General features: G+C 50.9%; 6 protein-coding genes and 1 pseudogene across 8 annotated transcripts; 5 read left to right on the top strand and 2 right to left on the bottom strand.

The window, feature by feature from the left end:
* Window positions 1–22,943: 22,943 nt before the first annotated feature.
* On the top strand, window positions 22,944–24,306 carry LOC127210015 (olfactory receptor 2Z1-like). Its single transcript, XM_051169689.1, has one exon. It carries the CDS (start codon window positions 23,143–23,145, stop codon window positions 24,085–24,087), a length of 945 nt encoding a protein of 314 aa, XP_051025646.1. The 5' UTR covers window positions 22,944–23,142; the 3' UTR covers window positions 24,088–24,306.
* Window positions 24,307–32,312: 8,006 nt separating this feature from the next.
* On the top strand, window positions 32,313–33,239 carry LOC127210016 (olfactory receptor 1361-like). Its single transcript, XM_051169690.1, has one exon. The coding sequence runs from the start codon at window positions 32,313–32,315 to the stop codon at window positions 33,237–33,239; it is 927 nt and encodes a 308-aa protein (XP_051025647.1).
* A 10,583-nt stretch (window positions 33,240–43,822) lies between these two features.
* Tpm4 (tropomyosin 4) lies at window positions 43,823–69,177 on the top strand. 2 transcript variants are annotated; one of them, XM_051169691.1, is made up of 9 exons: window positions 43,823–43,988; window positions 50,732–50,857; window positions 56,320–56,453; window positions 61,386–61,503; window positions 62,718–62,788; window positions 64,504–64,579; window positions 65,064–65,126; window positions 65,211–65,280; window positions 68,878–69,177. In XM_051169691.1, exons 1-9 carry the CDS (start codon window positions 43,875–43,877, stop codon window positions 68,958–68,960), a joined length of 855 nt encoding a protein of 284 aa, XP_051025648.1. In that variant the 5' UTR covers window positions 43,823–43,874; the 3' UTR covers window positions 68,961–69,177. The 2 variants fall into 2 exon arrangements, with proteins under 2 accessions (XP_051025648.1, XP_051025649.1); XM_051169692.1 differs by lacking the exons at window positions 43,823–43,988; window positions 50,732–50,857 and adding an exon at window positions 51,065–51,255.
* Window positions 69,178–80,583: 11,406 nt separating this feature from the next.
* Rab8a (RAB8A, member RAS oncogene family) lies at window positions 80,584–98,818 on the top strand. The gene is made up of 8 exons (XM_051169694.1): window positions 80,584–80,751; window positions 87,332–87,392; window positions 89,980–90,040; window positions 93,575–93,652; window positions 94,959–95,048; window positions 95,422–95,487; window positions 96,614–96,664; window positions 97,722–98,818. Exons 1-8 carry the CDS (start codon window positions 80,628–80,630, stop codon window positions 97,812–97,814), a joined length of 624 nt encoding a protein of 207 aa, XP_051025651.1. The 5' UTR covers window positions 80,584–80,627; the 3' UTR covers window positions 97,815–98,818.
* Window positions 98,819–108,630: 9,812 nt separating this feature from the next.
* Window positions 108,631–114,300, top strand: Hsh2d (hematopoietic SH2 domain containing). Its single transcript, XM_051169700.1, has 5 exons — window positions 108,631–108,857; window positions 110,072–110,161; window positions 111,565–111,730; window positions 111,961–112,083; window positions 113,767–114,300. The coding sequence occupies exons 1-5, from the start codon at window positions 108,733–108,735 to the stop codon at window positions 114,268–114,270; spliced, it is 1,008 nt and encodes a 335-aa protein (XP_051025657.1). The 5' UTR covers window positions 108,631–108,732; the 3' UTR covers window positions 114,271–114,300.
* Window positions 114,301–117,326: 3,026 nt separating this feature from the next.
* Cib3 (calcium and integrin binding family member 3) lies at window positions 117,327–126,097 on the bottom strand. Of its 2 annotated transcripts, XM_051169695.1 has the most exons (6): window positions 126,047–126,097; window positions 125,830–125,864; window positions 122,779–122,890; window positions 120,206–120,353; window positions 118,725–118,920; window positions 117,327–117,348 (listed from the first exon to the last, which is right to left on the bottom strand). In XM_051169695.1, the coding sequence occupies exons 1-6, from the start codon at window positions 126,095–126,097 to the stop codon at window positions 117,327–117,329; spliced, it is 564 nt and encodes a 187-aa protein (XP_051025652.1). The 2 variants fall into 2 exon arrangements, with proteins under 2 accessions (XP_051025652.1, XP_051025653.1); XM_051169696.1 differs by lacking the exons at window positions 122,779–122,890; window positions 125,830–125,864.
* Window positions 126,098–129,576: 3,479 nt separating this feature from the next.
* On the bottom strand, window positions 129,577–131,429 carry LOC127210163 (farnesyl pyrophosphate synthase-like; annotated as a pseudogene).
* Window positions 131,430–132,088: the final 659 nt, after the last annotated feature.

Below are 132,088 nucleotides of genomic sequence, written 5' to 3'. Positions count from 1 at the left end.
TGTAAGCCCTCATGGTTCCTACAAGTCTGTTTCATGGCAAGGCTCATCATACCTGCCTCAGCCTCACAGGAGTGGGTTTTCCACAACACAGTGCTGAGACAGTTGGTGTGATGCAAGCTATTCCTGGAGTGTAGTTTTCTGTTCGGCCCAAGGCTGAACTAAAATGCCTGTGAACTGCAAACTTGTGTGTGACTGACTTGGTGCAATACAGTTTCTTTCTAAACGTTTCTGGTTTAGAGAATGCTCAGCCATCCTGGAAACTAGCAATATTTATTTTGTCTCACTTATTTTACCTTTGGTTTTAGATGAGGTGAAGTTTTTTTTCCCACTTAGGGTACTTAGCAAGATCCATCCTGGTGTAGCTGAAGAGGAAGCTATACTATTTCTGTTTATTGTATTTTGCTCCCTATTTTTATGTCTAATTGCTTGTTAAAAAAAATCTTTATAATGGCTCACTTGAGTATATCAGTTTGAAATAGCTAAGATTTTTATACTTAATGTCAGCTATCGGCTCTCCCTATAATTGGGACTTTTTCTTTTTCTTTTCTTTCTTTCTTTCTTTTTTTTTTTTTTTTTTTTTAATTTCCCCTTTCCCTAAAATTACAAGTTAGGAAATCCTGTAGGAGGGGTGGGTGCATATCTTAATGCTGAGAAGCAGCATTTTGGGGTTGAACTTACTTGAATGGTTTAAAAAATTACATTGTCACAAAGCTAGAAAAAAAATTTAGATATGAAAAATGATCCTAGCCTTACACCGAGTACAATAACACTTATAAGCATGTGGAGATGTGATCATTTGTGATGTTAGCTGTAAAAACATATACACATAACTATACATATCTTTTGAAGTGTTGAAAGGAAATAGTACTTTATATTCTTTATCATACCACTTTTGTAAGTGTTGAATATATTGCTGTTTATTTTTCTATGTTCTGATTCGTAGCCTTAAGAAGTGTTTCAAACGATCTGATTGTATAAAACAAGTCAGTGCCCTACATGGTGTGATGCTGCATTATATTTGCAACCGTGTGTTTACATTAAATTCTGTCTATCGATTCAAAAAAATTTTTCTAAAGAGTAATTGCCCCATTTCATCTACATTTCTATACTTGCTTATATGACTTTCCATCTCTCTTATTTCTTTTCATTGTCTGTGGGTAAGTGTCGCTGTGCCATTCTGATATGGAACAGTTGTGATGTCTCATCTTCATTCTCTTCATGAATTATGTACATTATATTAATATTTTCAGAGACTGGAATAACAACATGTTAGATGTCATTGTTGATTGCAAATAGTTTTATATTTTACCATCTTTTTTCTTTTATTTCTATTTTCTTTCTGTACTGGGACTCAAATTCAGCATCTCAGTGTGCTAGGCAAGCACTGTTCCACTGGGCCTGGTCCCCAGACTGCCTTTGACTTTCTGTGTCCTTATTTATTTACTTATTATTTTGAGACAAGGTATGTCTTAGTTGAGGTTTCTATTGCTGTGACAAAAACACCATGACCAAAAAGCAAGTAGGGGAGGAAAGGGTTTATTCAGTTTACTACTACAGATTATAACCTATCATTTGAGGGAGCCAAGACAGGAACTCAAGGGCAGGAACCTGGAGACAGGGACTCAAGGGCAGGAACCTGGAGACAGGAACTTAAGAGCAGGAACCTGGAGACAGGAACTCAAGAGCAGGAACCTGGAGACAGGAGCTCAAGGGCAGGAACCTGGAGACAGGAACTCAAGGGCAGGAACCTGGAGACAGGAACTCAAGGGCAGGAACCTGGAGACAGGAACTCAAGGGCAGGAACCTGGAGACAGGAGCTCAAGGGCAGGAACCTGGAGACAGGAACTCAAGGGCAGGAACCTGGAGACAGGAACTCAAGGGCAGGAACCTGGAGACCAGAACTCAAGGGCAGGAATCTGGAGACAGGAACTCAAGAGCAGGAACCTGGAGACAGGGACTCAAGGGCAGGAACCTGGAGACAGGAACTCAAGGGCAGGAATCTGGAGACAGGAGCTCAAGGGCAGGAATCTGGAGACAGGGACTCAAGGGCAGGAACCTGGAGACAGGGACTCAAGGGCAGGAACCTGGAGACAGGAACTCAAGGGCAGGAATCTGGAGACAGGAACTCAAGAGCAGGAACCTGGAGACAGGGACTCAAGAGCAGGAACCTGGAGACAGGGACTCAAGGGCAGGAACCTGGAGACAGGAACTCAAGGGCAGGAATCTGGAGACAGGAGCTCAAGAGCAGGAACCTGGAGACAGGAGCTGATGCCAAAGCCATGGAGGAATGCTGCTGCTTACTGGTTTACTAGGTCAGTCCCATGCAGGCTCCCTGGTTGGCAGTTCAGTCTCTGAGGCCCTAGGGGCCCAGATCAGTTGATTCTCCAGTTTTCCTTGTGGTGTCCTTGGCTCTCTGGCTACTGAAATCCTTCCCCAACCCCGTTTTTCACAGGATTCCCCAAGCTCTGTCTACTGTTTGGCTGTGGGTCTCTGCATCTGTTTTCATCTGTTGCTGCATGAAGCCTCTCTGATGACAATTGGGCTAGACACCAATCTATGAGTATAAAAGAATATCATTAGGAAGGACTTTGTTGGAGGAGGGGGATGTTGGTTGGTTTGCTTGGTTTCTGTTTGTTGTTGTTGTTTGGTCGGTTGGTTTTTCGAGACAGGGTGGCTGCCTTGGAGCTCACTCTGTAGACCAGGCTGGCATCGAACTCACAGCAGTCCACCTGCCTCTGCTTCCCAAGTGCTGAGATTAAAGGTGTGCACTACCACGCCTGGCTTTTGTTTGTTTTTTGTTTGGTTGATTGATTTTTGTTTTGTAGTGTTTTGTTACAATTTGTGTTTGGTTCTATCCTAGGTCTCAGAGCTATCCAGCTTCTGGTCCCTGGTCCTCTAGGCAGCATCAGGGATGGGTTTCCTCTTGTGGTCTAAAGCTGGGCCATTCATTGGTTAGCCACTCTCTCGTTTTCTGCACCATCTTTATCCCCGCGTATCTTGTAGGCAGGAAAAATTGTAGGCCAAAGGTTTTGTGGTTGGGTGGATGTCCAAATCCCTCCATTGGACCTGGTTACAAAAGATGGACAATTGTAGAAGGACTATTAATGTGATATAAATAATACATTTAGGAGCCAGGCGTGGTGGCGCACACCTTTAATCCCTGCACTCAGGAGGCAGAGGCAGGTGGATCACTGTGAGTTTGAAGCCAACCTGGTCTACAAAAGCAAGTCCAGGACAGCCAGGAACCAGGACTGTCTCAAAAAGCATAATAATAATAATAATAATAATAATAATAATAATAATAATAATAATAATAATAATAATAATTTAGTACAGTGGCAGTTTATCTTTATCAAGCTAGTTACTCAAGAACCAACACATGGAGACTGATTTATTTAATTAGCCTAGTGCACAATCCTGAGCAATAACTGCTCCATCCTAAACCTCCAAGCTAGTCTATCTTCCTCACAGCCAAATTTCCCATTATATTGCTTTTTTAATCATGTCCTAGCTCTGGTTCATTTCCCCTGATGATTCTTGGTCCTCTGCTCTTTGAGTTGCCTTTGGTCCCGGAGAGTATTAGTTTGCATTTTCCATCTGAGACTTTTCAAATGTCTAAGTATGAATTTCAAGGGTGTGGATAACATGCCATCTGTTCGGCACCAGATGATCCAGGCTCCATATCCCCCATTGTTAGGTGTCTTAGCTAGGGTCACCCACATAGATTTCTGGAGGTTTCTATGTTCTAGGTTTCAAGCTCATTCCCAGAGACACCCCACCAATTCCAGTTGTCTTTCCCAGCACTCTCTCCCTCCATTTTCCTGTCACCTGACCCCTCCTGCCCCTGTCCCCACTCCTGTCCCAACTCCTCTCTCCCAGTCCACCCATGGTGTTTAGTCTACTTCCTTTTCTCAGTGAGATTCATGCATCCCCCACCTTGAACCCTCCTTTTTACTTATTTTCTTTGGGTCTGTGGATTGTAACATGATTATCCTGTACTTTACAGCCAATGTCCACTGGGTCTCAGGATGATTTTTTTCTAGTTGAATCCATTTCCCTTCAAATTTTATGAGTCATTGCTTTTAGTAGGAGAAAAATACTCAATTGTGAAAATGTACCACAGTTTCTTTATCCATTATTCGGTTGAGGGACATCTAGATTGTTTCCAGTTTCTGATTATTACAAATAAAGCTGCTACAAACATAGTTGAGCAAATGTCCTTGCGGTGTGGTGGGGGGTCCATTGGGTATATACCCAGGAGTGGTATAGCTGGGTCTTGAGGTAGATCGAGTCCCAATTTTCTGAGAACCCATCTTATTGATTTCCAAAGTGACTGTACAAGTTTGCACTTCCACCAGCAATGGAGAAGTGTTCTTCTTGCTCCACATCCTCACCAGCATGAGCTGTCACTTGTGGTTTTGAGCTTAGCCATTCTGACAGGTGTAAAGTAGAATCTCACAGTCATTTTGATTTGCATTTCCTGATGACTAATGACGCTGAGCATTTCTATAAGTGCTTCTCTGCCATTAGAGATTCCTCTATTGAAAATTCTCTGTTTAGATCTTTCCTCCTTTTTTAAAAAAAGATTTATTTATCATATATACACAATGTTTTGCCTGCATATACACCAGAAGAGGGCATCAGATCTCATTATAGATGGTTGCGAGCCATCATGTGGTTGCTGGGAATTGAACTCAGGACCTTTGGAAGAGCAGGCTGCGCTCTTAACCTCTGAGCTGTCTCTCCAGCCCATTTCATCCATTTTTTAATTGGATTATTTGGCTTGTTGATGTTCTTGAGTTCTTTATACACTTTGGGTATCAGCCCTCTTTCTGATATGGGGTTAGTGAATATCGTTTCCCATTTTGTAGGCTGCTGTTTTGTCCTTTTGGCAGTGTCCTTTGCCTTACAGATGCTTTTCAGTTTCATAAGGAGGTCCCATTTATTAATTATTGATGTTAGTCCCTAAGTTGTTGGTGTTCTGTTCAGAAAGTTGTCTCCTGTGCCAATGTGTTCAAGGCTGATTCTCACTTTCTCTTCTATTAGGTTTAGAGTATCTGGTTTTATGTTGAGGTCTTTGATTCACTTGGAATTGGGTATTGTACAGGGTAATAAATATGGGTCTATTTGCATTTTTTACAAGTAGACATCCAGTTAGACCAGCACCATTTGTTGAAGATGCTGTCTTTTATTCCACTGTATAATTTTGGCTTCTTTATCAAAGATCAAGTGTCAATGTGGGTGGATTTACTTCTGGGTCTTTAATTCAAGTTCATTGATCAATCTGTCTGTTTTTATGACACTACCATGCAGTTTTTATTATTATAACTCTGTAGTACAGCTTCAAATCAGGCATGGTGATGCTTCCAAAAGTTCTTTTATTATACAGGGTTGTTTTGGGAACTTAGGTTTTTTGTTTTTCCATATGAAATCGAGAGTTGTTCTTTCAAGGTAGGTAAGGAATTGTGTTGGAATTTTGATGGGAATCGTGTTGAATCTGTAGACTGCTTTGGTAAGATGACTATTTTCACTACATTAATCCTACTGATCCATGAACATAGAAGATCTTTCCATCTTCTGACATCTTCTCTGATTTCTTTCTTTAAAAACTTGAAGTTCATGTCATACAAGTCTTTTACTTGTTTGGTTACAGTTACACCAAGATATTTTATACTATTTTGTGCCTATCATGAAGGGCACTGTTTCCCTATTTCCTTCCCAGACAGTTTACCATTTGAATAAACTAGGGCTACTGATTTCTTTTAGTTAATTTTGTATCCAGCCACTTCACTAAAGGTGTTTGTCAGCTGTAGGAGTTCCCTGGTAGAATTGTTGGGGTTGCTCATGAATACTATCATATCATCTACAAATGGCAGTACTTTGACTTCTTCCTTTCCAATTTGTGTCCCCTTGATCTCTTTTAGTTGTCTTAATGCTCTATCTAGAACTTCAAGTACTATATTGAATAGATATGGAGAGTAGACAGCCTAGTCTTGTCCCTTGTTTTAGTTGAATTGTTTTTTAAGTTTCTATTCATTTAATTTGATGTTGGTTATCAGCTTGCTGTATATTGCCTTGTTTGTGTGACATGTGCCTTGTATACCTGATCTCCCAAGACTTTTATCATGAAGGGGTGTTGGATTTTGTTTCAAAGCCTTTTCAGCATCTAATGTGATGATTATGTGGGGTTTTTTTTCTTTCAGTTTGTTTATATGGTGGATTATATTGACAGATTTTTGTATTTTGAACCCTCCCTGCATCTCTGGGATAAAATCTACTTGATCATGGTTGGTGAATTTTTTTTTTATGTGTTCTTGGATTTGGTTTGCAAATATTTTATTAAGGTTTTTTGCTTTTGTTTTTTGGGGTTTTTTGTTTTGTTTTGCTTTGTTGTTGTTCTTACACTGGCCTCTAGTCATCTGGACTTGGGGTTGTTATAGTTTTAAGTGCTCATTTCTGAGTTTATCTTTGTTAGATGGATTTTTCCTGCTTGGCTTCTGTTTCTTCTCTCGTCTTTGGCCTGAGTAGACTTGGGTTATGGTGACCATTGACTCTTCAGGTTCAGTAAGGTGTCTCCACTGGGGTTTTTGTCTTCTGTTTGACCTCTGAGGTTTTGGATACCAACGTTGCCTCTAGGGTCCAAGTACCTATATGACGTCTGGGGTTCTGGGTACCTGCTTGGTATCTGGGGCTCCTGAAACTGCACAGCCTCCAGTAAAGCAGATGTCTTCTATCAAAGTTGTGGGCCAGAAAATGGAGGCAAGAAGAGGGAGTATGGCCTGAGGCTGCCGGGTGTGCTTTAGGGGAGTTGGTGGGCAGAGGACAGTGTCTTATATGGGGTCTCTAGTGATGTCAAACTGCTTTCTTACAGAACCGAGGACTACCAGCCCAGGCATGGAGCCACCCGTCGTGGGCTCGGCCCTCCCCCAAATGCCTTACAGCTGGATTTCTTGGGGGCATTTCCTCAACTGAGGCTTTTTCGTCTCTGATGACTCTAGCTTGTGTCAAGTTGACACAAAACCAGAGGGTACAGGGTCTAAGTTGCCTACGATGGCCCTAAAATCACTCAGCCATCCAATACAACCTACCTGTGTCACCCTCCCAAGTAGCCTGTGCCTCCTTGTCCAGATCATCAAACTTCTCATACTCACTTACCTCTTCTCTTCATTCTTTGCAAGCTAGATGGATAAATGGAAGCTGGGATGGATGGACAGACAGACCGACAGACAGACAGACAGACAGACAGACAGATGATAGACACATAGATGGATGAATAGACAGATGATTGATAAACAGAAGGTAGATGATAGATTATTGAGAGATGCTAAATAGGTAGAGATAGATGATTGATGGATGATCTAATAATAAATTACAGATAGGTATAGATCAATAGAGAATAAAAGGTGATAGGTAGATAGATAGATAGATAGATAGATAGACAGACAGACAGACAGGTAGATAGAATGTTGATGTTAGAAGCGAGTTAGATGGAACAAGTGTGCAGCCCAGGGCATGGCTCCAGTCTACCAATTAGCATCAACCTTTTACCCTAGAAGTTAAATTTTTGTGCTTGTGTGCACATAACAAAGTGAAGAAAAGGGGGAACTCAGCTCTCACAAGAAAACAAGCCAAGGCTCTTAAGCTGTTAGCTACCACCAGCCAATGAGTCAATCGTCAAGCACAAAGCTTCCTGATTCCCAGAGCTGAGAGTTGAAATGTTTTCCAAAATCTTTAGGAAGAAATTCCAGTCTCAAGAGCTTCACCTCCCAGAACTATTAATTTCCCATCTAAACAAAAAAACCTCAGAGGTAAAAGGAAGGGTCCTGATGCAACGGCATACCCCAGGGGCTCTATCTTCAGAGAGCATTTTTAATGACTCCTCAGAGCAAAGCAAGCACTTTTAACAGAGGAGCTGGTCTCTGAGAGGGCTCTGTCAGGAAGGCATTCTAGAACAAAGCACAGGCAGGTGTGTGCGGACTGGGCATGTGGGGGGCTGGCCAGGGAGTCAGAGACTCCTGAGCATCTCTGTAACACAGAAAGGACTCATTGGCATCTATGTTCAGGTTCATGATTAGGCCAGGTTTGAGGGTGCACAGGCATGTGTGGGGGTGAGTCTCATTTGGTTCGTTTCTGCTTTAGGTGTGTGTGTGTGTGTATGTGTGTGTGTGTGTGTGTGTGTGTGTGTGTGTGTGTGTGTGTGTGTACTCGCGCGCGCTTGCGCGCGCACACAGGTACACATCTGTAACCACGTGTGCGTGTGTGCAGTTGCCACGGGGCACATGTGGAGGTCAGAGGACAACTTGCAGGAGTTACTTCTCCCCTTCGGGTCCTGGGGATTGAACTCTGGTCATCAGGCTTGGCAACAATCCCCGCTCCCTGCTGAGCCATCTCCACAATCCTTGTTCAGTTTTATTTAATCACACTACTGTGAGCCTGGATAGCCCAAACACCTTTTTAAAACATTCATCTTTACACTTCCACAGAAGCTGCAGGGCTGGGAAGATAAACTCTGGACAATTGTTGAAGTGGTCGGTATCGGAACACCTGAGGCAAAGCCCTTTGTCACCTCTGCAGGCCACTTTTGGCTCACAGTAATTTTTATTTTATTTTCCATTATGTGTGTGTGGTGGGGAGAGTTGTACGAGTGAGTTCAGGGGCCCACAGGCCAAGGCATGGGATCTCTGGAGCTGCCTGTTGTGGGTGCTGAGAACCAAGCATGGGTCCCCTGCAAGAGCAAGCCCTGCTCTTAACTACTGAGCCATCTCACCAGCACCACCAGAGTAACGTTTTAAATAACATTTTATGGTTGGCTTTACTTTAAAGACACATAAACTCCCATGGTGGGTAGAGCCTTTTTCTCCATCTGAATTTCAAAGAAATTAAAACAATTTTATGGAACTGAGGCTGTAGCTCAGTGGGTAGAGTGCTTGTGGCTCAGTTGGTAGAGTGCTTGAAGCTCAGTGGGTAGAGTGCTTGTGGCTCACTTGGTAGAGTGCTTGTGGCTCACTTGGTAAAGTGCTTATAGCTCAGTAGATAGAGTGCTTGTGTCTCAGTGGGAAGAGTCCTTGTAGCTCAGTGGGAAGAGCACTTGTGGCTCAGTGGGAAGAGTGCTTGTGCTCAGTGGGAAGAGTACTTGTGGCTCAGTGGGAGGAGTGCTTGTGGCTCAGTGGGAAGAGTGCTTGTGGCTCAGTGGGAAGAGTGCTTGTGGCTCAGTGGACAGAGTGCTTGTGGCTCAGTGGGAAGAGTGCTTGTGGCTCAATGGGAAGAGTGCTTGTAGCTCAGTGGATAGAGTGCTTGTAACTCAGTGGGTAGAGTGCTTGTAGCTCAGTGGGTAGAGTGCTTGTGGCTCAGTGGGAAGAGTGTTTGTGGCTCAGTGGGAAGAGTCCTTGTAGCTCAGTGGGAAGAGTGCTTGTGGCTCAGTGGGAAGAGTGCTTGTGGCTCAGTGGGAAGAGTGCTTGTGGCTCAGTGGGGAGAGTGCTCACCTAGTTTACACAGCCCTGGGTTCCACCCCAGCACCACATCAACCGGATAAATGCATGTTTGTTCCCAGCCCTTGGGAGATGGAGGCAGGGGGATCAGGACTTCAGAGTCAACCTTAGCTACGTAGAGGTGAGTTCAAAGTCAGCCTGATTACAGGAGACTGTCTCAAAAAAGAAAAATAGGAAGTGTTTCTGTAAGTGTGGAGTCTCCTGAGCCTGTGCTGTCAGGGATGGAGGACGTAAAGGAAGCTCTATCGGCACAAAGCCAGCCAAGCAGGTGGCTCTCCTCATCCTTGTTTTCAGAATCAGACCTTGAGCACAGGAGCAAGGGCAGAAATTAAGAGCAAAGATTGTTAAAGTCAACCCAAGAAACTGTGACACTCAGGTCCAATGCCCAGTGCTGTCATGCAGGCTTCTAAGAGGGTGCGGCAGAACTGTGAATTTAAAGCCTGCCTGGGGGATAAAGTACGTCCCTACATAGCCTGGGAAAGTTAGTGAGATCCTGTTTCAAAATGTAAAAAAAAGAAAAGGGGACAAAGGGCAGCTAGATGGCTTGCTGGGTAACATTGCTTGGTCCCCAGAACTCACGTGGTAGAAAGAGAGAAGCCGATTCCAGCAAGTTGTCCTCTGACCTGCACCTGTGGGCCATGGCACACACTCCTGCACTCAGGGGTGTGTGTGTGTGTGTGTGAGAGAGAGAGAGGGAGAGAGAGAGAGAGAGAGGATGAGGGGAAAGAGAGACACACGAAAAAGTCCAACAACGCCTGGGGGTGTGGTTCACTGGCGGAGCACCTCCGGACGTGCACGACCCTGGCCCTGGCCTTGCGGCAGGAGTTACTCCTGGCAACCAAGCACTCCATTTGGAACAAAGAAATGATCCATGGGGTGGGGGTGGGGGGTGAACAAAAGGGTTTGTCCAGTAAAACCAACAGCATGAATTGGAAGGACAGAACAAACTCCACACACACTTCAAACACATACAACAAGAAGGAAGTGTGAGACAAGGAGCTATCCCAGGCCCTCGGTACATCCAGCCTGCCCGCAGAGGGTGGATTTGCTGTGCAGAAACATGGGCTGCCTACGACATGTTGAAATGCCCAAGGCAGCCTTTGACACACAAATATGACATCACATGGGCAGGAGAGCAGGCTCAGAGGTTAAGAGCAGTTGCTATTTTCTGCAGAAGACCTGAGTTCAGTTCCCAGCACCCACATCTTGCCAGCTCACAACCACCTGTGACTCCAGCTCCAGGAGATTCAACACTCTCTTCTGGCCTTCAAAGGCACTGTGTGTGCACGAGCACACACACACACACACACACACACACACACCTATACATGTAATTGACAGTAAAAATCTTTTTTAAATCCTATTGTAAAAGCACCCTGAAAGAGGCTCCAGACTGTGCACTTTCCTAGACAGCTCCTTAGTGGTGGGGCCACCAAACACTCCAGGGGACAATAAGAAGTGAGGGAAATGTAAGATTAAATGTGTCCGCTTCTGTAAGAGGTAAGCCACTGAGACAACCCCATGTGCTCCTCACGGCAGGGAGCCAGTCCTGAGCTCACCTTGTGTTCCCGAGAGTCTAAGTCTGGGAGGTAAAGCACAGCCGACCTGCACGCTCCCTTCTCAACACTGGGCCTGGATGGCTGCCCACGACAGTGCGGATCCATCAGCTGAGAGGACCCAGGACACATTCAGGTGAGTCCTGTCGGGGGAGAGATGGGGAACGACACGGCGCTAAGGCTGTCATGGGTGGGAGGCGGGTTCTGCCCTGGAACAGAAAGAATTGTTCTTTGTGTTATTTTTTATTATTTATAATCATAGCACGTGTGGTGGTCAGAGAACAACTTTTGGGAGTCAATTCTCCCCTTCCACCCTGGCAGTCCTAAGGATCTAAGTGAAGGCAGCAGGCTCGGCTGCAAGCACCCTGACTTGCTGAGCCATCTTACTCACCTGGAAAGAAAATTAAACAGTGATGCTAAAGGTGGCGTGACCAGGGCAGTGGAGCAAGGGCTGACCTGGGACGCAGGCTTGACTTCATCCCAGTGAGCAAGCTCAGGTCTTCAGGCTGGGCAGCAAGCAGCTTTACCCAGTGAGCCACCTCTCCAGCCCTCACCCACCTTAAGATGTCAGTGGTGCCTAGGTTCAGAAATGCCCCAATCAAAACCCTTACAGCAGTGGCCCGCTCACTGTGGGGCATACAGTAAGTCACTGTTTTTATGGCACTGGAAACGGGGTCTGGGCTTGCAGCACACTAAGCAGTCATCCCTGAGCCACGGTCTCCCAACTATTTGAATCTTTACTTTTCTTTAACTATCTATAGAATGCTTGAGAACTCAAGAATGCAAGCTTCTTCACCAAGTGGTTCGCACCTGCAACCCCACCTCTGGGTGGGGTGTGTGGGGTGGGAGGGGGGAGGAAATGAGACTGTGAGTCAACATTAACCAAGACACACAGCAAGACCTGGGGAGGACAATTATTGGATCCTCAGTTTCTCTGGGGAAAGGGCTTTTACTGTCATTTAAGCTCTGGTAAACCGAATCCCAGGGTGGGGGTAGGGTGGGGGACATATAACCATCCCAGACCTCAAAGCTGAGAGATGGGTGCCGCCTTAGCCCAGGGCCAATCCGCAGGGGTGGGATGGACCAGTCTTCCCACATCACACACAGGCCTTCTGAAGTCTCTTGTGATGCCCTGTGTTGGTTTTATCCTTAGTCCCTGGTCCACACACACCCAAGCGTACACACCATGGAAACTAGAATTTCTTTTCCCTCCGGGCCTTAGAAACCCCACCTTCTTGGCCTGGAACTGGCTGTAAAGACAATCCTCAACCTACTTTGTATGAGCCATGCGCTGTGACTCCCAGGAGCTCTGTAGCTGTTGTTGCTGATGGACAGAAACCAGAGGGGTGTGTGAACCCTAACAGCACAGAGAAGACACCGGTTCTAATGGTTGCCTGGTGTCTTGGGTACCTGTGAGTGGCAGCTGAAGTGGGTGCTGTGGCCTCCAGGACTTGTGATTGACAGGTGAAGAGGATTGGGTAGGCTGGGAGTACGAGTGATGGACAATGGAAGTGCATGGCGCGGGGGTAACTTCTGACTGTCTTGGGAAGTTGCAATTGGCAGCTAAGATAAAGGAGAGCTCTGGGATGGAGGCCTCAGTCTATGAGTCTCTGGCTGCTCTGCAGATAAGAATGTGCCCAAGGGTGCTGTCCTGTGCTGTGGGGGACACAGACTCACCATCTGGTCCGAGGCAGCTGGGCTCAGTGTTCACAAGGAGAAATCCAGCGAACTGAAGCATTTCCGTACCGACTTACCTGGCAGGTCAGGTAAGCCAGGTGCCGGGCCTCCTTGGGAACCACAGCACCATGTTTTCCCACATGCACGTATCCAACTCTAGGAGTTTAAACCCCACTTTAAAGAGTTTTTATGTCATCAGCAAGGAAGGGACAGAGGCAGAGCCCCAAGTCACTCACATTGGCCAGAGGAGCTCCCTTAATTTTTTTTGTTAAGGTTTCTGAGTGTGTGTGTGTGTGTGTGTGTGAGAGAGAGAGAGAGAGAGAGTCTGTATGTGTGTTTGAGTGTGTGTATGTGTGTGAGTCAATGTGTATATGTGAGTGAGAGAGAGAGAGGGTGTGTGTGTGTGTGTGTGTGTGTGTGTGTGTGTGTGTGTGTGTGTGTATCTCAGTGTCTGCAGAGGCCAAAAGAGGGCATCAATGGACCCTTAGGATCTGGAGCTACAGTGGTTGTGAGCCATCTGCCGTGGATGGTGGAAACAAAATTTGTGTCCTTTACAAGAGCCATATATACTTTTAACCACATGCAAGCCCTTACATAGGCACACAACACGCATGCACACACACTAATAATTTTTTTTTCAAGACAGGGTTTCTCTGTGTAGCCTTGGCTGTCCTGAACTCGTTTTGTAGACCAGGCTGGCCTTGAACTCACAGCGATCCGCCTGCCTCTGCCTCCCGAGTGCTGGGATTAAAGGTGTGCGCCACCACTGCCTGGCTAATAAATAATGAAAAACAAAAAAGAAAGAAAGCCCCTCAAGTAAAGAATGAACTGAACGTAGACAGGATGCCATGAACGTGGGCTTCTCTGCAAAAGACACAATTCACTTAGGTAGTTCTTAAACAGGAGGGTTAAGAAAAAAGCATGAAGTCTCTCAAAAAGAAAGGGAAGTGACGTACCCAAGGGCGGGTGTGAGCTCAATGGAGAGTCACCACCAATTGTCTCAACGCCGGATGTATAAGCCAGTTTGGTGGCTCTCAAACTGCAACTCAAAAGGTCACTGAGAAACTTGATAGCTCTGCGCACGCGCACGCACACACACACACACACGCCATCTTGATAAGTGAGATTGTAGGGTGGATCCAGGTCATCTTAGATGGAATTATAATCTGATAAAAGCAGGGGCCACTGGGGTTGCACAAGGAAGTAAGGATACGCCTTTTACTGTAAATGGAGTTCCTGGTGAGATTCCAAGAAAATCACAGGTTTCCTACGGGCGAGGAAGCAGTTGGCAACTGTGTCAGGATTCTTGTTACACAGTCAGATCCCCTCCTGTCTCTCCACCCTTCCTTAACACCATACACTGTCCAGTGACTGAAAAAGACAGACAGTCCCAGTTTTATCTGATTTTATTTAAGACTTAATTGGCAGATAAAGTGGTGCGTGCATAACACATGCAGCTTCTGATTTATGTACGTACTGGGTCCTGGCTATTACCAGCGGTGTAGTTAACACACTGATCTCCATCTGGGCTGTACAGCCGAGCCCAGGCTGCCTTAGAGAGGGGATCAGCCACCAGCAGCCACTGAGTCAGCCCCCACGACCTCTGTGCATCACTGCTGTGTTCGTGGTTGTGGCGTGGTTTGTTGGTCTGTAAGCAGGTCAACAGGTTGGCTGGGTTGGGAACGTTTTTGTGGGTTTTTGTTTTCTGAGGTTGTTTATTTTAATTATTTTATCTATGTCTATGCACCATGTGTGTTGCCTGGTGCCCTCAGTGGCCAGAAGAGGGCACTGGATCCCCTGAAACTGGAATTACAGATGGTTGTGAGCGCCATGAGGGTGCTGGGAACCACACCCAGGTCCTCTGCAGGAGCCGCCTCTCCAGCCGCATGGGTTTGGAGGTTTTGTTGCTGTCTGTGGTTAGCTGGTTGACTTTGGGTGTTGTTCTTAAAACGGCTGGCTGATTGCCTGGCTTGGTTTTATGTTTCTCCTCCTGTTGTTTATGGTTGGTTGCTTCGTTCGTTGGCTGGTTGGTGTGGGCTGTTGTTCTCTGAGACAGAGTCTCACTCTGCAGCCCAGGCTTGCCTCAAACTCAGCTCCCTGAGGACTGACGTCACAGGCATGTCCCACTACACTCAACCCAGCTTTGTCTCTTTGTTCAACTACTCCGGGTTTCACATACACGTGATAGTGAGAAATAACTCTTCCTGTTTGTGGCTTATATCTCGTCACGTCGTGCTCTTGAGGTCTATCCACTCTGTCCTGAACAGCAGGGTGTCCCTTTTGTGGCTAAGTAATATTCCATTATAAATACACATCATATGCGCGCAATCACATTTTCCATTCTTCATCCGCTGACACTGAGGTTTTTTTTCCTGCCTTGGTTCTTGTGCCTCATGACCAGTGACCTCAGGAGTTCAGATGTGTTTTGCACACCCTGGGTCTATTTTCTTTGGATGTTTAACCACTGCTGGGGCTGCTCGGTCCCAAGCCGGTTCTACTTCTTGTTATTGGAGGAAGTTCCAGACACAGCGGCACAGGTGGCAGCCAAGCCACGCTGCCCTCAAGTCCTTTGGATAAATGCTGAGGGGCACAGCTGAATTACATAGCAATTCTAGTTCCAGTTTTTCAGAGACTCCCAGACTGTTTTCTAAGGTCACTGCACTGGTCTACATTCCACAGTGTATAAGGGTCCCCAACCCTCTCCAGTATTTATTTTCTTGGTGAAAACCACTCTCCCTGGAGTGCGGTGGAGTATCCATGTCAGGATCTCACCTAGCCCAGGCTGTCTTTGAACTCCTAACCCTTGTGCCTCAGTTTCCTGAGTGCTGGGATGACAGGTATTGTGTGACATTATTACTGGGGACAAGAACAAATGTCTGTCTACTCACTGCAGTAGGAAACTGACCACAGGCCAAATTACAGATTACCAGCAAAGTCACCAGTTTCATGAGCCCTGAGTTTTATTGGGGTTACATACAGGAGTATGGATCATTTGCAGGAGCAGAAATGACTCCAAGAAAGCTGTAACACCAAAGCATGGGTGACAGCTCAGCAAACTGGGAACCTGGAGCTCACTGCACAGCCTGCAGGCAGCTCAGGGTCAGAGAGGGTCCTTTCCAGGAGCCTCACTTGTTCTGAGCCTCTTCCAGGCAGCTGGGCTGGTCTGTGTCTCCCTCAGCAGACCTTATCCTTTTGCATACTTGATGAGGAAAGAACCCAGTCAACATTGTCACTATCAGGGACTTCCTGAAGCCTTTGAGTTGTTTACTTCCTGTGCTTAATTAAGGGGCTCCCCTGAGTGTGCAAAGGCTCAGATCTCAGAGCAACATGCCCCAGGGAGCCAAACTTGCTGCCTTCCACTCCCAACTTCTCAACAGAGAGGCTGAATGTCATTTGCATGAATGTATTGATGTTTTGTCTTTTTTCTTTTGAGAACCATCCATTCGACCCTCACCCCTCTGTTGACTGGATGCTTTGTTTCCTTGGTTGATGTTTTTGAGTTCTTCGTATATTCAAGATAGCAACCTCTATGAGGCAAATGCTGGCAAAGGTTGTCCTGGTCCCATGGGCCACTTGAGGAATCTCTTTTGTTACGTTTCTTTTTGTAATGTTGGACCCTCACGCCCAACTCAGGAAGGGAGTCACCACGAGAGACCACTCGAAAGACGGAGCACTGATGCAAAAGCAAAGGTTTATTTCTGACGTGTCAGGGTCTCTCAGTACTCGGGAGGTGAAGGACCTCAAGTGACTGTTACAGGCTAGTTTTAAAAGCAAAAGCCACAAAGCAGGTGGGGTTGCTTATCAAGTTAAACCATATGGACATTAGGGCATCTGGCATTGGGAGACCTCTTGTGGGGACTTGGGTGTGGGTCCCTGGGCGGTTACTGGAAACCCTATGGGGACGTCTGATATTTGGAAGCTTGCATGTAACTATTCTGGGAACTATGGTGGAACTCTTGAGGTTAGCAGTAACAAGAACTGGGAGAAGCCTCCAGGCAAGGCTGGACAAGCAAACAAGCATCTTACATTTTATAATTTTACAGTTTCTCAGTAACAAGGTGTTGGGCTTCGCTTTACTTTCTTGCTTCCTGTTCTTATCTCCACAAAGGGCTTCAAGATGTCTGGCATCATCTCTTTGTCTTTTTTACCCCCAGGTTTCTTTTTATTTTTCATTTATGTGGATGTGTTTGGGTATGTGCATGCGTGTGCACTGCCCATGAAGGCCAGAAGAGGGCATTGGGTCCCCACAGGGGTGCTGGGAACCCAATTCTAGCCTTTGGCCAAAAGAGCGTGTTAGGTTTGGAGAGGCAGCAAGAAAACTCACTTCAGATATAGAAGCTTAAAATGAAAGCTTTATTTTCTGAGCTCAGGGAAGGCAGCCAGTTCGGGTTCTGCACCTAGTCCTGGGAGGAATGCTGTACTGCATATTTAAAGGGTGGAAAAAAAACATACAAGTTGAGGGGGCATTGAGGAGTGTCAGGGTCATCCAGTCAAATTTTAACATTACAGGTTAAGCAAGGGAGTTTCTGTTGGAGGCCGGGCCTCAAGGCCCGTAACGCCTCATTCTCAGACATCTGGACCTCAGGGTGATAAGAAAATAGGGAGTGGGCCAGCTGCACTTAGTTAACTGGGGCATGACAGGCAATTGATTATATAGTTTTCTGTTTAGCTGTTGGGAAAGTCCCAGCTCCTGGAGCCTACGACCTTGAATTTAGTTTTTTCCGATGATTAAATGGAGTTTGAAAAAGAAATCATAGTACTTGGAATAAGTTTCTTTAACTTGTTCCCAACAAGCCAGCATGAGTGACTGGTGGGCCATCTCCCCTGGCCCCACCCCCAGGTTTCCATGCCTCATTGAGTGACTAAGACATTGTAAGGGGGTAAATAACTGTCTTGTGTGACTTTTCCTGGGGAGAGTGAACAAACATCTATTCACCCAGACAGAGCACCTGCAAATAAAGTAAACAACGCAACAGTTTGGCCCGAGAGCCAGTGGGTTCCCCATTAGGTCTCGGGGTGAAAAGGAGGCGTCTCCGCACCAGGGAAAGCGAGGAGATCCCAACGCAGGGATTGGCAGGAGGCAGGAACCTTATCTCAGTCCATTTGACCTGTGAGAGATAAGTCCAGGTCTCACAACTCCCTGCAGCTTACAAGAGTTATTTAAGTTTACAAAAAGAGACAGGGTTTAGAAATGTTAGCATCACAGCTGTTTGTAATCTGTGCTGAGATCCACGCTGTGGAAAGGGCAGTAGACTTACACCTTTGAGTGAGTCTTGGGGGCCGAAAAAGCTTGGGGGCTCAAAAAATGATTTGGGGTTAAAAGCATTAAAACATTCTACTCTCGGGGCTGGAGAGATGGCTCAGTGGTTAAGAGCACTGACTGCTCTTCCAGAGGTCCTGCGTTCAATTCCCAGCAACCACATGGTGGCTCAAAACCACCTATAATGTGATCTGATGCCCTCTTCAGCAGATAAAGCACTCATATACAATAAATAAATCTTTTTTTAAAAAAACTTTCCACTCTGCCCAAAGGTTGGCTTTATGGACCAGACAGAGATGTTTTCAGCGCAATTGAGAAGCACCTTTAAGTCTATACCTATCGGACAACCAAGGGAAACTTAATTTTTTGAGCTTGTAATTATGATAATAATAGAAGTACTTTACCAGAGCTAGATGGAATCCCATTGATTAATGTTAAAATTGTGAACTTTTGAGGCCTCATATAACAATCACACACAGAGGGAAAGAAGTCTGAAACATTTCTCGTTTTTACTTTCCTTGAATCACTTCCTTAGCATTTACAACTTGCATTTACACACCTTGAATTACTTTCTTAGACCCTCACAACTTTCATAAACTTTATAAACGTTTTCTTTCCATCCAATCACTTACCACAAGACACTTTGGTGAGTTGGGGTTAACTGTGTCTGTGTCTGCCTTTCTCAGCAGGAGACCTAGTGACTCTGGGAGAGGGAGGCCAGACTTCACTGTGAAATCAACTGGCCAGGTAGCTGCAGCCTTGGAAGAAGTTGGTTTGCTTGCCTAACATAAAGTTACAGTTAGCTCTCAACATCATCAGAGATCTGAGAAGGATAAATTATAGCAGGAAGTAAAATCCAAACGGCTTATTAATCAACTAAAATGAAAGAGGCTTACCTCTTTCAGTTTACTCCAGGCTCCTGTGGTCCTGATGGTGTCAGTGGCTTCACTCGTGGCAGAAGTAGGCAGTCTTCGGCGGTCACGGGACAGAGCTGACAGACCTTCTGGGGGATTTTCCTGTGGAGAAGGAACTTGGAAAACTGATGTACTTTGACAGAGTAGAGCAGTAAACCCAACAGCGTCCGCAGTTTGGGCAGGGTATGGGGCAGTTTACCCCAGTGGTTAGAGTAAGTGCTCCATCATCTTCCATGGAGACCTTAGGGGTGCCACTAGGATCCGACACGTCTGTCTATCTAGGGAAACTTTTTCTATTAAACACTTTAAATGACATATTCAACAAATCTCTGGAGAGTTTGAGGACCATTGTCTACCAAGTGTACCTGATTTTAAATAAATTCAATTGTTTTTAGTTACTTGCTTTAGGATTAATCTTGAAAATATATACAAGAAGCTAGTGTAACTAAATGAATCACATTTTTACTTAGCATGACTATGAACCTAGTTTTAAGCACATTAAAGAATTTGATCATTTATAAGGTAACTGAGTAGCAACTTGAATGTCTTAATTATCTTGAACAGTTTACAAGTCCATGGCTTTTATAAGATTAGAATTTTACAACTTTATCTCTGTTAGTTTGAGACTTAAATTTTGAGTTGAAGATTTTTGAAGAATTTTAGCATCAAAATAAGACTTTAAAGCCAGGTGTGGTGGCACCCGCCTTTAATCCTAGCACTCGGGAGGCAGAGTAAATCTCTAAGTCAGCTTTTGTTAACCTGAGTAGACCTTTATAACTTTAGGAGTTTATTACACAGAAATCCATACTAATCCAAAATATTCTGGAGACCTGTTGTTGCCTCTTTGGTCTAAAAAGGGGATACAATGGTAAACCATGGGCTCAGCAGATAGGTTTTATCATTTGGTATATCAGTTGCTCATCTTAATCAAGATGGTGGTGATGCCACATGGTTTGTATCCTTTTTAACTTTAGTAAAGATGGTTGCCAGCCACATGGCTGCTTCTATCCTGAATAAGGTCATCAGCCAGGTGGAGACAAGTCATGTGGTTGCTGATTAAAACATCTATTTTCCTAACCAAGAGCTGAATCCAAGTTACATATACAATAAGTAGATAAGTAAGAGTTGAGTCACATAAAGCAAACTAAGATTCAACCTTTTGCCAGGCGTAGTGGTGCATGCCTTTAATCCTGGCAATCCAGAGATTCGAGGCCAAACTAGTCTACAAAGTGAGTCCAAGACAGCCAAGGCTACATAGTGAAATCTTGTCTTGCGGGGGGGGGGGGGGGCAGGGAGATTCAACCTTTTGTTATAAGTTTTAAGCTAAATTTTTTTTAAAGATTTATTGACTTATTTATTATGTATACAGCGTCTGCCTGCATGTACACCTGCACACCAGAAGAGGGCACTAGATCTCATTACAGATGGTTGTAAGCCACCATGCAGTTGCTGGGAATTGAACTCAGGACCTCTGGAAGAGCCAGCAGTACACTTAACCTCTGTGCCATCTCTCTAGCCCTTAAGCTAAATTTTTGATACAGATTTTTTTTTTCCAAAACAGTGTTTCTCTATGTAGCCCTGGATGTCCTGGACTCACTTTGTAGACCAGGCTAGCCTGGAACTCACATCAATCCGCCTGCCTCTGCCTCCCGAGTGCTGGGTTTAAAGGCTTGCACCACCACGCCTGGCTGATACAGATTTTTTTAACCACACCCAATACACTTACAAGCCCTGAAATGAGAATATTTACACAAAATAGTCTTGAGAGCAGAGTACAGAGAAATCACACAGATAAAAGACTTTGAAGAACGTGGAGAAGAGACTTGTCGGGTTGTAGGGCAGAAATGTTTAGATGGCAGAGGTATGGAGGCCATTTGTGTGGTGACAGACACTGTTATGGTTTGGGAGCAGCACTGAGGCCCAGCCATTTGCAGGAAGACAGAGAGGCTTTAATAGGATCTCGGAGTCCCAGGAGGAAAGAACAAAAAGCCATGAAGAGGGAGCTGAGAGAGAAAACAGTGTAGCCACGAGGGACAACACTTGCAAATAGAGTCTCCCCTCAAGAGGTGATTCCGATACTGCAGAGGCCTCGAGAGGGCACAGAGAAGCTGTGGGACCTACCTTCCCAGGGGCAGCACGGAAGGAAGGCAAAGAGAGAAAAACTACTGAAGAAACGGACTGGGGAGGCTTCTGAGAAAAAGTAGGGTTCCAATACCGCAGTGGTTCTCAACCTTGGTAATTAAAGGAGCCACTTTGACACAGTTCCTCATGTTGTGGTGACTCCCAACCATAAAGTCATGCTCTTTGCTACTTCATAACTGTAATTTTGCTACTGTTACAAATTGGGTTGTTTTGTTTTGTTTTTTGACACAGGGTTTCTGTGTAGACTTGGCTGTCCTGGACTCACTTTGTAGACCAGGCTGGCCTCAAACTCACAGAGATTCACCTGCCTCTGCCTCCCGAGTTCTGGGATTAAAGGCGTCTGCCACCACTGCCCAGCCTTACTGTTACAAATTGTAATGTCAATATTTTTGGAGATAGAGGTTTGCTGAGGTGGCTACGATCCACAGCTTAAGAACTACTGAAATAGAGGCAAGTGTGAAAGTGTTACCCACGAGGTGGGGAGCCCAGAAGGAGCTGGAGAGAGGACACTTACTGAGTAAGTGAGCAGAGACAGACAGTTAAAGGAAGCCGAAGGAAGAATCCACTGAAGCCTCGAACTCTACAAGTTAGAATGCTGGGAGGCAAGAGCCTGCAGAAACAGCTGAGCCACACATGCCTCAGGAGACTCACACAAGCATGGGGGACTCAGGTAGCTGCCCAAGGTGGGTGACAAGTCAATAAAGCTGCATGTCCAGAGTCATGTCCCCCCACCCCCACCCCAAAACACTCCACTACTTCATCAAGAGGGGTCTGGTCAATCTTGGCTGCATTTTCTGGGCCTTAGGCATCTTGGGGGGGCAGGGGGTGGGGGGCAGTGGTACGGGGCATGTTTCAATGGCGCAGAAATAGTGCAGGACCAAATGGCTTGGCAGAGGATAGTAGAGACGCAGTGATGAGGAGCCATGCTGTCAACGATTTCAAGTTGTAAGTGTCAGCTTCAAAGGAAACAGGTGTCTGTCCTGTGCTCCCAAGGCCAGCACGTCTGTGTATCTAGATGTGTCCCAGGCGTCTTCCACACAGAAATGCTCAGCTGAGAAGTATGAAGAACAGCGAGATGCTCCGGGCTCAAGGGGAGGGGAGGCTGAGAGGCCCATGGCAGAGCATTCATGTTGTCTGCCTGAGCTATCTGCAGGCTGGGGAGCTGGCTCTGTCAGAATAGTGTACCCACGCAAGCGTTTATAATCCTAGCTCTAGAGCCAGGCGTGGTGGCTCATGCATGCCTTTAATCCCAGCACTCGAGAGGCAGAGGCAGGCAGATCTCTATGAGTTCGAGGCCAGCCTGGTCTACAAAATGAGTCCAGGACAGCCAGGGCTACACAGAGAGACCCTGTTTCAAAAAACAAAAACAAAAAACAAATCACAGCTCTACAGATGCAGAGGCTAGCTGCTCCCTGCTCCCTTGGCTTGCTAACCAGCCAGCCTAGCCTTACTTGGCAGCTCCAAACCTGGGAGAGACGTTAAATTATCAGTATTGCCTAATAATTGCCCCACGTCGAGTGCCACTTGTTGTTAATTTACCAATACGGCCTAATAATTGTTATTACAGCAGTATAACCCGCTAGCAATCAATCAAGACATAGACACTTGTTATATTTTAAGATAGCCTTAGTTAACCTGGGGCAGGGCAGATATTAATCCTCTAAACTACTTCCCATAGTGGGGCAGGTATGGAGTACCTGTCCCAATCCCATGCCATCTGCTTCTAACAATTTCTGTCAAGCTACCCACTTACTTGCTAATGTTCTTCATCTGGGCCAAATCTCCATCCATTTCAGCCATGTGCTTTTCCTCTGCCTAACCCATGGTGGCAACAACTTTTTTCTCTTCTTATCTCCTCCAGTCTCTCTTCTTCCCAAGATTCTCTCTGTCACCGCTCGCAGAACACTGGGGGATTCCAGGCGGAAGTCCTACCCCTGAGCCCCGCCCCGAGCCCCTCACTGGAGCTGGGCCTGGATTTGTTCATAAGTTTCCACCCCCTTTCTTGTGAGACCCCAGGAGGCCACCACCAAACAGCTGCAGTATGACGTGAAATGATCCCACTGGGACCCTTTACCAGTCTCTGTAGACAGTGACACACCTTGGTGATGGGGACTTCAAATGTGTCAACAAGTTCAGATTTCACCCTGGTGGGACTCTTGAGCCACACGGGGCCCCACCTCGCCCTCTTCTTCCTTGTGGCCACTACGTTCACCACAGGCCTGCTAGGTAACACCATCCTGATTTTCCTGATCGCCACAGACTCCAGGCTCCATACGCCCATGTACTTCCTGCTCAGCCAACTCTCGATTCTGGATATCGGCTTCCCTCTAATCACCATCCCCAAGATGATGACGGACTTCCTGCAGGGAGAGAATGCCATAACCTTCGGGGGATGCGTCACCCAGATGTTCTTCCTCATGCTCATGGGTGTTTCTGAGGGAGTCCTTCTGTCCCTCATGTCTTATGACCGCTACGTGGCCGTGTGCCATCCGCTGCATTACCAGGTGCTCATGAGAAGCCACGTGTGTCTGGCGATGGTGGGCGCATCCTGGTTCTCAGGTGCGCTGGTGGCCTCGGTCCAGACCTCCATCACCCTGCAGTTCCCCTTCTGTGCCTCGCATACCGTGGACCACTTCTTCTGTGAGCTGCCGGCTCTCCTCAAGCTGTCGTGTTCAGACACTTCAGCCTATGAGTTGGCGCTATCCATCTCTGGGGTGCTAATCTTACTGCTGCCCCTGTCTCTCATCTTCACCTCCTACGGCCACGTTCTAGGGGCCGTGCTGCGCATGCGTTCAGCCGAAGCGAGACACAAGGCTTTCACCACATGCTCCTCACACGTGGCTGTCGTGGGTCTCTTTTACGGGGCAGCCGTATTCATGTACATGGTCCCAGGTAGCTACCACTCCCCACAACAGGACAACGTGGTGTCCCTCTTCTATAGCCTCATCACCCCAGCCCTCAACCCGCTCATCTACAGTTTGAGGAACAAGGAAGTTCGAATGGCCTTGGTGAAGGTCATGGGCAGGGCTGACATCAGGGCAAAGCGATGACGTCCTGGGGTGCTGGTTTTCCCAGGAGCCTCCTGTACGGCTTGGAAGTGTGCGAGGTTCACTGTAGCTGGCCAGCTGCCTCCTCCAGGATGCACTTCTCACTTCTGTGTGAATTTGTAGAAGACTAGAAGCTATACCGCAGCTTGGGCTGCATGCGTGTCATCACCACACTAGCCCAAGGGAGGCAGAGGCAAGAAAGTTACCTGAATTGTTCAGCCAGTGTGGGATGCATAGCAAGACCTTGCCTCAAAAGGGAAAAAAATTAGGGGAAAGGCAGGTGGTGCGACTGTTTAGAGCACTTGCTGCTCTTCCAGAAACCCCGTGTTTGGTCTCACAGCTCACAACTTCCTATAACTCCAGGCTCTAGGAGATCCGGTGCCTCTTCTGGCCTCCTTGGGCACCCACCCCCATGTGGCATAGACACAGAGAGACATATAAACATGTTTTATAAAATATTTAAATAAGAGGGCAGGTTTTCTAGGCTGGGGAGGTGGAAGTAGGAGGATCAGCATTTCACAACTGGTCTTCAGAGACGGCTGCAGCATCCAACAAAAAGCAATCTATTTCCAATCAATGATCAGTATGACCTGATTATTATTTCTTAAACGATAGTTGGGAAAGTTTAATCATAAATTTCTCCGGGCTAAAGCCATTGTGTTTACATGATTGTCATAGCAACGTAGCTTGATCTAAATGTTCTCTAATTAAAACAACAACAACAGCAACTTGACTTGCTCCCAGTCCCAAACCAACAGGTCTGCTAAGTCTAGTAGAAGAAAAAAACAGATTTCAAAGTAATTTTAAGGCAAAATTTTACCTGGACCATACATAATATTTAAGGGCAGTGGTGATCAGCAAAGCCTCAGCAGCTGTTCTGGATGTTTAGCGATCATGCTGGGCAGTCAGAGGTCTCTGGAACAGCTATACAATTAACAATTAATAAACAGGACCTCATGAAACTGAAAAGTTTCTGTAAGGCAAAGGACACTGTCAATGGAATAAAATGACAGCTTACAGACTGGGAAAAGATCTTCACCAACTCTACATCTGAGAGAGGGCTAATATATAAAGAACTCAAGAAATTAAACACCACCAAACCAAATAATCCAATGTAAAAATGGGGTACAGAGCTAAAGAGCAAATTCTCAACAGGGGAATATCAAATGGCTGAGAAACACTGAAAGAAATAATTTTCAACAAGCCAACAGAAGTAAAAATTACCTAATTCACCTTGGAACTTCCCTTGCCTACCTATAAAAAAAAAAGCCTACATGCTCAACTTGGGGTCTTCTGCCATTTTGCTTTGCATAGGTGAGGATCCCAGTGCATTGGATCTCTGCAGAATAAAGGCTCTTTGCTTTTACATATGAAAAAATAACAAAAATGCTCACTGTCCTTAGTCATCTGGGACTCTACTTCTTAGCCTTCGCTGAGCCATTTTAGGCAGGACTCCACCCCTGCGCTACCCTCCAGTTCTCCTTTTACTTTTTGGGGGGTGGGGAGTAGGGGAGAGGGACAGGGCCTACCCTTGAATTCACTGTTTTGTAATCCTTCGGCCTCAGCCTGCCAGAGTAACTGGAATAATATGTCTGCATCACCATGCCTAGAAAATGTCAGTGTTCTGATCTTCAGTGGCAGAGTGTTTGTATCCATTAGCAAATATTACAATCAAAATCTAAATAGGTTTTAAATTGCGTACATATTATTTATTTGGCCTACGTGTAGTCAGAGGACAACTTGCAATCATCAGTTCCTTTTCCCCATGTTGCTCTCAGAAGTCAAAATCAAGCCAGCCTTGGTGGCGAGCACCTTTGCCCATTATTTTTTAATATTCAGTGTCATTAAAGATCAAAGAAAGTTGAGTTCCTCAGCCAAGCAGACACAAGACACATTGCGTCCTGGTGAGCTTTTGTTAACTGGACACAAGCTAGGGTTATTTGCAAAGAGGGAGCCACGATTGAGAAAATGCCTCCATGAGTCATTTTGAGAGTGAGATGAGTCTGGCTGGCTATGGTGGCAATACTTGGGTGGCAGAGGCAGAGGCAGGCAGATCTCTGTGAGTTCAAGGCCAGCCTGGTCTACAAAGTGAGTCCAGGACAGCCAAGGCTACACAGAGAAACCCTGTTTCAAAAAAAAAAGATGAGTCTGTAGACAAGCCTGTGGGGCATTTTCTTGATTGGCAATTGATGCGAAGGGACCATGCCAATCCTGGGCTGGCGGTCCAGGGGTGCTGTAAGAAGAAAGCAGGCTGAGCAAGGCATGGGGAGCAAGCCAGTGAGCAGCCCTCCACCGCCACTGCGTCAGCTCCCACCTCCCTCTATGGATTCTGATTCAGGAAGTGTAAGCCAAGTAACCCCTTTCCTCGCCAAGTTGCTTTGGTCTTCATCACAGCAGTACAGAGCAAACTACGCAACTACATGGATGCAAACAGACAGAAAAAGAAAACCTTAATTCTGCAAAGGTCCACACCAGTCTCCCAAGCACCGGAGAAGGGCATGGACAGTTCTAAGCCAGCCCGAGCTACATAGCGAGGTCCTGTCTCAAAGAATAGGGAGTGGCGGAGTCGACAAGATGACATACACACACTAAACATCTGCCTTGACCCGCGACTCCATTAAATCTTGACTAATTTGGAAACAGTTGTAGCTGGGTGTGTGGTTCCGTGGAGGAATGTTTGCCTGGCTTGTTCCGGGTCCTGGGTTCATCTGCCGCACAGGAAAAGGGGAGTGAAGGGGAGGGGAGGGGAGAGAGTGAAGAGATGAGCAGGGCGGAGAAGAGAAAGGAAAAAAGATGGAGAAAAGAGAGAGGGAGGGGATGGGAGAGGGAAGACGCGCCACCATGTGAGGTAGACTCGGCTCGGCTCTGTGCTGTGTTTCTCACTGGGGACGCGAGGGGGCGCTGCGCCTCCTCCAAGCAGCACAGCCCCGCGCTGTAGCTCTGTATTATGATGCCTGGAGGTCCTGCGGTCCCCCAAAACGCCAGCCACCCAGAGGGGAAGGTTCAGAGCCAAGCGGCTTGGTGTTTCACAACACCAAAGCATAAAGCAAACTAAAAATTCATAAAGGCGCTGGCCCCCAGACCCTCTTTAAAGTCTGTACAACTGTTGCTGTACGGTTTCTCCCCCCACCCCTTTTTTTTTTTTTAAAGAGTTGTGCTGTGAGGGGCAGTGGCGTGCTCGCTTCTAATCCCAGCACTGCAATCGGGAGGCGGAGCCAGGCGGATTTCTGACTTCGGAAGCCAACCTGGCCCAGGGCTACACAGAGAAACCCTGCCTCAAAAGGCAAAGAGTTGTTTTAAGTTTTTTATGTGTCCCTGTGTTTGTCTGTGTGGAGGGGATTGTGCGCGTGTGTGGAATGCTTTCAGAGCGCAGGAGCTGGGGGACAGTTGTGAACTACCAGACTTAGGAGCTGGGAACTGAACTCGGATTCTCTGCAAGAGCAGAAAATTCTCTTACCCACTGAGCTGTCTGTCCAGTCTATTTCTCCCACCCCCTCCCTTCTCTGATACTGGGGCTGGAACGCAGCACCCCGTGCCTGCTAGGCATTGTTGAGGTAACACACACACACACACACACACACACACACACGCACGGACACACCGCATAGACTCCCACCAGTTCATATGGGGTTACGTTTCACTGTGATTTTGAGCAGGACATCCAAGTCGAAGCACATCCAACCAAAAGCTCCTGCGGTCCACTAGGAAGACAAGAGTTGCCTCACAGCACCTTCCCCCCAAAGGCTGGCTTGTCCATCTCTCCTGTCAGCCCTCTGGGTGGTGCTGGGGCAGCAGAGAAAGCTCACCCCCGCCCCGCCCCCGCCCCGCCCGCCAGCCCTGTGCTTGAGACACTGCAGGGGTGAGAGCACAGGGCCACAGCAAACACCGCAGGTCAAGTTTGGGGAGAGCTCAGAGCCAGGCCCACAGGGTGGAAAGTGTTGCGGTGGGGGGGGGGGGGGGGGGGGGGTGGAGAGCTTGGGATAAACAAGGAGTGTAGCTTCAGGAGCACAGGAGGAGGTGGGGAGGTGAAAAGGCCTTGGGGCCTCGGAGAGCTTGGCTTCGAAGGGAATGGGGGGGGGGGGCAAGCGGTTAGAGACAAAACTAGCAAGGTCAGCAGGAAGCTGACCCCACACGAGCTTGGCATGCACCCCTCCCTCAGCAAGGAAACAGAGCCAACTGACACCGCTCCTGGAAGAATGGACCAGGGCTGAGCGCGAATTCAAGGAACTCTGTTCCGGTCCCAGTGAAGGATATGAGAGTGTTGCATGCCTGAGCACTTACAGACAAAACAGAAATCGTGCCTGCTATGACTTAGTGTCCCTCACCGCCCCCCCCAAAAAAGATAACCAATAATAAATATGAAGGGGCTGTTGCTCCCAGGGTAGGAAGACAGAAATGTATTCCAGGGTGCTTTGACAGGTCAGTGTTAAGGGAAATCCACTGAGCCATACTCTTCAGGGAGCTCCCCAAAGAATCCTAGAGGCACTATCACACAGGTGTGCAGGGAAAGGCAGGAATAGAGTGCCCTTGGCCCCTGAGAAGCTGCCCCGATAGAGACAGAACACAGAACAATTAATCAATGTCCTAACAAGGCCCGGGGGAGTGACCCAGGATATGAGGACCAAGGGTAAAGCACTCTCTGCCAAGGCCTTGCGCAGTCCTCTGTAGGGACAAAGAGCTGCATCCACAGGTCACGCACTGTCAGGGACCCTTCTCCAAGAAGAGCTGGCTCACCTCCTCCCAGGCATCCCAAGGCCAGAGGGGCACCTCCCACAGGTGAGTAAGAATGGATGACCTGGGCAGGGCAAGGGGGCAAAAGGCCACACCAGGCAATGAGCTGTGGAGAGCGCAGCCAAGCCCTCTGTGTGTCCTGGAACAAGTGGCTTTGCCATTTGGGGGGCTCACTTACAGACATGACTATAAAAAAGACACAACCAAATGGTCAGTCCTGCTGGGTGGCTGCAGTGTCTGGACCCTGCACACCAGTAATGCTCTTCTCTTGGTTTGGAGACAAGGTCTTAAGTCGCCGTCCCCCACCCCCCACCCCCCAGCCTCAGGGCTGATCTGGAGCCTGTAATCCTCCTGCTGCAGTGTTGGGTGACAGAGCAGCCCACCGTGCTCGGCCTGTGTGTGTGGTATGTTATCCAAAGCTTCGAAAGCAATAGTTCCCTCGGTGTATTAATGTTGATAAAAGACCCTGCCTGGAGCAGTAAATGTGATGAAGGGGTCTCTGTCCCGTCTTTCTCATGGACTTCTGTGCACAGAAGCCTCTCGTGAACACCAGCTGCCAGCAGGCCCACAGGAAGCCAGTGCAAAGTCTCACACAGAAGACGGGCAGGGCCTCTCACCGCGATCGGAGGCAGCCATCATAGTGAGCTACATACCATCAAGCCTGGCATAAAAGAAACCAACGAGGGGGCAAGATGGAGGCTAAGGGAGGGAGGCTGGGGGGCAGTGACCCACCCCTGTCACCCCAGCATGCAGGAGGCTAAGGCAGGAGGATGCTGAATTCCAGACCAGACTGGGCTGCAGGGTGAGACCTCGCCCAAAAAACCAAAGGCCAACGTGGAGCACAGTAGAACAACACAAGCAAGCAGAACCCTGGTGCCCATCTCCAGCACCGCACATAACGCTAAAGTCATTTCATTATAAAAATGAAAAAGAAGGCAGAGGGGAAGAAAGAGGAGAGGGAAGAGGAAGAGAAGGACAAAGAAGACCAAGAAAGAATAACAAGAGAAAGGAGAGGGGAGAAGAGAGTGCCATACAAGATGGTCAGGACACTTGGGCAGCCATGATCCGGCCCCTGCCCACCGTGCCCTGCCTGGGCAGCTGTGGTCTGAGTGGAGCCCCAGGATTGGGCCAGACACTGATGCAGGCTTGACAAAGCCTTTGCAGACCTGAGCAAGCCCAGGAAGGGTCAGGACACCTACAAGGAGTTCGGGGGCCCTTGCTTGACAGCGCAGAGGGGCGGTGGCCTTGAGCAGAGAATGCTGTTAGGGTCTGGAATGTACTAACCAACTCTAGCAGGGCTTAGGAGTGAGAGAGACAGAAACAGAGACAGAGACAGAGAGTCTGTGTGTGTGTGTGTGTGTGTGTGTCTGTGTGTGTGTCTGTGTGTGTCTGTGTGTGTGTGTATGCACGCGCGCACATGTGTGTCTATGTGTCTGTGTGTGTCTTTGTGTCTATCTGTGTGTCTGTGTGTGCATCTGTGTGTGTCTGTGTGTGTGCGTGTCTGTGTGTGTGTCTGTGTGTATGTCTGTGTGGGTGTCTATATGTGTGTCTCTGTGTCTGTGTGCATGTGTGTGTGCATGTGTGTAAGTGTGCATGTCCTGTGCATGCACGTGTGTGCCTGTGTGCTCGTGTGTCTGTGTGTGTCTGTATGTCTGTGTGTCTGTGTGTGTGTGTGTCTGTATGTGTGCCTGTATGTCTGTGTGTGTCTGTGTGTAGGGAAGAGGGAGAGAGAGGCAGACAGAGAGACAGAGTTTGATTTTCAGGCATCCAAAAAGCACGGATAACTCCAGCTTGGACAGGTTTAGTGACGCACATCGTTAGTCCCAGCACTTGGGAGGCAAAGGCAGACAGATCTCTGTAAGTTGGAGGCCAGCTTGGTCTACATAGCAAGTTCCAGAACAGCCAGAGCTACATAGAGACCTCATCTCAAAATAAAAACAAAACAAAGAATTGGCTAGATATCTCTCTATCTCTATCTCTCTATCTCTCTCTCTTCTCCCTACCTCTCCCCTTCTCCCTCTCCCTCTCTCCTTCCCTCTCTCTTTTTCCCCCTCTCCCCCTTCCCCACTCCCTCTCCTTCCCTCTCTCCTCCTCCCCCCATCTGTCTGTCTGTCTTTCCGTGTGTTTCTCTGTCTCTGTAAGTGTGTGTTTGTCAGTCTGTCTGTCTTCCTCTGTCCCTCTGTGTCTGTGTGTAGATATGGAGGTCAGAGGCCAATGTGTAGGATTCTGTTCTCTCCCTCCACCGTGAGGAACCTGGGGACCAAACTCAGGTTTCCGACTTGGCAGCAAGCTCCCTTACCCACTGAGCCACCTTGCCAGCCTGGGTTTCCTTCTTTTTTTAAGCAGACCTACGTCTGGTCACACATCCAGAACATGATCAGCGGGATATGGAAGTGCACACCTGTCATCCAAGCACTGGGAGGTGGAGGCGGGAGAGTCAGGAGTTCAAGGTCAGCTTTGCTACACATCCCCCCTGGGCCACAGGCGTCTCAAAAAGACAAGAGACTAACAAACAAACAAACAAAAGGCATCATTGTCCATTATTCCTTGGGTCTGGAACTCCTTGCAAAGGCCCATGTGTTAGAGATGGGGTCCTTGGTCTGGTCTGGAGAATGGCTTCATGGATAAGCATTTGTGCTGCTCCTACAGAAAGCCTGTTCTGTTCCCAGCAGGTTGGATGACTCACAACTGTCTATATGTAACTCCAGCTTCAGGGGACACAGCGCCTTCTTCTGGCCTCATAAGGCTCTGCACTCACATGTACACACACATAGTTATTTAAAAAAAAAAAAAAAAGACTGGTGCATGCCTATAACCCCAGCACTGTTGAGTTCAAGGGCAGCCCAGACTACATAATGAGACCATGCCTCTATATTAAATAAATGACTGGGTCATCAGCCTGTGTCACTATGGGGAAATAGTGGCACATTTAGGGGACAGGGCCTAAAGGAAAGAGTCATTGCAATGGGTGCTGGGCCCCTCATTCTCTCTTCTCTGCCACACACACCCCAGCATACCATCTCACACTGCCCCAGGCCCAAGGCAGGGAATGCAGGCTCTGAAACTATGAGCCAAGATAAGCTTGTCCTGCTGTGCGTGTGTGGAGTGGCTCAGGTGTTTTGTGACAGCATTGGAAATCTAATAAGCATGATATGTCAAACAGCATTATGTTTACCCTTTTTCCTCTCAAGAGCCTTGTGCAGGCTAGGTGGCCACCGAGTCATGCTGCCACCCTGTCACTAGGGCATTCTAGGCAGAGCTCTAATAATGTGCAGGTAAGGTCCCCGCTTTGAATGACCCAGTGAGATCAGGAGTGGAGCCCTTACCTAGAACCAACCAGTGATGGGCTCAGGGAGGAGATCCTACTGCAAGAAAAGGTATCAGCCCTGCAGGGTGCCTGAGCAAGGGAAAGGATTGGGGGCTGGGGGGCGGTGCCAGAAGGCACTCAGTCTGCACCGTAGACAGACCCAGCTTCTTAATGTTATTCTAGGACTGCCATGGAAGGTGCCAACCTCAGCGGGGTCTCTGAGTTCTTGCTGCTAGGCTTGTCACAGAACCCTAGGCAGCAGCAGCTGCTCTTCTCCGTCTTCCTGAGCATGTACCTCCTGACAGCCCTAGGGAACCTGCTCGTCATCCTAGCCATTGCCACTGATGCCCGCCTCCACACCCCCATGTACTTCTTCCTGGCCAACCTGGCCTTTGTAGACATCTGCTTCACCTCCACCACCATCCCCAAGACGCTGGCCAACCACGTATCGAAACACAAAGGCATCACGTACTCTAGTTGTCTCGCACAGGTGTTCTTTTTCATCTGGTTCGCCGGCATCGACAGCTTCCTGCTGACCGCCATGGCCTACGGCCGTTATGTGGCCATCTGCCACCCGCTACATTATACTACGTCCATCACACCCCAGCTCTGTGGCCTCCTGGTCACTACATCCTGGGCCTCAGCCTTTGCAAATGCCCTGACCCACACGGTCCTGCTGACTCGCCTCTCGTTCTGTGCCCACTTCTTCTGTGACCTCAGCCCACTACTGAAGCTGGCCTGCTCAGACACTTCTCTCAACGACGCCATGGTGTACACCGTGGGCGCGCTGCCCATCATCGTGCCGTTTGCAGGTATCTTGATCTCTTACACGAGCATCTTCACGGCGGTGCTGAGGATCCCGTCCGCAGGAGGGAAGTGGAAGGCGCTCTCCACCTGCGGCTCCCATCTCTCCGTGGTGTCCCTGTTCTACGGGACGCTCATCGGGGTGTACTTCAGCCCCACGTCCTCCCACACAGCCCAGAAGGACACGGTGGCTGCAGTGATGTACACTGTAGTCACCCCCATGCTAAACCCCTTCATCTACACCCTGAGGAACAGGGACATGAAGGGTGCCCTGGGGACCCTTGTCCAAAGGAAAGCGGTCTTTGTTAGGTAACCACAGGCTTGGGAGAACAGAAAGGCAGAAGTTATGTCCCCTATTCCGGAACTCCCAGACATTCACAAGGCTTTAATTCATCAACTATTTCATTCTTCCCAAGCTGTGTACAGAGCAGTTGCTTGTGCTTGCCATTAATCTGTGTGTATGTGCACGCATGTTTGTGTTTCTGTGTGTGTCTGAGTGTGGTGAGTGTGAGTGCGTGTGTGCATGTGTATACATGCATTAAATCCATAGGGCTGGAGTTACATCTAGGTGGCGTGAGCCACCGTTTAGATCCTCTGGAAGAGCAGCCAGTGCTCCTAACCACGGAGCCATCTCTTTAGCATCCAAGTTCCCAGTCACGTGATATTCTACCCACAGGATGATGTTGTATGGTGTCCCACTCCCTCCTGCCTAGGATGGGAATACCAGTCTATTCAGTGTGTCCATGCTGTATCTGCCTACCTGTGATCTAGTCATCTCAGTTTCAAGCTAATGTTCAGATAGCATCCTAACACCCTGTCTCAGTGCCTGCATCCTTAGCTCCTGTGATCACATAAGCGTCCTATTAGCTCCTGATGCCCCAGATGGGTGGGAGCAACATGGTAGCATAGTTGGAAGCTAAGCATGGTGACACATATCTGTCACATTATCCCAGCCTTGGGGGCCTGGGGTGGGAGACTGTGGACCTTAAGGCCAGCTTGGGCTACAGAGTGAGACCTTGGAGAGGCAGAGGAGAGGGAACTCACTATCTAGCCCAGACTAGCCTCAGACTACAACTGTCAGGTCCCAAAGAAAGCTGAGAAAGGTCTCACTCAGTAGCTCCTCCCAGAACTTCCTGCCCCACCCCCTGCCTTAACCCTCTCCAGTCAGGGACTGGGCTTGACTCCCTTCTCCCCGCTTCTCCTTCCTGTGTAGCTCAGCTGCTCTAGGTTCTCTTTGCCCTCTTGTCTCCTTTGTCTCCCGTCCTCTCTCTCTCTCTCTCTCTCTCTCTCTCTCTCTCTCTCTCTCTCTCTCTCTCTCTCCCCTCTCGTGGCCTCCTTCAGTCTGCTGACCTGCTTCAGTCTGGGTCCTTCCTGATGTCTTTGGCTGAAACTTCTCCTCAACCACACCTGGGAGCAGTCATGTGTAGGAGAGATGAACACGTCCTTGTGTTGATCCCAAGTGTGGGATGGGGAACAGATTTGTGAGAACGCAAGATGTTTTTCCACTTAGAAGTTGAGACACTTGATGGGGGAGCTTGGATGTTGCCAGTTGAAAACATCTTAGTAAAAAAAAAAAAAAAGAAAACATCTTAGTAGAGACTCTGAAGGGAGATAGATAGATAGATAGATAGATAGATAGATAGATAGATAGATATGAGCTCAAAACAGGAGGCGGGAGAGAGGACTCGGGATTGTTTTGGCTGCTCATCAACACTTCAAGAGACGCTCCTAGAGAGAAGCTCTAGGGAAGCTTCATGGCTTTGGGCTCCAGCTAAGGCTCTGGGTCTCACCTGCTGTTCCGGCTTCCAGCAGCCACCTTGGTTGAATTGCAGGTTTGCTGAGGTCCTGCTGACTACACCGGGAGAATCATTCCTTAGAACTTATCTCCTTAAGGTTTCATTATTGTGTTCTTTAATCTCATTTTCCTATTGTTTGGGTTAGTCAGGCTGTAAGTGAGGTACGCTCTGTTAGTGAGTTCATAATAAAGTATAACTGTTTAGAAAATTGAGCCTACAGGTGGCGCCCAACGTGGCTCTGTTTGGAGAGATTATGCGTCTTTGGGATATGAAGCCTAGCTGGGAGAAGCAGCCACTTGGGTGGGTCTTAACAATTACGCCCACTTCTAACCCAAGCTCTCTGCTTCCTAATCTGCATACGTGTAATAAGTAGCAGCTGCAAGCTCACACCACCCCAGACCAGGACACTCCTCCCCACCTTCCCTGAGTGTAGACTGTACCCCTCAAACTGCGAGCCAAAACAACTGCTTCCTCCTCTCTTATCTCAGTTATTAGAAAAGTAACTGCCAGGTGAGGTGGCACACACCTTTAATCCCAGCACTCGGGAGGCAGAGGCAGGCAGATCGCTGTGAGTTCAAGGCCAGCCTGGTCTACAAAGTGAGTCCAGGACAGTCAAGGCCATACAGAGAAACCGTACCTTGGAAAAAAAGTAAAGAAAAGTAACTAACACATTTAAAGAAAAAGTTGACGTACATGACCATTTCTTCAGCACACATTGATGATGATGATCACACACACACATACACACACACACACACACACACACACACACACACACACACACACATTCTTTCAACCCACAATTTTCAGGCAGACAAGCAATTTCCAACATAGAATGTTCTTGGCTCCACATGGAACAGAAGAGTCAAGATGGTACATAACCACTAATGTTCAACTGTGCCCCCAAAAAATATGTGAATCAAAATTAATATTATTCTTTTTTTAATATTTATTTATTTATTTATTATACAATGTTCTGTCTGTATGTACACCTGCAAACCAGAAGAGGGCATCAGATCACATTATAGATGATTGTAAGCCACCATGCGGTTGCTGGAAATTGAACTCAGGACCTTTAGGACGAACAGGCGGTGCTCTTAACCACTGAGCCATCTCTCCAGCCCCTGTTTTTTCTTTATAAAGTAATTTCCCAAGATGTTTTGTTACAGAGAGCTGACTAGCATGATCTTGAATTTCCTGACTGGAGTAAACCTCCATTCTTTACTAATTCCCCAGTCTCAGGTATTTTGTTATAGCAACAAAGAACAGATGATGGTCAAGAATTGGATGAATAGCATGGAGCAACAGCTCAGTGGGTGAGAGCAGAGGAGCCAGGCATGCTTCCCAGCACCCGCCTGGATGACTCACAGCCACCTGGAACTCCAGCTCCATGGGAGCCAACATCCTCTTCTGGCCTCCTGGAATATCCACACCTGCATGGACTTCCATCCATGTACAACAGGCCTCCAGACACAACTGACTCCAAGATGGAAGTTCCACTCAGGCCATAAAACTCAGCCCACCGACAGTACCACAAAGACCTAATCCATCAATGTCTATAGTTGTGAGGAAATCTCTAAATGTACTAACTTTGTTTTGTGGCTTCTGTGGTTCTGCTTCTGGCTAACTGTTCTTATGAACTGGAGCACCTCAACCCAGGAAGACTCAAAGGAAACTGAGTCCCAGCTGCTTCCCCAGAGTGTGTCTTCTTCCTGGTCTCATTTATCGGGGCCTGGCAGGCTTCCTACACAGCCTGGACTGCGGGTCAACATACACATGTGCACATATGTGACAGTGGAGTCGGTGCTGAGAGCATGAGAGCAGAGCGAGGGAACACAGTGAGCCAGCTCATCCTCCAGAGAGGAAGGCGGGGCCAGTGGCCTGCGGGAGGGCCTAGCACTGAAAAGAAAGGGCTGCTCCACACAGGACTGTAGGACCACACAAGGCCACTGAGAAGTCCAGGGCCCGAGGGAACCACCGGGAAATGACAGTTCCCCCACTTCCACACATGCCGGGATGCCAGGAACCCTGAAGCTGCAGAAACCAACAGCCTTTGCTCCTCTTCCTCTCCACAGCACAGAATCATCGGAGTGCGTGGAGGAGCCACCGTCCACTCAGGCAGCTGTAAATGAGCGCTGCCACCCAGGGAGATTTCTTTTCATGCCCAGACTCAGCTGGTCAAAAGTCTGTGATTAAGGTGACTGTCGAGTATTCAGCCTGAAGTGGGACGTCTCCATCGCCATCCAAGGATGGGAGAAGTGCTGTGACATGCTATCTGCTGGACACGATGCAGCCACTGACTCAACAGCACATTGCAGCTATGGGGGTCTCGACCTGAAGCATTTCAGCAGAGGGTATTAACTGCACTCTAGGTTACACACACAGAGACAGAGAGAGACAGACACAGACAGACAGACAGAGACAGACAGAGAGAGACAGAGCATGGAGTCAGAGGGAGACATGGTGGAGACGTGTCAGGGGAGTAGAAAGGGATGCATAGGATCAAGATATATTGTATACATGTATAAAGTTTTCAAAAGGGGAGGCACCAAGATGGCTCAGCAGGTAAAAGTACTTATTTGCCAAACTTGAGAACCAGAGTTCAATCTCTAGTACCCACATAGTAGAAGACAAGATTTGACTCCTACAATGTGTCTTCTGATCCAGAGGTGTACACACACACACACACACACACACACACACACACACGTATATATATATTTTTAAAGATGTACTTATTATGTGTACAATGTATACAATGTTCTACCTACATGTGTTTCTGCCCACCAGAAAAGAACATCAGATCTCCTTACAGATGGCTGTGAGCCACCATATGATTGTGGGAATTGAACTCAGGACCTTTGGAAGAGCAGCCAGTGCTCTTAACCTGTGACCTATCTCTCCAGCCCAATACATAAATATTTAAAAGCATCTGTTAAATTGAAGAAAGGTAACCACCAACCTAGCTATAAACCCTGAGATCTCCAGTGGTAACCTGCCTGCATGAATGGTGCAATAGTGGCACAGTAGTCATGGGAGCAACCAACCATTCCCTGATTAGATTTTAGGCCCATTTCATGAGAAAGAATCCTTTCCTGACACTGTTCCGATGGCCAAGAATCTGAGACTAAATAACCCATGGGCCTACGCAAAAACCAAATATTGTTGTTATGCTAAAAAAAAAAAAAAACAGCAATAAAATGCCTCCAAACGACATTCTACTAAAGCCATAAATGAGTGTCTTGCTCGGCCATCATTTCCCTCCTGCAGTAGGTGGGAACTAAGAGACCCACAGCTGACAATGCGCAGACAGTGAGAGACCTTGGGACACTCAGTCATCAACTGCCTCTCCTCGGGGCACAAAGAACCCTGTGGAAGAGGAGGCAGAAAGATTATGAGAGCCAAAAGGAATGGAGGACACCAAGGAAACACGCCTTCTAGATAGAACAGGACTGACTGACGCACATATGAGCTCATAGAGACTGTGGCGGCACGCACAGGGCCCGCGTGGGCCTCAGCCAAGGGCAGTTCCAGGGAATAGAGTCACGTTCCTAACCCAGAAATGATCTCCAGTCGAGAGCTAGGTGCAAAGAAGAAAGTAGTTTTCTCCATCAGTGTCAGGGGCTGTACAAACCACACTCAAGGGCAGGTTTGCTGCCCGGCAGTAGATGGCCGACACAAAACCAACAGAATGGTGGTTTTTTAGACTCTTTGCCTCACATTGCTTTGTTTGGCTTTTTTTTTTTTTTTCCTGGTCTATTGCCTGTAAATTATGGTTTCCAACTTTGTGTTTTCATGGGGCTGTGTGTAGATGTATTTCCTGTGCTTTTTCTTTGTTTTGTTTTGTTCTGGTTTTTGTTTGCCTATTTGGTTTTTGATTTGGTTTGGTTGTTGCTGTTTGTTTGTTTGTTTTGTTTTTTCAAGGAAAGAGTTTCTCTGTGTAACAGCCCTGCTGTCTTAAACTCAGTTTGTAGACTAGGCTGGCCTTGAACTGACAGCAATCCACCCACTGGGATTAAAGGGATGCGCCCCATGCCCAACGCCGCCCGGAGAGGGAAAGTAGGAATGGATTTGGGTGGATTGGGAAGGTGGAAAGGATCCGGGAGGAGCTGGGGGAGGGGAAACAGTGTCAGAATATATTGTATGAAAAAATTATTCTCATTTAAAATTCTTCAAAAAAAAAAAAAAAAGCAATCAAACCCTAAAAGCTATTCTTCTTTTAAAGAATAAATTCCAATGTAAACATTGGAAGCAAATATTCCTGCCCCACCCTCAAGTCCAAGTATCTCTACAGAAACCAAACAAACCCGCCCTCTGCTGCACAGGGGAGGCTACACCCCATAGGAAGCACCCTGCTCTGCTGGGGAAAGCCATACTCCATAGGCAAACACTCTGCTCCTCGGGGGATTCTGTGTCCTCAAGGGGAGGCTGCACCCCATAAGCAAACACTCTGCTCCCCACGGGAGGCTATGCCCCATAGGCAAACACTCTGCTCTGCTGGGGAAAGCCATACTCCATTGGCAAACATGGAGGCCGCTGGAGCCCAGGCAGCCACACCCCTGGGGCCAGACATTTTAGAGTCAAGAGTGGAACTGACCCCCGAGAGCAGCAATGGCCCTCCTAGGGCACCAGCTGGCCCCTGTGAGACCAGAAGAGATTGTCCGTGGCATTGGTCAGTGGCTCAGTGTGTGGACTCCAGAGGCAAGAGACCACATTCAACTGCCAGCTCTGACACTTGGATATGCTCCTAGCTGTGGGGAGGATTGGCTGCTCCTGCAGAGAACCTGGGTTCAGTTCTCTGCATCCATACTGGCTGGTTCACAGACAACTGTAATTTTTTTTAAAGATTATTGTTTCATATACAGTGCTCCGCCTGCATGCACACCCGCAGGCCAGAAAAGGCCATCAGAGCCCATTATAGATGGCTGTGAGCCACCATGTGGTTGCTGGGAATCAAACTCAGGACCTCTGGAAGAGCAGTGAGAGCTCTTAACCTCTGAGCCATCTCTCCAACCCTGACAACTGTAATTTTAGTTCGAGATCTGACGCCTTCTTCTGGCCTCCAAGGAAGCTGCATGCTTGTGGTACACAAACGCACATACAGACGGACACAGTTACAAACATAAAATAAAAATAAGTATATTTTTAAGTAAAACACAGTGCCTTTCTCTTGAGAGAATTGTAAAACCAAGTGAGATTCAATTGAAAACATTTGGCAGAGAGCCGCAGGCACAAAGGGGCCAATCAATGTTAACTGTAATTATTATTAATTACCCGACCATGCTGCCGAGCCTGTGGCTCTGCCTGTTTAGTAGCTCTCTAAACCACACTGCACTGCTCAGCATTGCGTGAAGGCCATCAGGCCACACCCACAGCACCTAGGTCAGTCCTCCCTCTCCGCAGTGTTGGGCATGAAAACCAGAGCTGACACCAGGGACAGAATCTCTGGTTCAGGTGCTCAGCCCGCATTCTACCATGGATCCGTCTCACCAGTCCCTGGGATCCTTCTTAGTAAATGGGAATAGCGAGGTTTCAGAATCAGACACCCCGGTTCGAATCTTGACTTCACAAAAGCCAATTGAATGACCCTGGGTGAGCACTTTGCGGACAGGGGAACATGCCAGGTGTGGAAATTAGATAGAACCTCATCTTTGCAAACGCTATGAGGTGGTGGCCCTGGGTGCAGAGAGAAGCCCAGAGGCCAGGGCAGGTGAGGAGGGTGGGCCACCAGGTTTAGTGTGCATGTGCACTGCTGGACCCCTGTTTCACCCTGTAGGAAAGCAGAGAAGAGTGGGTCCGTAGCTCTGGGTGTCACAGAGGAAGGCTCGCTAAGCTAGGTTGCTTTTTATGCATATGGAGGGGGTGGATCAAGGTGGGTGACTATGGGGATCAAACTCCACAAGAGTCTTTTCCCCACCCCAAAAGTCACCAGGAGTTTGTGGCATGTAGAGACACAGAGGACCAATGGACTGGAAAGAGCCAAGGCCCTGGCCTCAGCTCACACCCACGTCTCCTCCTAGCACTCAAGACTGAGGCAAGAGGAACATATGCTCTAGTCTAGCCTGGGCTACATTAGCAACATCCTGTCTCAAAAAACTAAAACAAGCTGGGTATGGTGGCACACACTCTGGAAGGCAGAGGCAGGAGGATTGCTGTGAGTTCAAGGCCAGCCTGGTCTACAAAGCAAGTCCAGGACAGCCTTGGCTACACAGAGAAACCCTGTCTCAAAAACCAAAACCAAAAACAAAAACAAAACAACAACACCCTAAAGAGTCAGGCATAATGGCAGGTGCTATTAATCCCAGCACTTGGGCCAGAGGCAGACGGATCTCTGTGAATTTGGTCCAGCCTGGGCTAAACATACATAGTGAGACAAGGTCTCAAAAAACGAAAACAAAGAACACTGGTCACAGAAGCACTGATTGGTGGGTAAGGCCTGTGTTCTCTCGCGCCCCCGATAGGCTGACTGTGGGACTGCAACCCTGTTGAACCAGGTGATAACCAGTTTATTTGAAGGTTGGGGTCTGCAGGTCTGTGTCTTTGGGTCACCTCCCAGATAAACTATTCACCCCTGAGATCCTGTCTCAGGATCTGCTTCTGCAACACCCAAACTGAGAGGCTTGTTTGCACTGTTGAAACAATTGGCCTCACCCAACAGGACTGAGTCACAGTGTCTACCATGTCACTCAAACCTTCACAATGGGCTGGAGAGATGGTTCCGTGTAAAGGAGCTTGCCACTAAGTCTAGTGACCTGACTTGAGTTTCCCAGACACACATGATGGGAGGAGAGAACAAAATACCACAAGGTGACACTACACACGCACACACGCACACGCACATAAGCATACTAACAGGAGAGAGAGCGAGCTCAGCACAGTAGACAGTAGCTGGGTCATAACTCCATTCCACGAATGACTCTAAGTCCCACATCCAAGATGTCTACCCTCAAGTGGAGTGAAGGGGACTGCACTCATTCTGAGCTATAATGACATCCTCTAGCTGGCCAGTCCTCCGCTGCACACACACCAGCCAGTCCTACCAGACCTCCCTTGGGGCCAGGAACTTCAGATGTCCCTCCACCCTTAGCCAGGACTTCCCAAGTGTCCCTGGGGCACAGACACAGAAAGGTGACATATTCATCCCTAAGGCTACAGGGCAGGGGGGAGAGAGGACGTGGCTGGGGACAGGGCCATGCGGCTGGACTCCCATGCAGTTCCCAGTCCCCTGCATTGGGTTCTACCCAGAGCTCCCAAGCAAGGGACAGGTCCAGACACCAAGGCCTGCCCTACAAGGCCGTACCCAGGAAAACGAGTTCTGCGGCATGGATCCTCCTGGAGTTAACCCCGGCCCCTGCGGTGGGCAGGCCCCAGGGACAGTAGGGACTGAGCCAACTGACCTCAGATGACTCAGCTATAGGTGGTTGGTTCAACCTCATGGGGAGGGATGGGGAGGTAGGGCTTAGGACTTCATAGCAGCTCAGCACCTGGGTCAGCTGACTCACTGACAAGCTGAGTGGCCGTAAGTGAGCATCCTTGGGCTTCAGTTTCCCATCTGTGAATGTGGCCATTGGTAGAATTCCTGCCTCCCCTGGTGAAGTCATGAATGGGCAGAGGAATGCTTACTGCACTGGAGTAAGGCTCCGAGTTTCACACCCAGCACTATGGTGGAGTACAGCCTAGAGCTTTGGTAAAGCCCTGTGGCCCTGATATTCTGCCAGCCTGAGATAGAAGAATCATAAGTTCCAAGCTAGCCTGGGCTACACTGGATGATCCTACCTCAAAGTGAAAGTGTCTACCCTACCCATGATCCTGGTGATGGGTGTGGGGGTGCCAGTGGCTTGAGGCCTTCATGACCTGCCCATATGTTTTGTTTTGTTTTGTTTTGTTTTTTTCTTTTTTGAGACAGGGTTTCTCTATGTAGCCTTGGCTGTCCTGGACTTGCTTTGTAGATCAGGCTGGCCTCAAACTCACAGTGATCTATCTACCTGCCTCTGCCTCCCGAGTGCTGGGATTAAAGGTGTGTGCCACCACTCCCAGCATTCCAGCTTGCTTTTTATCACAAAGGAAAACTGAGTCTGCATGGTGAGGACACAGACCAAATTAGGGAAGAGGCAGAGAAAAGATTTAGAAAGGTATGGTTTAGGCCAAGAAGGCCTGGCTGCTGGGCCGGGACGCTTTCAGGAAGATTTTCCAGGGTGCTAGCACAGCCAAGAAGAAAGGGAGTTTGGCCATTTGTTGTTCCTGGAGATACTTGGGAGCTGCAGCAGGTTCTGAACAAGTTATAGGGATCTGTAAATTTACACGAGATAACCCAGGGCAGCTGATGGACCAGGACTCTCACTTCTGTAAGCTTCACTGAGAGAAGCCATGTGAAAGGAGTGACAGAGGGGCTGGAGAGATGGCTCAGGGGTTAAGAGCCCTGTCTGTTCTTCCAAAGGCCCTGAGTTCAATTCCCAGCAACCGCATGGTGGCTCACAACCATCTAATGAGATCTGGTGCTTTCTTCTGGTGGGCAGGTACACACTGGGGCAGAATGCTGTATAAATAATAAATAAATCTTTAAAAAAAAAAAAAGAAAAGAAAAGAAAGGAGAGACAGAGATGCAAGAGACAGAAAGTTATAGAAAGAGAGATGGTGGAAGGAACAGAAAAGAGAGGAGGGGCAGGAACTGAGGCCATGCCAGGCATTAGCAGAAGACCTAACAAAGACAACCAGCCCTGGTACCACAGGCAGAACTCCAGCAGGACAAGGATGAGGCAAACACCTGAGCCCACTCCCTGGAGCCAGGGAAACTGAGGCAGCCAGGTGCAACCTCGCCCCAGGCCTGCCTACAGGAATTTCCACAGACCTGCCTGTTTCCCACAGTCTCACGTGGGCCCCATACCTGTATCACCAGGTTATAAATGGAACCGGATCTAGCCTTTTTTTTTTTTTTTTTCCTTTAAGAAAAGCCTAGGCCCAAATAAGGAGAGGGCTTCAGGCCGGTGAGCTGGCCAAGTCCTCCGGTGTGCAAGCGAGTGGCAGCTGGCCCGGCAGAAGACTTGGGCCTCCTCCAAGACTCGCCCGCAGGAGGGCGGGCACGCAGGGCCTATAAGGCCTGCTCCCCCAGCTTGGGCCGCTCACTCTGCTGGGATCCGAACCCCACAGAAGCCATGGAGGCCATCAAGAAGAAGATGCAGATGCTGAAGCTGGACAAGGAAAACGCCATCGACCGTGCCGAGCAGGCTGAGGCGGACAAGAAGGCTGCCGAGGACAAATGCAAGCAAGTAAGAGCCCTGCGCCTTGCTGGGCTGCTTCCGGGCGGCCCGGCACCCTCTCTGGGCTGACTTCTTCCCCTGCCTCGGGCTGGGCCTGAGGATGAGCTTCCCGGGAACTCTGGGGCCTAGGCACTGTGGGGAGAGTGGGGGCTCCTGCCCTGTACTAAAAAAGGCAAGGGTGCCTGCTGGGGAGGTGGCTCAGTGCTAAGGGGGCCTGCCTCCAGGACAGCAAGATGGCCTACACTCAGGCCTGGGGAATCCAGTTGCTGGGAGAAAGAAGCACACCTCCCCCCCCACTCCCCCAGCCAGCTGCCTTCTGATCTCCCCCCTTGCACCATGACACTAGGATGTATAGTTTTGTAACAAAGCAAAGCTGAGGGCTGCCCATCCCGCCCCTCCGCGCCACCCCCCCTCCTTCCTAGCAGGTGGTGGACAGCGGCTCAGGTGGAGCATCTATACTCTAGCCGCAAAAGCCACTGTGGTCTCTGGTGTGAGAGGGGCTCACCTTAGCAGGCTCAGAGGGAGTCTGAGAAAGGGAGGAGAGGGCCGACCATGAGCTGGTCGGGTGTGAGTCAGAGCTGGGTGTGGAGGATCCTCTCCCGTGAGTGACCTCAAGCCTGTGTGGTGTGTGAATGCTGTGTTTCCTCACCACAGGCTCGAGGTGAGGAGGAGAAAAGTGTCTGTCTGTCTGTCTGTCTGTCATGCTACTGTCACAGCCACGTGATGATCATATCTTGTTGGGACTGTAGAGTCTTTTGGTACTTGCATCCATGAGCTGTAATCGGAACAGCCGTTGCCCTGTGTGCGTGCCTGTGTGTCTAGATTAAGTGTGTCAGTGTGTCCCCCGTTGTGACAGCAGCCTAAAAAGGAGGGTGACCTATGATGTGGTGGGCAAGAGGAGCCTGGGCTCCGGACTGAGGAGCACTGAGAACTCTGGAGACAGGACATCAGGCTGCGGTGACAGGGCCTGAGACCACTTCCACCCTGAGAGCCTTGGAGCTGTCAGAAAACAGGAAGTTTGGGGAGCAGCTGCCCAGGAGACCTTGGGGTGAGGATTTCCTTGGCTGGGTGGGGGTGCGTGTGTCGCAGTGTGGATACTGGCTCAGCCCTCAGGCAGCCACTCTGGTGACTTGGGCAGAATCAACTCACTTGTTTCCCATAGTGCCCCACTCTGCCCTCAGGGAGCACACACGTACACGTACACACACGTACACATGCACACAGGGTCATTGGAGAAACCAATGGGGACACCTGCAGCCACAGAGAAGTCGGGGCGGGGGGGGACCAGGAAGGTGGCAGCGAACTTGAAGCCTTACCCAGACAAAGAGCTAGTTTAGACAGAAGGCTTCATCTTGTGTGCCCTGGGACAAGCGCCTCCCGGTAAGATGGGGATTCACAGGCACCTCCCCAGCTCCCACGGAGGCTCATGGGTGACGGTGCAGGTGAAACCCTTGGCCCCGTGCCTAGCTGGGAGTAAGCACTCACTGAATGGAGGATTACACCTTGCCCCACCTGACTTCCCCTTTGGGGCCCCTGGTGCCCATCCCCCACTGTCCCTGGACTGCCGGAGGAGCCTGTGTGGCATATCTGTGTAGGCTGGCTGCACTCCTCCTCCTTCCCTGGAGGACCCTCCCTGGCTGGACTGCCGGCTTCTGCGGATCACGGAGCCCTCAAGGTTTGGCCTTGCCTTGCCTTGCCTTGGGAAACAGAGAAGCAAACCCGTGGCTTAATCTCCCAAGGGAATCTAGTTCTCAAAAGAGAAGATTCTCACACTTTCCAGCCAGCTCTGTAGCCAAAATGGTGGCAGTTTGCCCTGCTTCTCGCTGGATTCCCCTTTGCTCTGTGTGTCTATGTCCCAGGTGACAGAGGGTTGGAGCCCTGCCCGCATCGTCCTCTGCTTTACTTCCTTGAGGCAGCAATTCTCACTGGTCCTGGAGCTGGCCTGGTGGCCCAGAGGAGCCAGGGATCCTCCTGTCACTGCCCCCCAAAGTGCTAGGGTTACAGCACATGCACATCTGTGTGTTTTGGTTTTTTTGTTGTTTGTTCGTTTGGTTTAGTTTTTCTTTCTCTTTTCTCTTTCTTTCTTTCATTATGTATACAGTGTTCTGCCTGCAGGCCAGAAGAGGGCACATGTAGATGTTGTGAGCCATCATGCTGGGAATTGAACTCAGGACCTTTTGAAGAGCAGGCAGTGCTCTTAACCTCTGAGCCATCTCTCTGTGTTAGCCTTGGCTGTCCTTGACTCACTTTGTAGACCAGGCTGGCCTCAAACTCACAGTGATCCGCCTGCCTCTGCCTCTCGAGTGCTGGGATTAAAAGTGTGCACCACCAGGCCCGGCTGGGGTTTTTTTTGTTGTTGTTGTTGTTCGTTTGTTTGGTTGGTTTTGTTTAATGGGTGCTGGGGATTTGAACTCAGACCATCATGTTTGTAAGTGTTCTTACCCTCTGTGCCATTCCTCCCTCCCCATTCCCCTGCCCCTGAACAGTTCGTTTGTTTGTTTTTTTCTATATTTCCAAGTCTTTTTTTCTCAAGCAACCTGCTAGAAGTGACTTGGGTTTAAGTCGAGGTCTTTCTCATTTTGTTGTGCTTTGTGTTTGCAGGGAGTGGGGTGCACACGTCGAGATTGGAGGACTTTTAGGGGCTTGCTTCTTTCCTTTTGCCTTCTGGGTCCTGGGTCTGAACTCGGTTTTCAGGCTTGAAGGCAAGCACCTTTCTTCACTGACCCATCCCGCTGTTGTGGCTTTTGACACGTGACCCAGCTACGTAGCAAAGGCTGGCCTGCAACCCACAAACCATCCTCCTGTCTGAGCCTCCCAAGTGCTGGCCTGACAGGTGTTCACCACTGTGCCTGGCTGCAGGCCTCCATCTTTGAGCCCTCAGTGAAACCTTGGGATGCTCTGTGTGGGTCACACATGGAGTAACATCCCAGAGGCCTAGAGCAGAAGGCAAGGCAGAGTACAGAGGGGCAGTCACTCCTCCTGGTAATCCAAGCTACAGGGTAGACATGGGTACCGATATGGACCCCCCTTTCTCTAAAGGGCCCAGACCCGCAGGAGAATGGAGGACCATCTGAACCAACAACCACCCCCCATAACCCCCAGGGACTCCGGCCAGATTCGGTTCCCAGCTGTGCCTGCCCATGTGGAAGCAGGATGGAAAACTGGCCTGCTGTTTCCTGCCCACTCCCAGCCCAGGGTAGCAACATCTATCACTGCTGCCTTTGACCCTACATCCTGCCTCCACCTCACTAAACTGTGTATTCTGTGACCACTGTACTGGGAGAGAAACTGAAGCCCAAAGCACCATGGCTAGATAGGGAAGGCTGTACGCCCACATACTTTATGCGTGGAATTTGGAGAGGAGAATGACCCAGTTCCTGTTGCTGTTGTTTATTTTTCATACCCGCCTTCTATCACTGGAGGCTTTTTGGAGTGAGTCACTGATCCAACCGGCAAGCTCCTGGGGGCTGGAGGACAGGGGCCCGGGGCCGGGGCCTAGGGGTCAGGGGCTGGGGGCCGACGACTGGGGGCCAGGGGCCGGGGGCCGGTGACTGGGGCCCAGGAGCCAGGGTCTGGGGGCTGGAGTCTAGGGGCCGGGGTTGGCAAAGTGGGCAAAGCGCTTGCCGCACAAGCAGGAGCACCTGAGTTTGGATTCCCACATCCTATGTAAAAGCGCAGCACAGCGGGGCATGGCTGTAACCCCAGCACTGGGGACACAGGGACAGGAAGGTCCCTACCCAGCCAGTCGAACCAAAGTAGTGTACTCCAGAATGTCAGAAACCCTAACCTACCCCTCCCCCCGAAAAAAGAAAAAAGAGTGGAAAGTGATAGAAGCAGATGCCTAGTGCTAGCTTCTGCCTTCCACACAGGTGAGCACACTCAGACTCACACACATGCACACACACAGTGAGCACTCTCACGCACACACATATGCACCATCCACATACCAAATCACTTCCTGCTATGTTCCACTGCTGGTGCCAACATGGCCCCCAGTGAGCAGGGGCTGGGGACACAGGGGCTCCCCAGCTCTTAGGAAGGAGGCTTGGTGGGCATCTTCACAGCGTAAGATGTAGACGGCAAGCCTCGGAAGTCAAACCAGCACTGACGTCAAACTTCCCTGTGCCCCCAAGCGTTCCCCTCTCAGGAAATCAGTTTGCTACTCTGTAGCATGGGGCCTCGGTGAGTCTGTGTGACTAAGTCCCTGACTGTTCTTGTGTACAAACTGTCTCCCAAAACATCAGAAACTCAGTCAGCAGCCCAGTTGGGTGAGAGGACACATGTCTGTCACCCAGCACTCTGGAGGTGGAGGCAGAAGGGTCAGAGATTCAAGCTCATCCTTGACTCCAAAGGACACTGGAGGATATCCTGGGCTAACATGAGCCCCTGCCTCAGAAAACAAACAGGGGCTGGAGAGACGAGATGGGTTAGTGCTTAACAGCAGGGGCTCCTCAACCACAGCACCCGCGTCAGGCAACTCATAACTGCCTGTAACTCCAGCTCCAGGGGATCCAGCGCCTCTGCAAGCAGATGCACTCACATGTGCATACACACACACACACACACACACACACACACACACACACACCTATTTGTTTTTAAGCATACAAACAAACCCTGTCAAAATTTTTAACCTATGAGTCCAGTTGGGCCAAATCTGCTTCACACTGAAAGAGGTCCCCAGGCTTGGCATACAGTAGGTGCTCAATAAATACTCCACAGGTCCAGACGCCAGCCCGTGGTCTGAAGTGTCTTTAAAGGAACTGACTCACTCTCTTAGTCAAAGATGGTTACCTGCCCCAGAGTGTTCGGAGTTCACTAGAGTAAGGTTTTTATTCTGTCGATAGGGAAACCAAGGCCAGAAAATGGGCCAGGAGTCATGGATCTGGGGCTGGGAGCTGGACTCTGGCTCTCCGCCTGGAGGTCAAGACCCACCCTTTAGCCTGAAGTGCTAGGGAAGATGGGGTGGGCCCAGTCACATCCGTTACAGTGGCAGCCTGGGACGATGTCCAGGGTGGCCTTGGGGATGTCAGACAAGCCAGCTGGGACCGCTCTCTGCCTCATCTGGACCTGGCTCTCCCATGGAGGGTGGGCTTTAGCTCCTACCCGGTGGGTTGTGCCTGGCCTGAGCTGGCAGCATTGGTTGCATCCAATCAGCCTAAAGCCTCAGGACCTCCCTAGTGGCAGCTCTTACAATGCCCTCCCCCCCTTAGGGTGGAAAGAAAACAAAGCCTTAATCCCAGCACTCCAGAGGCAGAGACAGCAAAGCTCTGTGAATTCAGGGCCAGCCCGATCCACATAGTGAGACCCTGTCTCCAAAAATAAAAATAAAAAAGATAAAAAATAAAATAAAAAAAGACAGTGCCACCACGTCTGGAGGTAGAGACAGGGGGATCTCTGTGAGTTTGAGGCCAGCCTGATCTACAAAGCGAGTTCAGGACAGCCAAGGCTACAGAGAAATCCTGTCTCAAAAAAAAAAAAAAAAAAAAAAAAGCCCACAGCATCTAACGTTCTCTTGATGCTGTGTGTGTGTGTGTGTGTGTGTGTGTGTGTGTGTGATCATCTTATTTAACATTTATTGTCCACATCGATTAGAGACTTGGTGTGAGCATGCAATCAATTCCCAACAATTCTGAGAACTGGCTTCTAGTCTTAGCGGGGAGGGCATGTAACCTAAAGACAGGCAAGCACCCTCCGTGCTTCCTGCTCAGGGAGCCAGCACGGGGAGCTTGGCCCGTGAGGGCTGTGTGCTCCTGGCCACGTACAGCATTAGGGGTGAAGCAGTGGGCTACACAACAGAGCCATTGAAGCAGACACGGGAGTGCTCCAGTATCATGTGAGTTGGGTGGCTCTGAGAGCGGGAAATGGCGGGACAGATCCTCAGGACAAACAGGACTAGATGCTGGAGGAGGTTAAATGACACGTTAATTACAGATGCATGACAAATGTGCAAAAATTCCAGAGAGGGAGACATGAGCGTGTAAGAGAATTGGTCTTTAAGGAGAGTGTGCAAAGCCAGGCAGGACAACAGGATCTGGGCTCTTTGGGGGTGACACCATCCTCAGTGTCACAACCCAGAGCAATGGGGAGCCAAGGAAGGTTCCTGGCAGGAACTCAGGGAGAGAGCCAGAGGATACACCCTGCCTGAAAGCTGCATGCGGAAAATGGGAAAGCAAATCTGACCTGTAGTGTTTATAAAAGCAAATTAAAGCTGCGACTTCCTCAAGAGAGTGAGGACTCTGATGAGTCCAAGAATGACCAGCGTCTAGATCAAGAGAGGAGTGAAATCCCTCAACAGATAGCTGTATTCAGTAGTGCACGCTTACTTAAGGGAGGGGGTGGCGCGAGGGAGAGAGGTTTTTATTTTATATGAGTGGGTGTTTTGCCTGCATGCAGGCCAGTGCAATGGTGTCATGGAGACAGAGTGTCCCCCTAGAACAGACGATACTTTGTATATACTTTTTGCTTTCTACATTAATGTGGGGGCGCCTGTGTGAGGTCAGAGGACAATTTGTGGGAGTGGGTTCTGTGGATGCACTCTGTGCGGCTGGCTTCTTTACCCTCGGAGCTATCCCACCAGCTCCTATAGGCTTTTTCTTCGCATGGCCTCAAACCCCAATCCCTCTGCCTCAGCCTTTCAACGCTGGACGACAGGCGTGCACCACGACATCCATACTTTAGAAAAGGAAACTAAGGCCCAGAGAGCTGGGACTCAGACCCTCAGGCTGACTTGCTCCCCTCTGTGTCTCCAGGTGGAAGAGGAGCTGACGCACCTCCAGAAGAAACTCAAGGGAACGGAGGATGAGCTGGACAGGCATTCCGAGGACCTGAAGGACGCGCAGGAGAAGCTGGAGCTGGCGGAGAAGAAAGCCTCCGATGTAAGAGCCTGGCCGGGCCAGGCGGGGCGGGCTGCGCGGGAGGACTAGGAGCCTGCAGGGCAGCGGCAGCCAGCGGCGGCCAGCGGTGCCGACGTCAGCCCCCCCCGCCCGGTGCTGACGTCGCCAGCCAGCCGGGGTGACCTCATCGGTCCGACGGCAGCGGCCGGGGGGCGGGGAGAGGCGGGGGCGGCCCCGGCGTGGCCAAGGCTCGCGGGCCCGGGCGCGGCCGCCCAGCTGTCGCCGGAGCCCAGCGGAGCGAGCGTGCCATGGCCGGCCTCAACTCGCTGGAGGCGGTGAAGCGCAAGATCCAGGCCCTGCAGCAGCAGGCGGACGACGCTGAGGACCGCGCGCAGGGCCTGCAGCGCGAGCTGGACGGCGAGCGCGAGCGGCGCGAGAAAGTGAGCGACCCGGGCCCGCGCCGTCCCCGACCCCAGCTTTCCTGCCGCGCTGCAGCCCAGCGCGCTCCCGAGCGCCCTCTTTTCTTCCTGGCTCCGCGCGCGCTTCCAGCTCTCCCTCCCTCCCTCCGTCCTCTGCTTGGTTCATCCGCACCCTGGGTCCCCGGAGCGGGCCTCTTATGCTGACCAGGCAGGAAATCGTTTGGAGAGGGGGGCCGCGGAACGGTCCTGCTTGGGGCTCGCTGGGACAGACACCTCGGTCCCATTGTCTGCGGCTGGACCGCGGTGGGGGCTGGGGCGGCGCGCGCTCTCGGTCCTTCACGCCCGAACTTTACCGGAGCGTCCCCAGGGTGCGGCCGCGACGTGTCCGCTGAGGGCGGGGTGGGGAGAAGAGAGTCTGGATACGGCATTGCAGGGCCCCCACCACTACCTTGTCTCCCCCAGGCCCCAGGGAACACCCGCTAGAAGCCCCTCCACCCGCCGATGTGGTAGCGCCCACTTTTATGCGCCTTTGCTGAGAGTCCGAGGACCCGGGTGCATGAATAGTTCTGAAAGAGGAAGGGGTCTCCGCACCTCCTCTTCATCCCTGGGTCAAGTCGGGGTTCGAAGGCAGATCTGGGTTCTAAGTGCAAAGCTCTGGCACCCACAAGGCACTTGATTCACTTTTCTTTCCCAAGAGTCCGCTAGAGGTGGGTGGACAGAGGAGACCAGGGAGGTGCATTCCAGACGGTTCCGGGGCCCTGAGAGCCCCCAGCCGGATTGAGCGGCGTTTGCTGGTCAAGGAGAGTCTCAGACAGGGGAGGGATGTTGGGGGGATGTCTCGGACTCAGGGCGGGGATCCTAGAAACTACCAGGCCAGGTGGAGTTGGCAGCGCAGGCACCGCCTGGGCTCCTGCCAAGGTGGCCTGGGCACCAGCGACAGCCCGGCCTGAATGGAAGTGTTGAATCCCTCAAGGACCGCGTTGGCTAGTGGAAGCCTCAGAACCGGGTGGAAACTCCACACAGTAGCTGTTCTGGCCTCTCACACTCCAGTCCCACCCTGACATCTCCAAAATGGCACCAGACTCCAGCCAAGCCAGGAATTTGGCAGCCCCGGGGATGGGGTGCGGGGGATGCCTTTTGGAAAACTTGGGGCTTCTTTAAAAGTTCCTGTGACAAAGTGTGCTTGCTTCTCGTGGTTGTGTAAAGACTTCTTAAGTTGATTCCAAGCCAGGAGCACCCAGACCAGGAATGGGGGGGGGGGCGGGGGACGTGGGGCGGGGGGGGGGGCAGACTTCTGGGCCTGTGTCCCAACAGCTGGTTTCATTTAGATTTTTGTGTGATTAACCGACGTCTTCCTGTTCCTTGGCCACAAGTATCTAGCAAGCCTCTTTTACCTTATAAGGGAAACCCTTTGTAGCCCGTGGAAGGCTTTGATTGCAGGAAGGGGAGGAGCTCAGGATGACTAGGCTGAGTGTGAGTGTGTCTGTGCCGTGCCCGCATGCGCTGCCGTTAATGCATGTTTGTGAACAAGAGCTCCTTCGAGTTTAAAAAAGTTGAAAATGTGCCAAGATTCAGAGTGTGCCTCATCAGTACAGATTCTTTGCCTTTTCTTTGAGACAACTCATGAGCCAAGAAACTCTGTGGCTGTGAAAGTTGCTTACTGCCCTGGGTGTGGCCTCGGGAGCCCTGCAGCCCTGGCTCCTTTAGAGGCTGGGATGTCATGTCACTGAATGGCACAGAGCCCTGGGTCCCTTCTCCTGTCCTGGATGAACTTGAAAGGCTGAGGCAGAGGAATCAGAAGTCCAGGGCTAGACTTATGTGGCTTGAGGCCAGCCTGGGCTACATGAGACCATGACTCAAAAAACAGCTAAATGCGTCCAGGACAGCCAAGGCTCTAGAAAAGAAAAGAAAAAAAAAAAAAAAAAAAACCAAAAAAAAAAAAACCAGTGAGTACAGACAGGTCCGAGGCTCTTTATAGAAAATGACAAAAGCTAACAAAATAGATAGTGGTCCTGGTTGCATATTTTTGCTAAATATACTAAGAACTGAAGTGGGCAAGAACCAATCCTGTCCTGATTGTTGAATGTGATTGGTATTGATGTCCTAAAAATTAAAAAGAGGCACCATGGGCCACTGAGATGGTTCAGTTGGACAGAGGTGCTTGCCACTAAGGCTGATGACCTGAGTTCAAGCCCCAGGATTAAACCATATGGGAGACATACACACAGGCACAGATTGAGGGAGGGTGGTTACAGAGAGAGAGAGAGAGAGAGAGAATGTGTGTCCGTTTGTCCCCGTCCGTCCATCCATCCGTCTTTTTAAAGATTTATTTATTTATTATTATGTATACAATGTTCTGTTTTGTGTGTACACCTGCAGGTCAGTTGAGGCCATTAGATTACAGTATAGATGGTTGTGAGCCACCATGTGGTTGCTGGGAATTGAACTCAGGACCTCTGGAAGAGCAGTCAGTGCTCTTAACTGCTGAGCCATCTCTCCAGCCCCATCCATCCGTCTTCTGTGTGCTGACAGGCAGCATATCCTGTTCTCATACTTTCCCTGTTGTGGAGCTGGGGCAGGGAAGGCCTGCACTCCCACTGAGTTCTTTAGCTGTCCCCATATAGTGTTATCCCAGAAAGGAAGCTGATTGCATGTTCATGCCTTCCATTGTGTCTCCTGCTGAGCCTGTGCACCCACACGCAGTGCATGTGCTGGGAATCCACACTTAGGTCTTTTTTTTTTTTTTTTTTTTTTGGATTTTCAAGACAGGGTTTCTCTGTGTAGTAGCCTTGGCTGTCCCAGACTCACTTTGTAGCCCAGGCTGGCCTCGAACTCACAATGCTCTGCCTGCCTCTGCCTCCCAAGTGCTGGGATTAAAGGCGTGCGCCACCACCGCCCGGCCACACTTAGATCCCTATGATGTGCAATCAATGCTTTTACCCACTGAGCCAGCTCCCCCTCTTTCTGGTATTGTGACAGAGATCTTGCTATATAGGAGCCCAGGCTAGCCTAGAACTCTGTGCTTCGCCTTCAGTCACCTAAACTGAGATGGCAGGCAGGCCCTGTTCAGTGAATCTCCTGTGACCAACGTCCCGTGCTCCCTCTCCAGGGTGGCCACCCCTGGGTGACAAAGAGGGAAGTCACCCCTGGGTGACAGAGCCCCAAGTCATTGACGAAACCCTTGCACCGATGGGCCCTCCTTGTCCCCACCCTGAAGGTGTGTGGGACTTGAGGATAAAGCAATACCAGGGCCAGCTGGGTCGCTCAGTTGTTAAAACTGTCAGTTGTGCCAGTAGCGAGGCTGCCTTGAGTTTAAATCCCAGGACATAGGTCCCCTCTTACACACTAAATAAATGTAATTCAGAAAAATAATAACAAAGCCTAGCAGTAAGAGGGCCTACACACACCACACACATGCGCACACATACGTACATACTTGCATGTGAACACATACACACACGCACCATACACACACGCACCATACACACACGCACACATACATATATACACACGTGCGCGCACATACACACCACGCACACATACATACAAGCATGTGCACACACACGCACATACATTCATACACACATGCGCACACATACACACACCATACACACACGCGCACATACATACACGCACATACATACATACACACAAGCACACACATACACACACCATACACACATGCACACATACATACACACATACGCACACACGCACACACACACACACACACACACACACACACGTCTTTCCTGTATGTTAGGGATAAGCCATGCCATAGCCTTGTCATAGCCCTCAGTCCTGTGAGCCTTTCAGGCTTTGAGAGATACAGGCATGGAGAGTGACACACCTGCTTCTGCTTTTCTGCACGTGTGTCAGGGCCCTGGAAAGCAGTTACCGAGGGGCAGTACAGCTCCAGGGCGGAGCTCTTGCGGAGCCTGCACAGCTGCCCCCCACCCCGTCCCTTTCCCACTACAAAAGGAAAAGAGCAACCACAAACAACAAAACACCAAAAAGCTAGCGCCAGTGCTGAGCCGGCCCGAGCATTTTTTCTTTCTCACACCAGACAGCTCCGTGGTCTCTCAGTGGGACTGGACTCTGGGACATGCTGGGTGTGTGGGATCAGATTCTGTGGCATGCTCAGCTGGGTCCCTGTGAGCCCAGGGACAGCCTTTTTTGAGAATCCTGCCTTGAGCCTGAGAAACTTCTGGAATTTACCCTAGTACTGAGTCTGTGCTGGGTCAGGGAAAGGCCAGCGCTAACCCAGTTACACAGGGGATTCTGTAGCTGAAACTGCCTCCACTTGGCTGTCCTCCTGCCTCAGCCTTCAGAGTGCTGGGATGTTAGGCTTGTACCACCAGCTTGGCCAGCCAGGCTTCCTTCCTTCCTCCCTCCCTCCCTTCCTTCCTTTCTTGGGGACACTGTGTCTCCCTGGCTGGCCTGGAACTCACAGAGGTCCACCAGCCTCTCTTCCTTCCAAGTGCTGGGATTAAAGGTGTGCACCACCCCAGGCTTGGCTTTCTCTTTTTACTGCTGCAATTCGATCCTTATTCAGCTCATGGTAGCTGCCCAGGTTATTTCTCCTGTGTTGACTTGGTTGGCCATTGGTCAGAGAGTGGATTCCCCTGAAGTTTTCGGGGAGACTGGAATTTTATGTTCGCTGAGGTGCTGGGTGCCTTGTGTCAGCACTCCAAAAGCAGGAGGATCCCAAAGTCCAGGAGCTGGACACGAGCCAGGCTACTGCATGAGGCCCCATCTCACAGATCAGTAGTTTTTACAAATTTAACTTCAGATGAGTGTGAATTCTCTTGAGCCTGGACCCCGGGGTGGGCCGTGGTAGGGAATCAGGATCATTGAGGGAAAGTATAGGGGTGTCACCAACTTTGCCCTTTTTTGTTTGTTTTGTTTTTCGAGACAGGGTCTCTCTGTGTATCCCTGGCTGTCCTGGACTTGCTTTGTAGACCAGGCTGGCCTTGAACTCACAGAGATCCACCTGCCTCTGCCTCCTGAGTGCTGGGATTAAAGGCGTGCGCGCCACCGCCCGGCTTTCCCCTTCCTAACGTGGCTGCATCTCTGACTTCCCAGGCTGAAGGAGATGTGGCCGCTCTCAACCGCCGCATCCAGCTGGTGGAGGAAGAACTGGACCGGGCGCAGGAGCGACTGGCCACAGCCCTGCAGAAGCTGGAGGAGGCGGAGAAGGCTGCGGATGAGAGCGAAAGGTAGGGTGCCTCCCACCTCCGAAAGACTGGGGATGGTGGTGCACGCCTGTAGCCCAGTGCTGGGGAGGTTGAGGGGTGTGAGTGAGAGCTGATGGCCCAGAATATAAGTACTTAAATCCCCAGCACCCACATGAAAAGCCTATGTGGTTACACAGGAGGACGCAGTGGCTTGCCGGCGGCCAGCCTACCTCCAAGCTCAGTGAGAGATCCTGTCTCAAGGGAAAGACAAGGGGAGGATAGAGCTGAACACCTGACAGCCTGAATGGAAAAAATTTGTGATGGCGCTGGTAAACTCAGAGCTGAAGGGATTTGGAGATGTTTGTTTTAATTCACTTCTTTTTTCTGTTTTACTTTGTCTGAGGCAGGGTCTATCCATGCAGTAGCCAGGCTGGCCTCAACTCCTAGCAGCCTTCCTGCCTTAGCATCCAGAGTGCTGGCATGACAGGCGCTCCGCCATGCGCTCAGCTTGTTTTTCTCTATGACAGCCTAGGAGAACACTTTCTAGCAGGCAGAGAAAAGCAAAGTGGGCAGGCACAGGGGTAGGGCCTCAGAGTGTGTTCCTGATTTCTGGGGAAGCCACGGTTCCTCGCTTGCCCGTTTCTAAATGATGCGGAGAAAGGAGGAAATAAAGATGGATTGGGCAGGCATGTCAGTGTACACTTCCATGCCAGGACCAGGGAGGCAGGAGCAGGGTGCCCTCCGCCTCGTGCCTGCGTGGTGGTGCCCTTTGCTGTGGCAAGCTTGAGGCTCTTGGATGACAGCAGCTGTATTTTAGGCACAGGGCATAACCAGCCATGGCTGTGCTTGCAGCTGGCTGTGCCATGCTGGTGGTGTCGGTGCTGCATTTGGGCTTCCATAGGGAGCTCTGTCCCACTGTCCTCAGGAGTGGGTGGCTCTGCTGTGTCTTGGCTTGGAGGGTGGAGCACAACCTGTGCAGATGCAGAGGTCCTGGCCACGAACAGTGTGGCCGGCCCAGCACTGAAGGGTCCCAAGTGCAGGCCCCTCCCCAAAGAACTGTTTTCAGTTTGTGCTACTGTGAATGGAAACCAGGCACTAGACAGCCACTAGGGGCTGGTGTCTGTCTGTCTGTCTGTCTGTCTCTCTCTCTCTCTCTCTCTCTCTCTCTCTCTCACACACACACACACACACACACACACACACAGACACACATTTAAATAATAAAATTAAGAAAAAAATGGGCCAGTGAGATTGCTCAGTGGGTAAAGGCCACTCAGTGACAACCTGAGTTCAGTAAGTGCCTGGGTCCCATGTGGTAGAAGGGGAGATCCAGCCCCTGCAGGTGTTTCCCACCCTCCACACGCGTGCTGGGGCACGTGTACTCAACAGCAAATATGTAAGTGTGAAATTACGCTAATAAATAAACCAGGTGTTTGTCATATTCCACACTTCTAATAACAGGTCACGAACCCTTGTGCCTAGCTTCCATCTTTGGTTTATGTGTGTGTGTGAGCGAGGTGTGCTTGCATGTGTTTGAAACAGGGTCCTGGGTGTCCTGGAACTTGCTATGTAAACTCGGCTGGTCTAGAACTCACAGAGATCTACCTTCCTCTGCCCTCTCCGTGCTGGGATTAGAAGGGCGCCCTAAGCAGTTCAAGTCTCGGACTGAGCGGGGACTCATCTGCTAAGCTGTACATCTGGTCGTGAGCTCCGGGACACTGTCCCCTCCCCAGCAGTGGCTTTTCTGTGGTGCTGGGGGTAGAGATGGAAGCACTTAACCAGAGCAGGCTTTGCTCTGAGGTGGCTGAGTCATTCGGCTGCCCTAGGACGACATCCTCCTTTCTGACTGGGAAGACATAGGTATCCTTATCTGAAATGCTTGGGACAGAAAGTATTTAGGAATTGGGGTCTTTTTAGATTGGGGGGTATTTGCATATGTATAATGAGATATCTTAAAGGAAGTTCATATGCATCCTGTATCCCTTCTACGTGGGGCCTGTGAGTCATTTCCTGCGTTTCTAGCGTGCCCTCCTTTTAGCAGTGGCCTGTCATGTGAAGAGTTGTCCATTTGTGCTGTGAGTGGGCCTTCCTGGTAGAACTCTTGCTTAGGATTTACACAGTTTTTGAGTACCAGCCCCTGTATGTCCAAATTAAAGGTTTATATTGAAAGCCAGGCATGGTTGTGTGTGCCTTTCACCCCTGTAAAGAAAAAAGAAGAAAAGAAAAACCTCCTAGCTTATCTTTGAGCACTTCGGACTGCTCAGGCTGTGCCGGCCTTTCCGGTAGTGTTGCTCTGCAGCTTGTCCTTTTGTTTCCATTTAGACCTCTCTCTGGAAGCTTCCAGCAGTCCCCACCCCCACCCCCAGCATAAACATTTCCGCCCATCCTGGGCTTGGGTTCTTTCACTCCTGTGGCTGAGCTGTGTGTTTTAGCTTGATTGGTTAGCTGGTTTAAAGGGTTTTTTTGTTTTTTAATACAAAGTCTTGCTATGTGGCACTGGCTGGCCTGAGCTCACAGAGGTCCCCTTGCTTCTGCCTCTTGAGAGCTGGGGCTGGAGGTGAACAGCACCACACACACCGCACACTGCAGCGCTAGCTTTACTGTTTGCTTTTGGTTGGTTGGTTTTTGGTTTGGGTTTTTTGAGATACGGTTTCTCTGTGTAGCCTTAGCTATTCTGGAGTCACTTTGTAGACCAGGCTGGCCTCAAACTAACAGAAATCCACCTGCCTCTGCCTCCCGAGTGCTGGGATTAAAGGCTGCGCCACTACGCCTGGCCCCAACACACTTTCAATGTCTATTTTTTGTTTGCTTTGGTTTTTTGTTTTTCGTGTTGTTTTGTTTTTGTTTTTGTTTTTTGAGACAGGGTTTCTCTGTGTAGCCCTGGCTGTCCTGGACTTGCTTTGTAGACCAGGCTGGCCTCGAACTCACAGCAATCCGCCTGCCTCTGCCTCCCGAGTGCTGGGACTTAAAGGCGTGCGCCACCACCACCTGGCTGCTCTTTTTTTTTTTTTTTTTTTTTTTCTTTTAAGCTTTTGTTAATATTGACACAAGATCCTGCTATATAGCCCAGGCTTGCCTGTACTCAAAGGCCTGTCTCAGACTCCCAAAGTGCTGGAATGACAGACACTGAGCACTCGACTGCCTGACTCCTCCACTAAGTTCTCTCCCTGACCTTAGCTAAGCCCAGAGCCAATAAGGGCTCGCCTACTACACCTGCTCCTCAGCATTCCGCAAGTGTGGCTGCACACTCCACAGCCACTACTGGTGCTCAGGCTTGCCTCATGTGGGAGTACAAAACAGGGGTGCACCCTCAGGGGCCAGAACAGCTATGCTGCTTAGCAGCTCTCTATATAACCTTAGACTTTCTGTGCTTCGGTTGCTTTGTCTGTAGAGTGGCGATAGTGTACACACAGTGGGGACAATATACACACAGTGGGGACAGTATACACACAGTGGGGACAGTATACACACAGTGGGGACAATATATACACAATGGGGACAGTGTACACACAGTTGAGAAAGTATACACACAGTGGGGACACAAAACACACAGTAGGGACAGTATACACACAGTGGGGACAGTATACAACACACAGTGGGGACAGTGTACACACAGTGGAGAAAGTATACACACAGTGGGGACAGTGTACACACAGCAGGATGTGATTGGGGAAGCTGGGGTATTTGATAGTGTCTGGAGGTCCACCAGACATGGTGGTGATGCACACCTGTCGTTCTAGTGTTGCTGAAGGCCGCGGCAGGTGTAATAGCCTGGACGAAGTAGCACACCCTGTCTTCTAAGAGCTAAAGCAGGGAGTGGGGGTGGGTAGGATTGAAGTTAGTCAATAAGAATGCTTCCTTGAAGCCGGGCGTGGTGGCACATGCCTTTAATCCCAGCACTCGGGAGGCAGAGGCAGGCGGATCGCTGTGAGTTCGAGGCCAGCCTGGTCTACAAAGCGAGTCCATGATGGCCAAAGCTACACAGAGAAACCCTGTCTCGAAAAACCAAAAAAAAAAAAAAAAAAAAAAAAAAAAAGAATGCTTCCTTGGGGCTGGAGAGATGGCTCAGAGGTTAAGAGCACTGGTTGCTCTTCCAGAGGTCCTGAGTTCAATTCCCAGCAACCACATGGTGGCTCATAACCACCTATAATGAGAGCTTGTGGACAGTCACACATGCAGGCAGAACATTGTATACATAAAAAAAAAAAAAAAAAAAAAAAAAAGAATGCTTCCCTGGCATCCACAAATCAGGGTTCACTCCAGCACTGAGGAGGTAGAGGCAGGAGGATCAGGAATCCAAAGCTACCCTTGCCTGAATAGTGAGTTTGAGGAAGGCCTGGGCTGTATGAGACCCTGTCTCAAAAACAACAAGAGCAAGCCAAAACCATATGAGGTTAGGGAGAGTGCTCCCTGGGTTAAGTGCTTGGCACAAAAGCCAGAGAACCTGAGGTAGCATCCCCACCCCCTCGTAAGAGCTGGGCTTGGGGGGCCTGTAATCCCAGCGCTGGAGAGGCAGAGACTGAAGGATCCCTGGGGCTCCGTGGTCAGCCAGTCTGTGGGGAACAGCAAGCTCCAGGTTCAGTAAGAGACCTGTCTCAACAAGATAGCATGGGCGGGAGAGATGGCTCCACTGTTAAGAACACTTGCTGGAGCAGGGCGGTGGTGGCACACGCCTTTAATCCCAGCACTTGGGAGGAGACACTCTGTGAGTTCAAGGACAGCCTGGTCTACAAAGCGAGTTCAGGACAGCCGAGGTTATGCAGACAGACCCAGTTTCAGAAAGAAACGAAAAAAACAAAAACAAAACAAAATATTAAAAAGAACACTTGCTGGATTCAGTTCCCAGCACCCAGATGGCTCCTCAATAAATGGATATGGACGTTGACAGACAGTAGGTCTTCATCCTTGCTTGGGTGCCGGGTGGAGGCGGCATCCGAGGACTTGGCTCTGACACCCTGCCCCACCCGCTTGCAGAGGCATGAAGGTGATAGAGAACCGAGCCATGAAGGACGAGGAGAAGATGGAGATACAGGAGATGCAGCTGAAGGAGGCCAAGCACATCGCCGAGGAGGCTGACCGCAAGTACGAGGAGGTGAGTGGGACCGATGGGGGTGGCGGCCGGAAGCTGGAGGAAATGGTGCTGATGCGAGTGGGACCAATGGGGCAGATGCCGGAGGAAGTGGTGCTGCTGATAGGGGCCCAGCGGAAGCCCAGACTCAGGACGATTACCTCTGCGGGAACATCTGTGTTTCCAGACACAGCCACTTGGCTGGGAAACTATCTTGATGGTCCCCAAAACAGCCATGCAGCCCCTTGTCTGAGTTGCTGGAGACCAGCTGATCAGCTCACTCCTCTTGTCCCTTAAGCTGGATGTGAGACCAGTTGGCGAAGCTGAGGGTCATGACTGCCAGCCAGGATCTGCTGGGGGGGTTGTTTGTTTGTTTGTTTGTTTGTTGTTTTTAATCTTCTTGGACAAGGATCTCACACTAGCTCAGGCTGGCCTGGAATTCCTGTTGCGTAGGCTAGCCTTGAACTCTTGAGTCACTGTTGCCTCAGCTTTAGAGTGCTGGGATTATAGGTATGAACCATTATGCCTGGCTATCTTATTTTTAGTTTTCATGTATATTTTTTTCTCCATCCCTCCCCCCCACAGAAAGGTACTCCTATAGCCCAGGCTGTTCTCCCTATGTTGAAAAGAATGCAAGGATGACCTTGAAGCCCTGATTCTCCTGCCTCCATCTCCCAAAGTGCTGAGATGAACCACTACAGCTGGCTGAATTTGGTTTGGTTTGGTTTTTCGAGGCAGGGTTTCTCTGTGTAGCCCTGGCTGTCCTGGACTCACTTTGTAGACCAGGCTGGCCTCGAACTCACAGAGATCCACCTGCCTCTGCCTCCCAAGTACTGGGATTTAAAGGTGTACGCTACCACACCTGGCCTGAATTTCAATTTTTAAAGAAAAGTTCTAAGGTCTCTGGCCAGCCTCCAAGTCCTTTTTATGTAGCCAAGGGTAAACTTTAATTTCCGATTTTCCTGCCTCTGCCCCCCAAATGCTAGGATTACAGGCCACCATGCCTGGTTTCGTTTTAGTTTTGAGACTGGGTCTCCCAAAAAGAGGGATGACAGATGTCAACACCACACTGAAGGGGCTCTGGCCCTTCCTCCCTCTGCGTCTGTGTCTCAGCTCTGCTTTTCCTTGTGTGCCTCACTATGGGGACCTGAGATTTTTCATCCTGTGGAGGGAGCAGCATCTGCAGGGCATGACCTACTGGTGGGCTTGGGTCTCAGTTGGGCCTTCTGTCTTTGTAGGTAGCTCGAAAGTTGGTCATCCTGGAGGGTGAGCTGGAGCGAGCGGAGGAGCGAGCAGAGGTGTCAGAACTGTAAGTGGCAGACTGGCCTCCAGGCGGAGGAGGGAGAGCCGGCTGCGCTGGTTGAGGGTTGCAGAGCTAGGTTCTCTGCTCAGGCGCGCGGGCAGCCAAGGCTCAGGGCACATCCTCGCTTTGCAGAACGTACCACTGTTGGTTCTTACTACCAAGGGACGCTTTACCTAGCACAGCATAGAGGCCCCAAGCGGCTCCTCCCAGCCGAGACTACAGCTTTGCTTTGTTTGGTTTGCTTTTGTTTTTCTGCAAGAGGGTCTCTCATACCCTGGGGTGCCTGATCCTCCTGTTATCCTGTTGGAGTGACAGGCATGCACTACCACACTGAGTTTTTTAATTTTTGTTCTTCACAATTTTATTTATGTATTTATGCACACTGTAATACTTTGATCACATTACATCCTTCACACTCTCGTTTATGCCCCCCCACCGACCCCTTTTTTCTCAGTGTGCCCCTCCTAACTTTAATTTCTTCTTTTGTGTGACCCATTGCAGTTATTAGGGGTGTGTGTGTGTGTATTGTATGTGTGTATATAGAGAGAGAGAGACAGAGACACAGAGAGAAAGAGACTGGGAGGTGTGCACACACGTACACACACACACACACATATATATTAACGTGAGCATGGGTGTGGGTTATTTACCTGAGCAAGGCAACTTGGTGAATAGCTACACCACTGAGAAATGTCTCACCCCCACCCCCGCCCCCAGGCCATTAACTCCTGGTAGGTGCTTGGAGAGGATGACCTCATGAGTCCGTCTGTCCTCCATGATGGAATGCCAACAGGCCCCGTCCTGTGCAGGCCTTGTGTAATTAGACACTGTGGCTGTGAGTTCATGGCTGCGGTTGCCCTGTCTTTCTCTGAAGACCATGTTTCACAGCCCTGCTGCCGACTTCTGCCTCTTACATCCCCCTCCCACTTTCTCAGAGTTCCTTGTTGGCTGCTTTTGAATTTTTTTGTTGTTTCTTTAAAGATTTATTTATTAGGTATACAGTATGCATCAGATCCCATTATAGATGGTTGTGAGCCACCATGTGGTTGCTGGGAATTGAACTCAGGACCTCTGGAAGAGCAGTCACTGCTCTTAACCACTGAGCCATCTCTCCAGCCCTGCGTTTGAATTTTTGAGACAGGGTTTCACTATCTACCCAAGCTAGCCTGGAACTTGGGATCTCCCGGCCTCAACTTGGCACAGCCAGCCAGTCAGGCCATGAGTCCATCACAGGGTGCCGTCTGTAGATGGCAAATGCCCCACAAGGGTTTCAGGGCTCCGCTTCTGACACACTCCTGTGGAAGCAGCTCAGCTAGAATTTCACAGGTCCCAGTAGACAAACACAGCTCTCCCCTTGGCCCTGGACCAGGGCTTCAACCCCATGAGAGCCCTGCGGGGCTGGGAGCACCTGGCTTCACTGCCACATTCCAGCCTTGCTTCCTGGAGTGTCCGCTGTGAACTCTGAATGCCGTCTCCCCCCTCCCCCACTCTTCTTATTTGCACACCTTCCTGAGAAAGCCTGGCTAGTCACGGATTTCACAAGGCCTGATTGCCTCATCCCTGGCAGGTGCCCTCCTGCCTTGTCTGTGCTTCTGCCTGGCAGCAGAGGGTTTGATAAGCTCCCAGCATTCCTTGCGTGGGGGTGTGGGTGTGGGCTTCTTGGAAGGGAACTGCTTGCTGTCGGGGGAGAGAGAAAACACAGATCTTCTGTCTTGGTGCAGAAAGTGTGGCGACCTGGAAGAGGAACTCAAGAATGTCACTAACAACCTGAAGTCCCTGGAGGCTGCGTCTGAAAAGGTCAGTTGGAGTGGAATTTTCTTCGTTTTGTCTGTCCTTCGGTCCAGGTGACCTGGCATGCGCCTTGGTGTGAGCATGTGGACCTTCATTATTGGGAGCCTTACTGAGGCAGGGTCTGTAGCCTGAGGGTCACCGGTTTGGCTAGTCAACTAGCCAGCCTGTTTCTCCACAGATGGGCTGCCACACCTATCCAGTTTGTATGCAGATGCTGGGCCCCTCCATGCCACATGGGTGCTTTGGGTGCTGCGCTCACCGAGCCAGCTCCCAGCTCCTTCTTGAAGTATTTATTTAATGTATATAAGTCTTTCACCAGAATGTCTGTCTTCTGCAGGGTGTCAGACCCCCTGACACTGAAGTTACAAATGGCGGCGAGCCTCCATGTGGGTGCTGTCAGCTGTAAAAGAAGCAAAAACTCTTAACCACTGAGCCGCTCCAGTTTCCTCACTCCTTTTTTTTAACAGCTGCCTTTTGGTTTCTCCCTCAGTATTCTGAGAAGGAGGACAAGTATGAAGAAGAAATTAAGCTTCTGTCTGACAAGCTGAAGGAGGTGAGTGTGACTCCACACCCAAGAGGCCCAACCTTTTGAGGGGCTAACCTGAAGCAAAGTGGTGACTCTCTCCCTCTTCCCCAGGCGGAGACTCGAGCTGAGTTTGCAGAGAGGACAGTTTCTAAACTGGAGAAGACAATTGATGACCTGGAAGGTGAGAGTCTCCTCTTTCTTGCATGACACCGAGTAGCCGGGTGAGGGGGCGGGCAGAACTGGGCTTTGCTTCCAGAGTGAAGTCTTCAGAATTCTCAGAGATGCCTTGCATTTTTTTTTTTTTTTTTTTTTTTTTTTTTTTGCCTTGCATTTTTTAAATGTCTTCAGTTCTTACTGGCCTCTCTCCCAGAAGCAAGGCTTATCTTGGTGTGAGGAAAGGGGGAGAAGGGGGGGGCTTCAGGGCCTCGGTTGCCCGGGGCAAAGCACACTCAGCGTTTCTTGGAGTGACTGTGTTATTCCTCAGGATACACAGAGCACGGAAATTCCAAGCACTTGGGGCTGGGATCCTCCGGGCTGTCTCATCCAGGAAGGGAGCAAAACTCATTCCTCACATCCCTTATCCATATAAGGGAAAATATTCCATTCCAAAGGGTGACCTTATCATTAAATCATCAGAAGTCATCTCGGGCCCAGTGGTGGTGGTAGTGGCGGTTATTTATCTTGAGACAGGGTCTTACAGTGTAGACCAAGCTGGCCCTGCCTTTGCCTCCCAAGTCCTGGGATGAAAGGTATGTACCACCACACCCAGCTCACCATTGTTATAAGGGCTCATCTAGGCTGCTGCTGCTCAGAAGCCCAGCCCTTAGCGGTCACTCCGTACGACCGCTTGGTTGACATGGGGGGCTCAACTTTGTCTTGGTTCACACTCTGTTTTCTCATTATTCTCCTGTTTGTCTACCCTGTTCCATCTCAATTGTTCAACTTCCCTTCCTGGGGACACCACCCCCTAGATAGGGTGCCCCAAAATCTCAAGTAGATGACTGTCAGCAAGGATCCGAGCCAGCCCCCAGTGATGTAAGCTCTCTGAGGGCAGTGGGTGCCACTGTGGATATTTAGCAGTCCCCAGGTGACCCATGTGGCAGGCCATCTATATCCTCTGTCCGCAGGTGACACATGTGGCAGGCCATCTATATCCTCTGTCCCCAGGTGACCCATGTGGCAGGCCATCTATATCCTCTGTCCGCAGGTGACACATGTGGCAGGCCATCTATATCCTCTGTCCGCAGGTGACACATGTGGCAGGCCATCTATATCCTCTGTCCCCAGGTGACACATGTGGCAGGCCATCTATATCCTCTGTCCGCAGGTGACCCATGTGGCAGGCCATCTATATCCTCTGTCCGCAGGTGACACATGTGGCAGGCCATCTATATCCTCTGTCCCCAGGTGACCCATGTGGCAGGCCATCTATATCCTCTGTCCGCAGGTGACACATGTGGCAGGCCATCTATATCCTCTGTCCGCAGGTGACACATGTGGCAGGCCATCTATATCCTCTGTCCCCAGGTGACACATGTGGCAGGCCATCTATATCCTCTGTCCGCAGGTGACCCATGTGGCAGGCCATCTATATCCTCTGTCCGCAGGTGACACATGTGTCAGGCCATCTATATCCTCTGTCCGCAGGTGACCCATGTGGCAGGCCATCTATATCCTCTGTCCCCAGGTGACCCATGTGGCAGGCCATCTATATCCTCTGTCCCCAGGTGACCCATGTGGCAGGCCATCTATATCCTCTGTCCGCAGGTGACCCATGTGGCAGGCCATCTATATCCTCTGTCCTTGCCACCTCATCTTTGATCTGGATTCAGATGCCTCTGGCTATGGCCAGGATGAAGGTGTGGGGAGTTGGCTTTCTGTCCCTCCCAGATGAGGCTCTCTTTATCATAGGAAAGTGAGGCCCACGTGGTACTTTTGAAAATAAGGAAACAGCACCTGACGGTGGTGGCTCATGCCTTTAATCCCAGCACTCAGGAGACAGAGGCACTTTGGGGATGGGTGGGTGTGCGGGCCCTTCTTCCATCTCAGACCTAATTAACAAAACACGCTGTGGAAGCCAGGGTTGGCAAGAGAAAACCTGTGTTGAATCTCACCGCCACTACTGGAACTGTGCAGCATCGAGCAAGCAGGTTAGCTTTTCTGTAAACCGAAGGTACATTCTGGAGTACCAAAACTGTTGCCTAAAAACACTGAGCAGCCACCTCACAAGAGCATCTAGTTAACAGTCCTTCACCCAGGCTGGGCGGGCCAGGTCGCTGTAGATTGTTTCTGTGGTTTCTGAACATTTCCAGGCTGACCCTATCATCGTTAGGGAGGCCTTTTGTTTTCTTCCAGCATTTGAATGACTCCTGGCCTGGTCCTGTACCAACCACCACTCACACAGACCAGTTCTGTCTCATGCCTGGTCATGCAGAGCTCCCAATGGCTTTCTAAAGTTACCATATTTACGTACTTATTTGGTGGTGAAGAGCGCACACAGTGCCGTAGCACAGATGTGGAGCTCAGAGGACAACTTGAGGGGGAACCTGATGGGCCATCTCACAAACCACCCATTTACTTATGTGTTTACATTTATTTAATCAGCTCAGTTATTGAGTAGTTTGCCTGCAGTCTTGGGTTCCGGTCTTGTGTCTTTTACCTGGGATTTAACTCCACTGCCAAGGCCACACATTCAGTGAACACCTCATACTTGGAATTCCAGTAGCCACCCCCGGATACTCCAAAGGAAAAACAAATGTACTAAGTCAACTGTATTTAGGACCAAAATCTTTTTTGTGTACAGCACCTCCTGAGTTCTGAAGCATCTCAGTTCTCATAAGGCCTCCATCACACACACTGGTTATTCTGTCCGCTTCGCAGATGGGCAAACTAAGACCTAGAAAGGTTAAATGGTTCACTCCAGTGGTACAGTTTAAGGCTTTGGTCCGAGTGCTCTGGCTCAAGGGTTGTTGGACTTAGCAAAGGAAAATACAGGACAGTAAGTCAAATTTGAGTGTCACCAAGGCAAAAGTTGTTTGTTTTGTTTGGGTTGTTTTGTTTTGTTGTTGTTTTTCAAGACGGTTTCTCTGTGTAGCCTTGGTTTTCCTGGACTCGATTTATAGACCAGGCTGGCCTTGAACTGACAAGATCTGCCTGTCTCTGCCTCCTGAGGGCTAGGATTAAAGGCGTGCACCACTGCCACCACCAGGCAACATTTGGGATGTTAAGATTTTAATTGTAGTTTATATGTCAGTTCTCTTTACACTATGAGTCCCATGGATAAAACTGATCGTCAGGCCTGGCAGCAAGTGCCTTTTCTTGATGAGGAACCAGACCCAACATTTTTCTTTGGATTAGCAGTGGTGGTGAGACAAGGTCACGTTCAGTCCAGGTTGGCCTCGGATGGACTGTGGCCCAGGATGACCTCTGCCTCCTGCCTCCCCTTCTAAGTGCTGGAATGTTAAGCCAAGCTCTTGCCCACATTCCGTTTTGTTTGGTTTTGAGATAAGATCTCATCACACAGCTCTGGCTAGCCTGGAACTCGCTGTGTAGATCTGGCTGCTCTCAAACTAAGAGACCCACCTGCCTCCTGAGTGTTGGGATTCAAAATGTACCACTGCTCCCAGCCCAGGACCCGTAGTTTATCGTGTGGTCTTTGATCACCCCATGGCTCTCCTAGCTCTGGCTTCTGCTGACACAGTTCGAGATGCTCCCTTTTCCTTCCTTTAACAATGTTGCTTATTAGTTCATTTTTCCTTCCTGTCTTAATCTTTACCAGAAAAACTTGCCCAGGCCAAAGAAGAGAACGTGGGCTTACATCAGACACTGGACCAGACACTAAACGAACTCAACTGTATATAAACCAAACTGGAGGGAAGAGTCCTGTTCTGACACCGCTGGACTGCAGAGAGCGCTGTGTCGTCCTCTCTTGTCAGAAGATTCTCTTCTTAGTATGTCTCCACCTTGCTGGAAATGCCAAGCAGATAACGAATTCATGACCAAATATTTTGTATCAGAAAAGCTTTGAGCACCAGTTAAGTTTAATTCTTTTCCTTTCAAATGGCACCAGCTTCTTCAGCTCTCCTTACTCTAAATTGCATTTATTGCTAACATAGGCAGGGAATTTCCACACTGAGTGTATTTGCTTAAGGCTGAGGGCATTTGGTTTCTGGGAATTAGTCATCCCCACACTTTGAAGCACAGGCACAAGTATCCAGTCACTTTTGGGGATTGTCACAAGAAAAAGTGTAGGAATTTTCTACCCAGAGCAAAAATTATGAGCAGGCTACTATGGAAAGCCATAAAGCACAGCGAGATTGGCCTGCTAGTGCTGTGTCTGCTCCACGCTCCACTGAGCAGAATGCAGATCCTTTAAACATTCCAAGCAAGGATGCTGGGGTGAGATCGCTGCCTGCGTCATCTTCTGGTAGCTCTTCAGCACTGCTCCCCTCACAGTTTCCTTTCACTCCAAAATTGTTCTGAGGAGCAAGTGTCTTCTCCCAGGACTTGTCTGCTGTGGTGTAACGGCATGCTCGGGAGGGCACGTGGCAGAGCCCTGTCATGTCATGTCAAAAAGACCACTAGCAAAGCCAGGCTCGGTGGCGCACGCCTGTAATCCCAGCACTTGGGGGCCAGGAACAGGCGGACCTCTGAGTTTGAGGCCAGCCTGGTCTACAGAGTGAGTCCAGGACAGCCAGGGCCACACAGTGAGACCCTGTCTCAAATAATACAAAGGCTGCTGCTGCTGCTAAGCATCTGTGCATTGAGCAGGCTATTGTAATAACAGATGCTGGGCATCCGAAGGTCTCTCCAGCGGCCAAGTAGTGATAGGGAAGGAAATTGGCCTAACTTCATCTCCATTGTCCAGAGAAGAACAACTCGAGGCTTGAGTGTGCCAAGGCTTCGCTTCCTTGGGCAGTGACACTAGGGAAAGACCAAGGAAGCCCTGACTGACCTGGATGTGGCATGCTCTGTGTGCGCCATTTGCTTTCGGCTTTGTTATAGTTCTGCTTTCTCAGTTAACATCTCACACGGAAACATTCCACTTTCCCCAGCAGTGGGGGCCAACTCGAGTTTACAATCCTGACTGAAAACCACCCCGCTTCTGGCTTATCTGAACTCCTGCCCCTCACTCCTATTTATTAAGCATCACACTACCAGGGAGATGAACTTTTAGCAAACTGTGCAATTGGATAAAACCTATTCTGTTCTTTCGATTCTTGCAATTGTACCATATGTGATAGTATCCCTTTTTCTACATTTTGGTCAAATAAATTTTTACATAAACCGTGTGGGAGGGGTTGTTGTTTCTTAGTTGACAATTGTGTAGTGATATATATAATGCGTTCCAGTCATTCCACATACGCACCCACCTCTACTTCCTCACCTCCACCCCCTACCCCCATCCCCACCCCCCACCTCCACCCTCACCCCCACCTCCACCCCTGTTCCTATCAGTCTCTCGGTTTGGTTTTGCTTTGCTACACTGTTAGTTAAATACGGCTATCTGTGACTGCGAGTTTGGAACTTTGCACTGCAGCCTGCAGGAATTGGCAGTAGGTACACAACTGAAGGTGGTGACTACTCCCCCTCTTTCTTTCTTTTTTCTTTTAAATTTTATTAATTTATTCAGATTACAACTCAATTGTTATCCTATCACTTGTATCCTCCATTACTCCCTCTCTCCCGCTTTCACCCTGTTCCCCTCCCCTATGTCTGTGACGGGGAGGGGTGGGGGGCACCTCCTCCCCCACTATATGGTCATAGGCTATCAAGTCTCATCTTGGTAACCTGCTTATTCTTTCTTTGAGTGCTACCAGGCCTCCCTACTAAGGGGAGGTGGTCAAATATGGAGCACCAGAGTTCATGTCATATGCTCAACTATGTTCATAGCAGCCTTATTCATAATAGCCAGAATCTGGAAACAGCCTAATTGTCCCTCAGTTGAAGAATGGATAAAGAAACGGTGGGATATTCACACTATGGAATGCTACTCAGCTATTTAAAACAAAGAAATCCTGAAATTTGTGAACTAATGGGTGGGTCTAGAAATGATCACATTGAGTGAGTTAATCCAGAAAGCAGAAAGACTCACATGATATATACTCACTTATAACTGGGCACTAGCTCAAAAGGCATGTCCCACGAAAGTCTTCACTTACCAGGAGATTGGGATAGGTGTGAGGACATCCTCCCCCGCTTTCTGAATCTGTCACCAGACGCGCAGAGGGATGGGCCCGGAACCCCTCCTCCTCCTGGGTCACTCCTCCTCCTCCCCCCTCCTCCTCCCAGGCCCCTCCTCTAGCTCTGCGCTGAGGGGATGGCCCAGGAGGTTGACTGTCCCTTGTGCAAACCTAGTATAGACGTTATCGAGGTTTAGGATTATGATGGCGGAATCTTGCCCAGATGACGTCATTTCCCAGTCCTCCATATGTTCTGACTCTTAGATTGTTTCCACTCCTTCTGCAGCGTTCCCTGCGCCTTGGAAGGAATGGTATAAATGTCTTGCTTAGGGGCAGGCAGATCTCTGTGAGTTCAAGGCCAGTCTGGTGTACAGAGTGAGTCCAAGACAGCCAAGGCTACACAGAGACACCCTGTCTCAAAAAAAAAAAATGAAAAAAGAATATGTGTGGACTGTTGGGATCAGGCTTTTTCTTGTGTTCTGCACACAATGCCAAGCAGAAAAAGTGAAAGGTGAACTGGATCCACATGACAGAATTACTGTGGCTAGCTGCTATTAGGGGCAGGAAGGCAAGGCGGGCAAACATCACTGACTCAGCGGGAGGCAGGATGGCTCAGGGTAAAGCGCTTTCTGTGCAAGACTGACCACCTGAACTGGATGCCATAGTGGAAGGTGAGAACCAACTCCCAAAGATGCCCTTTCAGGGCCAGAAAGATGGCTCAGCAGTGAAGAGCACTTGCTATTCCTGCAGAGACCTGGGCTTGGTTCGCAGCCCCCACACCAGGCAGCTCGCAAGCATCTGAATTCATCCTTTCTGGGGATCCCTCAGCCTTGTCTGGCCTCAAAAGGGGCACTTGAGCTTATAGTACACACACAGACAAGCAGGCATACACATAAAATAGAAATAAAAGTTGTCCTTTGGTCTCCACACAGTGGCCACTGGCATGTGCGCACCTGTGCTCACACAAGCTTAGAAACGTTTTCAAAGACGGCTATCTGGAACAGCAGTTGCTAGAAAGAGGAAGTGGTCATGCTGTTCGGCTATGTGGTCAGAGACGTGGAGTAAGAGAGCCTGTCAGTCACCAGAGTCTCACTACCAGAACTGCTGTAGTGTTTTGCTTCGAAACCTTACCTTCGAGAAGGATGTGAGGGACTGAAGAAAATATGTACTTTCCATTGGGTGTTGCAGGCTAGCCTAGGCTAAAGAACTTGATTCCAAAAGTCAGTGAGGTAGGCTGATACACACCCTGAGTCCCAGCAGTGAGGAGGTAGAGGCAGGCAGATCCTTAGAGTTCCAGGCCAGCCAGAGATAATAGTTGAGACCCTGTTTCAAAAGAAAGAGAAACCAGCTGGGTGCACGCCTTTGAGTGCCACACTATTACCAGATCAAATTTCTTACTTCAAACAGGTCTTTTCTCCCTCTTTTTTGCTTGCTTGCTTGGTTTGGTTTGGTTTTAGATTTATTTATATCATATTCTGCCCGCATGTACACCTGCAGGCCAGAAGAGGGCACCAGATCTCATTATAAATGGCTGTGAGCTACCACATGGTTGCTGGGAATTGAACTCAGGACTTTTGGAAGAACAGACAGTGCTCTTAACCTCTTAGCCATCTCTCCAGCCCTTTGTTTGGTTTTTCGAAAAAGGGTTTCTCTTTGTGTAGCCCTGCCTATCCTAGTCTTGCTTTGTAGACCAGGCTGGTCCCTCTAACTCAGAGAGATCCCCCTGCCTCTGCCTCCTGAGTTCTGGGATTAAAGGCCTGTCCACCACTGCCCAGCTGCTCGGTTGGATTCTAACTAAACTCGGATAGTCTGTCACTTCTGTGCCTCAGCGGTTCAGCTTTGCTTAACACTGAAATGTGAGAATTGAAGCCAGTGAAGCTAATCTCAGGTGTGACAGTTGCTAATAGAAAACTTTTTCCAGAGGCAGGCATGGTGGCCCACGCCTTTAACCCCAGCACTCAGGAGGCAGAAGCAGGTGAGAACTCTCTGTGAGTCCAGTACAGCCAAGTCTACACAGAGAAACCCCTGTGTTAAAAAAAAAAAAAAAAGAAAAAACTTTTCCCAGTATCCCTGGCGATGACTTAGAATCTATCAGGTTTGGTAAGTTTTAACTAACTGTAAGAAGGCTAAAATAACAAAAAAGGGTCCAGTGTTTGCAGAGTTGTCCCAGTCTTGAGTTCCCAATCCCATGAACAGAGGATAGAAGAGGCTGAGGTGAGGACTAGGCTGTGAGGGGTGGACTAAGGCAAGGATGGACAATAGGTAACCATTAAGAATGAGCACACCAAAAAAAAAAAGAGAGAGAGAGAGAAAAAAGAATGAGCACACCAGCACGGACTCTAACGTGGATGGGGAGAGGGTGACGATGTGATGGTAACAAAAATGGATTTGAGTGGATAACCAGGATGTGGACTAGGGGTGACTTAGTCACGTGCTTGCTGAGCAAGTATGAGTGCCTGAGTTCAGTCTTCTACATTCGTGTGAGAAGCCAGGCATGCTGCTCTGCACCTGTAAGTCCGGCACTGGGGAGATGGACACAGAGGACTCTCTGTAGCTCTCTGCCTAGTTTAGCCAAACTGGCCAGCTTCAGTGAGGTATCTGTCTCAAACCATAAGGTAGTGGTTGAGGAATACACCTGACAAAGACAACCTATGACCTACAAACACACAGACCCCAATGCACAGCCAGACACGAATCAGGGTATGAGAGATTTTAAATGTCCAGAATTACCCACAGGGTGAACAAGCTATGGTCTGGTTAGTGACCAGAAAGCACTTAAACACGGGCGATGCATGGGTAGTGTATTTTGTATTTTGGGGTTTTTTTTTGTTTGTTTGTTTGTTGGTTTTTGTTTTTTCAAGACAGGGTTTCTCTGTGTCGCTTTGGCTGTCCTGGACTCACTTTGTAGACCAGGCTGCCCTTGAAGTCACAGTGATTTGCCTGCCTCTGCCTCCCTCCCAAGTGTTGGGGTTAAAGGTGTGTGCCACCATGCTCGGCTGCATAGGGTTTTTGTTGTTGTTGTTGTTGTTGTTGATGATGATGTTGTTTGTTTTTGCCTTTTTTTTTCCGAGACAGGGTTTCTCTGTGTAGCCCTGGCTGTCCTGGACTCATTTTGTAGAGCCTCGAACTCACAGCAATCTGCCTGCCTCTGCCTCACGAGTGCTGGGATTAAAGGCCTGTGCCACCATGCCCAGCTGCATAGTGTATTTTTTTTAAAACACTATTTGTGTATTTATTTTGTGTGTGTATGGGTCTGGGTATGTGTGCATGCCATAGTATGTAGAGGTCAGAAAACAGTTTATTTAAAAAGCCAGTCATGGTGGCATATGCCTATAGTCACAGCACTTGGGAGGCAGAAGCAGGTGGATCTCTGTGAGTTCGAGGCCAGCCTGACCTACAAAGCGAGTCCAGGACAGCCAAGGCTACACAGAGAGACCCTGTCTTGAAAAAACAAAAGAGGAGGAGAAGAAGAAGGAAAACAGTTTATAGAAATTGAGTCTGTTCTTCCAATACTTAGATTGTCTTTCCTTCATCAGCATGTTTGTTAAAAATACAGACTGATGGTAAGGGTGAGGGTGTGACCCCAGCAGGACCACATCAATGAGGAAGTTCTGAGCGGGGGAGATGCCGTCCTCGTGCATCTTCTGCTTCTCTGGGTCCAGCTCAACCTGACAGCCTTGGTCTGGAACATCAAGGCTTCACCTCAGCAGATTACTATCACTGCACGCTGCTCTCCCTTCCACATTTGAACCCCACCACATGTATCTTAAGAATCTAATTCAAGTTGTCCCTGTTAATCCTGAGATTTGCTGGAAAAAAGCAAGTCCACCATTTTGGGCCAGGTTTAAAGCAAGCTTTATAAGGCAGGTGTGGAGGTGCACGCCTTTAATCCCAGCACTCGGGAGGCAGAGGCAGGCGGATCACTGTGAGTTCAAGGACAGTCTGGTTTACAGGGTCCAGGACAGTCAGGACTACAAGAGAAACCCTGTATCAACAAACCAAAATAAAATAAAGCAAGCTTTATTAAATATTCAATACTGACAAGAAAAATGGACTATTCCCAGGAATTCCCCAGCTGGGAATGGCACAGAGTCACGTGTTGCATGGGTTTATAAGAACAAACCTATAGACCGCTATACTTTTTCCATGAACCGTTGTTATTTTCCGAGAACTACAACTCCCAGCATTCCAGGAGTCTCCTGCTTCCTGTGCAGATGGGATTTACAGGTTAAATTTGGCCATTACAATCACTTTTGGCGGCAAACACCTTTACCCACAGAGCCATCTCACTTGCCCCAGATGAAACATTTAGATTATCAACTATATATACTAGAAGCCACTGGAAAAATCACCCAGAAAATGACAATCAGATGGCAAGAATCTTGGAGAACACCAATATTGAAATACAAACAAGAATATACAGATGTCTTCAGTGCTCAGCAAAGAGAGAGGCAACTCATTAAGAAAGTACCAATAAAAAGGAATTTTTGCCAGGTGTGGTGGCGTACACCTTTAACCCAAGTACTCGGGAGACAGGCAGGTGGATCGCTGTGAGTTCGAGGCCAGCCTGGTCTACAAAGTGAGTCCAGGACAGCTAAGGCTACACAGAGAGACCCTGTCTTGAAGGAAAGGGGGGGGGGAGGAATTTTCAAAGGTAGTGAAAAGAAGCAACTGCTACAGAGGCTTCGGCCTGGAAGGTGGGTATCAGTTCTGGTGGAAACTTTCCAAGCAGTGGTGAGAAGAGCAATGAGCTGACTGAGGAGGGAGGAAAAGAGGGCGCAGTCCAGCTTCCTGCCTGTCCTCAGGTGAATCTCTGCCTTTCTAATACTCCAGAACAACCTAAAAGTAGACTGACTCTAAGAAACAGGAAACCAGTTTAACCCCCTCAAGGCACTCAAGTGGCCAGGCTCCTCCCCTGAGGACCTACCCCCACAGAACACTAACTTCTGCTCAGGTCTCTGCTCCTTCTTGTCAGAGCAGAGGCAGCCACCTTTCTGGGTTCTTCGCTCCCAATAAATCTCTCACGCTCTCACGTGAGTTTTGTTGTGTGCTGTGGTTTGTGGTGTTCCCTGACTCCAAACTAGCCTTTCCCTACAGAGCTGTAACAACGCTTGCAGTGCGGAAACTTTGCCCCCCCCACAACCCCCACCCCTGCACCCCCACCTCCATCCTTGCACCCCTATGGCAGAGCTGAAACACACAAACCCTAACCAGTATTCCACGGTGGTCTGGGCTGGGAACGAGGCTCAGCTTGCCTGGCATGCATAGAGCCTCCTTGGTACCGATCTGCATCCCAGGAGTACCTGCTGAGGTTTTCAGGTTTATTTATTTATTTATTTATATGTTTATGAGTATTTATTTATTTATTTATTTTGGTTTTCCAAGACAGGGTTTCTCTGGGTAGCCTTAGCTATCTTGGACCCACTTTGTAGACCAGGCTGGCCTCGAACTCACAGAGATCCACCTGCCTCTGCCTCCTGAGTGCTATGACTAAAGGCGTGCTCCACCACCGCCCGGCCTCTTTCTTTATTTTTTATTTTGATTTTTTTTTTTCCTTGTTTTTCGAGTCAGGGTTTCTCTGTGAAGCCTTGGCTATTCTGGACTTGCTTTGTAGACCAGGCTGGCCTTGAACTCACATCAACCCGCTTGCCTCTGCCTCCCCAGTGCTGGGATTAAAGGTGTGCGCCACCACGCCCGGCTCTTTCTTTATTTTTTAAAAAATTTATTTTAAAAAATTATTTATTTAATCACTTTAGAGCTTGATCCCAGTCTTTTCTCGTTTTTTTATGTACACTGATGGCATAGGTGAACTGCCTTTCCTAGGCCTTAAAGTGGCACTTTTTTTCCCTTCTGATTTTTGGTGTGCTTTTAAGAAAAAATTGTTGAGGTAAAACCCCGGTGTAACTTGAGAACAGTGACTAATAATAATAATGCCTCAGGCCGGGCGTGGTGGCGCACGTCTTTAATCCCAGCACTCAGGAGGCAGAGGCAGGCGGATCATTGTGAGTTCGAGGCCAGCCTAGTCTACAAAGCGAGTCCAGGACACAGGGCTACACAGAGAAACCCTGTCTCGAAAAACCAAAACAAAAAGGAAAAACAAAAAAGATAAACATCTGAGGTGCTGACACCGGGCGACGCTCAGCAGGTACAGCCATATGTTGTTAAGCCTGAGAACCACAGTTCTATTCCTCAGACATACTTAGTGGAAAGAGGGCACCAAGTCCTGCAAGTTGTCCTCTGACTTCTGGCTACACACAGATCCTGTGGTAACCCCATCCCCCCACAACAATAATAAAAATTGGTGGAAAGCAGCATCAAGATTAATCCTAGGGGGGCTGGAGAGATGGCTCAGAGGTTAAGAGCACTGGCTGCTCTTCCAAAGGTCCTGAGTTCAATTCCCAGCAACCACATGGTGGCTCATAACCATCTATGAGATCTGGTGCCCTCTTCTGGTGTACAGGCAGGCAAAACACTGTGTATATATGATAAATAAATAAATCTTTTAAAAAAAGATTAATCCTAGGGACTGATGAGATGACCCAGTGGATAAAGATGCCTGCTGCCACGCCTGACACCACAAGTGGTGACATGTGAAGACATGTGGTGGAAAAAGAGAACCAACTTCCACAAAGTGTTCTCTTCCCTCCACAGGCAGGCACAGGTTAAGCAAATAAATGCAATCAAAATATTACAGGTATATTACATATGTGAAGGCTGAGCAGGTGATCAGTGGGTGAAGCACTAGCTAAGTCTTTTATTTATTTATTTATTTTCTCTGTATAGCCTTGGCTGTCCTGGACTCACTTTGTAGACCAGGCTGGCCTCAAACTCACAGAGATCTGCCTGCCTGTGCCTCCCTAGTGCTGGAATTAAAGGTGTGCACCACTATACCCGGTGTCTTTTTTATTTTTATTTATTTATTTTTAAATAATTTATTCAGATTACATCCCAATTGTTATCCCCTCACTTGTATCTTCCTGTTCCCCCTCCCTCCCTCCCTCCCTCTTTCGCCCTATTCCCCTCCCCTAGCTCTGTGACAGAAGGGGACCTCGTCCCCCACCATATGGTCACAGTCTATCAGGTCTCATCCTGGTAGCCTGCTTCCCCTTCCTCTGAGTGCCACCAGGCCTCCCCACCAAGGGGAAGTGGTCAAATAGGGGACACCAGAGTTCATGTCAGAGTCAGTCCTCGCTCTCCACACAACTGTGGAAAATGCGCTGTCCATTGGCTGGATCTGAATAGGGGGTCTAGGTTTACTGCATGCATTGTCCTTGGTTGGCACAGCAGTTTATGCAGCCCCCCCCCCATTTCCCCTCACTCCCCCACCCCCACCCCTCAGGTCAAGCCTGTCTCCAAATGCATCTCCACCCACATGGCCGATTACACAAGTAGGCTCCAAGCTAACACAGCAAGTTATCTGACGCTACCTCCCCAGAGGAATAACACTACTTCAGTGGACTCCTCACGCTTCCCTACATCACGCCAGCTGGGAATCAGACGGCCCAACTGCAAGCTCTTATACTCAACCACGTGGCATGGAACCATTCACTTCCTGTAAAGCCTGTAAGAAAGGCTACCTTCCTCTGCTGCGTTGACCCGAATTCTGGGTTCCTACCATGCTGTCTCCTGCCTGCCTCTGCCCATAGGGTGTAAACTCTGAGAACTGAGAACCCTGAGCCCTGCTGCTGCCGTTTCTGTCTATGGTGTCAACAACCCTTCTAATAAATACTCTAATAAATAAATACTAATAAAGACCTGAAAACGTAGCCTGTCTCAGTATCCCCCTGGAAGCCCAAATCAAAAACCTTTCACTATGTACGATGAGCACTGAGTTTGAATCTGCAGAGCACACGTGAACCGTTGAATGTAACTCTAGCACTCCCAGGGTCCGACAGGAGACGAGACAGGAGAGTCTCAGGAAGCTCAAAGGAAAGCCAGGCATTCCGCAGCAGTGCACAACAAAAGGCAAGGTGGAAGGCACGCACAGGGAAGTGAGGTTGCTCTCTGACCTTTTCACATACATGTGACACACAGCTCTAGAGGATGACACACACACACACACACACACACACACACACAGTTGGCAGAGAAGGAGCGGAAGTTCTTTTCTACCTGGATTACCTGTAACAAATAACACGCAAAACAAGTTCGCAGCTGGTCCTGAGTCTTGCAGCCCAGCGCTTTTGAGGGGATGCCTGTGCCCTGCTTACAAGCATTATGCTCATTCTTAGAGGTACAGCTCCTTTATATTAACGGTCCTATTTTTACTGCCTTACCATATGTCCCTGGTACATGTATGACCTGGCATATAAGAACCTGGAAACCAGAGCTGGACAGATGGCTCAGATGTTAAGACCACTGGCTGCTCTTCCAGAGGTCCTGAGTTCAATTCCCAGCATCCACAGGTTGGCCCACAACCATCCATAATGAGATCTGGTGCCCTCTTCTGGCCTGCAGGTGTACACGCAGGCAGAACACTGTACGTAATAAATAAATATAATAATGAAAGCCGAGAAAAAAACTACCTACTTCACCGGGCTGTTGTGGGTGACAGCTCTTGCATTTATTTATTTATTTATTTATTTATTTATTTATTTATTTATTTATTTATTTATTTATTTATTCGTTCATTCATTCGTTTATTTGTTTGTTTGGAAAGAACCCGCAGGCACAAGAAAAAAGTTGCCATTACTCGGAATTGACACTGTCCTATGCTGCCGCCGCCCGCGCTGAGGCGTCTGGGATTGCCCACGGCGGTCGCCCACGCGGCGGAAGGCCGGGGAGCGAGGCTGTAGCCCCGGCACTTCCCGCGCTCCGCCTGAGCGCCGGCTGCGGCTGCGCGGGCTGCGAAGGCGGGAAACCCGAGGCGAGCTCCGCGCGCGCGCGCCCCCTGCCGGAGCCAACCGCCTGGCCATGGCGCCTTCTCCGCAAGCCCGCGCCCCGTCTCCCGCAGCCGCGGGCGCGCGGATTGTTGGGGCCCCCTCCCGCAGGGGGCGGGGCTAGGGCGCCGAAGGGTTGGCGAGAAGGCGGGGCCAGGACGTGGTCACACCCATCGCCGGTCATTTGACGCCCTCTCCCTCCGACTCTCCACCGTTAGCCAATCACCAACCTCCCTCTACCAACCGTCAACCAATGGGCTGCGCGGTCCGGCTGCTTCCGGCTCTGCGGCGGATTCGCCTCGTCCCCTGGGCTCCCTGCGCCGGGCGGGGCTCGGGGTGGCGGGCGTCGGCCTCGGTGACGCGCGGCGGGCTGGGGGCCAATAGGGGGCGGGATCTGAGATGATAGACGGGTCCAGCGACCAGTGGCGAGGCGCCGGCCGTACTTCCCGTCGGGGACAGAGTGTAATATGGCGAAGACCTACGATTACCTGTTCAAGCTGCTGCTCATCGGGGACTCGGGGGTGGGGAAGACCTGTGTCCTGTTCCGCTTCTCCGAGGACGCCTTCAACTCCACGTTCATCTCCACCATAGGTAGCGGGGCCTTAGGGCGGTCGGGGATCCGGACTGGGCGCGCCCCTGTGGGGCTGGGCTGAGGGATCGACTCAGGATCCACCCGGGCCGAGGATCCGGGAGGGTAGCGGGGCCTGACGGGGAACCGCAGCGGTCTCCGCCTCCTCCCCGGCAGCCCGTGCTGTGGCGGGACGCCGGGGCCCGAGGTGCAGACGGGGATTCGCGGGCTGCTGTCTGAGGAAGAGCCTGCCCTGGGCTGGGGTCCTGGCGCCTGTCAACTCTCTCTGTCTTCAAGGCAGCCCTTGAGACTGTTCTACTGGAGAGACCCCTGTCCCACGAAAGTGGAAACTGAGGTATGGAGGTGACACTTGGCGTCGTGCATCGTTTCCTATATGGCAGGCTCGGCCTGTGCAGTGTCAGACTCTGTAGTGTTCTTCGTGTTGGGTGCTCTGTCACTGGAGGAGGAATTTGAAACTGAGGGAGGGTGTGGCACGCGCTGAAGGTCACGGTCTACAGGTGTCAGGGATGAGATTTGAACCCAGGTGTGTCCGACCCCAAAATTCAAGGCCCAGCTGTCTCAGAGAGGTGTCAGATGAAACTGTCAAGGGACCAGCACCACGGAAGTCAGGATTTCAACCCAAAGCTCTCCCGGAGGAGTGGTGACAGCACCAGTCATCCCGGTGGGAACACAAGATTAAAAGTTTCAATGAGAAGCTAAGCTCAGCCATGCCTGCTGCCACCCTGACAGGACTCTACCTGTCACTTTCTGAGCAGCTTTTCCCCAGGGCTGCCTCATGTGCACTTGAACAGAATTGCCTTGTGATGGCCCCAGTCTTGACATCAAAAATGGTGCTAACCATGCCCCCTGCCATGTATAGTCACTGCCCGCATTGAGAGCTTTCCTGGAAGTAAGTCCCGTCAAGCCGCGTGGCCTAGAAGCTATATGGCCCTGGACCAAAAGAGTGGTCACTGGGCCTGACTTATCCCTAGTCAGGATGCGGTTCAGTTGTTGGAACCCTGGGGAACACCAGTAGTGACAGCAGGAGGGTCAGGAGTTCAAGGTCATCCTTGGCTACACAGTGTTCAAGGCTAGCCTGGATTCCATGAGACCCTAGAAAGAAGAGAATTTAGGGGTTTCTGTGTAATGTCAACTAAGTTATGTTGTCTCTGTGTCCTGACCGTCATGTGCTAGCGCTGTCCAAGCTCTCCTTCCCAGCTGGCAGTCTAAAAACAGTCACGTGTCAGGTGTCAAGTGCAGGGGACTGAACAGGAAATCATCAGACCTGGATTCCAGGTGCTGTTCATCTTTGAGCAAGCCCTAGCCCTCTCTGATCCAGGTTTATTTACAGTAGATGTGGCACTGTCTGTGTTGGCTGGTGCCCTGGGTGGTTGAGGATCAGATCTGTGCAACCAGTGAAGGTGTCAGTCTGGAGGAAGCAGATGGTTCAGGCTCCTCTGAGCACAGGTGCATCTCAAAGCTTCTCCCCTCCCCCACGAAACATCCCGCTTTGGAGTCACCCTCAGGTGAGGACAAAACAGGAAGTGACAATAGCTGCCTGCCCGCAGGCTCTGGCTTGCTCGCAACACAGACCTCAGTTTCCCGTGGTCTTCGGCAGACACTTCCTAGTCAACGCCAACATGGTGATATTGGTTCAGGGATGGTTCTCGTTTGCTTTGGCGTGCTTGTGTGTGTGCAGGTGTGTTCGGCTGGAGGCTGACAGGAGGCAGTTGTTCCTAAGGCTCTCTCCACCTCACTTCTTTGCTGCTGCAATTTTTCTACTGGGAGAGAACATCGTGCTACTGAAGGTGTGTGGGTCACAGGACAGCTGTGGGGTCTGTCTCTCCTTCTACCATGTGGTCCCAGGAACTGAGCGCAGGCTGTCAGACTTTGCCCACTGAGCCATCTTTGCTGGGGCTCTCCAAGTGGCGAGACTGGCGGGCCAGCAAGCCCCAGGACCATTTTTTCTGTCTCACAGGGCTGGGATTGTAAGTTCCTGCACCACACTCAGGTGCTCGGGGTCGAACTCAAGTCCTTGCTCCTAACCCTTTTTTGGTTTGTTTCTTTAAGGCAGGCTAGCTATGTAACCAGCCTGTCCTGGGACTCAAGGAAATCCTCCTGCCTCTGTCTCCCAAGTTCTGGAATTACAGATATGAGCCACCATGTGCCACTGGCTTTATTACATTTAGTGTGCGTGTGTGTGCATATGTCGAAGTCAAAAGACAATTTGTGGGAGTTAGTTTCTCCTTCTACCATGTGGGACCCAGGAATTGAACTCAGTTCTTCAGACTTGGCGGCAAGCACCTTTACCCGCTGAGCCATCTCACTGGCCAGTATTACTTCTTTTACATCTCATATGATCAGGTTTTCTTCTTGAAGTACTGGGGATGGATTCCAGGGCCTCACCTCACATAGGTCAGCCACATGTGACCACTGACCGTCTCCATTCGGCTGGTTTAGAATTTACCAGAAAGCCCTCTCTGCCCTTCAGGAGACTGGTCTCCTCCTTTACAGTGAGGTGGGTGTGACTGTCAAGATCACCCAATGGGGTGGAGGTGGCGTTTGAACCCAGGAGCCCTCCCTCCCTATCAGCATCTCATTCCACAGACCTTTGTCTTCTAGGAAAGTTCCTCTCCTTGACCTTGAAGCTGTAGCCTCATAATTCTGGAGCTGTGTAAACTTTACAGTTTGTAATTCAGCTTATGCATTAATAAAAACCAGGAGGGTTCTAGGCCTCAGCAAGACGCGTGGCCAGGGCTGGCTACTCAGTGACCCTGGACTTGTGTGAGTTGTTGAGCATGTGTGACATATTGGAGAGTGTCTCTGGAAGAGCCTGCCCCAGCTGCTCAGTCCTAAAATCCTGCAGGAAGGTCCAGGTACACTGGCAGGCTGCAGCCTCATTGTGTTCTTATTGGACAGGACTCAGTGCTGTGTGCTTTCCAGGAGCTGTGCCTGTGTGATGGGCTGTTTTCCACCGCCCCGTGAATTATTTGTGGTGGGAACTGCCCTGCAGCACCCTAAAATCAGTTCTCAAGCCAGCCTCAGAGCCTGGCCACTTCCTCAGACACTGCAGCTGGTAATCTGACCATCTTTCTGTTGTTTGAGATGGAGCCTCGAAGGACCCAGGTAGCTGAAGATGGCCGTGAACTCCTAATCCCCCTGCCTCCATCTCCAGAGTTCTGGGGTTCCTGGGGTATACCTGCACACCCAGTGTATTGGGTGCTGGGGAAAGATCCCAGGATATTGTTGGTGAGCAGTCTACCAGTCAACTCCTGCTCAAAAAAACTTTTTGTTTGTTTGTTTGTTTGTTTTTTGAGACAAGATTTCTCCGTGTGTAGCCCTGGCTATCCTGGACTCTCTTTGTAGACCAGGCTGGCCTCGAACACAGAGATCCACCTGCCTCTGCCTCCCAAGTGCTAGGATCAAAGGCCTGTACCCCACTGCCCGGGCTGATTTTTTTAAATGTTAATCACATTCATTTGTGTGGGGGTGCACATGTGGAGGTCAGGGGGCAACTTGGCCTTCTGTCATGATCGAGCTCCGGCTATGTGACAAGTGCCTTTACCCTCTGAGCCATCTCACTGGGTCCACGGGTGTGTGTGTGTGTGTGTGTGTGTGTGTGTGTGTGTACGTACACATGTACACAGCTTGTAGGGTTGGTTTTCTATTTTCACTGTGTAGATCCTGGGAATTGAACTTAGGTCACTGAGTTTCCAGGTCAGCCTAAGCTGCTGTGGTGCTGTCCTCTGAGTGTAAAAACCACCCCCTCCTTGCTTCTCTTTCTCTCTCCTTCTCCGCCACCACCACCCCCACCTTCTACGCGTCCATGGCTGGTCTTACATTTACACCTGGCTCCCAGCTTCCTTAGAGTGCCTGAGGTAACCGTTGAGGTGGGATGGGGAGGCTCAGCAGACCTTTGCCTGTACTTTCCGCTGCTCCCTCCTGCGCCTCCCTCCCTGCACACAGTAGTTCTGCTCCCATTGTGTGAGGCTGGGTGGGCACGCTCCAGGTAGCTCTCGGTGACCCCGTGACCCATGCTCCTGTAGCGAAGTCCACGTGGTTCACCTCCCAGGGCATGTATGGATTTGGTCCTGTGGTCTGTTGTTAGAACTTGAATAGACACTTGTCTATTCCTGTTTCCAGGAAAGTCCATGAAACTGTGAGATCCTGTCTAAAAACAGAAAAAAGTTCAGGCCAATGAGATGGCTCAGCAACTCTGATAATCTGAATTCAATTCCTGGGACCCCCTTGGTGGAGAAAGAGAGAGCTGCCTTCTAAAGTGCATCACCACCTCCCCCCCCCAAAAAAAATAAGTTTTAAAAAGCCTATGAGTGCCCTTTGTGGTGGTGCATGCCTTTAATCCTAGCACTCAGGAGGCAGAGGCAGGCGGATCTCTGTGGGTGTACTAAGAGAGTTCCAGGACAGCCAGAGATACACAGAGAAACCCTGTCTCAAAAAAACCAAGAATCTATGTAATATATTCAGGGTTCTTATGTAAACACCTATCGTAGTCTGAAAGGAATTTGAGCATCAGCAGGCTTGAGTGGAGATGGAGGGTCCTGAGCATCTCTCTTGCACACCATGGGATGGGTGTGTGTGCTGCGTCTAATGTGGAGTGGTAATGGTGGGGGAAGGTCCCCACAAAGCCGTTTTGAACAACTACTTGAGCAGGAGAGAGGTACCAGGTGACTGAAGAAGCAGGGACCATTCCGGAAGAGGGAAGAGCAAGTGTGAAAGCCCCAAGGATACTTGGGATGTGCAGGGAACTGCCAGGGGACTAGCATGGCCACACAGAGGGCTGGTGTATTGCTCACTCTCCTATTGCTGTGAAAAGACACTGTAACTAAGGTATGTCCTATAAGAGAAAACGTTTAGTTGGGGCTTGCTTACAGTTTCAAAGGTTCAGTCTATTATGGCAAGGAGCATGGCGGCAGGCATGACGCTGAAGCAGTAGCTGAGAGAGAGAGACTGGGTGAGGGGTGGGCTGTGGAAGCCTCAGAGCCCACCCCCAGTGGCACACCCCCTCCAACAAGACACACCTCCCAATCCTTCTAATCCTTTCAAACACTTTCACTCTTTGGTGACCAAGCATTCAAAAAATGGGCCTTTGGGGGCCAGTGGCATGTTGGACCCAGAAATCAACTCAAATCCAGTCATTAGGCTTAGCAGCAAGTCCCTTTATCTGCTGATCTGTCTTGCCAGCCCTTAATTAAAAACAAACCATTAAAAACAAACTTTTAACCTGCGGTGGTGGCACACACCTTTAATCTCAGCACTCAGGAGGCAGAGGCAGGCAGATCACTGTGAGTTCGAGGCGAGCCTGGTTTACAAAGCGAGTCCAGGACAGCCAAGGCTACACAGAGAAACCCTGTTTCAAAAAAACAAAAAACCAGCAACCCAAAACCTTTACCCTAACTGACATTCCGTTGATCCACCCATTCAAAGCACACAGCTTAGCACTTTTTGGTGTGCTTTCAGTTGTACATCCATCACCGTAATAAATTTCAGAATGTCTCCTTGTGCTGATAAGAAATGCCAGCATCCTCATGCCCCAGCCAGGCAACCCCAGGCACAGTCCTGTCTGTGGACACTAGTCACTCAGTGTGTGCCCTTTTCTGTCTGGCGTCTCTTGCTCAGCGTTGTGGTTTTGAGGCTCCTGTACAGTGTATCCATCAGATGTGAGTTCTCCGTTCAGTTCCATGACTAAGCAATACCCACCATAGCGATGGTCCATTGCTGGTCTTTCTGCCTGTATGTGGGCCCCCGGAAGCAATGAGGCCACCGTTGTTCGCTTTTAGTGTTTGTTGCTGTTGAGACCTGAGATCACATAGGTTGGCCTCAGATTCACTATGTAGCTGACCTTGACTTCCTAATCTTTCTGCCTCCGCTTCCCAAGTGCTGGGATTATAGATGGCTGTCAGCACACCTGGCTTCCTCCTGCACAGATGATTGGCCAGCTCCTGTCACAGCTCCGCCCCAGTGTCACCTCCTAAGACCCCTTCCTGATGCTGCTGTCCCCTCTGGCGCACGCTGTACCTTCTGCGCCTTCTTTCCTAGCCTTGGGCCTTACTTGCATATCATCCATAGCGAGGCCTGAGGTTCAGCCAGAGCCGCAGGGAGACGGCAGTGTGGGGGACTGTGCCAGGTACAGGGCACCCCGGTGATGGAGACAGGAGGATCAGCGGTTCCTGGTTGCCTGTGCTGTCATGAGATTGTGTCTCAGAAATATAACTGTCAGTAAGTAACTGAACGTGTAACTGGCAAGGGAGAGAGACTGTGACCTGTTGGCATGGCAGCCCAGCTGCTGGCTGTTTGGTGTTCGGACTCGGCCTGGAGAAGTCTCTAGGGTGCTCGCTGTGAGGCTGGGCTGCATGGTAGGAAGGTGGGGCTGCCATGAGGCAGGTCTGGCCCCCAGCTCCAGTGGCCTTGCCCACCTTCCAGCTTCCATCCATCTAGAAGCTTCCAGTTGTTGGTAGAGAGGACTCTGAACTCCCGAGGACGCAGCTGCTGCTCCACAGGCCACTGCCCCCTCAGCAGCCAAACTGGCAGCCTGGGGATGTCGCCTGGCTTTGTTAACTCCTTTTATTGTTATTTTTCTTTCAGGAATTGACTTTAAAATTAGGACCATAGAGCTGGATGGCAAGAGGATTAAGCTACAGATATGGTGAGTGCCACGTGGCCCTGCAGCACGGCCCTGCGCTGGGCTCAACACATGGAGCAGAGCTGTTGGTGCCCTCTGCTCACACACATTGATTTCCTCTTTTTTTGAGACAGACTTTCTGTGTAGCCCTGGTTCACTATGTGTGTAAATCAGGCTGGCCTCAAACTCGCTGAGATGTGCTTGCCTCTGCCACCTGAGTGCTGAGGTGATAGGAGCGCACCACCACTTCCAGCCCAAAGATGGCTGCGAACTCCTGAGTGCTGGGGTGATAGGTGTATGCCACACACCTGGTTTTTGCAGTGATGAGGCGACCTCAGACCCCCATGCATGCTAGGCAAGCGTTCTACCAATTGAGCAAAGTTCCTTGGTACAACAGTCCTTTTCCTCAAAAGGTCCCAGAGTTTTATACCCAGCCCAGACAGCCATGCTCTGCTGACCACTGGGGCCTAATTGTTGTGTTAGGGGACTCGGGTGGGGAAGAGCTTCCATGTCCAGTGACTTCAGTGTCCCAGGGTGCACAAAGATCACATTGAACCTGGAGAGAACCCTCCATGCCAGGGGGGTGCAGAGACAGCAGAGATAGGGAAAATACTTCCAGAAGATTCCATATGTGGGAATGGGCAGGATCCCAGCATATATGCCATAGCCCCTGTCACCAGCTCTGGCTGGTGGCTCTGCCCTCCCAAGAAGCTTGAGGAGTAGTGGAGGTGGTAGTGTGAGACACCTGGGCTGTGAATCTCCTCTGTCCCTTTTGTTGTGACATCTCACCATGTAGCCCAAGCTAACCTGGGACTTCAGCCTTTAGCCTCAGCTTCCCAGGCTCTGGGATGACACGTGCGCACCACCACACCCATCTGGGAGTTTCCTCTGAGCCCACGGCCTCACCCCGAATTTTAAAGGCTTCATACCACTTCCTGTTTTCTCCCCTGAGGAGAGCCCAGGCCTCACTTCCTGGTGTGTGGACCTGAAACCCACAAACAACCTTAAATCTAAGGCCAGACCCAGTGGCCAGAGGTTCTTACACTCATTAGCCCTGGGGGTGACCTTGGCAGCCAAGGTCACATTGGGAAGTGTGAGCATCTAGGGCCCCATCACTGGGGTGGACTTGGGGGAAACCCAGCATGCTGGGAGGCTGAATGTAGCTAGCTGTGAGCAAACAGATCCAAGTCACATCAAAGAGCGTGCTCCAGTGGGACACTTGGTATAGATCTGTCATCCCAGCCCTCATGAGGCAGCGACAGAAGGGTCACAGCAAGCTCTAGGCCAGTCTGGCCTACATGGTGAGAACCTGTGTCAGAACCAAACACTCAGCCAGCCAGCTACCCCTCCCCTGTGGCATGCTCACACGAGCCATCACCTGGCTAGTCAGTATCTCTGGGGGAGCCTCCAGGGTGCCCTTGTCTCTAGCTCGTCATCATCCCCTGGTCTGACTTCAGACCCTGAGCTGGAGGAAGGAGAATCCTTGTCAAGGCTTGGTCATCAGTTGTGGCCCCATGATGAGGTACAGAAGTCCTGCACTTCCAACACAGTGGCCACGCGGCAGCCTTTGTGCCCAAGTCCAAAGTGACACTGTCCCAGCAAGCTGAGCCTCCTGCCCAGGCTCCTCCCTTTTCACCTCGCCCCTCAACATCCTCAACCAAGGGAGAGTCACTGGAAGGCTGGGCTGCGGTTCACATTCTTCACCATGTGTGTCTCCTGTAAGTGCCACCAGCAAGTCATCTCAGAACTAAAAATAACATTAAAATGAGGGCTTTTAGGCTAGGAACAGTGCTCGGTGACAGAGTACTTGCACACACAGAATGCCGAATCCCATCCCCCATACCACAGTAAAGCAAGATTCAAAGCCAAGCAGTCAGCCAGAGGCTAAGCAGGTGAAGGTGCCTTCTGCCAAGCCTGATGACCTGAGTTCAGTCCCCAGGACCCACACCACAGGAGGAGAAAACCAGCTCCTGCGAGTTACTCCATATGTGTGCTATGGCACTCACAAACAATCAAACTAAATAGCATACAATTCAGACTTGCCATTAGGCCCTTTTGTGTGACTTGGATGTCCAGAGCTCGCCACTTTCCTCCCAGCCCTGAGGATGGACCTAGAAACCATGTATGCACTAGGCAGACACTGAACTGCCAGGCACACCTGTCCTTATTTTACTCTGTGACAGTCCTGCCTAGGGTCCCCGGTGACCAGGTGACAGGCAGGCATTAGCTCTGTAAGACTCCTGTTTGTAAAGCACACACCACACACCCTGTGTGCCTGGTACTGGTCCAGGCATGGCCGCACTCACTCAGGTACCACCTCCTTCATGGATGACAGCTAACATCCGGAGCTGCAGCCCTGTCCTCAGCATCAACTGCAGGGACCCCAGGACAATACCTGGACGCCAAAGGTAGAAGGGTAGAGGGGACACAATCCAGTGGAGCATTTGTGGCTGGGCCACACCTCCAGCCAGGGCACTTGGAAGAGCTTTACCCTGTGATTCCACAGTCCCCTGCTGTGTGGTCACAGGAACCAAGTAGCGCTGCTTGAGGGGTCAGGGGAGAAGTGCAGCAGGCTCTGGGTGTCACTAAGACCCTTCTTATTTTTTCCTAGGGACACAGCTGGCCAGGAGCGGTTTCGGACGATCACGACAGCCTACTACAGGGGCGCCATGGTACTGACTTCGTCATTGTTTCTGTTTCTTTCAAAGTGGAGACAAGTGGTAGTATCAAGGCCGCTGTAGTTGCCTTTGTTTTGTTTCATCTTGTTAAAACAGTCCCAAAATAGCCAGGCGTGGTGGCGCACATCTTCAACCCCAGCACTTGGGAGGCAGAGGCAGGCGAATAGCTATGAGTTCGAGGCCAGCCTGGTCTACAAAGTGAGTCCAGGACAGCCAAGCCTACACAGAGAAACCCTGCCTCAAAAAACAAACGAACAAACAGACCCAAAATATAACCCAAGCTGTCCTGGGACTCAAAAATCCTTCTGCCAGCCAGGTGCGGTGGCCCCCACCTATAATCCCAGCACTCGAGAGGCAGAGACAGGCAGATCGCTGTGAGTTCGAGGCCAGCCTGGTCTACAAAGTGAGTCTGGGACAGCCAAGGCTACACAGAGAAACCTTGTCTCGGAAAAAACAAAACAAATCCTTTGCCTCAACTTCCCAAGTGCTGGAATGGTAGGTGTATACCATGCACCCAGCTTGTTTTATGCATTCTAAAAAGTATGTGTGTGTGTGTGTGCATGTATGTGTGTACATGAGTGTGGAAATCAGTGGTCAGCTCACCCTCCAACATTGTTTCTTGAGTGCTTCTCATTGGCTTGGAACTTGCCAGGTAGCCGAGGGTCAGCCTGCCTCTGTCTGCCTCCCCAGTATGGGGATTGCAGTGCATGCAACACGGTGTGAGTTCTGGGCATCAAAGTCAGTTTATGTCATAAGCACTTTACAGATGTGAGCTATCTCCTCAGCCCCTTTTTGGCTTGGTTTTCAGACAAGGCTTTCTGTGCAACCCAGGCTAGCCCAGAACTCACTATGTAGCCCAGGCTAGCCAGGAACTCCCAAGTCTCCTGCCTTAGTCTCCCCAGGCTAGCATATCACAGGCATGTGCCACCACACCTGGCCAAGCCTCGTGTCTTGTGGAGCCTATGTTCCAGCTCCTTAGGCAACCCAGGACCCCAGGTGGCTTTAAAGAGGTCAGTGTTCCCTGATGGGCTCCCCAGAACATCATCCTCACATGCATTACTGCCCCAGGCTTCGACCCATGCAGGGCTTAGTGGAGCACCAGCAAGCCCATCCTCCAGGTGAGGACACGCCACAGCCCACCTCCCAACGCTGAGAAGGGCCACATGGGCCATACCAGTGCCCTAGAATTTACTGGAACACCTTGAGGACTAGCTAGACTTACTTGGGATTAGCATTCCATCTTGCACCTGGGCCTGCACTGACACACTTACCCCACATACTTTGCCAGTGGAGATGGGGGAGGCAGTGGGAAAGGATGGGTTCTTTCCCGCCCCCCTCTCCCGCCTGGCCAGGTCCTGCTTGTGTGAGACTATGTAAAACAGGGCATGGAGGAGCAACCCCAGGCCTGACACTCCAGCTCCATCTCCTCTCTGAGAAAGTAGAACAGGCTGCTGTAAACGACAAATGCCTCCAGAGTCCCATGCTCCCTGTCTGCAGGGCCCAGAGACCCCAGTTCTTCCCAGCAGGGTGTCTACACTGAGGACAATATATGTCTCAGTCTTTGCACAGACCTGATTCCTGAGAGCTCATGGGGACACCTGAGGAGCCTGGGAGCGGCGGGCATGAATGGCAACATTAAATTAAGTATTTAGAGCGTCCCAGGAAGGGCAGCCAACATGGGAAACTCAATCCTGTGGGCTGCAACCTTAGCATCCTTGTTAAAACTCACCTGTTTGGCCCCTCGAGGGCACTGGGGTCCGAGGATACCTCTGCCCTCTGGAGAGAGCTGTTTGGACGTCTCTGAGAGGCCACACACACACACAGCACCCTCAGCGTTAGTCTGGCATCTCCCTGGATCATGGCCAGGACCCTGCGTACAGGTGTGGATGTGAGCATGCTCTGAAGTCAGGACCCTGAGGCTTGGCTGTCCAGCCTGCCTGAGTTCACACACGCATTTATGGTGGGCCTCAAGCCAGCACCAAGATGGTGGCAGTGTTCAGTGTTCAGTGTTGTCTGCTCTATTGAAACATGGTCTCACTGTGTAGCTTATGCTGGCCTGAAACTTCTAGTCCTTCTGCCTCAGCCTCCAGAGTGTGGAGTGAGGCCTGTACCACCATGTTTACAGGGTGCTGGAGGTAGAACCCATGGCTTTGTGTGTTCTAGGCTCTTCCAACTGCACTTCACCCTAGTCCCAAACCGGTGTCGTTGTAGCATGGCAGACCTGGCACTCACTGTGTAGATAGCTTGGTTTTGAACTCATAGAGACCCGCCTGACCGCCCTCTCTTGAGTGTCGCTACTGAAGGGGTGCGCCACCATGCCCGGCTGACTGTTCTCTTGGCGCTGACTCTGGGCCTCAGACTTGTGTCAGCCTCTGCTTCAGCCTCCTTCCTGAGTGCTGCACTGACAGTTGGTGGCAGCCTGCACGGACAGTTCGTGTTACCCAGTGTTTCTCGGGTGCTGTTTTCAGTGTTGGGAGTGGAACTCAGACCCTCACACACAGTTGCCATTGAGCTGTGCCCCTGCTGACTGTGGGTGGCCTTAGAGATGGGATGCTGCGTTCTGCACAAGACTGTACTGTGCCTATAATGGATGCCTGAAGGAGAGGAGCAAGTAGGGCCTGAGCTGATGATGAGCCTGAAAACCTAGCATGCTTGGTCCTGCGTGGGCTCGTGATGGTGCCACCAAGTGAACCATTCGCCACATAGGAAATCTTGGACGATACCAGACTCCTGCAAATTGCCTTTCATCTGGCGGGGGGGAGGCAGGCGGGGCAGGGTTGGGTGGGGGAAGTAGCCTCCTGGGTGTCAGGATTCAGGTTTGAGCCAGCACTCGGGTCTCATGACTTCTATCTTAATCAAAAAAGCTGTTTCTCCTTTCTACAGTAGCAGTGAGGCAGTAGACTCAGGCCAGGCTGAGGGTGCTTTCTGGATCTCCTGGGCCTGTGTACTTTGTCAGGTGTCCTCTCACACTCCTTAGGCATCCTGGTCTCTTTGGAAAGCAGATCTACCCGGGTGTGGTGGCTCATGCCTAGAATCTCAGCACTTGGGAGGCAGAGGCAGGCGGATCTCTGAGTTTGAGGCCAGCCTGGTCTACAAAGCAAGTCCAGGACAGCCAGGGCTGCACAGAGAAACCCTGTCTCGAAAAACCATAAACCAACCAAACAAACAGAAAGCAGAACTAGGCTCAAAGTCACTGAAAGGCACATGGGGTCAGGCACGGTGGGGGCCTGACCCTCCAGGGACAGGACTTGAACGCACACCCCAGCGTCTGGTTCCTGCCTGCTGAAAGCCTAGCACATACTAGTCATGGTGCCAGGCCCTGAAGGGGCCTAGGGAGCCAGCAAGGCTTGTGACAGGGTGGCAAGTCTAGCTCGGGAGTTGGGTCACCATGGTGGTGGGGAAGGTGACAACTGACAGGCTGGCTGAGACTATGGTCATCTCTGGCAGTGGCCACTCCCACTTCTGCTGGGTGCACTACCCACCCTGAGGGGCCCCTCAAAGCTCATGTCCCTTTCTCTCCCCACCCAGGGCATCATGCTGGTCTACGACATTACTAATGAGAAGTCCTTCGACAACATCCGGAATTGGATTCGGAACATTGAGGAGGTGAGGGGACCTTTGTGCTTCCTCTCCTGGGGCTGTGTCTTAGAGCTAGGGACATGGGGGGCAGGTGGAAAGACAGGGATGGACCCAAGACACCTGCTGCCCACTCGAAATCATCATTGGCCCAGGACCTACACAGCGATGTTTAGCTGATCTTGTAGTGGGTTCTGCTTGAGGTCACATGAGCTTTTGACTCTTTATAGAGAAAGAAGGTTCTGGAGCAGCAGACACTTGTATTCAGAAGGCGTGTGACAAACACCTTAAGCTGCAGTGCAACACGCTGTGAGCCTGCCCAAGTCTATGTTCAGGTCAACAGCTACTCATAGAAAGAGACCCTGACCTGTGAAGGGACAAGGAGGCAGCCCGCCCAGGCTCCCCTCCCGAAGCCACTTTGTCCTCTGTCCAGTTGCTCAGGTGCTAGCCACGCCCATCCACTTCCTGGCCAGCTCCACCTGTGTTCCTGATGACTAAGCAGGTGGGGCATTGGGTCTAGGGCATCAAGGACGTCACCCATCTATAAGGCCACAAAGGAGTGCGTGTCACTGTGGACCCTGGATTGGTGGGCACCCAGGCCAGGCTGAGAGGCAAACCTTTCAGTTATGAGCAGCTGTGTTGGGCTTGTGGAAGTACCAGCCCTTGCCCTGCTGTAGAACCCATCTTGGTCCAAAGAGGGATACCCTGAGTGGTCCTCTGGACAGGTGTGGCAGAGAGTGGAGAAGTGAGTTCCTTCAGCACGGCTGCTTTCTGATGCTCTCTCCTGGGAAGCACGGCCCCTTCTGCAGAGAGCTGTGGTGGGGCTGACAACAGAGCCATTTCTAGGAAAGCAGTCAGAACTGAGCCAGGCCTGGGTGCTAGCCAAGAGCGTAGCAAGAAGCTTGGGCTGTTCTAGGCACAGCCTTGTGCCTGGAGAGAGGAGAGAGTTGAAAGATCCAAGCAGGCACTGGGCTTACCCTGGCGACTTGCTCAGTGGATAAAGCACTTGCCACCAAGCCCGATGTCCTCATTGTAATTCCTCGAATCCACATAGTGGAAGGAGATGGCTGACTGCAAGTTGTCCTCCACATGGGGTGCTGCCTGTGCCATGGTGTGCGCATGTGCACACACACGCATGCACACAACAGCTAGGGATGGTATGGGGTAAGGTCTCCAGGTGCCTGCTCTGGGAATCATGGCCCTGGAGCCTGGCGACTGTGGCCCATGGGAGCTATTTGCTCTGTCAAGAAGGGGTCAACAACCAGGGGCGTGAGCTGCTAGCCACCGAGCACCCCCTCCCTACCACGTTGGCCCTGACCTGCCCCGTTCTCCTCAGCATGCCTCTGCGGATGTGGAGAAGATGATCCTGGGCAATAAGTGTGATGTGAACGACAAGAGACAGGTGTCCAAGGAGCGGGGAGAGAAGGTGAGTGCAGGGCCATGTGATCATTGACAGCTCGGGGTGCCCCTTCCTAGTCTTTTGAGCAGAGGGTTACATGCCATCCTGGCTGGAGGAGAGACCCTGGTGGGGTGATAACTCTGGGCAGGACAGAGGCTGCTCATGGCTAACAGGCTCAGCAATGAGGGTGCCACAGCAGGGAGCAGAGCTGCCTCGGCCACCTCTGCCCTCCTCCCCTCAGCTCTGTCCCCACTTGGTGCAGTACCATCATACAACAAAGGTGATGCCCTTCACCTGGCCTGGCCTATCACTACTTGACTTTGGTACCAGCCTCGCCCCAGCTTCCATTCCTCAGGAACAGATGGGAGTCCACTGTGTTCATGTGTCCCCTCTGTTGCAGCTGGCACTCGACTATGGGATCAAGTTCATGGAGACCAGTGCGAAGGCCAACATCAACGTGGAGAATGTGAGTCCGGGCTGCTGCTGGGCTGCTGCAGGGCACCCTCTGTCGGCCACTCGGGACGCTTTCTCCCTGGCCCTCAGCAGCTGAGGGAAACTGAAGCTCAGATTTCAGCCAGCCCACTACCTAGGCCCAGCTGGATTCATCTCAGCCATCCCGTTAATTCATAGCCCCAGTGGGGAACCAGGTCTTGGTGCTGTGCCCCTATCCTCACCCTGTCCCTGAGGCAGTGCCAGCCTGGCACCTGGCCCTCAACTTCTCCCCTATGGCCCTAGTGACCCTCAGAAACAGACCTGCAGAGAGCCACCTGTAATCGCAGCTCTCAGGGGGCTGAGGCAGGATTGTCGAGGCCAACCTAAGCTACACATCAAGACCATATGGGGGGGGCGGGCAAAAACCTAAACTGTCCACATCACCCCACAAGATACCCAGAGGACAATGGCCAAGACCATTGTCCCATTCACTGGCCTTCACCCCAGTTCCTCCTGTAAGTCACCTGGCGTGCCCTCCTCAGCCTTTGCTGCCTTCTCCTCCCTTCCCTGCAATCAAATTCTTCTTCCCCTGTCTAGGCCAGGCCACCAGTACCACCCATGGCCAACCCTTCCGTGCCCCTCTCCCCTGGCACCACTTTCCAGTTCACCAATACTACTACCTCAGATTGTCCCCTCCATGGGTTCTGGAATTTTCAGCTGTTTTTTGAGAGTGGGAAAGCCAGGCTTGGTGGTGACACCTACTGTCCCTGTACTTTGGAGGCGGAGTCAGGGGAAACGGGAGATGAAGGTCATCCTGAGCTACAGGAGTCTTAAGGCCAGCCTGGGCTAAAAGAGAACCTCTGTAAAATAAAAGAGGAGGGGACTGGCATGGACAGGACTCAGCCAGGGATAGCTACTCCTTCTAGACCTTTCTGAACCAGTTAACCACTGAATGCCTTTGGGCAAATCACGTGATCTGTGCGCCTTCGTATCACCAAGGACCAACTGAGTATAATGCCTGCTCACAGTCAGGGCCACACAGCAGGCCTCTGTCCCAAGGCACACAACAGAGGGTGACAGCTGGGGCCTACCTGGAGCCCTCACCTCCAGCCAAGCACATCCCGCCACTAGAGGGCTCTGACTGCCTGCTCTTTCCACAGGCATTTTTCACTCTCGCCAGGGATATCAAAGCAAAAATGGACAAAAAATTGGTGAGTCTGGGTCCTTCTTAGGTCTCCACACAGGGTTCTGTAAGATGCAGCCATGCTTGACTAGGGCAGCACATCACTCCTAGGCCAGCCATCCTACCCTGTGTGTCTGTGTCTTTGTGCGTGCGTGCTGACTCCTACAAGCTGTCTTCTGACCTGCACACACTCTCACACACATAAATAAGTAAATTTAATTTTTAAAAGCTTTCTTTATAGGAAAGATTAGAGTTTGGGTCCTGCGTCTCTAGCAGCAGGTGGCCCTCGGCACCACTGGGGCACAAGAGGCAGACAGCTCTGAGCTGGGGCCCTAAGGAACACTGTCTCCATAATAGACACTAGGAATGTTCAGCGTAGATGGATGGGTAGACGGACGGAAAGAGGTGGGGAGGAAGGAAGAGTGCAGGAGAGAGAAAGATGGTTTGTACCACTGGGGGATACCACTGGCTCAGTGTAGAGCGCTTCACCAGCATCCATGAGGTCCTCAGTTCAACACCCGGTGGCAGCAAGGAACAGAAAAGTATGCAGAGGGGTGTGTGGGTGTTGGTGGGGGGTATGTGGGGGTGGGGGTATGTGGGGGGCGGGGGGGGAGGAAAGGGTGAGGCCTAGGGAGTGGTGGAAAGTAAATGAAACCATCAGGAAACTGTGGGGTGCTCTTGGAAAAGGGTGCATGATTATGTGGGTGAATGGCCACAAGAGTCTGAGTGGATGTGATCAGCGGTCGGCAAGTGGAAGGGAGAGGGTGGGCTGCATAGTGGGCGGTTAGAGGACTGTGTGGGCAGTGAGTGGAAAGGAGAGGATGGGTTGCGTAGTGGGCAGTTAGAGGACTGTGTGGGCAGCAAGTGCGCTCGGGTGATGCTCATGGTGGGTTTAGTAGGGAAGAGCTGAGTGGCAGGAGGAGGGGAGATGCTGCCTGGCTGCCCGTGGTGGAGGGGTCTGTGGTAATAGATCCTGAATGATTAATCGGATGGTGCTGGGCAGACTGTATGACTAATAGCTGCCCGCGGGTAGTAGGTGGTGCCAACAACCCTCAGTAAGTAACAAAGCACACTTGTGACTTCAGGAAGGGAACAGCCCCCAGGGGAGCAGCCATGGGGTCAAGATCACAGTGGAGCAGCAGAAGAGGACCAGCTTCTTCCGGTGCAGTCTCCTGTGAAGACGAGCGCTGCCCATCCTGAGCCTGGCTCAGCCCAGCTGACTGTGTCTGCCCCGGGCAAGCCTCCACCTCAGCTGCTCGGATACGGCCTCCCGGACACAATTGAGAAATTGATTATTTTAGTAACCATCTGATCTTTTCCACCTTCAGAGATGGAACGAGTTAGAATTTTGCTGTTTTTCCTGTGTCATCTGCCAGTCAGGCCTATCCGTCCCCTTGTCGCATTGCCACAGATGGAGAAGTTGGGTGGGGGCATGGCAGCTGCCATCTCCAGCCTTCTGTCCCTGTCCCTCCACTACAGAAGTGAGGCCAGTGGCACTGTCCAGGCTGCCTGGCCCCGTGCTCTGAGCACTGTCACCAGGGCCACTGAGGGCAAAGCCTGACCCCCGCCTTCACCTGCTCTCAGTTTTGGACAAGTGACAACGAACCATGCCCACCATCTCCTTACGTGTCAAACCAAAGGGAAGCATAAACTAAGGAAAACCCACACAGAGGATTTTGGAAGAAGTGGACAGCTCTCATGGCCAGCGCAGGATGGGAGCCTGCAGTCAGCACTGAGGGGACATTGTACCCACAGCAGGTGACCCCCATACCACCGCCACTCACCCACGACCCACTGTCATTGGGCCACCTGCCTCAGTGGCACCAAAACCGCTTCCCTGCTCTTCTCATCCTCTGGCTGGCTCTACTCGGACGTTCCTTTTCTAGCTAAGATGATTTTTTATTTTTCCAGATTCCTAACACCATGAAATGATTCTGTCTTTGATTTTCTAGCAGCATACCCGGGATATGGGGAACCAGCGTGACTGCCCTGCCCCCATAGGGGCACCTGGTCCCTGAGACCCGGACAGGCATTCCGTGGCACAGCGCCACCCTGCAGTCTTTACCCGGTTGTGTTCTGACAGCTCTGTCCTCCTGGAGAGACTGATTGGGACAAGATGACCTGGTGGGAGGGGTGTCGTCTGGGAGTACCTTTCTTTCTACTCTAACCCTTCCCAAGCTGCTGTCAGTCCAAGCTGTCAGCATCGGATTCTCTCCCTTTTTTGAAATTAAAACCAACGTACCAGCAGTAGTCGCCTGCCCTCCCCTGGAGTCTAATGTACCATGTTTACACTGACTAGTACACTCAGAAAAACATTAAAGTGCATTCAAGAAGAAGCAGCCCTGCCCACCCACAGTGGCAGTGGCAGCTTCAATGCCTTTTAGTAGAAGTGGCCTGCGGCCTGGAGAGATGGCTCAGCAGTTGAGCACCTGCAGCTCTCCCAAAGGACCCAGCAGCCATCTACTGCCGACATCTCCTCAGCAGGGGGCACTTGAGGATCCCATCCCCCACCCGTGCTGGGATTTTGGCTGGCATGGTCTCTTGTGCTTGCAGTCACAGCAGCTGTGGGGTACTTGCAACCCTGTCGGGTCTGGCAGATCCTTCCCTCAGGCTCTGCTGCCTACTTGGCCCAGCCTTTTAAAGGTCTCACCACCTCTTATGTTCACACTGAGAGCCAAACTGAGCCTTCTGCCCACAAGCCCCAGCCACACCCTACCACACACTCAGCCAAGGAAGCCAGCCATGGTGTCGCACGCCCTTGGCCCCAGCACTGGGGAAGCAGGATTCCTTGAGTCCAGCCTGGCCTATAGAGCAAGTTCTAAGACAGACAGAGATAGCCTGTCCGAGGGGTGAGGGGGCAGTTAATGGGGTGAGCAAGGGAGAAACTGGGCAGAAGCTTTCAGAATCCTCTGCCAGAGCACCTCCATATCACACTTACTTCCACATCACCCAGGGCAATCACAGGGACCCCTCTGGCTTCACAGGACCCCCCCCCCTTCCCAGTGAGCATTGTGCGTGCACAGCACAAGCCAGGCCTTGTGCAGATGACCAGCACTACACCGAGCCACCCAGGAAGGGCTTGTTTGCATCTGCTACTTGTGGTTTTTTTTTTTTTTTTTTTTTTGGTTTGGTTTGGTTTGGTTTTTTCAAGACAGGGTTCCTCTGTGTATAGTCCTGGCTGTCCTGGACTTGCTTTGTAGACCAGGCTGGCCTCGAACTCAGCGATCTGCCTGCCTCTGCCTCCCAAGTGCTGGGATTACAGGCGTGCACCACCATGGCCGGCTTTGTGGTTTTTTTGACAGAGGATCATTATGTATCCTGGGCCACTCTTGAACTTGCAGCAATCCTCCTGACTCGGCCTCTTTGGTGCTGCAGTGACAGGCAGTCTTCACCAAACCCAGCTGCCTTTGTTCTGAGCCCTTAATGTGTAGCTTAAGAGAAAGCCGCAGTTGGTGTCATGGGCCACCACTCCTTTGCATGTTGGGAATCCCAGGTCCCACTGCACAGGCCTGTAGGAAGAGCCAGGAAGATGGGGGTAGGAAAGACGACCAATAGGTGAGCAAAGACACTTGAAGATCCTTCCGCAGGGGCTGAAAAAAAGACTCCGCTGTTAAGATCACTTTTTTTGTGTGTGTGGTTTTTCGAGGCAGGCAGATCTCTGTGCGTTTGAGGCCTGCTTGATCTACAAAAGCAAGTCCAGGACTGTTACACAGCGAAATCCTGTCTCGAAAAACCTAATTTAAAAAAAAAAATCTAGCTGGGTGTGGTGCCTCATACCTTTAATCCCAGCACTCTGAAGGCAGAGGCAGGTGCATCTCTGTGAGTTCGAGGACAGCCTGGCCTACAAAGAGAGTCCAGGACAGCCAAGGCTATTAAACAGAGAAACCCTGTCTTGAACTACCCCCACCCCACAAAAAGCTAAGCTGAAAGGGCATTAGGGAGCAGATTATGGGAGCCATTGCAGGTCTTCCCCACGACTGAGGAAGGTAGGCCTGGGGTTAGGGAGGCCAGTGTGGGGTATATATGGGGTTGAGGGAGGCCTTTTTACATTTCTTTTTCTGTTTGCATGTTCCCTGCATGTATGACAGCACCACATTTGTACCTGGTGTCCATGGAGGCCAGAAGATGCATTGGATCCCTTGGAGCTACCATGTTGGGGGGCCCCCACCAAATCCTGGTACTCTGCAAGAGCAGCCAGTGCTCCTAACCACGGAACTGTCTGTCCAGCCCTTGGGAAGGTGTTTCACACAATCATGAACTTAAAATATCCTCCCCAACATCGCGTTTACAGTGTTTTTATCACCCAGTCCCCGTGAACAGGCCACTACTCCCCCGTGGCGAGTTGCCCCTGGCAGCCTGTTATCTCCTCTGGTCTGTGGATTTGCCTGCCCAGGCTGGATGCCAGTGTGATTATACACACACCCTTCTGTGCCTGGCACTGTTGCTCAGCAACAACTGGTGGGTTTTTTTGTTGAGACAGGGTCTCATGTGGCCCAGACTGGCCTTGAACTCACTGAGATCTACCTCCCTCTGCCTCCCAAGTGCTGACATTAAGGATGAGGGCCACCATACCCAGCAGCAAGTTTTTAGTTTATTAGCAATTATAGCCTGGAACAGGACTTCCTTCTTTTTCATGGTTAGGTAATATTCCACTGTGTGGTGCCATGTCTTGAGTGTGTCTTCCAAGATTCTTAGGCTCACAGCTCTAGCCCCCCGTGTGTGTGTGTGTGTGTGTGTGTGTGTGTGTGTGTGTGTGTGTGTGTGTGTGGTGTGTGTGGTGGTGTGTGTGTGTGTGTGTGTGTGTGTGTGTAGCATGTCAAAGGGCAGCTTATGATCCCTGGAGATCGATCTCAGGTCATCTTGCTTGGCAGTAAGTGCCTTGCCCTTTGAGCCATCCTGCTGCTCATCCCCCTTTTTGAGTGAGCTAGGATACAGCCCCGATGGCCCAGACCCAGCCTTCCTCCTGCTACAGCCTCAGTTCCGGGGTGAGAGGCACAGCACCGGCTGCGTTCCGGGGTGAGAGGCACAGCACCGGCTGCGTTCCGGGGTGAGAGGCACAGCAGCAGCTGCGTTCCGGGGTGAGAGGCACAGCATCGTCCCTGCTGCTTCAGCCTTGACGCCCAGCATGGTAACCATACAGAACTGGAGGCGGCCAGGCTTTGTGAAATAAAAGAATGAAAGAACAAAGAGAAGCAAGTGTCCTAGGCAGGAAGAAGAATAAAATAGGGCCCCAGCCCCTCGTCCCCAGAGTCTTCGGCCTCTGGTTGATGTAGCTCAGATGCAGCCACCTACCCTAAGGGCTGCCCACTGCTGCTCACCCTCGCATGTCACAGCAGAAGCTGACAGAGGGAGAAGGACCTAAGCCCCTCCCCCCTCCCCTGCTGCCTATTCTCTTTCATCAGGGACCCCACGTCCCCGGCCCTGGTGGCCACCACTGCCCCCTCTTTCCTGAAGGGACTCTGGCAAGCTCCATCGTCTCAAGCATGGCTCTGGCTGCCCTGGCCCTTCTCAGTTCCCTCTGACTTGCTAAACCGTTAGATTACACTCCTAAAGCTGGCCACCGAGGTCTATTCCGTTATCTGGCCACTTCCTCCTCCTGAGGCTGACTACCAAGTTCCAGCTATCAAAGTATTGACGTCCAGCAACCAAAAGCCCCCTTTGGCTCACTTAGTTAACATGTCCAATTAAAATTATACACAGGATTTTACCCTTTGGCTTCTTTTTGTTGTTGTTTTTCGAGACAGGGTTTCTCTGTGTAGCCTTGACTGTCCTGGACTCACTTTGTAGACCAGGCTGGCCTTGAACTTGATCCACTTGCCTCTGCCTCCCTAGCGCTGGAATTAAAGGAATGTGCCACCACGCCCTGGCTACTTTTATAAACTATTATTTGCCTATGGGCCACATCTGTCTCCTCTCTGTCCAGAGGTAGTCCTTTGTCTTTTCCCCTCTCCCTCTTCCTCTGTCTCCCATCTTTGTCCCTTACCCCTGCCCTCTGTCCCTCAGGGGAAACTAAATTTCCTTTGTGCTGAATACTTGGTCTTGGGGTCCTGAGCCCAAACTCTTCCTTTCACTTCCTGTGGGGGCTGTGGCTGTGTCCATTTGTGGACCACATGAGGGTGGGGGAATTCTCCTTTGACAAACTGACAGGAAGATGGTACTCTGTGGAGGACCACAGCCCCCAAGCAGCTCAGAGGAAGGCGGGAGGGCAGAGTTAAGCCATGTTCAAGACAGCCACACGCAAATGAGAACCCCAAAGGTCTGACACAACATGGGTCTAGTGCCTTCTGGGCTCTTCTGTCCTTTACCATGGAGGCTGGGACCAGCCCTGAGCAACAGTGTGAGTGTGAGTAGGACTGGAGATGTCAAGCTCCCTGAAATTGGCCCAGCCAGTGACATCAGAGTGCACATCACCTCCTGGAGCCAAGTCAACATTCTTGAATTAAGTCAATACATGCCCAGCATGCTGACTCATCTGAGTTCCTCCCTCGCCCGAGGTGGTCTATCATCGGCCTAATGCTGGTTTCCTTTTCTTTTCTTTTTTTATTTATTTTTTATTTTTTATTTTTGCTGGTTTCCTTTTCTGTTGGACCTTTGCCAGCCCAAAAGCTCCCACACCCCCCTTCAGAGGAGCAAGGGGTCTGAGAGACACTAGCTCCATCCTAGAAGGTGTTAACTTTAGAGGAGGCATAAGAGGGTGGGGCAGGCAGCTCACAGCCGAGTCAGCTTTGCCTGTTAGGCCCAGGGGCATATCACCAGGACCCAGGGTGTGCACAGGAGTCTCACACACACATTTTAATTCATCTTAAAATCAGAAAAAAAGTCAGGCATGGACTGGGCCTGTAGCTCAGTTGGCAGGCTGCTCTCCTATTGTGAGGGAAGCCCTGGGCCCCATGGCAGTGCCACAGAAAACAGTCTCCTCCCTGATCCCAGCACCCAGGAGGCAGAAGCAGAAGATGCAGAGCTTCACCAGCATCCTTGGCCAGCTGGGGCTCTGTGAGACCCTGTAGTGGCGGTTTCAGTTATGGGAGCCGGGCGTGGTGGCGCACGCCTGATATCCCAGCAGTTGGGAGGCAGAGGCAGGCAGATCACTATGAGTTCGAGGCCAGCCTGGGCTACAAAGTGAGTCCAGGACAGCCAAGGCTACACAGAGAAACCCTGTCTTGAAAGAATAAAAACAAAACAAAACAAAAAACAACAACAACAAAAACCCAACTCAGTTATGGCTCAGAGATTAAGAGCACCGTCTGCTCTTCCAAAGGAGTTCAATTCCCAGCATCCACATGATGGCTCATAATGAGCTACCATCTATAATGAGATCTGGTGTCCGCTTCTGACCTGCAGGTGTACTATATAAATAATAAATAAATCTTTAAAAAGCAAAAACTCAGTTATGTTATGTAAACATGGTCTTGTTTTAATCCTGGGTATGGGGTATGGGGTTGATTCAGACTGTACACAGCAACAAACTATTTGCCTCATGCAGGCTCTGAGAGGGGCTCTTTGCCAGCGGCAGATGGTTTAATTCTGCAGACTCGAGAGGGAATAAATACCAGAGCCAGGAGAGACGGGGCCCTGAGAAAGGAGCCTGCTGCTCCCGGTTGCTGCTGATGTAGTTTGACGAGAAGAAGGCGGAGATGTCCTGGAAAGATTGTTGTTGTCGCTAGGGCTTGCCCCGTGAGTGACCCTAACCAGCAGGAAGTGGCTGAGACACCTACGCCCCCTCCCCACGAACCTTCTTTCTCTCCTACCTGGTGTTGGGGTGTCGGAATGGATTGGGGTAGAGAAGGGAGAAAGAGATACAAGAAATCCAAAATAAAATAGATTATAAAAAAGGTGCTAGCAAAAAAAAAAAAAAGTGCTAGCAAGACCCTGTCTTAGAAAAACAAAAGCCAGAAGGAAATAGATGAGAGCCCTGCCTCACTCCAGTTTTGCTTTCTTGTCTTGGTTTTGTTTGGATTTTGGGTTTGAGTCTCCCTATGTAGCCCAGACTAGTCTGGAACCCCAAATCCTCCTGCCTCAAGCTTCAGAGTGCTGGGGTACAAACCTGAGCCATCACACTAATGTTGGCCTAGCAGGCAACACAACTGTAGAATGCCTTTTCAGATATGTTTTTGCAAACGAAGGCATGGTAAAACTGTGTGTGTGCAGTGGGAGTCTGTTCTCAGTGTCTGTGCAACCTCAGGGTGTTTGCGCATGCTGTTCCCTGTCTACACACTGTTCCTGTACCCCCATTAGTCTCTCCTACTCTTCCCTTTCACTTTCTGACTGCCATACTCCCATTTCCTGACCTATGACTACTTCAGGGCTGCAATAAAGCTGGGAATGTAGTTCAGCTGGTGGAGTACTTTTAGCTCAGTTGGCAGAGTGCTTATAGCTCAGTTGGCAAGGTGCTTGTAACTCAGTTGGCAGGGTGCTTATAGCTCAGTTGGCAGGGTGCTTGTAGCTCAGTTGGCAGGGTGCTTGTAGCTCAGTTGGCAGGGTGCTTGTAGCTCAGTTGGCAGGGTGCTTGTAGCTCAGTTGGCAGAGTGCTTGCCTAGCAAGCATGAAGCCCTGGTTCCATCCCCAGCAGTGCATAATATTAACATGATGATACAGGCCTCCAGCACTCAGGAAGTGGAAGCAGGAAGTCCAGGTCATCCTCAGCTACACAGTAAGTTCCAGGCCAGCCTGGGGTGCATAAGACTGTGTCTCCAAAAACCAAGAGAACGTTGATATTGGGAAGGAGGGCTGCAGCTGTCTCAAGGCTCTGTGGAGCTGGGAGAGGAGCTGGGAGAGGTACTGAGCAAAGGCTTGGCAGGAAGCAGTGTCAGCTTCAGCTACAGACAGAAGCCTTGAAAGCCATTCTGGTCCCGCCCTGTTCACCTGCTGGAGGAAACAGGAACTTCTCGGGGCTGCCAGCCCTGCCCCTCTGACGTGTAGACCCTGAACCGAAACTTAGGCTCCAATGGCTGCTCAGAAGCCCACAGTCAGAACACAGCCGGGCTCTCCAAGGTAAGCATCCTACATCCTGCATCCCGCCCCCATCTAGACCGCATCCCAGCATGCCCCAGCTGCAGAGCCTCTGGGGCTCCAGCACTGGGTGAGGTGTGGCTGGGGGCTGAGGGAAGGCCTTACCAGTGGCAACCATCACAAGCTCTGGCATGGGCTCCCATGTCTGTCTGTCATTCCCGCACTCTGGAGGCCGAGGCAGGCTGGGCCGCTAGTTGGAGACCACCTTCAGCTACATAATAAGATCTGTTTCAAACAAACCAAGTGTCCTGAGAAAGCCACCAGGGGAAGGCAGACAGAGACCAGCCCCTCCGGGTCCTTGGGGGCCCCACTAGAGCTACCAGAGGAGCAGGGCGGAAGCTCAGCAGGAGGGAAGGGAATGTGGCCAGGGTTTTGTTTGGGCAGTGGAGGCAGGGAGGCTGGCTGGAAGGGACATTGGCATTGGGTCTTGAAAGATGTGTAGGAGTGTTCTGAGGTAGAAAGAGAATAAACTGAGAGACCTAGCTGCTGCTTGTGACTGGGTTCAGCTGTATCTTACAGAGGCAGATGTGGAGCCCTTTCCTGGGGGCACACTCTGGGACGTGTGTTGCTAGGGGACAGCCTGGACAGGGTTGTCTGTTGCACTCCTGAGGGCCTGGACTCCAAGCTGCATGAATACTGTCAGAGCTGGAGCACTGTGGCAACTGTGCCTGTGAAGCACAGTGAATAATGAAATGAAAAAGGGAAGTAAGCCGAGGGTAGTGGCGCACTCCTTTAATCCTGGCTCTCGGGAGGCAGAGGCCAGTGGATCTCTCAGGTCCAGGCCAGCCTGGACTACAGAGCAAGTTCCAGGAGAGCCAGGGCTACACAGAGAAACCTTGTCTTGAAAAAAACCAAAGACAAAATAACAAAAAGAGGGGTTGGGGATTTAGCTCAGTGGTAGAGCCCTAGGTTCGGTGCTCAGCTCTGGGGGCTTAAAAAGAAAAGAAAAGAAAAACTAAAGACAATGGGTGACAAAATAATAAATAAATAAATATAAAATCAGCATCTCCAGGCATTATCCAGGCCAGCTCTGCACTCATGCAGGCCTGCCTTATCCTCTGAAGTGCTGGATTAGAGGTATGTGGCAATAGCCTGGGGTATATCCCACCGCAGTGTAGACAGGGAGCACTAGAATATGCCTGCATTCCCCGCACTTGGGAGGGGGAGGTGTGACAACCAGGAGTTCAGGGTCATCTCCAGCTATATAGTAGGCCAGCCTGGGCTACATGACTCTGTCTCAAAAAAAGAAGGAAGGAAGGAAGGAAGGAAGGGGAAAGAAAGAGAGGTCCTCCCACCTCTTTTCATATACAGAGGTGTGTAATGTGTTGACTCTCTAGTACTCTGTCTCAGTCGTCCCCTTCCAAAGATGTCTCTTCATGACAGAAGTTAAGGCCCCGAGAGGTTGTCTGCAACATCATCACATAGCAGCTGTGTAGCACAGACTTTGAACCCAGACCACCCTCTCTAATTCCATACTCTCTGATACCTGTCATCCCAGGCCTCATCCTGGGGAGACCCCAGCCTGGAAGAGACAGAACCAGACAAAGGGGTTCCCCTCCATGGAACCCCTGCTGAGTGGGAGCGACCTGGAAGGCTAGGGGGGCAAAGGCAGTGTGAGCTTGGTTATCGGGTTCGTTAATGGATTCAATTAATGACTCTCCTCTGCGGACCTTCGGGCCACACTCCTGAGAGGAGTTTGTTCTCTGTGGAGAAGGTCAGCATCGCCACCCTCTGTCAGCAGAGCCTTCCCTGTGGGATCAGCGCGGTGCCAAAGGCTTTCTTCTAAGCTCAGGTCTAGGAACTGAATGAGGAGTGACTGAGGGGCCATGCGGGGGGGTGGGAGGTGGGGGCAGTGGGGGGTCCTTCAACTCAAAACTTAATCCTGGGGCCAGGTGTGGTGGCCCACGCCTGTAATCCCAGCAGCACTCGGGAGGCAGAGGCAGGCGGATCGCTGTGAGTTCGAGGCCAGCCTGGTCTACAAAGTGAGTCCAGGACAGCCAAGGCTACACAGAGAAACCCTGTCTCGAAAAACCAAAAAGAGAAAAAAAGAAAAACAAACAAACAAACAAAAATCCTTAATCCTGTTTTGCATTTCAGGACCAGGTCACTTGTCCAGCTCTGTGTCACCAGCCCCTGAAGGTCAACGGCCCCCAGAGTGTAAATCAACTGACATGAGTGTGAATTAACGGCACACAAGAACAGCTGTCACCTAGGGAGGTGGAGGCAGGAGGATTGGGGACTCAAGGCCAGCCTGGGCCACAGGTGGGTTTCAAAGTTAGCCTGTCTCAGAAACCAAACCCAGAGTCTGCTCGGTCAGTGAAACACTTCCCACGCAAGCGGAAGGGCCTGAGGTCAAACTTGCCCTTTCGGCAGGCATGGAGACAACAGAGCCAAGCAGAGCAAAACAGAGCTCGGGCTGGGGAATGTAAGGTGAGGGCTGAGGAGGTGGCTCAGCCATGAAGGACACTTGCTGCTCTTTCTAGAGAATCCCAGTTCACAACCACCAGAAGGTCCAACTCCAGAGCGTCCAGCACCCTCCTCCAGATCTGGAGACACACGCGCGTGTGCAGGAGGGGGGGTTGGGGGGTTGGCGTGCCCACACTTGCACACACATGCACTCAAGTTAGCTGGGTGTGATGGCACACTGGGAAACAGAGGGAGGTGGATGTCTATGATGCGCGCACACGCGGGGGCGTGGTGTCGTGTGCACACACACTTGCACACACACACATACTCAGGTTAGCTGGGTGTGATGGCACACTGGGAGACAGAGGGAGGTGGATGTCTATGATGCGCGCACACGCGGGGGCGTGGTGTCGTGTGCACACACACTTGCACACACACACATACTCAGGTTAGCTGGGTGTGATGGCACACTGGGAGACAGAGGGAGGTGGATGTCTATGAGTTCGAGGCCAGCCTGCGACACAGTAGTCACCAGGAAGCAAGTCTGGGTCCACAGAAATCCCCGTTACTCCGGCCACCTGGGGGGCTTCAGGATGTGGCAGCCATGCTCTGGAATATTACAGCCAAGAGATACCCACCTCTCCCTCCTCCTCCCGCAGGTGACCACCTCCCTTGGATGCCATGACAGAGGCCTGGAAGCTGCCTCCACCGCTGGCCCCTCGGCTAGACTGGTTTGTGCACACCCAGGTGGACCTGCTGACCCAATCTGGGATCCCTGAGTGGTTCCACGGCACCATCTCTCGAGAGTAAGGACATATAGATAACCTCCATCCCACCACATCCCGCTTCCTGGTCCTTCACCCCTAACAGTGAGCATCGGGGTGAGCACTCAGGTGGCAGGCCCCTGTTCACACCAAGTCTCAGATTAGCTCCAGGCATGGGAAGCTGAGGGTCAGATAGGGATACACGCCCCAGTAAGGTCACACTGCAAAAGCACAGCCAGCTAGGCGCTAGACTGCAGACCACAGCCCCCGCTTTTTGACTCAGGATCACTGTACTCCAACTAAGAGGATTTCAGACCTGGGGCAGGCAGGCAAGGGCTGTAGGAGGAGATCTCCTGCACAGTCATACCATCTGTCTCCAAGCGACACCTGTCCTGAACAGCCTTCAAACCACCAAGAGAGACTGGCTGTTATTTGTTCATTCGGAGGCTGTGGCTGTGACTCAGTTGGAGGAGTACTTGCCTGGCACACACAAAGCCCGGAGTTCGGTTCCCGCTCCACACAAACCATGTACACTGTAATCCCAGCACTCAGAAGGTGGGGGGAGGGTGAAGGATGCGGGGGAGTTCAAGGTCATCCTCAGCTACACAGTGAGGGGGAGGCCAGCCTGAGCTACATGAGACCCTTTCTAAGAAAAGAAAGACAATCTGAAAGTGGGGGCCTACAGGCTCCAAGGCCTCAGTCCTGGTGGTCCCAGGTCTTTGGCTTCTTAAAAGCAGGAAACTGAAAACAAGGGCTCACATGGATTTGCAAAAAGCAACAAATTGGCCTAGTTAGGAGCAAAGCAACAGTGCAGGTTAGAGAGGGCCAAGACTCACCGCAGGCCCCCCCCCCCACCTACCCGCAAGCCCTCTTGAAGGACACTGTCTGCCTGACCCCTCGTGCTCCCAAGACCAGTTGAGGTTGGGTCAGACCTTTTTCCTTCTTTGTAACAAGCTGTTTACGTTTTTCTTATATTTCATTTGGTCAGTATGTGTGTGGAGGTCAGAGGACAGCCTGTGACAATCGTTCCTCACACCATGTGAGTTCCAGGGATGGCTTCAGGCAGAGAGGCTTGCTTGGTGGCAAGCCCTTGTCCCCTCTGAGCCATCTGAGGGGATCAGCCCTTCGCTTCTTTGCCCTAGCTACACTGGAATAGAAACCAACTGTGATGGTTGTTACGGGGAGTCACAGCAAACGGAAGCCCCTCTGCTCGTTTGCCTCCATATCCACCCAGGCTCCTTCCTGTGCCTCTCCAGGGCCGCTGAGAAGCTGCTGGAGTCACAACCGCTGGGGACCTTTCTCATCCGAGTCAGCCACAGCCATGTGGGCTACACCCTCTCCTACAAGTAAGGCCATTGGGAGGGATCTGAGGGTGGACCCGCCTCCTTCACTCTCAAATCAGTGACATGAGTCTGGGCCGGGGGAAGCCCCAAAGTTTGATTTTGGCATCTTAGAACACTCAAGGCAAAGCCTTCCCTCCTTCCCTCCTTCCCCCATTCCTTTTATCCATCCTTCCTTCCTTCCTTCTCTGTCTTCCTATTTGGAAGAGGGTCTCATAGCCAGGCTAGCCTTGAACTGGCTATGTAGTGTGGGTTTGCACACCTGTTAACCCAGCATGGGGAAAGCTGAGACAGGAGGATCTGGAATTCAAGGTCATCCTTGGCTACATAGTAAGATTAAGTCTAGCCTGGACTACGTGAGATGGTGTCTTTTTTTTTTTTTTTTAATTCACTTTACATCCTGGTCATAGCCCCCCTCACTCCGTTTCCCCTATCCCCCCCTCCCCTACTCCTCAGAGAAGGAGACACACACACACACACACACACACTCCAGCATATCAGTCACATCAGGACTGAGTTCAGCCTCTTCCCCTGTGGCCTGGCGAGGCAGCCCCACCAGGGGAAAGTGATGGAAGAACAGGCAGCAGAGTCCATGTCAGAGTCAGCCCCATTAAGCTGAGTGTGGTGGTGCACGCCTTTAATCCCAGCACTCGGGAGGCAGAGGCAGGTGGACTGCTTTGAGTGCGAGGCCAGCCTGGTCTACAAAGTGAGTCCAGGACAGTCAAGGCTACACAGAGACCCTGTCTTAAAAACAAGAAACAAAACCCAGTCAGCCCCATTTCCCTTACTAGGGGGCCCAAAGAGGACTGAGCTGCACATCTGCCACATCTGTGCAGGGGCCAGATCCAGTCCCTTCCTTGGGTGGAGCTCCAGTCTCCACAGTCTGCTGGCCTTCTTGTGGCGCTCCAGTGCCCTGGGTCTTTCTGTCCCCCACTTTTTCACGAGACTCTGCACTCCACCCAGTGTCTGGCTGTGGGTCTCTGCATCCGTTTCCATCAGCTGCTGGGTGGAGCCACTCAGAGGACAGCTAAGCTAGGCTCCTGTCTGCAACCACAGAGTTATCCTTAGTAATGTCAGGGGTTGGCTGTCTCCCAAGGGGTGGGTCTCAGGTTGGGCCAGGCATTGGTCAGACATTTCCTCAAGAAAAATGGCGTCTTTAAAATGAATAGATTACTGTCATTCTGTTCTTACAAAGTCTCACTATGTAGCAGGGCTGGCCTCCACGGCGCCTTCCTCTGGGACACAAGGCAGCCACCACCACAATTAGCTTGTATCCGCTTATTTCATCCACATCCACGCAAAGACCCCTGAGGTGGGCTTTAGACACTCTGTGTGCTGACTGGGGAAACTGAGGCACTGCGACTGTGGCTGCACAGGGCAGCGGCCGAACCCCAGTAGTGTCTCCACAGAGCCCAGACCTGCTGCCGGCACTACATGGTGAAGCTTTCTGATGAAGGGACTGTCACCCTCGCTGGGGACCACGTGACCCACGCCTCTCTGACCGCCCTGGTCACCTTCCACCAGCAGAAGCCTATTCGACCGTATGGAGAGCTGCTGACCCAGGCCTGTGGGCAGGTGGGGCAAGAGGACTTCAGCCAGCGGCCAGGAAGTGCCGCTCCCAATGCCTACCGACCTTCCGGCCCTTGACCCCCTGCATGGAACTCACAGGGGCTCAGCTACAGGAATGGATAGCTTCCCTCTGAGGCTGGTGGGCGTGGCCTAGGCAGTGCGGGCGGGGCTCTTCCCCTGAGGCTTGGTGGGCGTGGCCTGGGTTCTGAGCTCGGGGTCTCTTACACGTCTTTCAGGAGGATCCAGCAAATGTAGACTACAAAGATCTCTTCCTGTACTGGAATGCTCTGGCTCAGGATGCTGAAAACCAAGTTCAGAGACCGGAAGTTCAGAGGCCTTCTTCATGCCCACCTGAAGAGGTAGGCCCGGCAAGCAGGCAGAAACGTGCTGCTAGAGCAGGCCCTTTCTAGAAAGAGTTCTCTTTTGTAGCTATGTAATTAAAGAGAAAAGAAAGAAAGAAAGAAAGAAAGAAAGAAAGAAAGAAAGAAAGAAAGAAAGAAAGAAAGAAAGAAAGAAAGAAAAGATTCCAGTGATTTCAGACTCTGAGATTAGACTCTGTTCCAGCCCCCCGTTGTGGGTAGTTCCATGTAGAGTGCATGTCAGGCACACTAAGGCTCCAGGTCCCATCTCAGCCCCTCCAGAAGCAACTGCTAAGTGTCTGCAAACTCAGCTCCCCGACCCTCAGCTGCCTTTCGCTTTGTAGACCAGGGTGGCCTTGAACTCACAGAGATCCCCTGCCTCTGCCTCCTGAGTGCTGGGATTAAAAGCATGCGCTACCACACCTGGCGACACTAGTTTTAAACTCTGTTTTATTTGAAGTACTTATTGCCTCTACTTATTGCCCCAACAACACTAGGTTATGAGAGAGAGAAAGACGGTTGGTGGAGAGAGGAGATGTAGGCCCCTTTACTTCTCAGGCTATTTAGGGTGGGTGGGTGGTTGTGTGCGCGCACGCGCGTTCGCTGAACTCCCTGTATAGTCTAGGCTGCCTTCAAACTCTGCCTCCCAGAGTGCTGGGATTCAAGCTTATTGGAGGAGCTTGGCTAAGGAGTCTTCCATTAGATGAGTAAGTGCTGCATATGTGTGTTGTGACCCTTGAGGCCAGTGGGGCTGAAGCCCTGGACTCCGCGCTTCCTGTGTGGGGATGAAGCAAGCTGGTGTTTTAGACAAGGAGCTGGGAGGTGAGGATGAGGAACAGCCAGACACAGGGATGCAAGAAGGGCATTCTGGGAGTGGGAGGCATGTGCAAAGGTCCAAGGGTTCTGTGTGTCTGTCAGCACAACAGATGACAGAAGGCAATATATGGACCATTCTGGATAGGGGCCTCAGAGTTCTTTGTGGCCCACCCCTCCCCACAAAATGACAAGGGTAGGGCATATGCCCCGACAATGGAAACCAGCCCCCAAAGCATGTGGGATAAGTCCACCGAGCCACACCCCTAGCCCAACTGTGGCTCTTTTGTTTTGGTGTGTGTGTGTGTGTGTGTGTGTGTGTGTGTGTGTGTGTGTGTGTTTTGTTTTGTTGAGACAGAGTTTCTCTGTAGCCCTGGCTGTCCTGGACTCACTTTGTAGACCAGGCTGGCCTCAAACTCACAGAGACCTGCCTGCCTGTGCTTCCCAAGTGCTGCAGTAAAGGTGTGCGCCTGGCTCGACAGTGGCTCTTTTGGAGAAATGGCTTAGAGGTTAAGAGCACTGAACTGCTCCTCTTTCAAAGGTCCTGAGTTCAATTCCCAGCAACCACATGGTTGCTCACAACCATCCATAATGAGATCTGGTGCCCTCTTCTGGCTTGCAGGTGTACATGCAGACAGAACACTGTATACATAATGAGAGAGAGAGAGAGAGAGAGAGAGAGAGAGAGAGAGAGAGAGAGAGAATATTTGCCAAACCTTGGGAGAGGTGTTGAAACCAGGCACACAGAGGTGGGCAGGATGGGGCAAGGGTCGGGCTTGCGGCTCCATCCGGGGCCCTGAGATGAGGTTCTGGGGAAGCCTGGAGCTTTGCTGGGCAACCGGGCCTCAGGCCTCCCTATTTCTGTTCCAGGCTTCTGAAGGGAAGCCATCCACAGCAACTGCTGGAGAACTCCCATCAGCTCCCAGCACCCCAAAAGGGCCTTTCCAGGAGGCAGGACAAAGACTGTGGAAGAACCTGAGGTCGCTGCCTCAGACTAGCCTGAGGGTGAAACAGCGGCTGGCTTCACACCTGTCGGCCACAAACCTGCTGGGGGATGCCAGGCGTGTGGCACAGCAGCATGGCAGCCCCGTGACTCGAGCGTCCAGCTGGGATGGCATGTGCCACTCCACAGACCCCAGTGCAGCCACCTCTCTTCAAAACCCAGCAGATCTGCAGGCCTGGAGAGGCAGAGAAGCCACCTTCAGGTCTGCCAGCGAGAAGGAGGTGGTCTCGGGGGTCAGAGCCTGGCGCGGAAAGCTGGTGAGGGCCCTGTCGGCCCAGGCAACCAAGCCGGAGCCTGCAGACTTACCTGAAGCCCAGGACTGGTTACCGGAGGAGTACCTCAGACCACCGCCCTTCGCCCCCGGGTACTGATAATGCCTCCTGAGTCTTGGGTATTTATGGTCTCTCGAGTTCAGTCCTCACCTGAGTCCTGCTAAAGAGGTTACGTATGGGAGGGGAGGACCAGCTCCTGAAAGTTGTCCTCAGACCTCAGACCTACTTATATTAAGAAAACATAAGTTCAAAAGATTACTGCAGTGAGTGGTGGGCCCAGTACATGCTGGTATCACCTCTCTGATCAAGTGTCATCCCTCTGTATCCATGGGCTCCATAGCTCGCATTCAGCCACATTGAATTAAAAATATTTTTCTGGGGCTGGAGAGATGGCTCAGTGGTTACCAGCCCTGATTGCTCTTCCAGAGGACCCAGGTTCAAATCCTAGCACCCACATGGCAGTTCACAGCTGTCTGAAATTCCAGTTAGAGGGGATCTGACACCCTCCCATATCTATACCTGGTGGCAGAACACCAATGTAAATAAAATAAATTTTAAAAAATATTTTTCTGAAAACTTTGCATCTGTAGGTTGGGGAAATAACTCAGTAGGTAAATTGTTTGCCATGCAAGGGAAAGGACCTGAGTTCGAATCCCCAGAGTCCACATAGAGCTGCTGCAGCAGTGCACATCTGTGTCCTCAGGGCAACTACAAGGAGATGTGAGGTGGGTGCTTCCTGATTAGACAGCAGCACTGGTGCAAATGACAAGATAAGAGGGACACCAACACAACATGCTCCTGTCACAGTCACACACTGGAGTATGCACGCACACACAGCGAGGGGAGGGATGCAAACTACTGTACCTGCAGCTAGCCCTTGGGCCAGGAGCCCAAGGCCAGCCTTGGCTTACCTCAAGTTTGGGGTTAGCTTGGGCTACATTAAAAAAAATTGTGTAGCCGGGCGTGGTGGCGCACGCCTTTAATCCCAGCACTCGGGAGGCAGAGGTGGGCGGATCGCTGTGAGTTCGAGGCCAGCCTGGTCTACAAAGTGAGTCCAGGACAGCCAAAGCTAACACAGAGAGACCCTGTCTCGGAAAAAAAAAAAAATTGTGAGGCAGGTATGTGGTGCATGACAGCAGTCAGGAGGCAGAGGCAGGAGGATCTCTGTGAGCTTGAGACCAGCCTGGTCTCTATAGTGAGTTCCAGGATGCCCAGGGCTACATAGTGAGACCCTGTCTAAATAATTAAAAACCAAAGTGAAATGCATCTATATTTAATGTGACATGTTTTTTCCTCTTGTCACAGCTCCCTAAAAGTGTGTAAGACAGTTACATTGCAGCACTATTCCAAGTCACTTAGACATCTAAGGTCTATGGAAGGCTGTGCTTGGGTGGGTCCATGTGCCCCTGCAGTTTGGGTTCCTTCATGGGGACACCCATCCTGACACCCCTGGGGACAACTGGACATGACTTTTTCGTGTGTTTGAGCAAAGCTGTCACATATAGTGATCTTCAGCATTTTGAAGAAGAGCTTGAGGTTCAGAGTGCTGAAGCGACTTGGCCAAGGCTCCAGGGTGTCACCTCGAACTGGGAGAGGAGTCTTGGCTCTTCTTAATCTGAGTGTGCTCTGTGTAAACCCAGTCAATATCCCTCAGCCCGCTGGACACCCACCGGCTGGCCTTGTAACCTGGCCGGTCAGATGGCCCTCCCCTCCTAAGAACTCAAAGAGTTGTGCCAGAGGCTTGGCACACAGTAGGGCATCACTATCAACCTTGAGGAACATGGGCACACATCTGAGGCCCTCTAAGAAGCCGGTTAGGCTAGGGGGATGGCTCCATGGGTAGAACACTGTGTGCAGCAGGAAGTCCTGAGTTCCATCCCTCAAACCACCACAGTGGAAGTGTGTAATCCCGGGCAGGAGAGGTGGAGACAGGAGGATGCCTGGAGCTCACTGGCCTGCTGGCCTACTTACTGAATTCCAGACCAGGGCTTTAAAAAAACAAACAGAGAGCCGGACGTGGTGGCGCATGCCTTTAATCCCAGCACTCGGGAGGCCGAGGCAGGCGGATTGCTGTGAGTTCGAGACCAGCCTGGTCTACAAAATGAGTCCAGGATGGCTAAGGCTACACAGAGAACCCCTGTCTCGAAAAACCAACTAAATAAATAAATAAACAAACAAACAAAAAACAAGCCTGAAGGGCTAAAAAAACAAAAACCTGAGCCGGGCATGGTGGTGCACGCCTTTAATCCCAGCACTCGGGAGGCAGAGGCAGGCTGTGAGTTCAAAGCCAGCTTGGTCTACAAAGTGAGTCCAGGACAGCCAGGGCTACACAGAGAAACCCTGTCTCAAAAACAAAAAACTCTGCCTCCTGGATGACAAGATTAAAGATGTGTTCCTCCAAGGCTGGCCTGTTTCTATTTTTGTTATATTTTGTTTTGTTTTGTTTAAGATAGGGTCTCTCTAAGCTGGCCTCGAACTCACAGAGATCCATCCTCCTGCCTCTTCCTCCTGAGTGCTGGGATTATAGGTGTGTGCCACCGTGCCCGACCAGACTTATTTTCATTCTCAAGTGTGTATATGTGTGTGAGTGTGTGGGTGTGTACGCATCTGTACAGTTGCCCACAGAGGTCGGAAGAAGGTGTTGGGTCTGCTGGAATGGAAGCCTCAGGCTATTGAAAGCCCCTGCTACCACGTGACTGCTGGAAGCCAAGCCAAGGTCCTCCTGCAAGAGCAGCAGGTGCTGTCAATAGCTGAGCCATCGCTCCAGCCCCGGAACCTGGTGCCTTTAATCACTGGGGTGAGAGGTCTGGGAAGACTTCCGGTGTCTGGGCTGCGTGCTGGGATAACCACCTCTCTGGCAGGTGGGTGCCCTAAGCAAGGGCCCTGGGACAGCCTTGGGCTCCTGCAATTCACAAGACGTGGATGTGTGAGTCAAAAATGAGGCAGTCCCAGGCTCAGGCCTCTGGAAAGGAGCTGTGGTGTGGCCTTGGACTTCCTCCATAGTTAACTGTGAAGTCCCTGGCCCTCTGCCCCTCTAGACTGAGGTCCTGAAGTCAGTCCACACAGCAAAGGCAAAGAGTCTGAGGCAGATTTAATCCCTGTTTATTCAGAGAGAGCAGCGTGGAGACGGGTGCTGGCCAGGTCCTCTGAGCACATCAGATTCGGATGTGGAAGGTGCTGTGTGCAGAAAGCAGGGGCGTCACTGACAGCTCACAGACAACACCCACCAGGCCCCCAACACTCCGTCTTCTAGACCAGAGGTGAGCACTGGGACATGGACAGGCGAGAAACCGCAGTTCTCCTGCCCCATGTGACTGGTTAGGGTTGAGGTGTGAGGTCAGAGGTCAACCTCAGGGGTCAGGGGTCAGCCTCAGGTGGTTTCCACACTATGGTCTTTTTCTTTTTTCTTTTCTTTTCTTTTTGTTTGTTTTTCGAGATAAGGTTTCTCTGTGTAGCCTTGGCTGTCCTGGCCTTGCTTTGTAGACCAGGCTGGCCCGGAATTCACAGAGATCCACCTACCTCTGGCCCACTGAGTGCTGGGATTAAAGGCATGCACCACCACGCCCAGCCTATACTATATTCTTTACTTATGTATTTGTGTGTGCATGTGTGCATGTGTGTGCACGTGCACCTGGTTGTGTGTATATATAGCATTTTATGTAAAGGGGTCTCCAGAGGCCGGAAGAGGGCTCCAGGTCCCCGGAGCCAGAGTTATGGACAGCTGTGAGCCGCCATGTGGGTGCTGGGAACAGAGCCCAGATCCTCTGCAAGAGCAGCCAGGACTCTTAAACACTGAGCCCCCGATCCAGCCCCCAAGACCTGGTCTTCATTTGGTTGGTTTTGGGTTTTGAAGACACAGGCCCACTCTGTAGCCCAGGCATCCCTGGAACTCACAGTAATCCTCCTGCCTTAGACTCCTGGGTGTTTCAACTCCCAGTGCCATGGATTTCCATGGAGATTGTAAGCAAATATCTGGATAAGCATTCACACTCCAGCTCCTTCCCAGATTGGCTGTGGCACTAAAATCTGGTAGTTGGTCACCGTGAGCCTCAGCCTATTCCTCTGATACATGGGAGTGGCTAGGTTTAAAGTGGTGGCCCTTGCCCTTGATCCCAGCACGCCAGAGGCGGAGATTGGCGGGTCTCTGTGAGCTCAATGCCAGCCTGCTCTACATAGAGAGTTCCCCGCCAGCTAGGGCTACATAATAAGACCTTTCCTGAGCAAAACCAGACCAAATAAATAAGCAAATAAATGGGCGTGGTCCTGGGTCATGGTCTACTAGCTGTGTTAACTGCACCCAGCACAGCCTTGCAGCTGGGGCTCTGACCCTATCCCAGGCTGCCAAGGACAGCTGTATGGATGCTTCACAGGAAAACTGTGTGGCAGTTGATGGAAACGCCGCTTCTGCCCACAGGGGACGCCCACAGCCTCCGCCCATAGCCTCCTATGGACAGTCCTGGACAGAGTGGGCTTGAAGCCGCAGGAGCTGGGGAGCTTCCCTGAAGCCTCCAATAACGCAGCGGGAATTCCCAGGCCCGGCATTGAACCTGCACCTGAGGAAGTCTGGTGCCCGCAGGATCATGTTCTGGAAGTCCTCCAGGGACAGCCGCCCGTCATGGTCACCATCCGCTTCGTCCAGCACCTTCTCACAGACCAGGGACACCTCCTCCTCACTCAGCTCCCCGCGGGTCAGCCTGGTCACCGTCTGCTCCAGGTCCCACGCACAGATGTAATCATCATTGTTGAAGTCTGGGGGGTCAAGTAGATAGCAGGGCTGGGGTCGCCAGGTGGCAGGAGGACATGTCTGTCCCTGTGCTTTGGAACTAACATGGATGCCCAGTACTCATGCAGCCATTATTGAGCACCTACTGACTACCCCCAGAGCGTCTTGCCCTAGGAACTGACAGCCATCCTCGCCCGTACAACTGTTCGTTTTACTTATACAACACTTATCGCACGCCAGGCACCCAGGTGACTGATTTTCTCTTACTGAAGCAAACATTTATTGAGCGCCTTCTGTTTACCATGCCCAGCCAATGATAGTTGCTTTTTATTCATTCACGGGCCCATCAAGTATTTATTGAATACCTACAGACACTGTGGAAGTCGCTTTTCATTCATTAACTCCCCCTACACGTGCTAAAATAAAAACATAATGTAAAAGGTTTTAAGTGCCAGGCGTGGTGGTGCATGCCTTTAATCCCAGCACTCGGGAGGCAGAGGCACGTGGATCGCTGTGAGTTCGAGGCCAGCCTGGTCTACAACGTGAGTCCAGGACAGCTAAGGCTACACAGAGAAACCGTGTCTCGAAAAACCAAAAAAAAAAAAAAAAAAAAGAAAAAGAAAAGAAAAGGTTTTAAATGCCAGGCGTGGTGGCGCACCACTTGGGAGGCAGAGGCAGGTGGAAACGCTGTGAGTTTGAGGCCAGCCTGGTCTACAAAGCAAGTCCAGGACAGCCAAGGTTAACACAGAGAAACCCTGTCTTGAAAAACCAGGGGGGAAAAAAAGTTGTTTTAAGTGTTGAGACCTGAGCCTGCTCACGGAGCTGCCTCCTCTGCTGATGACGTCCACAGCAGATGCGCTGAGGTCAAGGACACTGCGCGCATGCCCAGGAGCACGAGTGACTTCATCACCTGTGGGGCCTGGGGGAGTTTTATTGGTTCACTCACTGAGCACCTACTGCGTGTTGGATATCACAGCAATTGATCTTCAGTGACTCCCTCTGAGTGTTTCATGCCTACTACAGGCCAGGCCCTGAGAAAAGTGTTGTGATCCCACGTGCGGTCATTCAGAAAACAGTTACCATCTAGGGGATGTGGCTCAGGGTGGAGCTCCTGCCCAGAGTCCCCCAGGGAGGGGCTGTCAGCAGAGAGCACAGAGGAGCATTTGATGACTCTGAGGAAAGAGGAGCCTAACGTGGCTGGAATCGTGTGTAAGGAGGTTTGGGATAGGGTGCAGGCCAGGGCAGGGTGGGCTGTGGAGTCCCTGCGGAGAGGAGCGGTATGTGGTTTCCACCCTAGGGCCCCGCACGCACCATAAATCTTAAAGGCATAATATGCCTTCAGGTCCCGTGGAGCCATCTCACTCATCACCGAGAACATATCCAGGAAGTTCTCTAAGGTCATGTGACCATCCCCATCTTGAGAGAAGACCTGTGCAATCCTCTGGCGGAAAGGGTTATCCTGGGGACAGGACGGAAAGTATCTGCTCAGCAGGGCTCTCCCAGAGCCCATGGGTGTCATCCGTGCTCCGCTCCTCCAAGGAAGCCAATCAGAAGTTGACATTCACCTGGCAACTATACCTGACCTGGAGAGGCATGTGACCCAAACTAACCAATCAGCTTTAATCCCAGCACTCGGGAGGCAGAGCCAGGCTGATCGCTGTGAGTTCGAGGCCAGCCTGGTCTACAAAGCAAGTCTAGGACAGCCAAGGCTACACAGAGAAACCCTGTCTCGAAAAAAAAATTACTTAAAAAAAAATAAAAAATAAAAAACAGGCATGGTGGCACATGCCTTTAATCCCAGCACTCAGGAGGCAGAGGCAGGTGGATCTCTGTGAGTTCAAGGCCAGCCTGGTCTACAAACAGAGTTCCAGGACAGCCATGGCTATACAGAGAAACCCTATGTGTTCCCTGTTGGGGGGTTGGGGGGCACAGGACCTGAAGCATACAACTCAAAATAGCCTCAGGAAGTCCCAGAAACTGAGCAGACTCACTAGCCTCCTCTTCCCTACGAGTACATATGCCCTAAGGACGACTAAGAGATGTTCTCAGACAGGCTGGCCTGCTTAAAAGAGGCTCAGACCTGAAGAGGCTTGGATCAGATGAGGCGCTTGGAAAGGACACTTTAATCCACCGAGCTGCCTGCGGGCTGTGCAGTGAGCTCCAGGTCCCCAGCTTTGTGACCTGTCGCCCATGATGGGGTGGACTTTAGTGATGGGGCTGCCCTTGAGTCACTGCTGGCTCCTGTAGGGCGCACAGGTGGTTTGAAGAGGAATGACCCCGTGGGTTCATATAGTTGAGTGTATAGTCATCAGGTGTGGCACTACGGAAGAAGGATTAGAAGGTGTGCCCTTGTTGGAGGCGGTGTGTCACTGGGGGTGAGCTTTGAAGTTTCAGAGGCCGGGCCTGGTGTCTCTGTCTTCCTGCAGATCTGGATGATCTCGGCTCCTTCTCCAGCACCATGTCTGCCTGTGTGCCACCATGCTCCCCGCCATGATGACAGTGGACTAAGCCTCTGAGACTGCAAGCAGACCCGCAACTACACTTTCTAAGAGTCTCTGTGGTCATGGTGTCCCTTCACAGCAGTAGAACAGTGACCAAACCAGAACCCAAATAAAGCCCATTTGCTCATGAAGCTGGGCTTTGGTCTGTGGCTTGGGGTGAGTACGTGTTTACTTATGGGTCCCCAAGATCGGTGTCACAGAGCACCCATGAGTGACACCACAAGAGCGTGTCAGATCCCCTGGAGCTGGAGGTGCAAATGGCTCCTTACACATACACACACACACATCCCACACACATACACATTCCCCCTACACACACACACACACACACACCACCGCTGCCACCACACCCCCACCCCACCACATTCCCCCCACATTCTCCTCCCCACATTCCCACACAAAGACACATTCCCCTGACACACATATCCTCCCACATCCCCCTACTTTCCCCCCTCATGCACATCTGCCACACATATCTCCCCCACATCCCATACACACACACACACCTCCATTCCCCCATTCCTCTCACACACATGTTCTCCTGTAGTAAACATAGTAAAATGCCTTTTAGACATGTAGAACTACGTCAGTCAGGATCCCCACTGCACCCAAGACTGCACCCTATAACCAGGACCCGGCGACATCACTCACTCAAGATAACCAGACACAGTCCTAGCAGCCATGACCCCATTGGACAGTGTATAAGCAGAGACTAAGAGCCGTGCTCTGCTCTGCACATCTGCAGAGAAGCCACCTTGCCCCACCCAGTGGCCGGAGAGTTTCCTCAGGATCCTGACCCTCATTCAGAGGCTTCTGTCAGAGTCTGAACCTGACCTTCAGCTAGGACACGTCACCCTGGTGAGCAGCAGTGGGGAGACAGGCTGAGGACCATACTTAGGGGTTTAGAGTGTGAGCATTGTGTGATGGTCCTAAGCATAATACAATGTAACTTTGGGCGATGGTGTGAGACAAGGTTTCTCTGTGTAGCCCTGGCTGTCCTGGAACTTACTCTGTAGACCAGGCTGGCCTGGAACTCACAGAGCTCTGCCTGCCTCTGCCTCCTGAGTGCTCTGTCTTTCTGATTTTTATGATTTATCTATCTATCTATCTATCTATCTATCTATCTATCTATCTATCTATTTTGAGGCAGCAGCTTACCGTGTAGCCCTGACTAGCCTGGAACTTGCTCTGTAGCCCAGCCTAGTCTCAAGAGTTGCAAGAGATCCAAGTGCCGCCATGCCACAGACCATGGTTGCATCTTAAACTTGTCTCTCTTTTTGCAGCTGTGTGTCTCTGAGCCCATTTTCTTTTTTCGTAAAGTGAGGGTACCAATTGAACCATCTTTGTTGTTTCCCCGTTTTCCTCCCTCATAGGCCGCAGTACCTTCAGCTCTGGCATGCTGCCAATCAGCTCGTAGGGCACCTTCACCTCAGGACTGGTGGTGTAGTCGAGGGGCACCAACTGAGGGGCCAGGTCCTGGTAGCGATAGAAGAGCCTGTTGTGGGGAGAGAGAAGCCAGGAAATCTGGGAGCCAAGAGGCAGAAAAGACTTGCCCGCTTCTTGCATGCCTGCAGTTACTCCCTCCACAAGGAAGGATGCTGTGTCCCCAGGAGCCTCAGGCCTGAGTCTGAGTCATGAGCACACAGAGCCAGAAGCAGGTACCACTGTCTCCCTCCCCACAGACAAGGCCAGGGGAGAGAGGGGAGGTAGAAACAAGGGAAGAAGAAGAAAAAGAAAAAGAAGAAAAAGAAGAAGAAGAAGAAGAAGAAGAAGAAGAAGAAGAAGAAGAAGAAGAAGAGCTTCCTGGAAGAGGGACCATTGGGGTTGGGCTTAAAAGTAGGAGTAGGAGTTCACCAGGAAAATGGAGCTAGATAGGGGCTGGAGAGATGGCTCAGTGGTTAAGAGCACTCACTGCTCTTCTAAAGGTCCTGAGTTCAATTCCCAGCACCCACATGGCAGCTCACAACTGTCTGATGCCATTTTCTGGTGTGTAGATGTAGTGTAGACAAAGTATCCATACACATTAAATAAATAAATCTTTAAAAAAGAAAGAAAGAAAAAAATGGAACTAGAAGAAGGAGGTGCTTCTAGAATGGCCGATCATTCTGCAGCCAGTGTTTGAGGCCCTGGATATATACAGTACACACTCCATTATTACTCCAGTAGACCCTGCTTCTACTGACCCTCCACGCCCACCCTGGTGCTTCCTCTGCTCTCTCTGCACTAGCAGGCGGCTTTCTTCCAATGCGCTGGGCAGGGACAAGCAGCTAAAACTCACGCTGCTCCTGCCTCAGCACCCCAAGAGTGGGGATGATAGTGCCACTTCTGCTTGGGTATTTTTTTTTTAAGGGACTCTACAAAGCTCTGAGCACCATACATACAGCCTCTCCATACAAATTTCTCACGCAGTGATGCTGAACCTTCCTTAGAGTTCGTCATAAGCCTCTAAGAAAGCCAGGCGTGGTGGTGCACGCCTTTAATCCCAGCACTCAGGAGGCAGAGGCAGGCAGATTGCCGTGAGTTCGAGAACAGCCTGGTCTACAGAGTGAGTCCAGGACAACAGAGACTACACAGAGGAAACTTGTCTTGAAAAACAAACAAAGAAACAACAAAAAGCCTCAAGAAGACCTCTGCTATCCTCAAGCAGCCACTATCTCAGAGGGACATGGATGTCCTGGGTTTTCTCATAACTACATACCTGAGAATGGCTGGTGAGGCTCAGTGCTAAACGCCCCGTCAAGGGTCCTGCGGGGAATGCCCTGAGTGGTTCAAATAGTTTTACAATTATGTATTTATTTGTGTATAGGTATGTGTGTGCACTCTACAGCGCATGTCAGAGGGCAACTTATCGAAATGGATTCTCTCTTACTATGTGACTCCTGGGGTTTGAACTCTGGTCCTCATGCTTAGCAGCAATCACCTTTGTTTGCTGAGCCATATTGAGGACCCACAGAGTTTGTCTTTCTCTGTGGCATCCCCTCTCCTTCCAGCTCTGTTCGACAGTCTGGAAGCTTGAGCCAGTCAAAATGCCAGACTCACCAGAACTCTGCCCATCTGCCCTGGACACTGAAGTCCTGCTTGTCTAAGCCTCAGTTTCCCCACCAGTAATCTGATCATGATGGCCAGCATGACCCTGCCAGCTGTCCTCACAGACAATGGGCTGATGGGTGAGAGGTGTGCCCATCAATAATGGATGCCCTGTGCCCACACAAGAGGGGTTTGGCCTGAGCGCCCCACAGCTGAACCCCGGCCGGCTTGGGTTTCACAGCTCCAAGTTCATGGAAAATGGCCCAACCGACAGAAGGTGTCAAGGGAGGTTCATCTGGATGCATCTTGATGGGCTCAAGCCACCAAGGGCCACCCACCTGCAGCCACAATCTCCTTCACATACTCACAGCTCAGGGCTGGGTCCCAACTCTCCGGCCTCAAAGTGCTCCTTGGCTCCCAGCCACCCTTGGGTGGAAGTCCCAGTTCCTCAGTACAAAACCTCTACCTCGTTATAGGGTCTCAGCCAAACACCTCTGCCTTAGTCCACCGACCTCGAGGCAACACCCACACCAGAGCTTTAACTTCGATGGTGCTTGACTTCTTTCACATTGCAAAAGACACAAGCACGGTGGCGCATGCCTTTAATCCCAGCACTCAGGAGGCAGAGGCAGAGGCAAGTGGACCGCTGTGAGTTCGAGGCCAGCCTGGTCTACAAAGCGAGTCCAGGACAGCCAAGGCTACACAGAGAAACCCTGTCTCAAAACCTGAGAGAGAGAGAGAGAGAGAGAGAGAGAGAGAGAGAGAGAGAGAGAGAGAGAGAGAAGACCAAAGGCTGACAAATGACTCATCTGGTATAAACAGGTGCTGACTTGCCTGGTGACCTGGGTTTGACCCCTGTGAACCCCCATATGGCGAAAACAGAAACTTGCAAGCTGAATCAGCTGAATTGGTCCCCATAAGTCACTTAAAGGAGTCAGAAAAGAATCAGCTCCACAGCCGGGCATGGTGACGCATGCCTTTAATCCCAGCACTCGGGAGGCAGAGGCAGGCGGATTGCTGTGAGTTCGAGGCCAGCCTGGTCTACAAAGTGAGTCCAGGACAGCCAAGGCTACACAGAGAGACCCTGTCTCAAAAAACCAACCCCCCCAAAAAAAGATTCATCTCCACACATTGTCATCTACCTTCTACACATGCAACATGGCACTTGTGCCCACACAATTGCACACTCACAAATCATGTCCCCCCAACCCACGATAATAATACAAATTTTAAAAACCTGCAGCCAGCTATAGTACCATATACCTGTGATCCCAGTTCCCACAAGGCAGAGGTATTTTTGAGGCTAGCCTGGGCTCCTTCTCAAACAAATAAAAAAGATTGCACAAAGGCCCAGCAGTAACGAGAGAGTTGTGTTGGGGTGTCACCTCCCTTTCTTCCCCCACTGACCTCATGATCTCTTTCCTCGTGAAGAAAGTACAGTCCTGTGGGGAGAGAAACGAGCTTGCCACGGATCTGCTTCTGGGTTGTCTCTCCATGTGCCCCTCCAGTCACTTCAAACCTACACAACATAGCCTGATGCCAAACACTGCTCCACGGAGATGCTTGGCAGCCTGTGTCCCCAACCTAGCTGTGCCACTTTGGCAGGACCGCCACCCACACCCACCTGGTATTCCTCCAGCTGCTCATGGGTGAACACAGTCTGCTTGTTGCCCATACTGGGGACCCCAGCCTTGAATCCACTGGAAGTGAAATTACAGGTGGCTTCTCAGGGGCACCCGTGCACATAGTGTCGGAGCAGACGTCCCTGCCCTGGCTGTCACCTGCCCACCCATCTAGTCACCCCAAGCTTAGTGAAGCTCAGGTTACAGCCTGGCTCTCTGGGCAACCATTTGAATGTGTCCGCAGACGAGAAACAAAGGTGTGGGAGGTCACAGAGGAGCCATGCCCGTCCCCATGTGGTGAAGCTTGGGGTCTGGGACACCTTCAAGGGAAGGTCATACACAACCCTAACTCCAATCCCAGCTTTCCCCTGCTAGCTGTGAGGCTGTGGGTAATTGTCTGACCTGTCTATTGCCTGTGAAGCAGAAATTACATTAACGTCTGTGTCATGGGATCAGTCTAAGGGTGACAGACATTATATTAGATGTGGCAGTGCTCACCTATGGCTGAGGCAGGAGGGTCATAAATTCAAGGTCAGCTTGAAGCTGCACAGTGAGACCGTGAGAGAGGGGGTGGGGAAGGGGGAGAAGGAGGAGGTTGGTGAAAACAGGAGGGTCCTTGGAGCTCACATGTCTACCAGCCTGACCAATCAGTGATCTCTGTGTTTAGTAAGAGATCTTATCCCAAAAAGAAAAGATGACAAGTGATAGAGGACAATACAAGGTCACACACACACACACACACACACACACACACACACACACACACACACACACATGCACGCACTAAGCAAGGAGAGCGAGGAGTAGTTAACTGACTATTGTTCTAGGCCCTAGGAACGCAGGAAAGAGCAGATGCGGTGAGCATAGCAATCCTGAGTTAAAGTGAGTTAAGTGTTGAGTTAAACCAAGAAAGAGACACAGTGTCTAAAGCTGAGAAACAGTGTGCTATGCTGTCTTTGTCAGTTTGATACAAGCCAGAGTCATCTGGGAAGAAGAAACGGCAACTGATTGAATGCTACCATGGGCTTTTTTTTGGGGGGGGGGCGGTTTTTTGAGACAGAGTTTCTCTGTGTAGCCTTGGCTGTCCTGGACTCCCTTTGTAGACCAGGGTGGCTTCCAACTCACAAAGATCTGCCACCCTCTACTGCCCAAGTGCTATGTATGGGCTTTTGATCTGACCAGGTTTACAAGGCCAAGCATGAGTCCGCTCCAATCAGAAAGTGGTTGGTTACCCCTTGATAGCTGTGCCACTGTTGCAGCAGTGCACACAGCATCCATAGCTCAGTAAAGCTGTCGCTGCCTCCTCCCCCACGCTGACCTGCCTGCGTGGCATAGTCTACAATGATGAGGGCTGGCCAGCAAGGAGGAAGCTCCCAGAAGATTCCAGTGGGATTTCTCTGTGTGCTGCAGGCAGAAAGTCTCTTCAGCAATAGGGTCTGATAGTCTAGTTCTGGTGGGGGTAACAAGCTGTTCCTAAAAGGCTGTTAGGCTGTATTTTGTACTAAATTTTGGGAGATTTGTGGTAAAAGATTCAATAGCTCATTTTTCTTTCTTTTAGCTTAACAAAGTAGAGCAGGTCTCTGAGTGGGGTTCGCACACAGAGCTTATTTTGGGTGGTCATCCCCACATCCCCACCCTTTGCTGCCGCCCTCCTTTGTCATGCTAGGGTGCAGATGACAAGTTGGATATTACACCTGTAGTTGCAGCCATTTCTTTCCACACGCAGCCTTCTCCAGTGTCAGTGCATTGTCTGGATGCTGGATGGTCTGTAGGCCACACAGTACTGTAGGCCACACACTCCTGTAGGTCATAGGTTCCTGTAGGCCGCCCACTCCTGTAGGCCATAGGTTCCTGTAGGCCGCCCATTCCTGTAAGCCGCCCACTCCTGTAGGCCACCCATTCCTGTAGGCTGCCCACTCCTGTAGGCCACCCACTCCTGTAGGCCGCCTGCTCCTGTAGGCTGCCTGTTCCTGTAGGCCGCCTGTTCCTGTAGGCCACACACTCCTGTAGGCCGCACACTCCTGTAGGCCACCTGCTCCTGTAGGCCACAGGTTCCTGTAGACCGCCTGCTCCTGTAGACTGCACACTCCTGTAGACTGAACACTCCTGTAGGCCGCCCACTCCTGTAGGCCACACACTCCTGTAGGCCACACACTCCTGTAGGCCACACTCCTATAGGCCACACACTCCTGTAGGCCACACGCTCCTGTAGGCCACACGCTCCTGTAGGCCACACGCTCCTGTAGGCCACACTCCTATAGGCCACACGCTCCTGTAGGCCACACGCTCCTGTAGGCCGCACGCTCCTGTAGGCCGCATGCTCCTGTAGGCTACATGCTCCTGTAGACTGCACACTCCTGTAGACTGCACACTCCTGTGGGCCGCACACCCCTGTAGGCCACACACTCCTGTAGGCGACATACTCCTGTAGGCTGCATGCTCCTGTTCTTACTTCCCTTTCCTCCTGTGCCCCCTCTTCTCCCTCCTCCTTAACTCTCCCCCCTTTGAGTCCCTACTTGGTCCCAACTTTAATGCAGGCACTGACAGAACCAGCAATGTACCCCAAAGCACAGGCTGGATAACATTTTGTGGCTCTGTTTCCCTGTCTCTACAATGAGATTGCTCTACCTAAAGAAATGTCTGCGACTGTGAAAGAAATCAATCTGAATAAATCCATTCAGACCACCAGTCACTGCTACTGTCATCTTGTTAACATGCCTAGTTTATAAAGAAGGGACCAGAAGCTCCAAGAAGTCAAGATACTGCCTCAGGGACACACAGCTTCACAGGTATGCAGGTAAAGATCTCCAAAATTGCTCACACTGACCTCTTAAGCCAAGCAGGACTCCCGTGTGTGTGTGTGTGTGTGTGTGTGTGTGTGTGTGTGTGTGTGTGAGAGAGAGAGAGAGAGAGAGAGAGAGAGAGAGAGAGAGAGAGAGAGAGAGAATGCGAGGGTCTGTTTGTGGAGGTCTGCCTTTTTCATAACTGTGATAAATACCATGACCAAAAATAACTTGGGGAGGAAACAGTTTATTTCATCTCACAGCTACAGCGCATTGTGACGGGAAGCGAGGGCAGGAGCTGGAGGAAAGACATTGGAGGGGTGGAGCTTTCTGGCTCGGTCCTGGCCTTCCTCAGCCTCCGCCTCCTCCTTCTCCGATTTATTTTATAATGTGTATATATTTACATGCACTATGTGTGTGTGCCTGGTGCCCATGGGGGTCAGAAGAGGACATCAGATTATCTGAAACTAGAGTTACAGATGGCCGTGAGCCACTGTGGGGGGTGCTGGGAATTCAACGCCATCCTCTGAAAGAACAGTGCGCCTAATGCCTGAGCCTGCTTTCCTATGGCACAGAGTTGGCGCCACCCACAGTGGCCCAAGTCCTCTCACATCGAGGCAACACACCACAGATTTGTTTACAGGCCAGTCTGACAGAGGTGGGTTTTGTTGTTGCTTTGTTTTTGTTGTTATTGAACAATAATTTATTGAGATCCCTCCCTCCAGGCCTTAGCAATGGCAATCTCTAGGTCACTTTCTCCTCTTGAAGATCTTTTTTGCTAGTTCCAAGAAGATGGTAGGGGGCGGGGCGCCGAGTGCTGCTGGATTAGACTTTCTTTTTTTTCAAGGCAGCATCTCTCTGTGTAGCCTTGGTTGTCCTGGACTTGCTTTGTAGACCAGGCTGGCCTTGAACTCACAGCGAACCGCCTGCCTTTGCCTCCGGGAGTGCTGGGGTTAAAGATAAGGCCACACCACCACGCCAGGCTCTCGATGAGACTCTTGAGGCGGTTGTGACTCTTCTTCCTCATACTTGAAGCACACAGCTTGCAGACCCCAAGCCTCATGCAGTGCTTTCACGGCGCCACCTTCTCTGGGTCCTTCTCTCCGTAATTCTCCTCTGAGACCCGGTGCTGCTGGGGAGTGGCTCACTGCAGACACTGAACCAGCAGCCAGCTGTGTTTGTTGTCCTGGACGTCATACCGACCTTTCAAGTCACACTGGGGTCTCCAAGGAGATCAAAGTGGTCGTCCTGACCCTGAAAGAGCTCGGCCATCTCCAGCCAGATCTCCGTGGCACTGGCATGATGTTCCTTCTCCCTACCAATGCCTGCCATGCACGTGGCAGCCACGGTGGGGATGGCGGGGGTGGGCAGAAGGAATAGAAAGCGGTCTTGTACCTGACAACAGCTTTGTACCTCTTTTCTGTGTATCTACCAAGATCCGCATGGCCCTGGGGTGCTGTGATGAGGTCGAGCGTCTGCCCAATCTCGGTCCGACAGGAACTCTGCAGAAAGCTCCAGCAGGTTCAGGTTGCAGGGCTGCTCCCTGCAGTAGAACTTTGAGCGTGCGGTAGATGCAAGCACACAGAAGCTGGGCGTCGTTGATGGAGTCCAAGCCTATGCCTGGCTTCTGATACCAGCAGATCTGCCCCCGGCGAGTGAGGGAAGAATCCACGATGTTGTCTGACATGAGGAAGAAGGGCCTGGAGCAGTTCCACAGCCCGCTGGAGACTTTCAGCGTCCTGCTTCCTCGGCTGCACCAGCTCCGTGACTGCTCGCAGCACCGTGAAACCCCAATTGTACGGCATGGTACTCCAGGACCTCCTTAAGCCGGAGACTAGCATCCCCCGTCTCTCAGTGTCCTTTCTCATCCGCAGTCAGCACCTTGGTGATCTGGGAGAAGCTTCCAATTTCTGGTTCCCATTCATTCTGAGAGAGGAGCAAAATGCTTTGTTTCTTTCTTCCTTTCTTTTTAAGATTTATTTGTTTGTTTATTTATACAGTGTTCTGCTTGTGTGTATGCCTGCAGGCCAAAGGAAGGCATCAGACCTCAGTATAGATGGTAGTGAACCACCATGTGGGTGCTGGGAACTGAACTCAGGACCTTTGGAAGAGCAGTCAGTGCTCTTAACCTCTGAGCCATTTCTCCAGTCCCATGCTTTGTTTCTTTTCTTTTCTTTTTAAAAGATTTATTATGTATACAATGTTTTGCCTGCATGTACAACTGTAGGCCAGAAGAGGGCACCAGATCTCATTAAAGATGGTTGTGAGCCACCATGTGGTTGCGGGGAATTGAACTCAGGACCTTTGGAAGAGCAGTTAGTGCTCTTAACCTCTGAGCCATCTTTCCAGCTCCATGCTTTGTTTCTTAATGTGTATTCTCGGGGTGTTTTGTTTTGTTTTGTCTTTTTAAATTGAGGTTTCTTCTTCTCGAATGACTCTGGTTTGTGTCAAGTTGACAAAAACTAACTGGCAGAATGTCGGTTCTCTCGCCAACACGTGGCTCCCAAGGATGGAACTCGGGTCATGAGCCTTAGTGGCAAATGTGACACTTACTTACCCATCCTGCCAGCTTCGACATCTTCAGTCTTCCCTGGGGCCCCATCAGCCCGGGGGCCCTGCAGCTGCCCTGCCTCCCTCCTGTAGATGTGGTCTGTTCTCCACCATACAAAGCTACCCGAGTGTGGAAGCAGAAAGTGGTGCGGTGTGCCTCTCCTTGCCGCAGCTGGGAGACGAAGGCAGGAGGATGGCAGGTCAATGGCCAGCTTGTGACGCAGAGATAGTCCAGGAGTAACAACTTAGTGAGATCAGAAACCAAGAAAGGGAGTGGGGCCTGGTGGTGGCACATGCCTCTAGACCCAGAACCCAGAAGGTAGCGGCTGGTGGGTCTCTCCAAGTTCAAGGCCAACCTGTTCTACTTAAAGAGTTAAAGAACAGCCAGGGCTACCTGAGAACCTGTTTTGTTTGTTTGCTCTTAGGCATGAAAGAAGCCAGCAAGTGACTCAGCAGGTGAAGGTACTAAAGTTGTGGGTTCAGGAGAGCCACACACTGACCACTCGACCACCAGACTCAGACTGGTGGAAGTTTATGAAAGCTGAGCAAAAACTGACTGGTCAGGGCCATAAGCTCAGGAGCCAGACTGTGATGCTGATCTGTTTCTCAGGCAGGGTTTTGTTTATTTTTGTTTGTTTGTTTGTTGTTTTGAGACAAGGTTTCTCTGTGTATCCTTGGCTGTCCTGGACTCACTTTCTTCACCAGGCTGGC

The sequence above is a fragment of the Acomys russatus genome, chromosome 27, assembly GCF_903995435.1.
Source record: "Acomys russatus chromosome 27, mAcoRus1.1, whole genome shotgun sequence".
Lineage (NCBI taxonomy): Eukaryota > Metazoa > Chordata > Mammalia > Rodentia > Muridae > Acomys > Acomys russatus.
The sequence above is the reverse complement of the archived record's forward strand: the minus strand, read 5'-3'. Positions and strand labels throughout refer to the sequence as shown.

Coding starts and splice junctions, on each gene's coding strand:
- LOC127210016 (XM_051169690.1), top strand. CDS start 32,313: ATGGAAGGTGCCAACCTCAGCGGGGTCTCTGAGTTCTTGCTGCTAGGC.
- Cib3 (XM_051169695.1), bottom strand. CDS start 126,097: ATGGGCAACAAGCAGACTGTGTTCACCCATGAGCAGCTGGAGGAATAC. Junction 125,865..126,046: donor AGCAGCTGGAGGAATACCAG/GTGGGTGTGGGT, acceptor CTCTCCCCACAG/GACTGTACTTTCTTCACGAG. Junction 118,921..120,205: donor TTATGCCTTTAAGATTTATG/GTGCGTGCGGGG, acceptor TTGACCCCCCAG/ACTTCAACAATGATGATTAC.
- Rab8a (XM_051169694.1), top strand. CDS start 80,628: ATGGCGAAGACCTACGATTACCTGTTCAAGCTGCTGCTCATCGGGGAC. Junction 95,049..95,421: donor CCAAGGAGCGGGGAGAGAAG/GTGAGTGCAGGG, acceptor CCTCTGTTGCAG/CTGGCACTCGACTATGGGAT. Junction 96,665..97,721: donor CAAAAATGGACAAAAAATTG/GTGAGTCTGGGT, acceptor TTGTGACTTCAG/GAAGGGAACAGCCCCCAGGG.
- Hsh2d (XM_051169700.1), top strand. CDS start 108,733: ATGACAGAGGCCTGGAAGCTGCCTCCACCGCTGGCCCCTCGGCTAGAC. Junction 111,731..111,960: donor TGACCCAGGCCTGTGGGCAG/GTGGGGCAAGAG, acceptor CACGTCTTTCAG/GAGGATCCAGCAAATGTAGA. Junction 112,084..113,766: donor CTTCATGCCCACCTGAAGAG/GTAGGCCCGGCA, acceptor TTTCTGTTCCAG/GCTTCTGAAGGGAAGCCATC.
- Tpm4 (XM_051169691.1), top strand. CDS start 43,875: ATGGAGGCCATCAAGAAGAAGATGCAGATGCTGAAGCTGGACAAGGAA. Junction 50,858..56,319: donor CGGAGAAGAAAGCCTCCGAT/GTAAGAGCCTGG, acceptor CTGACTTCCCAG/GCTGAAGGAGATGTGGCCGC. Junction 61,504..62,717: donor CTGACCGCAAGTACGAGGAG/GTGAGTGGGACC, acceptor CTGTCTTTGTAG/GTAGCTCGAAAGTTGGTCAT.
- LOC127210015 (XM_051169689.1), top strand. CDS start 23,143: ATGGGGACTTCAAATGTGTCAACAAGTTCAGATTTCACCCTGGTGGGA.